The sequence below is a fragment of the Sciurus vulgaris genome, assembly GCF_902686455.1.
Source record: "Sciurus vulgaris genome assembly, chromosome: 9".
In the NCBI taxonomy this organism is placed as follows: domain Eukaryota; kingdom Metazoa; phylum Chordata; class Mammalia; order Rodentia; family Sciuridae; genus Sciurus; species Sciurus vulgaris.
Window position 1 is genome coordinate 92,341,600 of NC_136469.1, and position 144,179 is coordinate 92,485,778.

The 144,179-nt window shown below is 34.3% G+C and overlaps 1 protein-coding gene across 1 annotated transcript; it reads left to right on the plus strand.

Annotated features, from left to right (window-relative positions):
• Positions 1-72,303: 72,303 nt before the first annotated feature.
• LOC306668977 (large ribosomal subunit protein uL6) lies at positions 72,304-72,989 on the plus strand. Its single transcript, XM_079152679.1, has one exon. It carries the CDS (start codon positions 72,327-72,329, stop codon positions 72,903-72,905), a length of 579 nt encoding a protein of 192 aa, XP_079008805.1. The 5' UTR covers positions 72,304-72,326; the 3' UTR covers positions 72,906-72,989.
• The last annotated feature ends 71,190 nt before the right edge of the window (positions 72,990-144,179 follow it).

Consider the following 144,179-nt stretch of genomic DNA (forward strand, 5'->3'; position numbering starts at 1 on the left):
CCACTTGCTTTTAATCTTAAAAAGTGTATGGCTTGGAGAGTCTAGTGAACTCTAAAACATTATATCAAATGAGGTAAAGTGGATTCTTTTTAACAAAATACACATAGTCTGATTTTCATAATTACCCTTTTAAGAAGGATGAAGTAATTAAAAATAGATTAAGTATGGCTTAACTATTATTGACCTGACTCTTAAATTTTTTCTGCCTCTTTCTGATAAATTTTATATATAGACAATAATATATGTAGAAGGGAAAAAAATTATCACCACTGAAAAAGGTGTCTTTAGTTTTAAAAGTAAACAGTAGGAGTTGCAGATTTACTTCAGTGGTAGAGCATGTGTTTAGCATGTGTGAGGCCCTGGGTTCAATTTCTAGCATAAAGAAAGAAAAAGAAAGAAAAAAAGAAAGAAAGAAAGAAAGAAAGAAAGAAAGAAAGAAAGAAAGAAAGAAAGAGAAAGAAAGAAAGAAGGAAAGAAAGATTGAAATAATTAGTGAAAAACTTTGATCCACTAGAATCAGATTCAATGTACTATTGCTATCTTAAAAACAATGAACTTCTTCTGGGAAATGTTTATATCTTATTTAATGAAAACTTCTTCAGATTTACTTATTTTATATTAATAATTTTCTAGCTAAGAATCATTTCATTCAATTTTTAGGATATACTAGGTGAAATTATGAAGAATCATGATAGCATGTTTTATTTCAGTTTATGTTTGCTATTAGAATTTCTGTCTAACAATACTTGTAAGCAGAGGTTCTATCCAGTTTATATTTTATAAAGTAGAGGCAGACAACAGAAAGCACTCATAAATGTATATTAGGGAATTCATATCAAATGAGAATTTTATTCAGATTATTTAATGGCAATTCCCATGCCTATCACTAAGCTGCTTGTACTCTGTACATCCAAAAAGCAAAATAATTTGGTTCAATAAAGGATTCTTATGGTTTTCTTGATTTGACAAAACAGAAATGACCTAACTCCTGAGCTACACCTCAGCCTGTTTTTTAATTTTTTATTTTGAGTCAGGGCCTTGATAAGTTGCTTAGAGCCTCACTAAGTTGCTGAAACTGGTCTCAAACTTGGGATCCTGCCTCAACCTACCCAGACACTGGGATTACAGGTGTGTGCCACCATACCTGACTTCAGTCCTTTCTTCTTAAATCAAATGTCTGTGAAGGTTAAGTTTTAGGCTTTGAAAAACTGAATCCTTAGTTTCAAGAAGTATCTAAGGCAACTGGAAACATTGGTTTTAATGATAGTATATCTCTTCATCTAAATTTCATATTGTACTAGTTTGAGAATTTCTAAGTTGATACTAGCTGAACATTTCTGAAATGACACTTTATTTTGTAGACAGTGCCTAATATTCATATTTCACCTGATTGAAAAGGAGTTCCAATAGTTTCATATGAACTCTGTGTAAGAGAAAATAAAATGACAATTTAATAGCTCTGTATCAAAGAATTCTCAAAGTATCTTAGAGAGCACCTTAAATCACTAACAAAAATTCTAACGTATAGGTGATAGATATTGAAAAACTCTATAATACATAACAAAAAGTTTAGAAGACAGTTCTAGGTGAAAGCTGATCATTTGCCTATCAACTTAGAACACAGGTTATATCACCCCTTTATTTGATGACTGCTTGACTCTGAAACAACTACTAGGATCAGATGTCCAATTTATACTAAGTAAATCAGAATAGTTATTTGTTAGGGGAACTATATGTGATATCAAAAATATTGCAATCTGGGCTATCAGAACTCTCTAATAGAATAATAAACTTTCCATTTTTTAATTCACTTTCAGATACTTTTCCTTGGAATTCCTTCCAAAAATAAGGACACTTTTGGCCTTAATTTTCTAATTCATACTATCTATTTGTTTCTATATGAGATGATAAAAACTCATAGATGCTTTAATATTTGCTGACATTTTTTCTTTGTTTCCTAATTGGGATTTAGACAAATTATGAAACATGTAGACACTAGGATATGGTATTCATTTTGAAAGAACCAGTGGTAGGACATTGACTAACAAAGCTTACAAGAAACTTCTGAATCTCAAAATGAGGTCCCAGAATTAAAGTAATTTAAAAATATCCATCAAGAAAGATTCATCTGATATTCAATAAAAAAATTATCAGGCATGCAAAAAGCTGAAAATATGGTTCATAATGAGGATAAAATTAAGTAAAAAGAAACATATCCAAAACAACACATATGATAGAATTAGTATTTAAGAATATTAAAACATTTATAATAACTCTGTTCCATAAGTTCATGAGGTTAGAATGTATATATGTAAAGGAAATACAGCATATATAAACACAAATGGTTTAATCAAATTTCTAAAGATTAAAAAAAAGTCCATGTCTGAGATTAAAAAATTATACTGATGCAATTAACAATACACTAGAAACTACAAAAAAGGAAGATTGATGAACTTAAAGATATAGCAATAGAATCCATCCAAAATAAAGTCCACAGGAAAATAATAGCTTAAAAAATAAAACATCAAAAAACCGTAGAGCAATTTCAAGAGAATTAATATGAATATTTGAAAAAATAATGCCTGAATATTTTCTAAATTAAAAAACAATTTATAAATCCCTAGATCCAAGAAATTCAATAGATCTGAAGCAAAATAATTATTATAATCAAGTTGGTTAAAATCAATTATGTAAAAACATATCTGAACAGTCACAGAACAAATGATACATGTACAAAAGAATGGAAGTAAATATAATCACAGACTTTTCATTGGAAACAATGCAAAGCTAATGACAGCTGAGTAATGTTTTTAATGCAAGGAAAAACCCCTCAAAATATAAATAATAACCTGGCAACTTATAATTTTATACCAAGAAAATCTTTAAAAAATGAAGGTGAATATATGACAGTTTCATATTTCCCCATTAAAATTGGCTATCTCGTACACATTTCAATGCAGTGGGGCTCTAATATAATGCTTAACTGTAGAGTTTTAGGTGCCCGGATAGTGTGTTCTTTCACAAATGCATTTTTCTTTTTTTTTTTTTTATTTATTTATTTTTTATTTTTTATTTTTTTTTATTGTAAACAAATGGGATACATGTTGTTTCTCTGTTTGTACATGGCGTAAAGGCATACCATTTGTGTAATCATAAATTTACATAGAGTAATGTTGTTTGATTCATTCTGTTATTTTTTTCCCTTCCCCCCACCCCTCCCACCCCTCTTTACCCTCTATACAGTACTTCCTTCCTCCATACTTGCCCCCCTCCCTAACCCTAACTCTAACCCTAACACTAACACTTCCCTCCCCCCATTATGTGTCCTCATCCACTTATTAGTGATATCATTCGTCCTTTGGCTTTTTGAGATTGGCTTATCTCACTTAGCATGATATTCTCCAATTTCATCCATTTGCCTGCAAATGCCATAATTTTATCATTCTTTATGGCTGAGTAATATTCCATTGTATATATACCACAGTTTCTTTATCCACTCATCAATTGAAGGGCATCTAGGTTGGTTCCACAGTCTGGCTATTGTGAATTGAGCAGCTATGAACATTGATGTGGCTGTATCTCTGTAGTATGCTGATTTTAAGTCCTTTGGGTATAGGCCAAGGAGTGGGATAGCTGGGTCAAATGGAGGGTCTATTCCAAGTTTTCTAAGGAATCTCCACACTGCTTTCCAGAGTGGCTGCACTAATTTGCAGCCCCACCAGCAATGTATGAGTGTACCTTTCTCCCCACATCCTCGCCAACACCTGTTGTTGCTCGTATTCCTGATAATCGCCATTCTAATTGGGGTGAGATGGAATCTTAGGGTGGTTTTGATTTGCATTTCTCTTATTACTAGAGATGTTGAACATTTTTCCATATGTTTGTTGATTGCTTGTAGATCTTCTTCTGTGAAGTGTCTATTCATTTCCTTAGCCCATTTGTCGACTGGATTATTTGAATGCTTGGAGTAGAGTTTTTTGAGTTCTTTATAGATTCTGGAGATTAGTGCTGTATCTGAAGTATGAGTGGCAAAGATTTTCTCCCACTCTGTAGGCTCTCTCTTCACATTGCTGATAGTTTCCTTTGCTGAGAGAAAGCTTTTTAGTTTGAATCTATCCCAGTGGTTGATTCTAACTTTTATTTCTTGTGCTATGGGAGTCCTGTTAAGGAAGTCTGATCCTAGACCAACAAGGTGAAGATTTGGACCTACTTTTTCTTCTATAATCTGCAGGGTCTCTGGTCTGATTCCGAGGTCCTTAATCCATTTTGAGTTTAGTTTCGTGGATGGTGAGAGATATGGGTTTAGTTTCATTCTGTTGCATATAGATTTCCAATTCTCCCAACACCATTTGTTGAAGAGGCTATCTTTTCTCCATTGCATATTTTTGGCCCCTTTGTCTAGTATGAGAAAATTGTATTTATTTGGGTTTGTGTCTGTGTCCTCTATTCTGTACCATTGATCTACCTTTCTATTTTGGTACCAATACCATGCCGTTTTTGTTACTATTGCTTTGTAACAGAGTTGAAGATCTGGTATTGCAATACCCCCTGTTTCACTCTTTCTGCTAAGGATTGCTTTAGCTATTCTGTGTTTCTTATTCTTCCAGATGAATTTCATAATTGCTTGCTCTATTTCTGTAAGGTATGTCATTGGGATTTTAATTGGAATTGCATTGAATTTGTATAGCACTTTAGGTAGTATGGCCATTTTGACAATATTAATTCTTCCTATCCAAGAACATGGAAGATCTTTCCATCTTCTAAGGTGTTCTTTAATTTCTTTCTTTAGTGTTCTTTAGTTCTCATTGTAGAGGTCTTTCACCTGATTTGTGAGATTGATTCCCAAGCATTTTATTTTTTTCGAGGCTATTGTGAATGGGGTAGCTTTCCTAATTTTTCTTTCTGAAGATTCATCACTTATGTATAAAAATGCGTTGGATTTATGGGCATTGATCTTGTAACCTGCTACTTTACTGAATTCACTTATGAGTTCTAAGAGTTTTCTGGTGGAATTTCCTGGTTCCTCTAAATATATAATCATGTCATCGGCAAACAGGGATAGTTTGAGTTCTTCTTTTCCAATTCGTATCCCTTTAATTTCTTTGGTTTGTCTAATTGCTCTGGCCAGAGTCTCAAGAACGATGTTGAATAGAAGTGGTGAAAGAGGGCATCCCTGCCTTGTTCCAGTTTTTAGGGGGAATGCTTTCAGTTTTTCACCATTTAGAATGATATTAGCCATGGGCTTAGCATAAATGGCCTTTACAATGTTAAGGAATGTTCCCACTATGCCTATTTTTTCTAGTGTTTTCAGCATGAAGGGGTGCTGAATTTTATCAAATGCTTTTTCTGCATCTATTGAAGTAATCATGTGATTCTTGACTTTAAGTCTATTGATATGGTGAATTACATTTATTGATTTCCTGATGTTAAACCAACCTTGCATCCCTGGGATGAAACCCACTTGATCATGGTGCACTATCTTTTTAATATGTTTTTGTATGCGATTTGCTAAAATTTTGTTGAGAATTTTTGCGTCGATGTTCATTAAGGGTATTGGTCTGAAATTTTCTTTCCTTGATGAGTCTCTGTCTGGTTTAGGTATCAGGGTGATATTGGCTTCATAGAATGAGTTTGGGAGGGTTCCCTCCTCTTCTATTTTATGGAATACTTTGAGAAGTATTGGAATGGGCTCTTGTTTAAAGGTTTTGTAGAACTCGGCTGAGAACCCATCTGGTCCCGGACTTTTCTTTGTTGGTAGGCTTTTGATGACTTCTTCTATTTCAGTACTTGAAATTGGTCTATTTAAATTGTTTATGTCCTCCTCATTCAGTTTAGGCAATTCATATGTCTCTAGAAACCTGTTGATGTCTTCGAAATTTTCTATTTTGTTGGAGTATAGATTTTCAAAATAGCTTCTAATTATGTTTTGTATTTCCATCCTGTCTGTTGTGATATTTCCTTGTTCATTCCGAATTTTAGTGATTTGGGTTTTCTCTCGTCTTCTCTTTGTTAGTGTGGCTAAGGGTTTATCAATTTTGTTTATTTTTTCGAAGAACCAACTATTTATTTTGTCAATTTTTTGTATTGTTTCTTTTGTTTCAATTTCATTGATTTCAGCTCTGAGTTTAACTATATCCTGTCTTCTACTACTTTGGTGCTGTTCTGTTCTTCTTTTTCTAGGGCTTTGAGCTGTAGTGTTAGGTCGTTTATTTGTTGAGTTTTACTTCTTTTATTAAATGCGCTCCATGAAATAAATTTCCCTCTAAGTACTGCTCTCATAGTGTCTCAGAGATTTTGATATGATGTTTCTTTGTTCTCATTTACCTCTAAGAATTTTTTAATTTCCTTCCTAATATCTTCTGTTATCCATTCATCATATAGTAGCATATTGTTTAATCTCCAGATGTTGGAATAGTTTCTGTGTTTTACTCTTTCATTTATTTCTAACTTCAATCCATTATGATCTGATAGAATACATGGTAGTGTCTCTATCTTCTTGTATTTTCTAACATTAGCTTTGTGGCATAATATATGGTCTATTTTAGAGAAGGATCCATGTGCTGCTGAGAAGAAAGTGTATTCGCTCTTGGTTGGATGGTATATTCTATAAATGTCCGTTAAGTCTAAATTGTTGATTGTGTTATTGAGGTCTATGGTTTCTTTGTTCAATTTTTGTCTGGACGATTTGTCCAGTGGTGAGAGAGGCATGTTAAAATAACCTAGTATTATTGTGTTATGGTCTATTTGGTTTCTGAAATTGAGAAGGATTTGTTTGACATACATGGATGAGCCACTGTTTGGGGCATAGATGTTTATGATTGTTATATCTTGCTGATTTATGTTTCCCTTAAGCAGTATGAAATGACCTTCTTTATCCCTTCTGACTAACTTTGGCTTGAAGTCCACATTATCGGAAATGAGGATGGATACTCCAGCTTTTTTGCTCAGTCCATGTGCATGGTATGTTTTTCCCCATCCTTTCACCTTTAGTCTATGGGTATCTTTTTCTATGAGGTGAGTCTCTTGCAGGCAACATATTGTTGGAACTTTCTTTTTAATCCAATCTGACAGTCTATGTCTTTTGATTGATGAATTCAGGCCATTAACATTCAGGATTATTATAGAGATATGATTTGGTTTCCTGGTCATTTGGTTCATTTTTTAAATTTTATTTATTTATTTGTTTGACACAACTTGTTTCCTCCTTTACTTGACAATTCCTTTAGGATAATTCCTCCCTTTGCTGATTTGCTTCTTTGTTTTTCATCTCTTCCTCATGGAATATTTTGCTGAGAATGTTCTCTAATGCTGGATTTCTTTTTGTAAATTCTTTTAGCTTTTGTTTATCATGGAAGGATTTTATTTCATCATCAAATTTGAAGGTAAGTTTTGCTGGGTATAAGATTCTTGGTTGGCATCCATTTTCTTTCAGGGCTTGAAAAATGTTGTTCCAGGCCCTTCTAGCTTTTAGGGTCTGGATTGAAAAATCTGCTGATATCCGTATTGGTTTCCCCCTGAATGTAATTTGGTTCTTTTCTCTCACAGCCTTTAAAATTCTGTCTTTATTTTGCATGTTAGGTATTTTCATTATAATGTGCCTTGGTGTGGGTCTGTTGTAATTTTGTGTATTTGGAGTCCTATAAGCCTCTTGAACTTGATTTTCCATTTCATTCTTCAGATTTGGGAAATTTTCTGATATTATTTCATTGAATAAATTGTTCATTCCTTTGGCTTGTTTCTCTAGGCCTTCCTCAATCCCAATAATTCTTAAATTTGGCCTTTTCATGATATCCCATAGTTCTTGTAGATTCTGTTCATGATTTCTTACCATCTTCTCTGTTTGTTCAACTGTGTTTTCAAGGTTAAATATTTTGTCTTCAATGTCTGAGGTTCTGTCTTCCAGGTGTTCTATCCTATTGGATATGCTTTCTATGGAGTTCTTAATTTGGTTTATTGTTTCCTTCATGTCAAGGATTTCTGTTTGGTTTTTTTTCAATATCTCTAACTCTTTATTGAAATGATTTTTTGCTTCCTGTATTTGTTCTTTTAACTGTCAATTGGTGCGATCATTCAATGCTTGCATTTGCTCTTTCATCTCATCATTCAGTGCATGCATTTGCTCTTTCATCTCATCGTTTGCTTCTCTGATCGTTTTAATTATGTACATTCTGAACTCCTGTCATTTCTTCTGCCATGCTGTCATTGGGTTTTATTGATGTAACATCTAGATTTGTTTGCAGCATTTTCTTTCCTTGTTTTCTCATATTGTTCAGGTATCAGTGGACCGCTGAGATATTGCAGATTTCCTCTATTGACTTACAATGTCCCTGAAGATTTCTATATATATACCCCCTTAGCCTTCAGTAGGCTGAAGTCTTGGAGGAAGTTGATAATGCGGTGCTCCACAAGGAAGCTGCCTCTCTAGGAGTGGTGGCCTTCAGGTGGGGTATAATCCCTGCTAGTGGGCAGAGATGCCTCCACTTGTTGACCATCCACTTTGGATGACCTAGGTCATCCAAAGGGGACCTAGGCTGCGGGCTGAGGCAAGGCCTGTTTGGGCCTGAGTCTCTGGTTTTACTGTCCTTGTGGGGAAACCTCACCCAGCAGGGAAGACTCACCCGGTGGGGAGGTCTCGCTGGTCAGTTCCCTCCTAGAGGTTCCCCTCAATTTACAGCTACCGCCTGGGCTGGGCTGCCTTCCTCTGCAAAGTTTCCAGGGGCCCGGCCCTACCTCCTGGGCCTGGGAGCCTCACCCTTTGCAGATGAATCTCCTTAGGCTGCCCCTCCTCAGAGAATCTACCCGCAGCCTTGGAACCTTCGCTCCGCCCCAAGCCTGTCTCTGTGCGGCTCTTCCACCAAGAAGCCTCCTAGATCCTGGGACCCTGCTCTGCACCTAATCGCCTGGCTATGCAGCCCCTCCTCTGAGCAGCCACCTGGGGCCCCGTACAATCGCTCTGAGTCCCAGAGACCCGCCACACGCCTCTTCCTCCAGACAGCCGCCCAGTATTCCGGTGCGGTCACTAGGAGTCCAAGAAACTCACTGCATGCCTCCACTTCCCACCAACCACCCGTAGCCCTGGGCAATCAATCACTCCGAGTTGAAGTGACCTGTCCCGTTCCTCCTCCTTCTCCAGATAACCCCCCGGGTGTTCAGGAGCAGTCGCTCTGAGTGGCTCTGAATCCACGTGACCCGCTGCCCGGGTCCTCTGGGCAACCGCCCGGACCTCTGGTGCAGCCACTCAAGACCAAGCGACCCACCGCGCTTCTCCTCCAGGCAGCCCTCCTGTGTTCAGGCGCTGTCACTTTAAGTCCAAACAACTCACCACTCGCCTTCTCCTCTGAGCAGCCACCTGGAGCTCTAATGCAGTTACTGCGAGTCCACGCAACCCACCGCGCTCCTCCTCCTCCTCCTCCTCCTCCTCCTCCTCCGGGCAGCCCCGGCATTCAGAAGTGGTCTGAGTCCAAACAGCTTGCCAGGCAGCCCCTCCTCTGGCAACCGCCTGTAGCTCTGGTGCTGTCACTCCGAATCCAAGCGGCCACGCTCCTCTTCCTCCTCCTCCTCCTCAGGGCAGGCCCCGGTGTTCTGAGTCCACACAGCTCTCCTCGCCACTCCTCCCCTGGGCAGCCGCCGGAGCCCCGGTGGTTGCTCCAAGTCCCAGCGCTGTGCTGAGCGGCCTCCTTTACGGCGCTCCCAGTTGTCCGAGCTCACTGCTCCAGCACGGGGAGGGGCGTCTCGCCGGCAGCTCTACTTCACAAAGTTTCCTGCGATCCGGGACGTCTGCCCCATCCGGGATGCCTTCCCAACGGGTGAGAGTCACCCGGCTGCTTAGAGTTGGTCCCAAGTGTCTCCACAAATGCATTTTTCAAGGAACTGAAGTGCCCAAAGGGAAAGAACTCATGCTTAAGAAGTTATACATTCAAGTCTCTAAATGAGAAAAGACAATTTTGAGACTAGTACTGTGTCAGTCTCCCAAATTTGCCTTCAGTCCAGGTCAAAACATTCTGATTCAAACCTACATTAAGAGTTATTTTTATTCAAATAGCCATGAGATACCTGGTGATATCAAATGCATTGCTTTGAAGTCAACATAAAAAATAATAGAGACAACAGGAATTCTCTTCACTTATTTAGAGTACAACATGACTTGAGTGCTTTGGCATCTAACAATATTACTAGGACACTCTGCTTCTATAAGAGTATGTCTTGGTAGCTGTTTAGTGTCCAGCAGGAGATCATGATGATGGTGTTTCAATAATCATTTTAAAATGACTTTTGAGCCCTGTCAGTCACCAGAGGTCCCAGTAGAGGAAGGAGAGAGAGAGAAAAAAGAGGAAAATGGTGAATATCTTACAGTAGAGATGAAAAATTTGGGGGAAAAATTTTGTCAGATTAATTAATGATAGAACAAAGTAGTTGAAAACTGGTGTAATTTGAAAAGTCAGTGATGTTGTAATTAAATATGAGCATGTTCTTCAAACATCTTGGTCTCAACATCTTAAGAGTTTTGAGAGCTTGGAAAAATTTCTGTCTCTTTGTGGTTTAATTTTCCTCATTTGTAAAACTGGTATAATAATATTACTTCATAAGTTTATTGTAGGGGAAACACACAAAGCTCATGAAAATGTGCCTAGTAAATATTTTTAAAAATTCATTAAATTTTAGCCACACCTATGATCTCATGAAAGAGATTGTCCATGAAGTTTTTAAGGATATCTGAGTGGCATAACTAGAAAATAATGAATACCTAAAATTTTGGTATTAATAATCTTTTGGGATAATTTTGGCTAACTTATGATGTCTAGGGTAGGGGGTGGTCACCTAATGCATCTAAACATAAAAATATTTTCAGTGGCTTAATATCAAGTAGGTAAAATCAATATTTGACAAATAATATTCTGATTGTGTGTGTAGATAATTTATTCCCAAATTTAACCATAAGATCCCTAATCTAGATTGATTTGAAAAGTAAGCCTTTAAAAATACAGATAAGGATTATTTGTGGTCATTTTTAATAATGCTTTTTATTTTTTTCTCGTAAGTATCCTTAAGAAAAATTTTTCAAAGTTTAGTAGTATTAAATATTTAATTGATAATCTCCAGTGTGATACTTGTGGAAAAATTAAAATAAATTATAAACAGTATGCAGAGATGAAATGGACCTCAAACTCATTGGTCTACCCTTCTGATGGTAATTATGAATATAGTACTGAGATATTAAATTATTAAATATTAAGTATTTAGTTCTTCTTGAATAGTTATAATATCAATTATTACATGAGTCACTCTCTAAATAGTACTATTTTAAGGTGTCTATATTCATTTTTTTTCTTGTCCTTAACTTCATGGTTGATCCTATCGAAGCTACCAACTGATCCCCATTTTCTCAACAAAGTCATCACTAGTGACCCTCCTATGAATTTCTAGTACTTGTCTCAATCTATTATTTCCAAATAATTATATATATGATAATTTTACTAGTATTTAAATTTTGATAGGTATATTCTGAGTCTGCACATAAATTCTGTAATGACAAGCTCATTAACATGGTAGTGACTTTTCAAAGTGTATTAATCAATAGTATCTTTCCTAATGATGGTCTTTTGAACAGATTCCATTCTTATTTCATTTCACTAAAGGGACACTAAATTAATGCTTTCCATTCTTATAGGATCTATTAAAATTTGGAGGGAAGTTTTATTAAATATTTATTAAATATTGTAAAGTATATATATGTTAAATATATGTGCTATGTGTGTGAGGGTGGCTTTCTTCTTCTAAGTGACTAAAAACTATAACTCACTATACCACTCTATGACCAGTTTTGCATGGGTTTGTGACAACAAACCATTGTTTTCCCATTTTGAATGCCATTTGCAACATCTGGTTAATTGCATGCCTTTTGGAAAGTACTTGATCAAAAGTCTAGTTGAAATTCTCATAGAAGTTAAACATTTTCACAAAAATAAGGAGAATTTGCCTTAAACTCTTTAAGGATTATTATACAATGTGTCTTTTGTAAGCAAAGCGCCCAGGGAGAATACACATGGAATGGTTTGCTGCCTTTATCAGTGATTTCCAATACTTTTTTTTTGTTTGCTAAACATAAAATCATTGATTTTATTAATATTTAAAGCATAATATGAAGCATAATAAAGTTATTACATACAATGTTACACTAACATTTAAATCCAATGGAAAATATTACAAAGTAACATTAAAAATTTCCAACACTTTTAATCCGAAAAAATACAAAGTAAAGTTTTTCCGTATGAGAAAGACATTACAGTAGTGGTTCGGATTAAATGACTCTTGTTTAAAAAGTATCAGAACACAAATTCTCACTCTACTTTAAGTGAAGTATACTATTTTACTTAAGAAATAATAACCATTTATGGAGTTAGATGGATGCTTTGAAATGATGAACTTGAGTTTATTTATTAAAGTGTTTAATAATTTTAATATTAGTACAGTAATTTTATACAATGTAAAATTAAAATTACCATTTAAAATGGCATCTGAACTCTTATTGGTAATACATTAGTGCTACATTCTCACAATTAGCCATGATATATATAGCTAACAGAGTCCTTGAAAATCCCTGCCATAGGCTATAACCTAGGTAAAAAGTAGAGGAACTGTACACCAAAAGAGTCTACGAGATAGTGTCAAAGATAGGTGATCACTTTCTATTCATGAGTTAGGTCCATATCTGTAGTCTCTTGGCACTCAGCTGCCTTGTCAATGCAAGTTATACTCAGGTTATACTCTGAGGGCTTTTTATGGTTGCAGAGACTTGTAGTACAGCAGTGTAGAAGTGCCAGAAGTTAACTATCAAGATTTCCACCAACATCAGCTCATAGATAACAAATAGGAATTGGTGTACAAATACCCCATGATGCACTCTCTCCCCCTACTTCCACTGTAAAATTCTAGGGACTATTTCTCACCCTCTACCAAAAGTACCTTGCCAGATGGAATGCTAGTTGTGCACAGTAGTAACCTGCTGACTAAACATATTTTATTGTCTGCCTTGCCTTCTTTCCTTCCTGTGTCTGACTTCTTCACTCTCCTGGGATTATAATCCTGATAAATTACTTACATATGCAGTTCTAGGACCCCTATATCATGAGCATGCTGTGTCATGATCATAGACCAAATATATTTGTCTGTCCAAAATGTCAGAATTTTTTGAATAACAATAAATTCACAGGCTACATCACTTTCATCTGTGACAGTTCACTGAATATTTGTGGGTCACCTACTAGTAATAAACTGAGCAATCATAGTTTTTTTTTAAAATTTGAATCTTAATTTCTAGTATCTGTAACATTCAAGTCACATGTCACACTTCAGGTTTACATATATATTTATTTATGTCAGGACATTCAACTGAGAGCAAAGGCAGAGAGCAGATATGCATTCAGAGTCACGGTAGGTGATCAGATAACATTATGGACCAGTCAAAGAACTTGCAGAGTTGTCAAAGTTCAGGAACTTATTCTAGGTCAAGGTTGGAATGGATGCCAGTTTCACAGTGTCAGCTTGAGATGTCAGCTTGGAGTGTGACTGACAAGGTCTTTATGGACAGGAGAAACCACACTCTGTTAAAACCTGAGGACAGAGATTAGTAGGTTCTTTGCATCAGTGATTTTCCTGAGCAAGGCTCAGAAGAGTGACCAGGTGACAGGGTTAGGATGCCACCATATCCACTCTTGGGGTGCCCCTCCATTTATGGACCTCAAGTGAGGGGGTTGCATCATTCAGTGATCTAGTATATTCCATAAGCTCATGGACCTGGTTTTTCCAATGAGTTTGATACACACATGCATCTATGTGCTTTTGATTAATTTGATAAGTTCACGGGTAGTCATTCTCATTAGCACAAAATTTATCAGTTTATGCTTTTTGATTGTGCCAGATAGTGATTGCTTGCTCTTACAAACAAGATATAGAGTCATTCTACCTCAACACTTAAACTCAAAATGAAATAGCTTAGAGAAAACTACCACTTTACAAATTGGAGTAATACAAGTTTAGGCACATCCTGAAAACTATTGTTACATACACCACGGAGTAATTCTGAGCAGGACACAGAATGCTTTCCACACTTTGCAAATATCCAAATCGAATCCCTTTCATAAAATGGCATAGTATTCATACCTAGCCCATAAACATCTTCCAATATACTTTATTTTTTAAGATTTTTTTTTTTTTTGTAAATGAACACAATACCTTTATTTTATTTATTTATTCTTATCTGGTGCTGAGTATCAAACCCAGTGCCTCATGTGTGCTAGGCAAGTGCTCTACCACTGAGTTACAATCCTAGTCCCCTATATACTTTAAATCATCTCTAGATTACTTATCATACTCAATATAATGTAAGTTAGAGGTAAGCAGCTGCTATACTGTGTTGTTTAGGAAATGATGAGAAAGTTTGTACAGTTTTGATAGAAGCACAATTTTTTTTTCAGAATATTTTTGATCTCCTGTTACCTGAATCTGAGAATGTGTAACTCAGATAAAGAGAGCCAACTATAAATCCTAAACTTGTCTATTTTCTGAGAGAACCCAGTATGAACCAGAAGCAAGAATGAATACCTTTTGTTTCCATTTACCATTCTCAAAGCTGAACACACTTAAAATCATGCCTTGAAAAAAATGAAAAAATAGCAATAATTGTTAATTACATAGTGAATTGTGAAGTTCTAAATTGACACTAATCTCTACTAGGAGTGTCTTCCTTGTATTTCACTATTAAAAGCTATATTCCAAAAGAAGTAGTAAGATCCTGGCATGGTAGCATGTGCCTGTAATCCCAGCAACTCAGGAGGCTGAGGCAGGAAGATCACAAGTTCAAGGACAGCCACAGCAACTTAAGGAGACTCCATCTCAAAATAAAAAATAAAAAAGACTCAGGGTGTAGCTCAGTGGTAAACCACCCTTAGTTTCAATTTCCAGAAAAAAGAAGTAGTAGAAAAAATAAATATGGTAAATTATTGTTTTACATGGTCAGAATGTATCGTCTAGTTGTTATCAATATTTGTTTAGGACCATAATAATAGACAATGTCACCTATAAGCATTTGTGTCTGGCAACTTGATTTTTGTAGGTTTATTGCAAAGACAAACAGACTTTGATATTTTTCACAGAATCTGTCAGTATAAACAAACTTCTTTTAGATTTAATATTTCATTTGATTCCCCTGTCGACAGTTATATTGATATTTTAATCTAAGGTGCTTTCTTCATTTTGGAATACTAGATTTATATTATCTAGGGTTTGAGAAGGAAATTTAGTTTGATTTATTGTTCTTTCTGAAATATATATGATGCTATTTTGTTCTCTGAATAGACAAATAATATGAATAAAAATATTATTTGAATTCCATTTTGAGTTTTTTACTGATTTGTAAATCTAAGCACAACCTAATTAAGTTTATATATCTTAGTTTTTCTAAATGTGAAATGGAAAAATGCAATTTATCCTCCATATTTTAATAAGTAATGTGGAGCTTCATAAAAAGATTTGCTAGAAAACAATGTCTAATATACTTTGTCTACTTCATCAGTCAGCACTTTAAATCGTAAAAATTTTAAATTTGCTTCTAAATTTCTATCTCTAAAATTTTGATTATAGTAATAGGAAAGTTTTATATAAAAGACCTCATATTGCAAGGGTGTGGTAGGGTACAGAATCTTACAAAATTTGGCCTCATGCAGCTCTCTTGGTTACTGTATTAGTCACAAGACATCCTAAAGTGCTGAGCTTTGGTGGGTGCTGCTCCATCTGGCCACCTTTTTTCCAGTTTTTTTTTAATTGCTATTTTCATCTTTACTAACATTATCATACTTGACAATAAAGTAGTAGCTGCTTCCATATTTCTATACTAAGTATGGACACTGCTTAACTCTAAGGAATGCCTTTCACTCCTAAAACGATATTCTATACAGTTGTGAATCCTTGCAAAACTCTGGACAAGCAATCTCTGGTGCTGGGGCTAAGTGACTCATTGATAGAGCTGTGGCTGTCATTGATTAATAATTACAGAGGCTAGCAGGAATTAAATACTTTGGATATGCCAAATACAATGCTCACCAGTTTTCCAGCACTAATTTTAAGTTTTCAAAGCAATTCTTTGAAGTGTTACTTTATTTCCATTTGATACATGAAGAACCTGAGACATATCTAGAGACTAATATACTGCTCTCTAACTCTTAAGTTCCTTAAGTTTAGAATGAGATAGACTTAATTTAAATACCATTTTTTTTCACTTACCAGTAAATTCCATATTTGCTCTCTCAGTTCCTAATTCTGAAGCATGAATCTAACTGTAGCTGCCCAAACTGGCTTAGGAAAGCTTGGCGAGGGCAAAGGAGAAGAAATTTAAAACAATAAAGCAGCACATAAGCCAATTTGCAATTTCATATTTATTATTCTTTTGTTTAGTTATAGAGGAATATAGCCTCATTTCCCTCTTAGAATCCCCAAAGGTAGAAAAGAAAGTCTGAATACCCAACTTCAGTTTTGAAACATGAATGGAAATACCAGGAAATGTGCTCACCTCTTCTCTTTCCTCCACCTCTTTCACACACACTGTACAATTTATAATGACTGCTAGAGACCAGAACTTTTTATAATATGACATTGCAGGCTAGTCAGATCTTTGAAAACAAATTGCTTTTATTTAAGTCATTTCTCTATAACTGAAAGGAGTGTTGGGAAAGGTAATTTTGAATACAGAAGAGAAAAATCAGTAAATTTATTTCAATAATTCAGATTTAACATTTTTTAAATAAAAATATATTTATGCAATGTCCCTGGGAAACTGAATTTATGATTTGATTTTCCTGAGCATATATTATGAGGAACCAAAAATGTCATCAAGTAGATTCCTTGAGGAGCACCTCCATGGAGGTCATTCCACTGTTAAGTTCATTGTGGAACTTTATGAATTAACATGGCTAGACTGTGGTGCCCAGATTTTTGGTCACACAGTAGTCTTATGTTTTTATGAAGTTATTTTAAGTTGGGTAAGATCAGTCTCACAACTTAGTGAGACCCTAACCAACTTAAAGAGACCTTGTGTTAAAATAAAAAATATAAAGGACTGGAAATGTAGCTCAGTGGTAAAGTACCTCTGGGTTCAATTTCCAGTGCCAAAAATAAAAATAGAAAGTTATTTTAAAAGATTACCATTTAAATCAGTAGACTTTGAATAAAATAGATTATCCTCCAGAATTTAGTGGGTTTCATCCAGTCAATTGAAGATCTTTTTACAAAAGGGACAGAAGTCCCTGGAGGAAAAGGGACACAGTGGGTCTCAGTGAGTAGAAATGATGGAGAGTTAGTAGGTGCTACTTGTAAGAGGATACACAAAATAAAACCCTCCCACAGAAAAAGTTAATCTCTACAGCAACCATGGCCCAAGTGAAGAAGGAACCCTTTTCTTTGTGTAGATTTTGATGTTTGTCAAAATAACTCTATTTTTCAACAGTGGGCATGATTTTATTGTTTTCTCATAAAATTAAGTATAGTCTTTTCCAACATTTGCCCTTCCCTATTTCTGTGCTCCCTCCCTCCCTCTCTTTCTCTCCCCCCACCCCCATCTCTTTCTCTCTCTCTCTCTCTCTCTTCCCATTTTCCAGCCCCAAAGAGTATCTGATCCATTGCTGGCTGAGCCTTCTGGAACTTATTAACTGTGATGTTATGTAATGGATGGACAGTTGGATAAGTAGGAGAATGCCAGAAGGTCCATGTTACATTGTATTATCTTCTGTCTGAACACAGTAATGGCAGAAGATACAAATTAACTCTGAAATCTCTGGCATACAGGAAGTCCCTATACAATTGCTTGGAATAAGGAATAGTATACTAGAAGTCTTTGTGAGTATTCACCACCATCTGCTCCTACCAGAATTGTCAGTTCTGCATCAGTCCCTCTCTCTTTCCCACTCTACTCCTACCCACTGTGGGGGTATCTTGTGTAATCTTAGGAAGAACTGTTATCTGGCAGCTATTTTAATATGTGTATATGCAATATTACTGCTTTAAGCAATCTTAAAGCTTACTAGAGAACTTAGAAGCCCTCTGAAAAAGGAAAAAAAGAAAAAACCTTATTTTTATATGGGTAATGTTTGCAATAAAATGAGTCTTTAAATGTTTCCCTAAAACCGGGATTCCTATTCTATCCTGTCTCTAAATCTATACCTTAGTTTGTTGATGGGGGCATTGATGCCTGTATTCATTTCAGCTGGATTAACTTTTGATAGCCATTGTCACTTAAAACTAACACACACACACACACACACACACACACACAGTCTCCAAAGTGGGGCAAAGCATTAGTGATTAGCAGTCTCCTGAAGATTGAAAGATAGAGAAGACAAGACTGGGAAGTATGGGTCCTTGCCATATTTTCTAATTCTGTGGTTTTTCATAGAATGAAGACCTGAAAACCCACATTACTCTGTCTTTTGAAACAGTAATTAACTGTGTGAGGTCTATGCTAAAGATAGTGTTTCTACATGTAGCAAAACAAAAAGGGTCACCCATTCAGATGGTGATGAATGAGATGAAAAAAATGATGTGTGTGAGGTTGCTCTACATATCATTTGGAGAGCAGAAGGCTGATGGATACACTTTCTATCTACGTTTTGCTGATACCCAATAGAGATTTGCTTGTTTTATGAGATATGAGACTAACTATTACCACATAGTGTAAAAGTTAGTGGTCAGAACCAGTCTGAACAAAGAAAGACCATTCTACAGATTGTTTATAACCTTATTTTGAAATTTTCTTAATTTTTCCTTTTAATGATCAATGTAAACTATAAAAATATTTTAATATGATGAAGAAAATTTTATGTACTTATTTATCTAGAGGTGATAGAGATCAAACATGGGACCTCCAGCATGCTAGGCAAGTGCTCTGCCTCTGAGCTGCACTCCCAGGCCCAGGAAAACCATTTTTGAAATAACACCAAAACTACAACAACAAAAATCTCAAATTCATTTCAGTCGCCATTTGTTTAATATTCTGTTAAAAAGAAAATATACAAATAGAAAAAAAATATATAGACTATTTAATCCTATTAGTTCCATGTCTATGAGTAATGATAATGAGCTGATGTTTATTTAAATATTTTCATCATTGGAAGTCAATGTAAAGACAGAATTTTATGTAGTAATATCATTAATTATTAAAAGTACATTTAGTTTGAATTTTTCTGATCAAAAGTATAAGAAGTTTCATAAAAGTAACCTTTCCAATAATATACATATATATATTTTAAAGTCTTACTCATTAATCATCTTACAAATGAGGCACTAAGAAATTGACCTCTAGTCTCTGGATTTCTCTGTGTCCTCTGGGTCTGGACCCTGGTTTCAATTTCCTCTTAGAGAAGCTAGACTTTGCTATCAATGTAGATTATTTTAGAGATAAATCCAAGTCATAGGGGATTATATCACTTCTTGCATTGCTTCTGGATACAATCTAAATTCAAAGAATTGAGACGCTTAGCTAAGAGTCTTTAAAAAAGACTCTTTTGAGGGTATGGCATATACAAAATGTGACTACATATAGTCTTATGTCTTTGATTTTTCTCGACAGGTTTGAGATATAGATACAAATGATTTTGTGGCAGTAGGAGGATAACTATGTCATCCTTTTAGGGCAGGAGATTCAATCATATTTGGAAAAGAAGAGCAATGACAAATGCAAAGGGACAGCTGGCAGGTATGAAAATGAGATTAAGAGAAAAATGAGGGTCCCAGAGAATAGTGAGGTGCTAGGATTTAAACAAGAAGCAGGATGAACTTTGCTGATGAGAGTAACAGAAGCTTCCTGAAAACGTAGAGGAACATTTAGAGGAAAAATGTGGAAGTCAAAAGAGTTCACCTGAAATACACATGGTGAGAAAAAGAAGATGAATTGTGGAGGAAAAGGGAAAGAAGGTAGGAAATTCAGAGAATGAGCAAAATGAGGATAGTTTCTGTGAGATGCACAAGAAAAGTGAGTACTGTGTAAGAATTTCAAGAATCTTGCTGAGAGGATAAACAAACAAACAAGCTAGCACACTTTTCTGTCTCACTGTGTTCTTGGCACTGGTTGAGGGACTTCAGTGCTTTGGTAATTAATCAAGGATCTTCTGAGACTTATGGTTGAGGATTGGCAGTAGGACAACTCACTGGAAGAATTCAACTACAGATTATTGGTGGGGGCCTTCAGGTGGCACAGAGGATCCAGTGTGGCTTCTAACTGGGGGCATGCAGAAAAGCTAGGGAAAGGAGTCAAAGTGGGAAGTTCACGATAGAGAAACCTGTGAACAACAGGTGGTTGTGATCAAATGGGGAGATCACTGAGTATGAAATCTTGGGATTGAATCTTTTTCTTATGGGTGAGATCACCCTGGAAATGGTTCCTCTGAGAGTTAAAGTCAAGAGAAATGTTAGACTTGACTTTGGCTATTTAAAAAACTATTATGTTTTAAATATATACAAAAACTAATATTTATATATTACATACAATATGTAATATAAAATATAAACTAACATATTGATATATTATTTGTAATATATAATTACATATAGTCAAACCAGTTGAATAAATTTGGTTTTCATGTTTTGTTTCAGACTCACTGGTAAAGGAGAGTGTTTCTAAATTAATCTCATGTATGACACTTATAATGTTACAACCTTAAATATAGATCCCAGTGTGCTCCCAGGTGAAATTCATCATCAAATTGTGTAACTGGCAGCTACAGTCATTCATCTGCAATTTCTAAAGTCTTTGAACAATAGGAAAGCTCATCCTATGCATTTGCTCACATAAAATGTTGGTTTAGCTGGGTGTGGTGGCACATGTCTATAATCCCAACTCAGGAGGCTAGGCAGGGGAATCACAAGTTCCAGCCCAGTCTCAGAAACTCCAGGAGGCCCTAAGTAACTTAGTGAGACCCTATCTCAAAATAAAAAATAAAAAGTGTTGGGGATGCAGCCTAGTGGTAAAGCACCCCTGGGTTCAATCCCCGGTACAAAACAAAGCAAAACAAAACAAAACAAAACAAAACAGAACAGAACAAAACAAAACAAAATCAGTAAAAGGGGTTCTACAGAAAGAACTCCCATCTTTTTGATCCCATCCCTATTATTCTGACTCTTCTTCCATCTTGTTTCCACTGTCATTTGTCTCACATTGTTTAGGGCTGCAATTGTCTTCTTTTACCTAAATAGCCTACTAAAATAGGGATTAGTAGACTTTGGCATATAATTCATTTTTTCCAGGTTACTATTTTTTTCCTCTTACTTTTTTCTGCAATTCATGAGAAAATGACTTCCATAAAGTGCAGTGTAAGTATCCTTCAGTACCTTAGTGCTATGGTTTGAATGTGCTTGGAGTATGTTTCTCAACAGTTTGTGTGGTTGGGCCTCGATGTGGTGATGTTAAAGAGGTGATGGAACTTTAAGATGAAGACTTGTGGAAGGTGGTTTGGTCAAAGGGGCACCATTTTTGGAAGGAATTAATGTAGTTCCTGTGAAAGAGTGTTGTTAGAAAAGGTGTGGTCTCCAATTATCTTTGGTTTTTCATCTTGCTGCATGATCTCTCCCTCTGATATTCACTTATACTCTATATGATACCATTCAGTGTGCAGCCAGGGAGGCCCTCACATGAGGCCAAACAGATGGGACTATTCAATTATTGGACTTTTCACCTCCAAAATATGAGCTAAATAAAAACTTTCCTTAAAGGAACCCAACATCATGTATTTTGTTATAGTAATGAAAAATGGGTTAATGCACTTAGTTTAGGACTTTTGATACTTTTTAAGATTGTATATGTGATAGGTTGACAGATCTGGCTCCATGAGAATGTTATAGGCCAGACTCTAAAGGAAATGACTAAACAGACTCCATTTTGCTCTGAGACTCCATGTTATGTAGGAAATAAGTTTCTCCCATGGAAACACCCTGACTCTGTACCCATCCTCAGTTACTTAGCGTGACATGTTTAGCAATACAAAATAGCAATTCTTATGTAATGAAAAATTGTTCTCTTTTGATCTCTATTGCTCTTAACCAATGTACCATGTGAACAGTGATTGTGTGGATGTTAGTAACTATTCTTTAGTTTGTACCTAGGTAAAGGTCATTTTGACCCACTTCTGCCTCCGTTGATGATCTCATGGTGTTAGTTTGTAATTTCAAATCATAGCAACAGACACTTATGATTGATGTGATTTTTGGTATAAGAACCCCTACAACCCTATGATTGGGACTGTTCTCCCAGTAGCCATTTTTTGGGACATTGTGTGAGACAGTCAGCTGGCCAGCTTAATAAAGACTCTCAAATTTGGACTTTTCAGTGGTGATCCGTCTGTTCTTAAGTTGCACCCCGTAACAATATAGGCATATGAATTTTAATACCAATTATTTGAAAATAGCCTTTGAGATTTCCTACAATTTTAAATATTTTTCTCTGACCAGGGTGCAGCATGCCACCCATAGCCTTAAAAAAAAAAAAAAAAAAAGTTTGGTTGAACTATTAGGGAAATCTGGCTTCAGGAACTCACAATTATGGAAACTTGTTCGCGATTGTCTGAAATATGTTGTTGCCCTGCAGTTGGTTCACCGCTGGAGTTCAAATGCAGGCCCTGGATGTGGGAGTGACCTGCCAGAGTAAAATGGCTTGCTTAACTCCACCCCATCCTGTTTTTTGCAGAAGTTCCTCCCTGTCCTCCTTTGATCTGCTACAAATAAACCAAGCTCCTGCTTCTCCCTTTGTTAGAGCCAGACCCTTATGGACAGCTCAATCAGTCATGCCCCTGCTTCAAAAGATAATTCTGTCTTCGATCGTTTTTTATAATAAATACATTTCTTAGTTATTATTTCACAGCCAGCCCATCCCTTCTACAGGAACCCTTTCCTTGCATGGGACACTGGGGGAGAACAGGGTATAATGGATATAGGGATAATATATTTAGCATATTTTTGCTTTGTTAACATAATCACTTTTGGAGGAACATATTAAGAGCCATTTTGACTTGCTCCCTCTCTTTGATTGATCCTGCATTATTATCTTAATAACACAGTTGTAGGCTCATCCTCTGGGATCACTTTGTTCTACCAGCAGACCTAATAAAACAATGGGGAAGTATCAGTAAGAAAGGTGGTCTGAATAATACCAGGGGAAAGGGAGACTCTACTAAGTGAGCCTAGTTAATAAGTGGTTTGTGGGGAAGTTGGACTCCATCAGTGAAACTTATGACCACAAGGTACCTGTACTCCAGATGGCATTGCCTCCCTCCTCTGTGGCAAATTGTGACAATGATGTCAAAGCTTGGTCCAGATGCACAGAGCAGAAATGAAAGATAAAATGAAATTTGGGATAAAAAATATTTTTTTAAAAAAGGGAAATTTGAGAGCAAGTTTGCAAGCTGACTAAATGGATTTTCTAATGTGCTTCTATAATATTTCACACTCCAATTATTCTTCATTTTCTCTGAAAGATTTTCTTTCTTTCGTTTTTTTCTTTCTTTTCTTTTCTTTTTTTTCTTCTTCAACTCTGTTTCTCTGAAGTTCAAATGTTTTGGTAGAACTGACAAAACTGAAGTGCTTTTTGAATGCTTACCAATGAGCATGAGCCCTAGGTAATTTGCATGAGCCCTAGATAATTTGTATGCTTCGGATTCTGTTTTAATAGGTCTGGGGTTGGATTCAGGTTTGAGCTTTCCAATAGCTATCCAGGTGATGTTGAAACTACTAATGTTGCTAAGTAGGTGTTAATTCCACTCTATCCTTGCTGAATGCTTTCATTTATCTTCCTAGCACCCTCAGCTACCAGGTAAACTGAAAAACTTAAAATATTCCTGAATCACCTGAATTTACGTCTCAAGAAATAGAAAGTCCAATCTGTAAATTTGTAGAATTCTTCTGTCTGCCAGTTGTGTGACTTTTATTCTCTGGAATGCAGTATATTATAAGTTTATTGCAATAGGCAACATAATAATAGCTGAATAAATATTGACAGGATGTTGAGACACTCATATTATATTTTATACTCTGCACATAACTGGCTATGTTAGACTAATAAGCTCTCAGTATACTTTCAACTTGGTGATTCAAAAGCAGTGAGCACAAGACAGACTATTTAGTCTGAGATGTCATTCTCCAATATTTATTGGGTTTTGAATAATAAATGCAGATCTTCCTGTACATCTCTCTGCTGAGATTGCTTTTTTTTTTTTTTTTTTTTTTTGGTGGTGGCAAGATGCTTCTCCAGGATTACTTTAAAGCCTAAATATTTTTAATTCTTCCTAAAATTACTTTTTTTTCTCTTACAATTTAGATCTATTATACCAGAAGAAACCACACCCCAAAGCCCCTGATGATCAATTATTTCCTTTGCCTGGATTTTTGTTATGCAACACAACTAGGTTGCTCTGCTACTGGGAGGCTCACAAGATAAATTGCCTCCCTTTGGCTGTGTCGTTTTCTTCAATTACACAAACAGCAGCTGGAAAATCTGGAGATGAGAACTACAAGAATTCTGGGAGATGCTAACGATTAGCTCTTGCATTATTAGTCTCCGGAGGTTCTTCAAGCTCAAAGTCCCCCATGGCATTGTCAGAATAGCAAAGTGACACAGACGCAGTCAGCACTCAGGCATCATTCAGCTTCCGAGGATAATGCTTTCCCTGGGCACAGGGCTGTTTGCCCCCAGAGTCCCACGATCTTCGTAGGAATCAACAGACACTGCATGGCCATGATGGGTTTAAATAGATCTAATCACTCTGGAAGGCAGATAGCTGTGAAAAACCTTGTTACCCTGGGAAGGAAGCCTATCTTTCTCTAATAAAACAGAATGTAGTTACTGTACTCTTCGTTTCCTAAAGCACTCTCCTTTGTATTATTAATTTTTTGAAAGTGCAAGTTTGGGAAAGCCTTTAGGGACACTGAACCTATCAACTATTCATCTTCTGACCGAATAAATTTCTTTATCAAAATAATGCTCTTGAAACACTATTTTGTTTGTGGTCCTCCAAGGAGAGTGTGTTCTCTCTCTGCCTATTCTGCTCCATTAAGAGTAAAGCTTATAATAATATGATTGTCCACAAAAATGAAAATGTTCTCAGATATGATAAGCTGAAGCATCAAGGGTGGGTAATTTGCCAGTAAAACCTTTAATACTATTGTGCAGATGCTTTTGCAGCTCATGCTTTCATTGCCTTAAAGCACCTTTTGAAGGCACAGGATTCACCCTTAGACAAGAGTGGTTGTTTATTGACAATATGTAGGTAAGAAGCAGAGCAATTCATGTACTAGAGAGGCTTTTGCAAGAAACCCTGCAAAGAAAGACAAGCAAATAGAAGTTGATGTAGCATCTATGACATAAAGGCAGTGAGGTACAGCTTGTGGCAAGAGCAGGGGCTTTGGAAATGGACCACATCAACCTTAAATACTTCTCAGTTTTGTGACCTTGAGCATAGTCCTTTCTTTCTATTTTCTACTTTTACATTAGTAAAATTCATACACCATGGGATGAATCAAATCAATTTGGCCTAATTTCCTCAAACATAATATGTGACTGATAAATGATAGCTTTGCTAATATACTTTGATAGAGTCCACTGTTCCTATCTTCGTTATACCTCTCTGATGGCCCCTATCATGTCACGTGATTTTTATGATACTTCATTAAAATAGTTCATGTTTATGTCCAGTTCAATTTTAATTTTATCTTAGGGACTATGTTTTATGATGTAAAGAAAAATTAAATTTGGGTTGAAATATTTGTGTTCACTATGTTTTTTGCTAATAAAGATAGAAATGGTAATACTTCTAAAAGTAGCTATAATGTTTAAATGACGAACTGTCTAGTGTCCTCTCTTGTGGCACAGTGCCTGGTACAGTGTGGCTACTAAGTAGATGTTGGTTCCACTCTTTCCTTCCTTCCTTTATATGACCAGTTCCTTACAGTTTGTGACACATATGTCAATGTAATGCCATTTGTTTAACAGGGAGGGAATCTGAGGATAAAGAAGTGAGTGAATATGTGAGTAAAATAGAGCATTGGAAAAAGAGTTGAATATTTTGGTTCTAATCCTTGTTTAACTTCAGCTATGATCTGCATGACCTGGGCAATGCACTCTGACTCTCTGGGTCCTAGTGGAAAGGAGGATTTCAGTTGGGATACATATGATGTATCTAGAGGCTTAGTCCACATGGTGAGAGTTTATGTGAGGTTTTGTCAAGACCTACAGATTTAATTTATATAAAATTCCATTCTCATCAGTGCAAAGAAAAGCTCAAGGTAAATTACAGAGTGTTTCCATTTTCCTCTAATGTTGTAAGTAATGATAAGAGTCAATGCTAAAGAGGAAGAGGTCATTGAAAGACACCCACTACAGTAGGTGAAAGATACCCACTGCTTTCATTGTCTAGTTACAACCAGTTTCTTCTGATAGTGAAAATGGGACAGTAATATATCATTCTAACATTTCAGACTTACTAAAAGTCAGTACTCTTCTCTGAAATCTCTTCACAAGAAAGGGCTTCTGAGGCCTTAGGATGTAACAATATGCTTTGGTTTCTTCATTTAAATAACTACCTTATGGTCACTTTAAAGCACCATGGTTCTCAGAGTGTGATTCTTGGACCACCAAAACTGGAAATGTGTTAGAAATGAATATTCTCAGGTCTCACCCACCCCTTCTGAATCAGAAACTGAATGGGTAAGGTCCAACAATCCATAATCCAGGTAACTTTGATGTTCACTAAAGTTGGGGAATCACTGCTTTAAGGAAAACACAATACTGAATGTTGACTAGTTCTGTAACCTGGGTTTATTTATGCTTCAGAGTGACTCATAAATGGAATTCTATCGCAAAAAAAACTGAATATATATTACAAATAAGTGCTCACGTGCTCAAAGAATACCCCATATTCTTCCACTTTCCAAACAGCAATTATCCTAGACCTTCATTAAAGAACAGTAGAAAGATCTGGTTTAAGGAGTACTGAGGTCATTTATTTTGACCCATTGTCAACATGAATACGTGCTTTTTTTTCCTCTTCCCTCTCCTTCTAAAAATGTGCTGTCAAATATTCAGGATAAATAAGACTTCTGAAGAGTTTGAGATGAAATGACTTTACTGCACAAACCAAAGGCCCAGCAGCCATGTTGCCTTTGAGTCTCATGTCCACAAATTTCTTCCTCATCACATTTCCTTTTGCCGAGGGAGAGATCAGCAATAGAAGGCACAACTGTCTTATTTTGCAGGTTTTCTGTGTTTCCATTTCACTTCCTTTGCTCTCCTGTAGTTTCATAAATAATGAGAAAATTTTCTTTCCCTGGACTTTCATCATAGCTGAAGGAAAGAAAAAAAACCCTCATTAAAATAATGAATTGATTTCAGCATGATTAATTGTGTCCCAAAGCCATTGATGTCCACAGGTAAGGAAAGCACTCAACTGCCTAGTCTCTGGTTGTGAGATAGTCAGTTGCCCACTTTCAGCATCCATGATAAGTAGGAGGGAGCAAGCTTTTGGCACAGCCAAACTTAGATGAATGATCCATTTCATCTTGTGCTGCAGCTGGATCAATTTGGTCACTAGAAGTAGACAGATTTCATCTGAGCCTGGTGACAGAAATTCATTTGACACAGAGAAATCATCGAGAAGTTGGCAATACCTGTTGTCAAGGAAATGAATTTAAGCATGAAAAAAGGAAAAATCTTTCACTTAGGTAAGCATGATGGAGAGGAAGAAAAGAGGGTTCACTAAACACTTCAAGTTATTCTGTCAAAGAAATGTATTTTATAATTAATTGAGCACTAGAATTTGCTAATACATGTGGTCACTCCCTGAACTTGGACTGGTTCTTTTTTCTTAAGAGTTGAATTTAAAGACGTTAACACACACTATGAATATAATTGTTTTTAATTCTGAAAAAAAAATATATATCATTCTCTTTGACATGTTGTCCATTAATCCTGATTTATGGCATTGATCCTCATCAGAATTCGTCACAAGAGGAAACGATTGCTTGCATTATTATAGCTTGTTTGAACTGATAGTAAATATCTGAAATCACATGAATCATTGGGATAAGGTTTTATGAAGCTCTAACTAAAACCAAAGGCAAAAAAGCAGATGTTTGTGTTTTAGTTAATGGGGCTAAGATACTTTTGTTTAGCCACAAAAGGAAGCTGTGGTGTCACTGGCAACGGAAGAAGATATTCTGAAACACCTAACTTCTTCCAAAGTGAAACACACAAATAAATAAGTTATTAGAAAAGACCCAGAAATATGGATTGACTGTAAATGGAGTTTACAGCTTGATATATGTGAATTGAGTTGCAATACCAATAACACGAATGCTCAACCATAATAGGATTCCTAAGAGAGTGGGTGGTTATAGGCCTCAAAAGCCATAATAGCAATCCCCTCTCTTTAATGGCTAATCTTTCTCCAATCGTGTTCTGTAGGTAATGCTGTGAATGGGATTTAGCCATTTAATTATGAGGCTAGGGGAAAAAAGGGCCATAAACCCAAGCTCATGTTACTCAAGTAGAAATAAAAACTGACTGTCTTAAATCCATCTCATTGTGGTAAAGCAAAGGGTTGCTAGGAGACACTGAAGTATTTTCATTCCAAATTAAAAAAAAAAAAAAAGTACAGGTTCATTCTCCACATTTTGAAATTTATGTTGTAGTGTTTCACACAGTCCTCAAGGCTTACCATGTGAGCTACAAGCACAATTACACTTCGGGTAGTTATACATTTCAACTAGTTCTAGGAAAAATCTGTTTATTCAGGATTGCCTGGATGCAAGGTATCGAACCTCTACAACATCTGCTTTCCTGGCACTTATATCATACCATTGGTACACAGCCTGTGCAGTTCAGGGAGCTTTGAATCTGTTCTTTCAGGAAACTGCTTTACTTTCATAGGGCAAACATTTTGTTTTACACTATCTCTGACAAGTGTGGAATTTTCAACTTTTAGGACAATGGATCTGAATCCTGGCCATGCATTAGAATCACCTCAAAAGTTTTAAAAAGATTGATTCCTATTCCAAACCAATTAAATCAGACTTGCTTGTGAGAGCCCCAGGCATCTATAGTTTTTAAACTTCACAGATGATTTTAATGTACAATCGTGATTGGGAGTCACTAGTTTCTAATTTTGAACAGAAAAGTACATGCGTATCTCAGTATTTTGCTTCATCTATTCTTTCTCTTTTTGGCTTAAAATAGTTAAATGATGGCTAACATTTTATAATTTATGTTTTAGACTTAAACATTCCATTCATTATGAGCTTGCTAAATATAATTTCATTTTCTAATCCATAACTGCAATTATTAAAGTCTTGGAAACACTTAAGATGTAAGTTTTAGATTCTAGGTTGAATTCCTTATGCATCCTATATCAAATCAGTGATTTAGAAAGAAATTTCTGCCACACAAATAAAATGATACATGATGCCATTTTGTCCAAACTTTTCATAATTTTTAACTTTGTATGCCTTTCTATTTCTTTTCTTTTTTTTTTTTTTTTTTTTTTGTCATTCTGAATCTTTATTGTTAGCATTAACTCTTAGTTTTTTTTTAATCTTTCAACTAGAGATTTTCTTCTGGTGAATAGTTAATTTTTGCCTATTAATATTTTAACATACTATGAAAGATTTAAGACTTTGAAATTGCCATAAAGAAGAATGCAGTGAATACTTACTTACCCACCACCAAGTTTAAAACATAAAAGATCACCAATACAATTAAAGCCCCTTCTATATCCTTCTCTTTGCTGTGTTGACAGATCTATCAAATACTGACATATGTTACAAGTCAAATCTGACTTTTGGATAAACAACCATTAACCATTTTAGTTGTCTCAAATATTGCAGGTGATATATACAAATACCCTTCCCCCCCAAATTGGTTATTTATCTGAAATTCACCAATATTTATTTTGAAATTCACCAATTTTGAAACCTTATTCCCTCATATATTTATTTCTACATTTACCACAAATGTAATGATTGAAAAGTCTGATTGATAAAAGGATTCAAAATTATCATTTGTGCTATGTATACATGTGAAACACATATGTATTATGATATATGATATATTTGAAACATTCTTTAGTCCAGTAATTGGTTTTGGAATTATCCATGTTTTCCTAGTTAATTTATTTTCAGTGACATATAATATTCCATTGATTGACAATTTATAACATAATCTGGTAAACCAAACAACTACTTCTAAATTTTTACAATTACCAATAATGCTTCTCTGAGTATTCTCCTAAATCTCCTCAGATTTTCAACAGTTCTCCCGAATTTATATCTAGAAGTGAAATTGCTATATTGTGGGCTGTTTATATCTTATCTATTAATCATTAATTGAACAATAGTTTGAAAAGAGGGGGTACCATCTAGCTTTTAGATATGTTAGCAGTGATGAAATGTCATTTCAAATTACAATCTTAAATAATCTATGTATAATGTTTCATCATATTATCCCCAAATGTAATGAGATAGGCAATATAATGATAATGACTCCAGTATTGACAATTAACGTATTTTTATTTGTTTTTTCATTTGATCCATATTATACTCCTAAGCATAAGCATCATTAGTTACCTTTTACAGATAAGTAACCTAAAGTTTAGAGAAAGCACATGCTTATATCAAATCTCTCAGTTTATGATAGACCCAATACTAAAAATGAATTTTCCAAATTCAAACCTCAGGTCCACCTTATTAAAACTCCTAGATTGGTATACAAAAATTAAAGTGAATAATTTAATTTTGGTATTCCACATTCAAAAACGTCTTAAAATATTTTTTTCATATTCAACAAATTGTTTGAGAAGCATATATTGACATCTAAATGTTTTGGTAAAAGGGGCAAGAACATATGCTTTGTTTCTTAATTGGAATACATTCCATCTTAAAATAAGTGCCACTTTGCATTTACTTAACGAAACAAAATGCAGGCATGCTCTCTTTTCACTGCATGGTTCCAAACCTGATTAGGTGATTGTGTTACCTTCTTACTGATGCTAGTCCACAGCAAAAAGATTGATAGAAACAATCCTGCAGTTTTTTTTTTTTTTTTTAATTTCTAATGTTTGCAAACCCTTATCAGACAACCCAGGACGTTTATAATCCAAATTCCTGAGATTATTCCATACTCATGGACATCAGTTTTTTAAAATTATATGCACTCTTTACTATACACTTATTGTAGAGAGGAAAATGGAAATTTCAAGTGATCAGGCAATTTACACCAAATTTTATTAAATCAATAAAATGGAAACAAAATTCAGACTTGTTATAAGAAAGAAAAGCTGCAAATATTTTCTAATTATTTCGTGAAAAATTTGTTGTCTGTAGCACGTTGTAAAATGATCCCAAAGATATCTGCATCCTAATCCCTGAAATGTGTGAATATATTATTTTACACGACAAAAGGGTTTTTTTTTTTTTTTTTTTCCAGAGGAATTAAATGTTTTGAGAGCAGAAGAGAAGAGTGGTTTGATTTATTCAGGTGCTTCCCTTTCATCACATACCTTCCTTTTCTTTTCTGTTTTTCCCTTCTTTTGGTACTGGGGATTGAACCCAGGAATCCTTCTTTACAAATTGAGTTATATTCCAAGACCTTTTTAATTTCGATTTTTTATTTTGAGATGGGATCTTGCTAAATTGCTGAGACTGGCCTCAAAATTGTGATCATCCTGCCTCAGGCACCGAATGGCTAGAACTATAGGTTTACTCTACGATGCCTGGCACAAGCATTCTTAAAAAGGGTTAACTTCCCAACTGTGTCCAGAAGGAACTATAAAAGAATGGTCAGAAAGATAAAAGCTTGCTGGGTTTGAAGTTGGCCATGAACCAAGAAATGTGGGCAAGCTCTAGAAGGTGGAAAAGGTTTGAAATAAATTCTCAAAAGCATCCAGAAGGTGATGAAACCTTGCCAGCAATTTAATTTTAACCCAGTGAAACCTGCATTCTTCTACAAAACTCTTGAGATACAATTTTAAGCCCCATATTTTGTGGTAACTTAATACAGTGACCATTATGGTTTGGATGTAAGGTGTCTTCTGAAAGCTCTTGTTAAAGCAGGGATATTCAGAGGTGGCATGATTAGGTTATGAGATATGTAATCTAATCAGCCCACCTAGTGTGAATGGACTGACTGGCGGTAACAGTAGGCAGGTGAGGGGTGGAAGGAGGAGGCGGGCACTGGGGGCCAGTCCTGGAAGGGTATAACTTCCCTGCCTCCTCTTTCCCTGCTTTCTATGGGTTTCCTGATTCTGTCATGAACTGAGCAGCTGACCTTGGAGGGGCACTTCCCCTAAGCTGTGCTACATCACTTTGAGCCCAGAGCAATGGAGGTGACCATCTATGGACTGTGAAACCCAAGTAAATTTCCCTTCTTCTAGATTGTTCTTGTAGGGTAATTTGGTCATAACAATGCAAAACTGAAAAAACAGGTGACAATAGACAGATAATATGTGGTCTATTTTTGCCATGCCACTAGCATGTTTGGCTAGTAGGTAAACTCAATAATTCAATAAGCATTTCTTGATAATAATTATAATACTAGTTATAGTTAGGAGAAAAATATCAGACTTGATTAGGAGAACTGGTACCTCATGCTTTTATGTACAGAAGAACCAGCTTGGTTTTTATTTTAAAATAGATTCATGGTATCCATCTCAAAAATTTCTCCTTCAGAATTTCTTCAGTTCCCAATGGGAATATGAAATGGCATCATTGCTTTAAAAAATGGTTTAGCACTGGAGACAACCCAAATATCTATCATCTGTTAATGCAAATTGTGGTACCCATACAATTGAATTCTCAAAAATAAAAAAGTTGCAAACTATTGATTAAAGATAGTGATATGTATCAGCCTCAAAATAATTCATAGTGACTTAAAAAAATAGACACAAAAGACATCATATGGTATGTTTCCACTTATAGTTTAGTTTGAAAAAGACAAAAATGAAAAAGACACAAAATCAGATCAAGATTTTGAGATGCTGGGAGTTGAGAAAAGGCATTGCTTGCAAAGTGTAGTGAGGGAGCTCTGTAGGGTATTTCAAATGTTCTATATCTTGATTGTGGTAGTAGTGCAAGACATGGTAGACTTTTGCAAATTCATTGAAGTTTGCACTTAAAAAGGGAGAATTTTACTATATGTAAAACTGGTTTATAAAAATGAGAGAAAAACCTGTTTAAATGTTTTAGACTTTCACAGATTAAACTAGAATATACTTCAAAAATTTTAACATGTGCATAATAATTATGCAGAATAGTTGGCTCTGTCATGACTTATTTGTGCATGAATGTAACATAGATCAATTTCATTTTTTAGTATCTCCCTTGCTCTCCCTCTTGTGGTCCCCTTTCTTTACCTCACAGATCTCTGTTCTATTTTTGTGAGATTCCTTGTTTTTCCTTTTTTCTCTCTACCTTAACAGGAGTACACTTTTAAGTCAAATGACAACTATCACAGAGAGTTTAAGGAATATTGGGCTAATGAATTTCAGAGGAACAGAAATCTTTCACTTGACTATTAACTAAGTAATAAATAAGTTGTAAAACCCCCAATGAAAATATTTCTCTCATGAGATTGTTAGGTTCGACTCTGATCCAATTTTCGAACAACATCCTAAGAGAGCCATGCATTCCAGGTCATTTGTTCTTAGAGATAAAGATTATCCTGTCCCAATCAATTGTCCTAAAAATGAGTTTTAAAAAATTCCCAAACTACTGTAAATGAGCCTCAGAAGTCATCTTTTCCTGCAGTGAATCCATGGGATTTTGTAGTATAAGGCAGTTCATTTCCTTTCCCAAGAGTTCTTATAATTAGAAGTGTTCTTGTTAAAAAATGGAGAAGAATCTTACCACTAGTAAAATCATATAATGATTTTAAAATAAAATTATCACTTATTAAGCTATTAAAATTCATCTTATATAAAGAACAGGGGATTTTGTTTAGTAACTTTTGAGTTTTTAAAAAGCCTAAGGAGTTGCATAAAATATATTGATATATTTAACATACTCATTACCTCTTCTCTAGTGTGTTTATATCAAGTGTTTTGGCATGCAGTAGTTCAATGAAGTGTTGTCCTAAAATCCAAGAAATTCTCCTAAATGAAAAACTGAGAATCTGGGCAGGAATTTCAGGAGTCCTGTTGATATTTAAGGTCATCCTATGGTGGGAAACAACTCTGACATTTCCCAATTCTGTGAGCAGGATGGAAAGGAATGAAACATCAGTGACCTTCACTGAGATAAAGATTTAGTTTCTTCTGAGTTAAAAAAAAATTGAAGGCCAAATGTTTTCCCTGATAAGTGGAGAATGATATATAATGGGGGTGGGAGTGGGGAGTAAGAGAAGAATGGGGGGAACTTTAGATTATATAGAAGGAAATGAGAGGGTGGGGTTATGAAAGATGGTGGAATGAGACAGACATCATCACCCTATGTACATGTATGATTACACAAATGGTATGAATCTACATTGTGTACAACCATAGAAACGAAATGATGTACCCCATTTGTGCACAAAATTCGGTCTGTAAAAAAATTAAAAGATATATAAAAAAACTCTAAAAAAATTAGGCTTGCAGAAGAGGAGTTTGATTATAGTTTTCAAAGTAACTTCCATGGCTATATAAATGATATGTTGACACAGGACAAGAGACATTGGTACTGGAGGTAGCTAGGGTAGTTAGAAAGCATTCCAATAGGCCAGGGATGCAGTGATAATCACCATGAATGGAGTGAAGGAGAAGTAGACTGTAGGGACTTGTTGACCAATTGAATAAATAGGTAAGTAAGGAATTTAAGAATAATGCAAAGGTTTCTAGATATTCTCAGGTCAATTATCTTAAATTGCCAGATCCTAGAGCACTGATTTTTTTTTTTTTAAGTCAGTGGTTTCAAGGCATATTGATGTGTCATAAGCCTTGCACAGATGTGCCACGAAAATTAAATCAACACATAATTTTACTTTTGTTCTGCTATAATGTTCTGTAAACTCTATTTTAGAAGACATTTTTTTCCAGGTTCTTTATTTCCATGAAACATAGTGCTCCTTCCCACTATTTCACACAATTTCATTTTCTAGAATGATTTAGTATATCCTTACAAGTGACAAATCTTATAGGATAAAGGTCATTAATCTTAATATCACCTTTTATCTGACTGAAAACTCCTTTCATTAAGTGATAGTCAATTTTTGTGCTTCAAACCTCTGCATGCTAAAATGGTTCTCTAAAGACATTTTAATTAAAATATGTCAAGGAAAAGGCAAAGCAAACCCTCAAAAATAAAGACCCATTACTTGACTTCAGAACTTTACCCTTCCATCAGAGTCAAGGTCTGCAGGAAGTGTTGATGACTTGGTTTGTAATTAAACGAAAGGGTGCTTACAAGAACCTATTCATATGCTTTATGGTATCCCTCAGGATCATTTAACTGACTAATTCAGACAGCCTAGACAACAAATTGAAGGCCCGGACTCCTCTCCTTTTATAACTCTGTACACATAATCCCAAATTGATTCATCTCTAATACATGAGAACCAAATGAAAAATTAATTAGATTGACTACAACCCTGAAGTGAGCACTTTATTGCCATGTTGCTTTGGCTATTTGATCCTTTTTCTTTTGATTTATCAATAAAGTAGCCCATGTGGAAAAATCATAGAAGAAAGGTAAGAGCACGCATCAGAAAAATCCAGACAAACTGTAAAACTAAGAAGCCTCTGCAAAGCAGAAGATTTAGAGTCGGTCTCTAGGTATTGACTGCACTATAAACAATATATTCAGATGAAATCAATTTTTCTCATTTCTTAAACTTATATGAGTTTTTTTTCTTGTATATTCTTTTTCATCTTTGTAATAGAAACAATTCCTGTTAATATGTTTATCTTTCCAATTCATCTTTAGCTCTTCATTTAATAACTATCCATCTGTAGTTATTCATTTAAAAACTGACTTACAAGCAATTATATTCATAGAAAATTAAATGTGAAGGGTTCATGTAATATAACCCCAGAATTTTTATGGGTAAAGTTACTAAGAGCCTTGGAGGCTCATGGCATTATGGGGAACTAAAAATCATTTTCTTTGACTCCCCCCATTCCTGTACTAAATAGGTCTACTTATAATTTTAATAATCACTATTAGCCCAGTATGTTGACAGCAGAAGGGTAAGTTTTTATGGAACTAAAATACCATCTAGAGGGACTGATACAATTTATTTAAAAATATCTCAGTCAATATCAAAGTTGTTTATGAATAAAATTATATTATGCTTAATGTTAGTGCTGAAATGTAGGTCTATAGTATATAAAATGTATACACATCAAATATAAAATATATGCAAATAATATTTTATTTATAGTACATCAAATGCATGACAAACATTTACTTGACTAGTGAGCGTCATAATTTCAATTAAATCTTATATACTTTTTTAAAACTTAGTTGCTATCTAATGGGAACTCAAATTGATTATGTAATGTGAACATTAATATTTTGAATTAGATAAAGTTCAAAATTTGTAATAAAAAATTAAACTTTCTCACATTTATAGTGACTCCTTTAATTGAATTAGTTGTTATTAAAAAACAATATAACAAACATATTTTATTAATTGAACTAAATCCTCAGTTTAAAGTTCATAATCTATGGTGAAACATTAATTATTTAATATATAAGCTGTGTAGGCAGAATAAGGGCCTCGAAGATGTCCTTACCCTAATCTTGAAATCTGTGAATATATTACCCTACTTCATGAAAGAAACTTAGATGGAATTAAGGTTAAGGACTTTAAGATAGATTATTGAAGTAGAACTAATGTAATCACATGGGTTTTCAAAAGTAGAAGAAATAGGGAGAGAACTTATTCAGAGATGCAAGGGTGGAAGAAGAACAAGAGATTCAACACATTTTTTTCTAGTTTTGAAGAGGAAAAGAGGGCATGAGCTAAAGACTGCAAATAAGCTCTAGAATCTAAGGGCTCTAAGCTGACAGCCATTAAGGACAAAGTTACCTCCTCCCACCACTACCAAGAATTGAATTTTTCAATAGCCCAAGTATGCAAACAAATAAATCCTCCTTTTTAATTTCCAGAAAGGAACCAGCCCTTGGGAGAACTTGATTTTAGCCCAGTAAAACCCATGTCAGACTTTTGACCTACAGAACTGTAAAATAATAAAAGTGATGTTTCTCTTAGTTTGTGATCATTGTTATGGTTACAATAGAAAACAATACAAATGCCTTTAAAATAATGTAAAAAAACCTAAAGGTGTTACAAACTTATCAGTTAGTGGTGTTGATCCTTGAACCACATTGATTTCCAAGCTGTACTCTTGGGAGGGTACTTGTTACTTGCTTCCTTTCCTATGAGTAAGCTAAACCATTGATCTAGTCTTGTTTTTATGGAATTTTTAAGTAGCAAATGGTTCTTGTGGAGTCTGTCCTCCACTCAGTAGTGAAATTTTCTTTCATCATTTCAGGAGTTCTAATGATAATTAGATTAAATAAAGTCTTGCCTACTGTGAGGCAAACTTAAGAGAAAAAAATTCTTTGTTATCCTTTATCACATTAACAGCTACCAGTTTTTTCCCTCATCATTTTGGGACATTGCCAAGTTTGCAGGATCCTTCATGATTTCTTTTGACTTCAGAACCTTTGATAACTGTACAGTTTTAAGTACTTTTAAAATACAAGAAATGTGAGCTCAATATTTTAAATTTGTTATTTAGTGTAATCTTTATATCATCAATATGTGGCAGAACTGCTATAATCTTTCTACCATGAGGAGATTATATCCACAAGAGGTTGAGTTGCCTGAGGTCACACACACTGTGGGCACATTGGCCAAACTGTCACATAAAAACCAGACCCTGTAATTCCTGACAAGTTTTCATTCACTCTGATCAGATTTCCTCTTTTCTGTGAACCTCTGGTACTCTCTGTTTCATGCTTTCTCTTTCTTAGTGTGCATCTACTTGTTTATCATCTGTTTTCTCTATGAGAATGTAAGTTCCATGAGTACAAGGAACTTTTCTCATGGTCATTGATTTATTCCCAATTCCCAAAGCAATTTCTGACATGTCATAGAAAGTTAATAAAGATTTGTTGAGAGCTGAAGTATGCTATGTGGGGAACTTTAAAAACCTAGAAATGTATGATGAGGATATTGAAATATTTTATCCTGGGAAGTATAGTTTAAAATTCTTTTGGTGTCTCTTCTATGATTTATGAGCACTATCAGGAACCACTTGTATAACTGTATGCAATGGATTCCCTCCTTGGTGAATGCAAAGCCTGTAAACACAATCAGAAGATTAAAGAGTGACAGTGATGATAGGTTTATTACTCGAGGCACAGGGGATGTTCCCAAAGCAGTTTCTCTGAGCAAAGAAAGCAAGGGGCTTTTAATGGAGAGAATCATGCTTACTCGTGCAAGACAGTCTCATTATCACATGTAGAGATGGGCACACTCTTGAGCTTGTTCAGTTCCATGTCATACTTCTTCATACACTGCATGTTCAAGAAATGGCAACACTGGAAAGCCCCCAGGCAGAGGATTTAGTATTATAATGAGTAAAGTTCATTTGTAGGTCACCTAAAAGAGTGGGGAAGGATGGTTTTGACAAGTTTATCTAGTACAGAATTCTCTTCTAGGTCACCTTGAAATTTTCTTTGGTGGGCCTTGTCTGAAAAAAAAAAAACAAAGCAACTTTAAAGGCACAGTTACAATCACTTGAAGGGGCTGCAGACTTTTTCCTGAAAGCTTAGATGATTGTCCCTGAAAGTGAGGTCCAGTGGCTAACACATGTATGTGTGTGCATGCACGTGTATGTGCACCCACACACACACACAAATCAATACACGCTCAGGATTTCTTATGTACTATGATGGAGAAGGATCATGGTCTTTTTACTGACTGGTTTGAGACACAGTCAGATGAGGAAGTAACCACAGTGATAAGAAAAGTTCAAGGTGCTCTAAGAGACCATATGAAGATCACATCTGAAATTTAGGGGTGGCTTCTCTATGGAAATTGGCATGTGAGAAAAGAGAAGGATTATGTTTTTGAATGTATGGTAGTGTTCCAGTCAAAGATGCTATATGCAAAGATTCAGAGTTAGAACAGGGTGCAACAGAAGAATTATAGGGTATCAGAATGATCTAAGTTACATAGCAATTTAACAAAATTTCCAAATATGATTCCTTAATGTAAGCTTTATCTAGGACTTTTAATTACTGAATTATAATGGTATAATATTTGGGGGTAGGAAAATCTGATAGATGATCAATAAAAACAGCTTCTCAAAACAATGGATTACTTATTTGATGAAAACTAATCTATTCTTCCTTCTTTTCTGCCTTTCTTTTGTGATAAGACACTTGTTATATGCCAGCAACTTGGCTAGATATCAAGGATACAGAATGGAAACCATAACACATGCATGCAGTCTGCTATGTACTAAGATAGGTTTAATGGAACTTCCTTGAAGAGGTACCTATTCTACTTGAGCTATAATAGATGCTTATGGTAAATTAGGTGACACCTAATGTGAATCAAACATGATGATTAGGTGTCAGTCAGAAAGAGAAGGACAACAGCATTTTCTAATGCAGGTGTAGAGAACTGAGTATAAAAATACAGAGGTATGAATTAGCACGGTGCATTTAGAGAGGTGTCAGCAATTTGGATTGCTTTATTATAGAGTGGGAATGGAGTGTGATAAGAAGGTTTCAAATCATGAAGTACCTTATATACAAGGTTTGGATTTAGCTCATATGTCAAAGCAGTTGGAGTAGTTTAAATGTGATTGATGATGACCTAATATGTTCTATGAGAAGAACTTTACATATATTGCATCATGAATTAGATATTATTATTTTTATTTCATTTGTATATGTATCAATGGAGATTTTGTCTATATATATATACAAATATATATAGTTTTTTAGGACAATGTGTGTGTACATATATATAATGTATATATATGTGTGTGTATGTGTGTGTATATATATAGTGTATATATATGTGTGTGTGTGTGTATATATATATATATATATATATATATATATACATATGAGGAAGAGACATACTTAAAATGTTTGCATAGTCCTAGAGCTGTACCTTCTGATTCAAGAAGCAGCCTGCTTACCCATAATTCTGTCCTGATCCATCTGGACATTTTTCGAGGATTATCCTGTGGAAGTGTGATTAATGCATGAAAAATAAAAGACATGGACAAAAGTTGAAGTTTATTGCAATAATCATGAAAAATATTTATGTTACCTAAGGCAATTTTTGTTGAAATAGGAAAGAGTGGAAAGATTTTAAATGTTTTGGTGAAGCAAAATTAATAGTAGTTAACATCTGATTGGATGTGAGGTTAAAAGGAAGACAAAAGTTGAAGAGTGTTTCTATTTTTCTAAATTTGGTAACTGAATGAAGGATGATAGTCTGCCTATCATGGAATTTAGTAAACAGAGAAGAATGGGGTTTTGCCATTATTAAGAAGATAGGCAACATCTGACATGTCAATATAGAGATATATATGGACTTTCTAAGTGTGGGAGTTCTTTTAGGACAGTGGATAGAAATGGAGCCGGAGAGTTTAGAGACGTATAACTAGGTTGAAGTAACTGTTATTGGGGGCTGTACATGTGAACTTCATCCTGTTGTGATTCTTAAATTTAAAAGAGAAAATGGTGCTCATTGTTCTTTGGATTAAAGCCTACTCATGCCTTCTCGCTACACATCCTGTATTCACTCTAAGGAGAAATTCTACCCCTGTGTTAGCTTTGTGGCACTGGGTCAAAAATACCTGAAAAAAACAACTTAGAGGAGGAAAAGCTGATTTTAGGTCACAGTTTCAGATGTGGAGTCACAGTTTCAAGGAGTTTCAGTTCCATGATGGGTTGACTTCATTGTTCTAGGCCCAAGGTGAGGCAGAACATCATGGAGGAGAAAAGTTACTCAGCTCATGGTGGACGGGAAGCAGGAAAAAAGGAGGAAGACACCACAGGGAAAATGCTCCCTTCTAGTGACCCACCTGCCAGCTGTAACCATCCAGTTAGTCTATTCAAATACAATGAACTGTTAGATTACAGTTCTCATAATCTAATGATTTTACCTCTGAATATTCAGAGGATTTTGCGCTGGGGAAGCAACTCATATCCAAACCGTAACAAACCTCTACCTATTTTTGATCCATAACTATATGAGCCTCTTCAACATTTCTGAAGTATTTATTTTCACTGACTGTTGTCAATCCAATACACCATGTTTTCTCTCAGCTTGGGAATTCACATGTAATAATTCATCTCTTATGGTTATCATTCTCTTCAAAATTAACTAACATCTACTCACCTTTCAGAGTTCCGCACACACAAACACACATAAACAAGTTTAAAAACCCTCTATGTGTTCCCGTAGCCCACAGGACCATTTCAACCATATTAAAATTTAAGGCTGCATGATTAGTTTGTTTTTCAGAAGACCCCAAATTATAAAATTGTTCAGTTCTTGTTTTCCCTACTAGCCACCCTTCCTTCAGAGGATCTAGCACAATTTTTATTGCTGCTATTCAGAAAAATATAATTCTTGAAATGAATAAGTAAATGAGTATGTAAGGAGGAAAAAGAAAGATTGAAAAGACAAAATTTTAAGATGTAGAAAGAGGATTATATAAAATGGGGCGTAAAGGATATGCCAAGGGGAAAGAATAAAAGTAGAGAGGAATTTCTTAGGATCCAGAAGAGAAGAAGTATTTGCCAAGGAGGAAGAGGTCAACAGGCTAGCATTGTAGTAGTCAAATCATACAGGAATAGAAATTATCTACTACATGTTGCAACTTGGAAGTTAACTTTGAAAGCAATACTGAGATATATCCTTAATTCCATGACAGATTTTAATTGTTTTCTTTTTGAATCAATTAAAATAAAGACCTCATTAAAACACATATGAGGCATCTTTTCCCCAGTAGCAAGGAGAATTGGGTATTCATAGATAATTTGGTCAGTGCTAGATTAGTATTCTAAATTTTTAATACATACTCTATTTGCCTAATTGTTATATATTCCATAGTCAGACACCAAAAGCTCTTTTATGTTTAGGTAAATATAATATCAATATTATATGAAAATTAATATTAGGAGATATAATCAATAAATACTTTCTCCCAAAAACTACAAAGGGATTTCTAATGGTCCTAATATTGTGGTAAATTAATGTAATATTGTACTGATGTTTTAATTTTTTTTAATTTTAATACTTACATGTGGTCAATATATACCTAACCAAATAGATATTTTAATAGGCTATGCTTACTATTTTCTTTGGGGGGTACATTGGGAATTGAAACCAGGAGTGCTTTACACATTTTAAAATTTTACAATAGGGTCTTGCTAAGTTGCTTGAGGGTCTCACTAAGTTTATGAGACTGATCTCAAACCTAGGATCTCCTGCCTCAGCCTACCAAGTCACTGGGAATACAAGCATGAGCTACCATGCCCCAGTTCTGTTCTTACTTTTATGAAGTAAAATTTGTTTTCTTAAAATTTTACATAGAATATTCAATTTTGAAGGTAGGAGACCATTATTATTATTGTCAATAATATTTGGTAATATCTATTGTATTTTCCTGAATCATGTACTTTTATTGAATTTAATTGTTGTTTAGAGAAAATGCTTAGCTCATTGTTGTGCATTCAAAGTTTAAAATGAAAGTTCAGAAATAATCATCCCTGGTTAGACTTGTGATATAAAAGGAAGGGAAAGATCTAATTTTTGTACATATGTACATTTATAACTCTTCTCCATCAAGATATTTTTAAATTGGTACTGTTCATTCAGAATAGAGCTACTATAAAAATAAATCTCTCAAGCCTGTGCTCCTCTTCCACATAAATTAACATAAATGGGGTCAGAAGTAATATAATGAATAGGAATGTTATGAAACTTTGTAACAGGGAAATGCGTGAGTAAGATTAAAATGTGTTGATTAAAACATTGCAAATTCTATGAGATGTCACTGAAGTACAAAACATTTTCAAAATATTTGCTGTTAATATATTTATAATAACATTTCATAGAAATCTGCATTTTATATACTACGCTTCTTTGCAAAAATTAGAATTTTGACATTTGGAAAATTTATAATAGTTTGTATTGTTTCTTTCAGCATTGTAATGTTTATGAAACCTGGTTTGCATTCTTTTTCTTTTGCTGTGTTTTATTAACTATTGGATGGTAAGCTTGAAAATTATACTGCTTTGTTTCCTTCTATCTGTGCATATGTAGTAGGATTTCGATAAAGTTTTGAAAAATATGTGCATAATGAATAAATAAATTAAGTGGAAAAACAATTTCTGAGATCCTTTCCCACCTTATAATGAAAATCTGAGGAGGAAAAATAACACAATTTTGAAAAACTGGGAGTCTAGGAGTTGGTCTAAGATGTATATTTGCATAAAATTCTCCATGTTCTGTGTTAAAGTTTGTGGAAAGTGGAGAATTTTTAGATCATATTTGAAGGTCTTTTCCAGGTCTATCAATTTACAATTTGCCCTTGCTACTTTGCAAGGCAGTGTGCGGTTGAATCCTTATCTATGGGCACTTGGTTGAACATTTCTCTAAATATCCCAATATTTTCGGGGGTATGATATTTCTCTGCAGTTACATGAAGCAATTCTAATAAACTGCATGAAACAAATTTTGGGTAGTATAAAATATCAATAAAAATAAATTATAATACATGAAACCAATGCAATTGAATGCATCTGGATACATGTAGTCATGAAGTCAGTCAATCTGCATATATTATATATTGTTTTATGATTTCCATTTTACTTTTAAGGAAATTGAGATTGAAAGAATTCAGTAATTGCTTACAGTACACAGGCAGTAATTATTACAATAGAGTACTTCTTCAGATCTCTCTATCCTCCAAAACATGCTTATTGCACTATGTCCAGAGTAAAGCTGGGTGAGAATCTTAATTGAGTTGAATTTTTTTTTTTTTAATATCATGGGTTCGTCATTGATTATTTTTCTGTACAAAGTTTTATTTTCTGAGAAATTATAATAAATTATGGGTGTACCTTTTCTGCAAACAAATAACAAGTAAAAGAAAGCTGAATTTTCCTTTTCTTTAACACTGATTGGTTTATTGTTGGATTTGTACATCAATGATTTAAGGAGAATCTAATATTGAAATTAATGTAAGACAGAAGATAATAAATAAGATGTTCCATGTTAGAAAAGCCTCAGTTTTTTCTAGTAACCCTAGGAACATTTATACATTTTCTTTATTGGCACAAGCAAAAAGAGAGAAGGAAGGGGAAGGAAGAAAAGATAGCAGACACATAGTTAGTTCTATGCCAGGCATAGATCTGAACACCATCTATAAGAAATACCGTAGTCCTCACAATAACCCCATGAGTTAGTTATTTTTATAACACTGGGAGGAGATGCATGGGTGGTAAGGGTGCAGGAGGTATGGATGTGCACAACAGATACTGTCAAACTGTGGCTTGTCTTTGTTTTTGTTTGTTGTTTGTTTTCATTGTCTTTTCCCACATTATAATATTAGTTCCTCCGGTATAGAATTAAAAACTTAAATATGCATCATGCTTTTCAGTAAAGATGCAACTGTACTCATGTAAGTCTCAATCTAGATGAGGCTTCCTTATTTTGGGCTGTCTGTGAGTGATGGCTATAACCTTGATGTAGATGTGTCCCCAGTGCTGGAAGCTTTTGATGTAACAGAAAGGTTACTTGGTGATCACAAGTGCAGTAATGGTAGTTTCTTTACCATGATGATTCTGGGGTGTCATTATGTCTCTGGAAGCCCTGACACTATACTGTATTTTCAAACATCTATGAATCTGAGTCAACTATATTGTTTAATAAATTATTTTCTTTTGCTTGAGTTAGCCAGAGAAATTCTGTCATTTGAAATCAAAGCTGTTAACCAATACTCTGTATGTCCAGCAGTCCCCCTCATCTGAGGTTACTTTCTGTGGTTTTACCTACCCATGGTGAACTGCAGTCTGAAAATAGTAAATGGAAAATTGCGAGTCCTTCCTTTGTTTAGGGTATCCATGCTGGATACATGTGACACCCTGTCAGTCGTTTAGTAGCTATCTTAGTTATCAGGTTGACTGTGTGCTCTTGAAGTGCTTGTACTCAAGTAACTCTTATTTTACTTACTAATCATCCCAGAGTGCAAGAACAGTGATACTTGCAATTTGAATATGTTAAAGAAAATCTATGAAGTGCTTCCTTTAAGTGAAAAGGTGAAGTTTTCAACTAAGGAAACAGGAGTGCGGAAGTGCTAAGATCTATAGTAAATGACTGTTGTTTGTCTCCTATTCAGCTAATATATAGTTAGATTTTGTCATAGATAAGTTTTAAAAAACCTCTAGTATGTATAAGCCTCAGTACTATCTGTACTTTCAGGCATTGATAAGGAATTGGGGTTAAGGTTGTCTGGTGTTGGGACTGGGGTTGGAGTTGGGATTAGGGTTAGGGCTAGATTTCTCCTATGTGATACCAGATACTCTACTAGGCCTACTTGGCATTAAAACTATTCTCATAGTTTTGTAGGGTATATCAGCTTGTGGCTTTGATCCCTAACCCCTCAGGAATATAGGTTATTGAATATTAGAATTACTCTACTATCACCGTATTTTTAAAGATTCCTAATGAAGGAGCCATGCACCATATCCTTCAAAACAAAGAAACTAGAATTTTTGGATGTCCTAGCCTATGACAAAGAGAAACATCACATTTACTCAGAGATTAGATTTCCTCAAAACATACCACTCATTTTTCACTTTGTAATTTCATCTCCAAAATACATTTATTCATTCCCCTTTTGAAAATTTGACATTCTGAGAAATCCTTAATAGAGGATCCATGGTATTGTTTGCTTCACTGCTGCTTCTCTGCTTGTACATTTATTTCCTCCTCATTATTTTGAACCTTTGTAGTCTCTTTGGATTCCCCTGTTTGCATAGCTCATTCATATTGTCACTTCATATTTCTTTGATTATTCCATGAGGAAGATGTGAGAATCCAAAGGAAATGCATTTCTATACTATGTAGGCTTTATTTACGTGTGGTGGCACTGCCCAGAATGACATTTTCCTAGTTAAGAAGTGCAGCACAGTAGTAGTCTCTAAGAGCTGTTCTATAGTCAGACTGCCTGGGTTTCTATTTTAATGATAATGTTATTGGGATGTGAAACTACCAGTGAGTTTCTAAGCCTCAGGTGCTGCCATTCAATGTATGAAAAATGAGGACAATAGTTTATATCTCATGGAAACAACTAAATTATTACAGATGGAGCACTTTGACCAGCACATAAAAGGTCTGACAAAATATTAGCTGCTGTAATTACTACTATCATGGAGCAGAGTAAAGGGATTGTGGCCTGTCACCAGATCCACACATTGGATCTATTCCAGACATCTCAATTATACTATGTCCCCAAATTTTCTTTATTCTATTTTTATGTCACTGTTATTTTAGTTACTCAATCATAAATCTGCATCTTGTCCTTGACTTTTTTTCCCTCCACCCACAATATCCAATAGTTCACTAATTCTATCTCCTAAATATCTCTGAACCCATCAAAATCTTTTTATTTATGTTGTTAGGTTTTATTTATATTGTTAACCTCTTGTTTCTTCTCTTTATCAACATCAATGTATTTTTTGCAGAGTGCCAGAATGTTATGTTACACAAGTATGTTAATGTTGTGAATCTGAGCAGAAAACCTTTAATCGCTTCACATAACTCTTAAAATACAATTTCATACTATTTATGTGGCATGATTTATGTTTTCCTTCATTCCTAGCCACCTACATCTACCCTCATTTTTTTATATTCCTGCCACACTAATCTCTATTCATTTTTTCTTTTATATTTTTATGAATTTTGTTATCTAGGACCTACAGATAAATGTTTCCTCTTCCTGTGGTTCATCTTAACACTCATTTGTCTTATTCATCACAATGTTACTACATTTTATGGCCCTTAGGGAGTTATTGGGAGTTATAAGGGAGTTTATTCCCTTAAACCCAAGGCCATATAAAATCTCAGCACTCAGTATCAAACTTTTGTTTCCTTTGTTAAAACTTATTTGCCTAAATGATCAATAATAAAAACAATAATAAGTGCTGGCAAGGATGTTGGGAATAAGGTACACTTGTACATTGTTGGGGCTTCAGTACAAACACTCTGGATAGCAGTATGGAGATTCCTCAAAAAAACTTGGGTCGAAATCACCACATGACCCAGCTGTCCCACTCCTTGGTATTTTCCCAAAGGAACTAAAATCAGTCTACTGTAGATATATAGTCATCTCAATGTTTATAGCAGCATAATTCATAATAGTTGAATTATAGAATTAACCCATCTATTGCCTATCAATAGATGAATGGATTAAAAAAAATGTGGTACCAAAAATCAACTCAAAGTGGATCACTATTGTAGTGCCTACGTCCTTGATCTAATAGAAGAGAAAATAGGCCCAAATCTCCATCAAGTTGGCCTAGGATCTGACTTAAGACTCCTAAAGCAGAAGAAGTAAAATTAAGAATCAATAAATGGGATGGCATCAAACTTAAAGGCTTTTCTTAGCAAAGAAAATAATCAATAACATGAAGAGAGAGTCTACAGAATGGGATAAAATCTTTACAAACTGTACCTCAGACAGAGCATTAATCTCTAGAATACATAAAGAACTAAAAAAACTCAACACCAAAAAAATCAAATAACCCAATCAATACATGGGCTAAGGAACCAAACCGACACTTCACAGAAGAAGAAATACAATCAATTAACAAATATATGAAAAAATGTTCAACATCTCTAGAAATTAGAGAAATGCAAATCAAAATTAGATTCCATCACACTCTAGTCAAAATGGCAATTATCAAGAATAAAAGTAACAATAAATGTTAGTGAGGATGTGGGGAAAAAGATTCACTCTACATTGCTGATAGGACTGCAAATTGGTGCAACCACTGTGGAAAGCAGTGAGAGAATCCTCAGAAAACTTGGAATGGTACCATTATTTGACCCAGCTATCCCACGCCTCGGTTTATATCCACCAAAGTACTTAAAATCAGCATAGTACAGTGATGCGGTCACATCAATGTTTATAGCAGTTCAATTTGCAATAGCTAAACCATGGAACCAACCTAGGTGCCCTTCAACAGATAAATGGATAAAGAAATTGTATATATTCATACAATGGAATCTTAGCCTTAAAGAAGAAAAGTGTGGCATTTGCAGGTAAATGGATGGAACTAGAGAATATCATGCTAAGTGAAATAAGCCAATCCCAAAGAACCAAGGGCTGAATGTTTTTTCTGATGTACGGATGCTAATATACAATAAGGAGGGGTTGAGTGGTAGGGAAGAATATAAGTACTTTGGATTAGACACAGGGGAGTAAAGGGAGGGAAGGAGATATGGGAGTAGGAATGATAGTAGAATGAATTGGACATTATTATCCTATGTGCATATATGATTACATGACCAGTGTTAACTCTTCATCATGTACAACCAGAAGAATGAGAAGTTATACTCCATTTATATATGATGTATCAAAATGCATTCTACTCTCATATATAACTAATTTAGAACAAATAAAAATAAGTCAAAAAATGTAATATGTACACAATGTGGTTCTCCTCATCAAAAAGAATTAGATTATGGTATTCACTGGCAATTGTTGGAATTGAAGAACATCGTGCTAAGTGAAAAGCCAAACTCAGAAAGTCCCTTGAAATATTTTCTTTCAGGTGTGAAAACTAAAGCAAAATAAATGAAAAGAGGAGAGAAAGATAGTATATCATACAGGAAGAACAGTAATGTAGAATATGGAAAAGCAGAGTAGAGGGATGGGAAAGGAGAGACAATGCAGAATGAATTTTTTAAAAATTATGTTACGTGAATATATCATGGGGAGTTTCATAAGTTTCACCCTTATATATAAGTAAAAAGAACCAATCCAATATAAATAGATGAGCTAAAAGAACTCTATCAGGGTAGAGCAAGGAGAATGGGGTAGGGGAGGGAAGACAGAAGAGCAAAGGGGGGATGGTGAACTGAAATCAAATTCCTTGCATGTATGATATTGTCAGGATGATCTCAACTAATATGTATAACTATAAAACTCTAAAAAACAAACAACAACAACAGCAAAAGAACAAGAATACCAAAATCTATTTGCCTTCATTCTGACCTCCACTTGGGCCACTGATGTGTCTATCTTGATAATTACCCATCCTGGCACTTAACATAATCCATTGCATGCAACAAGTATTCAGAAAACAGTTTGAACAAGTTACAGATCGAAGTCAGACTTGCAGAATGATTTCAAATCAGACCACCCTCAGTTTGGAAGGTATACATTCTTCTTATTGTAGGCCAGACTTACTCTGTACCTCCTGGTGATCCGACGTTTTGAGGTGTTTATCAACTGACCATCCTTGAAGGAAATGGAAAGTTGTTGGGCTAGAGCTCTAAGGAAATGTAGAATGAAGAGAAATCTGGTTTTTTTGAAGTTGAAATTTGAACAAAAGTCAACATTAGTGGAAGGAAAACTATTATATAAGTTTTTGTGTGCGTCCAAAACAAGTGGGACCATTATAGTGCATCAGGGATCCTAAAATCAACATAAACCTGTCAGGATTTATTTTCAGGAGGGTCTAAGAACATTGCTGTGAACATTCTGGCATGTAACTCCCAAGTACTAGGGCTTGCTAAAATGATAATGCTGGGTTGCAGTATAAAATACTCTCTACTTGACTACTCAGTTGTAGATTATTTCCATAAGTGTTTATGATTTAGATTCCTACAACAGTGTTTATTGCTCTACATACTCACCAATGCTCAATATTATTTTTCATCTAAAATTTGCTGGGATGGTGCTAGAGGTATGATTTCTCATTTCATGTGCATTTATGTGAACTCTAAAGATTTTAAGCATTTTTTTGTGCATTTATTGACTATTTTAGCTTCCTTTCTGTGACGTGTGTGTTCATTGTTTTCTATTTTTATAGTATTTCATATTGATTTGTAGAGTTATTTGATTACATTTGTTTTAAATTCTTCAACTGATGACTTGTGATTTCTTTTTTTCATGATGAGTTTTTGCTGAGCAGAAATTTTTATTTTTAGTATAATCAAATTTGTGTAATCTTTTGTTGTGATTTTTGCTTGTCTAATATTTTGCTAAAGACACATTCTCCATTTAGAGGTTATAAGATATTCTGTATATGGTCTTGCACACTTATATTTATGCTGATATTCCATCTGGAATTAAATTTTGTGTATAACATAAGTTATGGATCAAATTTATTTTATTTGTCACTGGGATATTCAATTATCCTAGCATTATTAACTAATAGCTCCTGCAATGCCATAGCTATCACATAGAATTCCAAAATGTACATGTCTGCTTTCAATTTATTCTGTTTGTTGTTTGCTTGATTTTTGTTAAGAGTAGAACAATTTAAATTATAGAATATTGAGCAGGGGTTAGAAAACCGAATCTGCTACTTAGAACATTGGGCAAGTTGCTTAACTTCCTTATGTCTCAGATTTTTTATCAAAATAAATACAATAATATCTTTGTCAAAAAGCTATTTTGTATCCTTCCTAAAGATCATATATGTAAATTATATTATCATCATCATTATTATTATTACTGTTTCTATAATAGTACCACACCATCTTAACTAAAGTAAACTCATAATTTATAAGTGTTGACATTTTATCTAGTTACTCTATGTCATTTTATTCTCCATTATCATTTTAGTTATTCTTATCTCTTTGGTCTTCCATATGTATATTTGTGAATGATATTAATGGACTTTTGGGAAAATGGTTTCTATTTTGTCTGAGTTAAATATTATATGTTTATCATTTTAGGAAAATCTGCTCTTTTGTTACTGAGTTTTCTATTCACAGACTCTGTATCTCTCTCCATTAACTTAGTTGTGTACTGTAGTTTGCATTTTGAATGTCTCCCAAATGCTCACTTGTTAAAGGCTAGGTTCCCATCTTGGTGCTATTGGAAGGTAGTAGAATCTTTAAGGAGTTAGTGGCAGCGGGAAGTTTTAGGTGCCCTGGGATGTGTGATTATGCAAATGGTGTGACCATAGTCCCTTCCTTCCTTCTATGCTTCCTTCCTTCCTTTCCACCCACTTCCTGGCCCTCAGGTGAGTAACTTTGCTATGCCACAAGCTCCCTGCCATGGTGTGCTGCCTTGCCACAGGCTCAGAAGCAATGAGGTCAATCAATCATGGACTGAAACCTTCTAAACTGTGAGCCCAAATAAACCTTTTCTAAGCTGATTATCTTAGGTATTTGTTACAGTAATAGAAATCCAACTGGCACTTTAGGTCTTTCAAAAACTTTTATTTTTTTATGGAAAGCAAATATCTCATTAGTTTTATTCTTAGATGCAGCTCATATTTTTTTGCTATTAGAAATATAGGTTAAATCCCAGCAACTTGGGAGGTTGAGGCAGGAGGATCATGAGTTCAAAGTCAGCCTCTGCAGATAACCGAGGCACTTAGCAACTCAGCAAGACCCTGTCTCTAAAGAAAATATTTTTTAAAAAGGGCTTGGGATGTGGCTCGGTGGTTCAGGATCCCTGAGTTCAATCCCTGGCACTCGTACTCCCCAAAAACTATAGGTTATTGTTGCATTTTTCTTGACTATTTCTTTCTGGGTTTGATCCTATATTGCTTTGAGTTGTGTCTTCTTTTCTTCTGATGCAATTAATAAAGTCTTCATTTTTATCAGAACTTTGTTTTCTTCTCTATTTTTCCTGATTACCTACAACTCATATTATGTCTAATTTCATTTTCATGTAATACCTTCCCTTAGCTTTCCATTTCTCTTTTGACCCCTTATAAAATTGGTTGATTTGGAAATTTTTGAAGTCATCTCAATGTCTATGAACATAAGTTTTCCCATTAGTTGTCTTTCTTTTTCCTGATTTTTTAATTCACTCCTTTTTGTGTTGTTTCTGTATTTATTCCTTACCACTCCTTTTAAATCAATATTTCCTCCTGGGCTTGTTTGTAGGTATTGCTTTTGTGTGTGAAAAGATGAGGGTTGGTTGAAGGGGGAGAAACCAGAACCCTAACAGCCTGGAGGAAAATTCTTATGGCATAGGATTCTGTATGAGAGAATATTCTTTCAGCATTTTCTTGTTCCCAGATCCCCGAGTTCAACATTGCATAACTGCTGATAATGCAGTGTCTCTCTCACTACCTCCTCCTGAATCAACAGACTGCCTTCTGTAAATATAGCTTGTTTGTGGTGCTCCACACTTCATATAATCTAGTGGGGGAAATTCTTGCCCTCAGCCCATGCACATTTTTTCTGTTGTTCTAAAGAAGGAATTTCTGGGTTTTATCCCTCAGAGGTTTATTTTTTCCTACAGAGAGATGAAAGCTTTGTCTAAATCTAGAGGCTTATCTTTTATTTCTACCCTATGAGCATTTACTCATTCATACAGCAAATATTTCTACATAAAATATGTCAAATACTTTGTTAGTTTCTAGGGAACATTTTTCAATATGAAGATTTATGGAATATGCCCTCAAAACACTTTCCTTCTTTTCATTTTGTGCACAAAAATGACAATACAATAAATTAATTATGATGATAGAATTATGCACAAGAAAAGCTGAAAAATAAAAATGCCTAAAGTCTGCCTGCATGAGGTGGGGAGATTTCAGTCAGTTCATAAAACAGGATATAGATCTGCTACCTGTAAGGCATTGCACTATGTTGAGAGGCTGCAGTGATTAAGGTCAGCATGATCTCTGTCCTTGTGAAGTTTAGAAGCAAGGAAACTAAAAGAATGAAATGACTTTTAACCTGACAGATTAAGGATAAATAGTGTTCTTCAATAATGAAGAAGAAGGTTTAAGCAAAGGAAGGGAAGCTCAAGAAAGTCACACCAATTTATGAAATTCTGGGAAGTCTTCCAGTGGATCATAAAAGTCAAGAAGTGCTTGTGATGGAAGATGTAGCTAGACAAGCCATTTAAGAAAGTACACCACATACTACCACAGGTGAGGGATTTGATCAAGGGAATGAAGCCATCACTTTAGTATGTTGGCAAAAAAAAAAATCTCATAAATAAGTATAAAGGATTGATTGAAAGGGGAAAGGACAAGACTCCAGAGTTTGAACAATGTATTTATATTGAAAAACAAGGAATAAGAAAGTTCTGGGTTTAGGAGGTATGATAGGTTGGAGATAAAGAGTGAGAATGGAAGGATTTTTTAGCTCATCAGTTCTTCAGGAGAATAGAAGGTCTTCAGTTCCTCTCAGGTTTCTGATTCCAACAAAAGGATAAACAGTGGTTATTCACCAAAGCAGAGGTTATATCTTATAATGCTTTATTTCATGTCGAATATAACATTTTTTGTGGGGTTTCAGGGTAATCTTACAAAATCCAGTCCAAAAAGTGTATAATTCTTCTCAGGCTAAATGACTCCTAATTTATGTTTCTTCTACCAATTTATTTTTCTGTTCTCTTGCAGTCTGGCTTCCTCAGCAAAGTCCATAGTTTGTGTGCTTGGTTATTTGTTTTCCCACTTGGTTTGATATCAGATTGTGCTTAATATGGGTTTGGCATGAAATAATATCTGACCCTAATTTTATTTATAATCTAGAACCAAATTCTATTTGACTAATTTAATATGTCTGTCCTATGTTCTATTCCAAATTTCTAATGGCTAGAACCATGTGACCACCCTTGTTTGAGTTAGTGGTATTCCCTGTAGTACTTAGGCATGTACCTTTCAGACTCTGGGTAAGCAGTTTTTTAAAGATGAGTAGAGATGAGGAACATACCACTGAGATGTATAGCACATAACATTCCCAAACCAAACATGAATGGGCAAGTATATTTTTGTGGAAAAAAATAACCAGTTTAAATTTTAGTATCTCAACTTAGAAAAGCCTTTATGTTATCAAAGTGAAAGGAGGTCTACAACAGCTATATATTTCTTAGGACAGATTCCCAACAAGATGGTCTCTGCAGTAAAAGTTTGCATGAAGAATTATTTGGGAATGCCCTTGGTATCAACATGGATTGGTGGGGAGAGGCTACAGGAAGGAACATTGTACAACTGAAAGAGTTAAACTGAGATGTATTTCCAAAATAGCTATTAACTGATTTTAGGAAAGCTCAGAATCTGGAATAACCCTTCAGAGTTTTTTAGCATTGGCAGAATAATGAGAGTAGCCTTTTGGTCACAGATGTTTCATGGTTATTGATTGTAGGTTTCCCAAGGGGAAGGGTGTGATCCTGGACAAGACAGCTCTTTTTCAATGAATGTAACTCTTGAATAGTATTCAGCAAAGACTGTAATACTCTAAGCAGATGTGTACAGGAGTGCTTAGGTCCTCAGAAAGAAATCTGAGCAGCACATCCCAGCATCTACTATGGATACATTATTGGAGTTTAAAGATTTGGATTTGGTAAGCATGATCTTAGATATAATAGGGGAACTCAGATTGAAATCATAGGTGGAGATGGTATCAATTAAAATTATGGGATTTGCAGGCAAATGGATGAAATTGGAGAATATCATGCTAAGTGAGACAAGCCAATCTCAAAAAACCAAAGGACAAATGATCTCACTGATAAGTGGATAATGACACATAATGGGGGGTGGGAGGGGGGCAAGAATGGAGGAAGGAGAGACTATATAGAGGGAAAAGAGGGGTGGGAGGGGTGGGGGAAGGGAAAAAAACAGAATGAATCAAACAACATTACCCTATGTAAATTTATGATTACACAAATGGTATGCCTTTCCTTTACACCATGTACAAACAGAGAAACAACGTGTATCCCATTTGTTTACAATAAAAAAAAAAAGACATAGGAAACAGAATGCCCTAGGAGTTAGAACATTGAAGGCATAAAGGAAGAATAGCAAATAATACTGGGAAAGAACCAGGGAAGTGAGTCAACCAGGAGACTGCAAGTCCCAGATACTAGGTGCTATGGTTTGAATGTGTCCCTCAAAATCCATGTGTTACAAACTTAATCCCCAATGCAAGAGAGTAGGAAAATGGAGTTTTTCAGGTGTTTAAGTCATGAGAGTGAGGCCCTTGGGCCTGGATTAATGCTTTAATAAAAAGGATTCAAGACGGAGTTTGATTCTTTTGCCTGTCTCCCTTTTGCCACGTAGTGACACAGCATTCCTCCCCTCTAGAGGACACATTACTCAAAGCACCATCTTGGAAGCTGAGAGTAGCCTTTACAGACACCAAACCTGCTAGCACATTGATTTTGATCTTTGCTACTTTCAGAACTCTTGAGAAGTTAATTTCTGCTCATTATATATTACCCAGTCTAGGGTGTTCTGTTATAGAAACACAAATGAAATAAGATTTGTAGGGTGGGCAAAGGTAAAAAGAAAAGGAGAAAAAAAAAAAAAAAAAAAAAAAACTAAGAAAGGAAACAAACTAGAACATTCATTGATCCTGATCCTGTCCACACATTTCCAATTCTACAACTACACAGATTTGTTTACTGAGGACATCCCCAAAGCCCAGTCTTCAGTCTCCACTTGTTTATAATCAACACTTCCTTCTTATAACTCTATATGAGATTTTGTCCCAAGTTTGAATGTCAAACAAATCTATTTTAGGTTCTAATTTTCCTAGGTTAGCAATTTCATTGATGATATTTTTGAAATGTATCAATAATAAATATAAGGTACTACTGAAACAAGTATATTTTTAAAATAAGTTCTTCCCTGATATACTTTGGCTTTCTCATTTCCCCAGTGCTGACATAAGAGGTGGCCATAACTTTTGAATTTTTTTCCAAATATCATCTTTGATAGTTTGTTACAGTACAACATTTTTGATTCAGATTCTAACTCTCTATTATACTCACTGAGTTTCTGGGTCTCATCTCCCCATCTCTATTGTCCTGATCTTCTGCTATAAACATGAAGGTTAGTATTAATATCTAACAACATTGTTGTATCAGCTTAATGAAAAAATACAATGTGAAAAGAATTGTAAATGATAATATGCTAAATACCTTAAACATTAAGAAGTTGAAATATGCCTAGTAATGTTCAGCATTCATCAAAAGTAAAAGGAAAATAGCAATGGAGATATATACTATCAGTTAGGAAGCCTTCCTATTTCTTTAGAAATTGAATTAGCTGAAAGATGATTTTCTTAGTGTAGCAACTATATGGCTACATAAAATCAAGTTAAGATACTAGATAAACCCATAAGGGATCATGTCCTTGGCCGTGGTGGCACATGCCTGTAATTCCAGGGACTCTGGAGGCTGAGGTGGAAAGATCATAAGTTTGAGGCAGCCTGAGCACGTTAGCAAGACCCTGTCTTGAAATGAAATAAATAGGGTGGGGGATGTAGTTCAATGGTAGAGCTACCTTGGATTCAATCTCCAGTAGCATGAAAGGAAAGAGAGAAGAGAGAGAAAACCATGTTGCATAAGAAAAAATATAAAAAGAGATAAGAACCATAAGTTAGAAGTATTTTTAACATTTGATATATGGCTAGGAAAGAGAATCCAGCAAAGGAACACATGAAATGGTATAAGAGGGCAATAGAAGGGATGAGACCATTCCAGTTTGAAAGGATCAAGAGTCACTTGGGAACCAAATAAAAGTACAGATTCCTTGACACCATTCCCTGATTCAGATTTGGGGACAAAGGATCTGAATTTTAAGCATGCATCTCAGGTAACTTTGCTTGAGACAGTACATATATACCATCAATATGTTATTTTAGATCTTTTCGCAAAGTGGTCATTTCAGCTTGTCAATTCTTATGTTAAGGAAATACTAACGTAATGGAAGTGATTAACTTTTGATAGGCCCTGAATTTAGGTTAATGAGTTCTCTGGTTAAAAGCACTCCACAGAAATATAGTACTTAGTAAAAGCTAAAAGAGATACTTTCTTTTTTCCACATTTACATTTGAGAATATTTTATTTATCATAATGTTTTGTGGTTTGGTTTTCCTTCTTTGCATATTTTTTAAAAAAAATTTTATACCAAATGGAGGATAGAGTTTGTTTTGTATTTGTGTAATAAGAAATTAAGATGTAAAAGCTGAAGTTATCAAAGGACTTCGACAATAAAATAATGGGAATAGTGCATAGATTCTGCATATAAAAAGTCTATAAATGAATCTTATATGAATCTGAATAGCTGAGAAAGTCTGCATGGCTTTTCCTATGTTCATATGAATCACTAGAGGGCAACATATACTGTACCTTTCATAATAGCATATCGCAGTATTTGTACATACAGGGTAAAAGCAGAGGCAAAACTGGTGCAATTCAGAAAGATGAAAAGTGGAACTATAACTACTGGTAAGCTCATCATTAACTTAGTTAACTACATGAAACCATCAGTAATCAGTTACCTTAGAAAACCTGAGCAGAGTCTTCGGGTTGTTCTCTTAAATTCTGAAAAATCAAGTAGAGGTGGTCATTGTTTTCCAAAAATGATACACTCAATCATGTGGAATATAAAATGGAAGTCAAGAAAAATGAAGTCTTTTTATCTTTTCTTTGTTAACCTTTCAAGCATATACGTAAGTTGCAGGAGAGCAGCACAATCACTTTTTTTTTTTGCCATTGCTGTAGACTGGTTTGCTCTTCACATCGTATTTCATGGGCTCATCACATCACTGCTAAGGTTTAAAAACAAGAAGGAGGCTTCCAGTGGTGAAGGAGCCACTAGTTGAAAATCTGTTCAACTAGAATCAAGAGGGGGAAGAGTGCCTTTCTGTTTTTCATATTTGTTTTACTTAAGTAATAATTTTTTTTTTGTGATACTGAGGTTTGAACCCAGGGCCTTGCACATGTAAGGCAAACACTGTATCACTGAGTTACATCCCCAGACCTTTTATTTTTATGTAGAGATAATCTTGCTAAGTTTCCCATATTGACCTCAAACTTGTGAACATCCTGCTTCAGCCTCCAGAATAGTGGGGATCATAGCAGTGTACTACTGCCCTTGGCCAAAAATAATTTTGTATCTAGACATATTGAATTTTTGTTGTAGTTATGAAATGTTTTAAATAAATTTTGAGAGAAAATTGGTTACAGTAATGAACAAATAAATTTTAAAGGTGAATATAATGGGTCAATTTTTTGTCCTCAAAGGATTAAACATCATCATCAACAAGAAGAACGAAAGCTTGAGAAAGAGAACCAAGGTGCAGAACAGATACCAGATTTGGAGGCAGAGAAATTGAACATAATGAAAACAGAACTGTGCATTTTAAATAGCAGCCTTTTATTCTGAAAGAAGCAAAATATGTGTTTTAATTATTAATCTTATGTATGTCATAATTATGTCATTTTAAACACAGCAGATGGATAGTTATAATTGCAAATTTGTAAGAATTTATTTGTGCTAGGCAATATCCTTTATTATCTCACTTAATTTCCACAATCCATTCATAAAATGGGATTATCATCATATATATTTATATGTGTAGTTTAGCTGAGACAAAAATCTAAGCATTGAGTCCTGAGTCTACAGTCTTACTTTCTGTCTTTTACTGCCTTCCATGAATGGGAGATATGTTACCAGGATACTAATAAACATTTAGGTATCTCTGCTAGAAGATGAGCATACAAGTTTCACATTCATTCAGAGTTGTTAATTCCCTTCTTGCTTTTCTGGTCTAAAAGTCTGGGACTGGGGGTATCCTCCTGTGGTAGAGCACTAGGCTAGCATGTGCAAGGCCCTGGGTCCAATCTTCAACACCTCAGAAATAAAAATAAAGGACTTCATGGAATCATTATTCAGGTCCACATTATTTATAAAATGTATGGAAGAACTGAAATACTTCATATGTAAAAATAATTTGGCTTAATTTTAAAATAGTAAACTGAATTTCAATTTCAATCTAAGAAGAAAATTCGCACAATTTAGAGTTGGGAAGTATGCTCAAGTGAATCTATTCCATAATTTGAGGGAATCAATGGGGGCTTTTAAAGAAAGCTGTTATTTTTACACAGGGTAATGGTAGAATAATACATACATCCATACACATATCTGTTCATTTAATGTTTTTTAAACATGTCTTTTTGAAGGCATTCATGAAGGTTAGAGGAAAATAAGGGATTATTCCAGCCTTGAAGAACTTCTTTATCTGTGACTTTGTATCCTAGAATTTCACTTCTGCTATTGAAAGTTAACCCACTGAGCAGTCAAAGTATAGTGGAGGAAAAAACACAAACACCAAAAAAACTTTGAGGTATTAGTAGACCTTCTGAATCAGGTCTAATTTTAAGGCTTTACTCCTTAATTTTAATTTTGCAGAAATTCAGAACTTATTAAATTTCAGTCTACTCCCTGATAGTTCATTGGATCTTGGTGTTATCAATGCTTTCCCCCCTCATATATACTATCAGCATTCCATTTTTTATTTCCTCATTTTCAGAAGAATTTTCCCTCTTATTCCCAAATTTCATGTTATAGATAGTAATATCTCATTTAATAACTTTTATAGTGCATTTTAATTATTAAAAATAATTTCAGACTTGTATCATTTAATTCAGGTGTTCCTTTATGATCATGTAGGTGAGCCAGTAGAGTTCTTTTCCTTACTATAAGTATTAACGTTCAAAAAAGCATTTAATCTTTTAAATTGAGTTTGCAAATAAATAAAGTCTAACTTTGAGGAAATTGATACTAATAAAACAATCACAATATAAACACTAAATGTCCCTGAGTACCTATGACACAGGAAAATGAAAATTTATCACCATGCTCATTTAAATTTACATCTTCTGTTTTTCAAAGGGGTTGAAGTCATGCTCCTATATTTAAAAACATTTTTTCTTTTTTAATGATTAAACATGTATTTTTATTTCTCAGTAAAGGTAGATATTTGAGAAAATTGTAAATGGATGAGATAAATAAGTCATTAAAATAATAAGAAAGGGTAAAATATAAAACTTAAAAATTGACTTTTTATAAGATGATATTAAAAATAAAAATATATTTGAAAGATAAAGGGGACAAGGAGAAATTATATTTTCTCTAGAAGAAAATATTTGTCTTTAAAGAAGAAATGAAAACTTATAAACTAATAAGAGCATAAAATTAAGAAATACACAATATTCAGTGATTAGTTTTCACATTTACAATCACTTAAAACTTTTTAGACTACAAGTATTGTCAAGCTCTGCTATGCAGAATCCACCAATTTTTAACTTTCTTGAAATGGAATAGTACTTGAAATATTTCTTATACCACTAGGGTGCCATTCAGTAAATTGCTTCTTCATAAGCACTAAATTGCACACTAATGTCTTGAGAAAGAAAGTCATCTACTCCCTAGGATTATAAATGTTATCTCATTAGTCCTAAAAACACACCTATGAGGATGGAAAATGGAAATGGGAACTATTTCTATTATTTCTATTATTGAGACACTGAACATAGAACATAAGAATTTTCAATACACCAAATTCCAAAGCTCCCAATATGAAATCTAATGTTTGATCTACTAAACATGGAATGATAACTCAGTTATCTGTACACCCATATTTGCAAAAAATGTTATAGGGGATATGAGAAACCTCTGACTTCAATAACATTTATTCAATTAATTTTTAAGGAGAAGACTGTTTTTTAGTAATGCTGGATAAATATAAAAATAGTTGATAAAATGAAGGAACAGCATATTAAAATAAAGAGTGGATAGATGGGTAAATGTTCACATTTTTAGCAAGGTAATATTCACCCCAAAATAAAACATATGACAGATGGGAGAAGAACATATTATGACTTTGGATGAGGGCAGTTTGAAGTCCTGCTTTCCATGTTTGTAAAAACATTTTCTGTAATTTACTACTTTCAGGATGTATTTATTTTCTGCAACTTCACTAATAAATGATTTTAGGGCTTTTTCTTTCCTCAATTTTATGACCCAATCTTTTTTATTGCCTTTTTCCTTTTTCCTGGATCAATGGTATGAAGGCAAATAAGTCCTTGAGGCATGATTTTTCAGATATTCCCAGTGTTTCAGTGTTTCCAGGGGAACTTTCCCAATGCTTTTGTGGAAGCAGGATTAAGACCAAGAGCCATGCTGAAGCCTGGGCACTCTTGACTTCTTAGAGCCTTCTGTTGACACATAACCCTGAATTCTGTGGACACAGCTTCTCTTCTGTCAAGGTCAGTATTTTAAGGTAAAATTATCTAGCACTGTTTCTCCTAAGTCTTACAGTTCTTCACATTTACATAAATAGTCGTTTCTTCAGTTCTCTATTTTCCTCTAAGAGTCTTGTTCTCCCAGCTGTCAGGACCTTGGTTCTCACCAACCCACTGGACATGTCTTAAACTTTAAAGACCAGGATCCAGACACCCAATCTAACTTCAACTGGGTGATGGCTAAGCCATTACCAAAACGTGGGGGTACACACAGTATGTCCAGGGCCATTCAGTTCATCTCTACACATTAGCTAAGTACTCATGAAATCCAAACTACTACTACTTGTTTCCCTAGAACTGTGTGTGAGTGCTTGACAAGTGAACAGGACATATGGGGCTACTTCTAGTCAACCAGCTTTAAGCACATTTTAGTCTTTTGGCTCTATTTCATTTTTTAACATTATCCTTGAAATCTTCTGAAGGGTTTCTTCCTGCAATTACACCCATATCCCAGAAGTCAAGTAATATATTTCATGTTTATAGTATATTTATTTTTCATACTACTTGTCTTGTTAATTTAAAAATGATAATGCTGATTTTACTCTAGTGGAAAAAAAACCATTTGAAGAAATAACTATGTTCCATATTTTTGTGAAATATAGACTTCTCACTTACCAAACGCTTTATCTGAAAAAAATCATACTAGCAACTTCAAGGAGAAATTTCAACTGATAGAATTAGGAGAATAAAAACATGTTCAGGGAAAAATCCTTAATTTTATTGTGAATAAATTTGTACTCTGACTTCCTAGTACTTTTTCCCTTCAGACCTAAAAATAAGTGAAAATGACCATGTTAACTGTAATACTGGTTCTTTTACATAAATGATCTATTACAGTTTTATCATCTCCAGTTAAAGATGACCTTGTGCTGCCAATGTATTTTCAGTGATTGATTTCCAAATATGTTAATGTTTTCTGTAGTATTCTTTCTATGACGTGGCTAGACCTTTGCAATTCTTTGGCAGTCTGGACCTTCCCTTTCCTACAATCAATAGAAAGAAAGGTACTGTTATTCCCTACTTTAGTTTTACTTTGCTTAAGCTGCTGAATGGCTCTGGAATGCAGGGTACGTGAAAGGGGGTTAAGAAGATAGCTAACTATTCAGAACCCTACCATATATTAAGAGAGTAAATGTCTTAGTCCAGTCTAGCTGCTATAACAAAATACCTTTGACTGAGTAATTTATAAATGATGAAAACTTGTTGCTTACAGTTCTGAAGGTTGAATTTCAACATCAAGTTACCAGTAGATAAAGTGTCTGGTGAAGGCTTCCATAACTTCAGAGATGACACCTCTTACTAGGTCTTCCCAGAGAAGAAAGGGCAAGGCAGTCCTGTAGCCTATTTTATAAGGTTACTATATCCATTCACTTTCTAAGACCCCACCTCTTAATACCATCAAAATGGGGATTGGTTTCAATATGAATTTTGGAGAGGCACAAACATTCAGACCATGGCAGTAACCTTCATGGTTTGAATGACACTCTACTAACACCTGAGCATCCACATTGGAAAAAGAGCTCTGAGATGATCCTTACCTGATGAGCAACAAATGTCTACCTTAGAAATGATTCATGAAATCAGAATTTCATTAACTTTGACCACACTAAGTCAACATTAGTTTTTAATTTTTCTATTTTCAATAGAAGCTTCTTTTCTTCAGAAATATTTAATGAAATCTTATCATAACACAACCTCTCTTTGAGGAAAATGTAACTGTATCATGGTAGAAACAATACCTTTGAAGTCAGAAAAATTCAAGCTCAGTTTCCAACATTGATTTTTATGAAAATACTTGCAAAATGATTTTGAATTATCTTCCTATCTTTAATATGTTTTGTTTACCCAAACCCAGATCCGTTCCCTGTCTGTTCTGTTTTTGTAGGATGACCTGGTTCAGGTTGGAGTCAGCTAAAGAGAAGAACCAGTAAGAGGCTGATGGCAGAAGAGACAGAGAGTTCTGTTTACCTATTCTCCAACATTTTTTTTTTTTGCTGTGCTGGGGATTGAACCCAGGGCCTTGTGCTTGCAAGGCAAGCACTCTACCAGCTGAGCTACATCCCCAGCCCTCACCAACATTCTTGATGACCCTATATTGGCCTGCCTAAGGTTGAAGTTCCTGTCCCATAGTGGCCTCTTCCATCCTTCTATCCTTTAAAGTTCTCAAGGTGTTTGGATAATCTGCTCTGCCCATCAAAAAAACTGCCTGCCACTGGAAGTGGTGAGGCTTTCTGTAGTAGGTAGCTCCAGGGGACTTCAGCATCCCTGTTTGGTCTTTCTTTTTCTTGCCAACACATCTGCAAATTGCCACCTTTAAAAACTCTCTTCATTTGTCCTTTCAGGACAAGTCATTTGTTTTCTGCCAAGAATATAACTTTTCCTACATCGTTTTCACTTCTCTAAAAGAGAGATTATTAATATTATAATATTCTTATGAGAATTAAGATTATGCTTAAAGTTGATACCCATGCTATTGATATCATCATTTAAATAATTTTACTTAAAAATAGGTGAAATTTTATTATCTCTGTTGATGGTTTAAAACATTTTAACATTTAAGGCAGTTTTCATTATTTGTGAAAGTTTGGGTCCTCCAAAAAGCAGAATCAAGGCAGGATTAGATGTGTAGAAGATACTGGGTACATTGGCACATGCCTGAAATCCCAGTGACTCAGGAATATGAGGCAGGAGGATTTCAAGTTCAAGGCAAGCCTCAGGAACTTAGCAAGACTATGTCTTAAAATAAATAAATAAATAAGGACTGGAGATTTAGCTCAGTGATAAAAGAGCAGGTTCAATCCCCACTACTGAGAAAAAAAATAGATGTACAGAATATGAACTGCAAAAGACAGAAGGACAGGGAGAGACTTCAGACCCCATTTCAGGTCTGACACAGTAATAAAAGGGGTGGCAGGATGGAAGAAGAAATGGTTAGAAAGTCTTAGTCTGGGGTCTATCTAAAGAAAGTTTTGATAAGACTACTGGACAGTCCTTGGACCACAGTTGCCTGTTAGAAAACTCCTATCTACTGTAGTAATGGGCCTTTACAAATACCCTTCACTGTACTCAATTATTGACTACGAGGAAGCAGGAGGTAGTGAACTATCAGTGCAAACATGGTGGTGAGTCTGTTGGGACAGTAGTCAATGTTTCTATCCACAACAGGAGTTTTAAGTGGTGTATTTGCTTAGCTTCAAATTATCATAATTTTAGTGTAAAAACAAAATGTATTATCGAAAAATAAGATTATGTTTTAAATACCTTTGCCTCTCCTATGATTATAAATTTTCTGTGGAGAGGATATATAGCATATATATCTTTCCCAATTCCTTAAATATAGGTGCTTTAAAAATATTTGAGATTAATTCTACATACTAGGTCTAAGTCCAAATCAAGAGTGGAAAGTTCATCAAAGTATCTCAAGAGCTGAGTGGTAGGAGAAAAATGCCTGAAAGGAGATCTAACCTTAGGTAGAAAAATGTAGACTTTGAAAAATATAATTTTCAAAAGAATAAAATCACAATTCAGGTGCAAAGGTAAAAGGAAAACATATCAAAGATGTCTTTTAATCCATTAATAGATATAGAAACCAGTAAGGTGTTATAACTGATTCAAAAGGTTACAGAAAAGCTTGCATATCTATAAATGAAGAGAATTAACTGAGCTAGATTCAGAACTGGCTAATAACAAAAGAGTGATAATTCTTTGGGTTTACATATTTCAGACAGAAATTACCATGCTTACTAAACAAAAATGTATGAATTAAGAAGTAATTTTAATGTTTAGGACCTTTGATAATGAGTAAAATAGTAAGAAAACTTAATACATTCCCCTAGAAAACTTTTGGATGGTTGTTTCCCTCATATTTCTTCTAAAGGATTATTTTTATTCATTCATAGGAATTATTTATAAAATTATTTGCTGGGTTTCTGGGCTACAATCATATTTTTCCTATTTGTGGCCTCACTTCTGATTTCTTAGATGTACTTTTACATCATGAGTGATCAGTAAGGGCAATAGTGGTAAAAAAGGGGAAAATGGTTTCTTTGAGGTAAAAAACATCTTAAATAATACAGTGCTTTATGGACATCCAAAATTTAACCCTGCATTGTAAAATTTTGTTCCTTTTTATTTAATTTTTTTGAGAATGGAATTGTAAATTTAATTTTTCTTAGGACACTTATAATAAGAAAAAGAATTAATAACTACTACTTTTAATAAAAACATTTTCTTAAATTTAAAACATTCAAATTTTTCAGTTGGTACTTTGGGTTCAATATAAACCCGATTTCATAAAAATGTTATCATTTATTGCCCTTTATAAATTCTAAAGTTCTTATGTTTAAGTTATGAATGCACTTAAGATCATTATTGATTTTGTAAAGTATCATATGGGTATTCAAACATTTTACACATGAATAACCAATTTTCCCAGCATCTTTATCAAATAGTTCATTTGTTTCACAGGGTTTGTCGTTTATCATTTCTATATATGAAGGTATACTTCTGCTAACTTTATTTCCTTTTATAGACTGTGCCTTGGCACTGCCATATTATCTTAAATACTGTAGTTAACATTCTAAGAGTTGAAACATTTTAAGAAAAAGTATCCCATTTTTGTTCTGTTTTAATACACACACATCTAGGGATCACTGTTCTTTTATGTACATCTCATACTCGATTTACCAATTTACACAGAGGAAAAATAGCCTATAGGAATTTTGATTGGGAAGGTATTGAATATATGGATCACTTTGGGGAGAACTCCATCTTCATGACATTAAGACTTCCTATTCAAGATCTTAGTATCACTATATTTTCTTTATAGTCAGACAATAAAGTTTTATGACTTGTTCCATAAAAGAGTTGCACATCATTTTTTAGATGAACCTCTTGATACTTTATATTTTATTTCAATATTGAAAACGATTTACCTTTGCAGATAATCATGCCATCTGCAAATAATGGGAATCCTATTTCTTGCAATCTGAGTAAGTGGATGTCCATAAGCATGTGATTGAGTGCAGCAGCAGTTTTTGTCTCACTGTGAGACTGTATAGGTCCTGCAGTACAGTACTGAATAGAACAGTCGTTGGGAAATTTTACTGTTCACATAACAAAACATTTCTACTGTGCTTACTATAAGGAAGTATTCTAAGTCTTACAATCTTAACTAATTAATTGTCAAAAATTCTTTGAGTTGGGCATGATTATTATTACCTAATATTAACAGATGAGGAAAATGAAGCAAAGAAATTTTGTCAAATTGTCTCAAGGGCATTTGTTTAGTAAATGGAAGAATCAGATTTTAACTCCAGATTTTAATCCACTATATAATAATGATTCTACTTCTTCTTTATCTTTTATATATATAGTTAGTTGTAGATGGACACAATACCTTTATTTTATTTATTTATTTAATTTTATGGATGCTGAGGATTGAACCCAGTGCCTCAGACATGCTAGGCCAGTATTCTACCACTGAGCACAACCCCAGCACCTTGTACTGTATCTCAAAGGAAAAGTTTACTATGTTACCTGTTTAGTGTCTGTTTTTATGTATACAATTTATTAAGCCAAGCAAGTTTCCTCGTATTTCAAATTAATAATTTTCTCTTGCATGCTGAACCTTACCAAATGTCTTTCTTATGTCTATTTTTTTTTTGAGACAAATTTTATTTTTTTTTATTTATTTTTTTTTCTGTAGGCTGGTTGCTATTTTTTTTTTTTTTCGTAAACAAATGGGATACATGTTCTTTCTCTGTTTGTACATGGTGTAAAGGCATACCATTTGTGTATAAGAGTATTTTTGATAATAGCTTTCTTAAGAGTTGTGAGGCGACATCTCATTTTGACTTTAATTTGCATTTCTCTGATGATTAGTTATTTAAGCATTTTTCTCATTATGTATGTTGGTTGTTTGTATATCCTGTTTTAATAAATGTCTACTTTAATCTTTCACTCATTATTTAATCAGATTATTTTCTTATTATTGAGTTCCTTCAGATCCTTAAATATTTTTATAGGAACCTCTTATCAAAAACATGAAAAATTGTGCTTAAAAGATGTGGAGAAAAGGGAATTTTGCACACTACTGATGTGCATGTAAATTAATACAGCCATATGGAAAACAGTCTGATGTTTCCTCAAATTAAAACTGGAACTACTGCGTGATCCAGTAATCCCACAATGGGCTATGTATCCAAAGAAAATGAAATGAGTGTGTCAAAGAGACAGCTGCACTCCCATGATGATCACATTATTCAAAATAGCCGAAATACAGAATCTACCTAAATGTCCGTCAATGAATGAGTATATTTCAAAAATACATTATATATGGACTGCTATTCAGCCTTTAAAAAGAAGGAAATCCTGTCATTGGAGAAAATATGGATGAATATAGAGTAATTTTAAGTGAAATAAACCAGGTACAAAAAAGACAAAATTACATAATCTCACTTACATGTGAAATCTCAAAAAGTTGAACTTCCAGAACTAAGTAGAATGGTGGCTTACCACAGGTTGGTGGTAGAGGGGACTTGACAGATGTTGAACAGCCCCTGGTCATCACCATTCTACTCTCTGTTTCTAAATGTTTACCTTTTTGAGATTCCACAAGTGATCTTACATAGTATTTCCACTGGAAAGGAGGAATAAGTTCAAGAGATTTATTGCACATCATGATGACTGCATGTAATGATATGTTGTACACTTGAAAGTTGTTGAGACAGTAAAAAAATAATTGTGTCAGGAAAAAGGCAGAAATAAAACTGGTCTTGCAAATGGAAATTGGCTTGGGAAAAAGATTTTGAAGGGTAACTTAGGCAAACACTAAGTCCATGTTGTGAATTTTCGTGGAATAATAATTGAGGAGTTCAGATCACAGATTGCTTTAGTAAGAGTTCAGATCACAGATTGACATAATTTGACCCCCTATGTCAAGATTTCAGAGGGACTGGGGTTGTGGCTCATTGGTAGAGTACCCGCCTAAATACATGAGGCCCTGGGTTGGATCCTTCAGCACCGTATGAAAATAAAAGAAATGTATCGTGTCCACCTACGACTAAAACAAAATGTTAAAAAAAATTTTTCAGAGGTAAGCAAAATTCTTAAGGAGTTCAGAACATGCCACCCCAAATTATACCACTGTGGTATATTGACAAAAATGAAAAGCAGAAAATACAAGAAAGATATTTTGATTCCCCTTCTTTTTCTTAAAAACAGGAGATGAAATTCACATATGAGAACTAGCCTTCTTATGCCTGGAGAAAAGAAACATTCATATCATCAAGGACAGAAATTCTAGACCCAAAGATTTCTGGAAAGAGAACTTATTAAAGCAATTCTTATTTTCCAAGATTTCCTCTCTTTGTTCTATTTAGCATAAAAGCATTTAGGATTTATCAGTTCTTTGGGGCTTCTTTTCCTATGGGGTCTTCCAAATAAATGAAAAAATCTATGTGCATTCCTCTTATCAATCAGTGTATACCTAATTACCCTCAGGTCCAACTGGAGACCCTAATGGATAAAAGGCAAAGTATCTCCTTCCCTACCGTTACTCTCAATTAACTTTAGTTTTTTCATCAAAGAAAGGAAAGGAGAGAGAGAGAGAGAGAGAGGAAGGGAGATATACATGATGACCTATGGTGATGACTTTTTAGATATAGCACCAAAGTCATGATCCATGAAAAAAATATTTAAGATTCTGGACATCATTAAAAATTAAAACTTCTGCTCTGTGAAAGACAATGTCAAGAGAAGAAGACAAGATACAGACTGTAAGAAAATGTTTAAAAAAGAGAAATTATAGACCAGTAAAATAAATAAAAATATTAAAACTCAACAATAAGAAAAGGAACAACTCAATTTTTAAAAATGGGCCAAAGATCTTAATGGATACTTCACCGAGAAGATATACAGACTGAAAATAAGCATATGAAAAAATACTCTATGTAATGCCATTAGGAAATACAAATTAAAATGAAACACCACTGCATACGTGTTGGAATGGTCAAAATCCAGAACACTGGAAATGCTTATGAGGATTTGAAGTAATAAGAGCTCTCATTCATTGCTGATGAAATACAAAATGGTTCAGCTTCTTTGGAAGATAGTTTGGTGACTTCTTACAAATCTAACATATTCTTATCACAAGATCCAGCAATCACTCTTTGGTATTTATTTGAAGTTATTTGAATAGATAAACTGTGATACATCTAGATAAAAGAATATTATTTTGTGGTAAAAAGGAAATGAGCTCTCAGGCTATGAAAAGACATAGAGGAAACTTAAATGTGTATTTTTAAGTGAAATAAGCCAATCTGAAAATGCTACATGCTGTATGATTTTACAGTATGATATTTTTGGAAAAGGCAAAATTATGAGGACAGAAAAAGATCAGTAGTTGCCAGGAGGAGAGAGAGATGGATAAATAAGCATATCACACATGGTTTTTAAGGCAGTAGAAATAATCTGCATGATAATATAATGATGGATATGTGTCATTAAACATTTGTCCAGATCCATAGAATGTAAAACACAAAGACTTTGGGGCATTTTGATATGTGAATTTAGGTTATTTGTGACAAACATATCACTCCTTTGTGTGGGGTGGGGAGATGTTAATAATGTGGGAGGCTGTAAATTGTTGGAACGGGTGGTACATGGGCTTTCTTGTACCTGCTTCTCAATTCTGCTGTGAATCTAAAATTCCTTTAAGAAAACAAAGTCCTTAAATATGACAACAACAATAAAAAGAAAAGAAAAATCCTCACACGTGCATACATGCATTTCCGTATCATCTCACTTTTACACTTGTGACTTATAGAGAAAGGGAGAGCTGTAAAAGAGGACTAGGAACTGAATCATTTGTTAATTCACCATATTCCTATTCTAAGTCACTACAGTGTTTTATAAATTTTGCTTACTTATGTCGTTTACACATGGGATACATTTGTATATACTTTAATTTCAGAGCAGCATAGTTATCTATAATTATCTTATTTTGTTTTGCAATTTCATTATGTGGCCAACGGATTCATGATTTGGGACTTTGTTCTGATATTTATCAAGACTCTTCCATGGACTTTGTACGAACTACTCAATTTATTTCTCTAATGCAATCTGTGAAAAATACAATAAAGTGTAAGGGAGGGGTGTGAGAACGAAAGGCAGATGGCATGAATGATGTCTCATTTTTCTGACAAAGACTATAACAAGGATGGAAAATGATACACTGTGAATCCATTGCAGTGACAAAGATTGTAATGAGAATTGGTCTGAACATAACCGACTGCATTCTCATTACACTCTGCAGATTGTAATCTTCTCATCCTCCTCAGAGGCAGCACCCATCCCCCACTGACTGATGATTTTCCATATAGCTGTACTTCAATTTGCTTTAAAAATATTTTTTATATAAATGGGCTATTAGGAAAAGCAAGTCATAAAAAATTCAAAATTGAGGCTGGAGCTCTAATTCCGAAGACTGGTCAAAAAGAGATATTTTATTTGCTGGTGTAAAATGATATTACTTGGCACTTTAAAATGGCAGTATTTCAATCAAAATCTCTTTTTACTCTGACAAATAAAACCTGATGAGTGTAATGTTTTGCAGCAAAAAATGTGGATAGCACATTGACTAAAACAAGAGAGAAGTTTATAAAAAGTGAGGATCCCATAGGTTTTCTTTAAGTATGTTGTGATAATTTATTTCCAGAACAAAATACATGAAAAGTATCTAGTGATAACTGTAAAATTTTCAATGAAATTTTAACATAACTTTTTAACTTTTTATAACTGATTAAGTACTGACCTATATACTAATAAATGCCAGAAACTAATTTTAGAATAAATGGAAAATAGGGTAAAGTTGTTTTTTATAAAAAGACCTTGTGCAGAGAATGTTATTACAGAGTCCTAACAAATTGTGAAATATACTGTTGATGCTTTCAAAAAATAAAGCAATAATGAAAACAATAACTTCCTTAACTAAAAATATATTAAATTACTATAAGCATTACCAAGCTAGAAACAAAGCCTTTATATATTACCCAGCATTGTTCTAATGATCCAAACCCATCAGTCAAGGAAAATAAAGGAAATAGTATTGAAACTGTAGTCACAAAAATAACATTACTTCAAAGAAATATTTTTAATTCATCAAATCAAAGAGAATAAACTGCAATAAAACAAACAAGAACTTAGTTTTCACATATTCATAGTGATTAATATCTTTCCTCAAATTTGTAATAATGATTTAACGATAATAGAAATGAATTATTCACAATAGTAATAAAATTATAAAATCCCTAAAAGGAGACGACAACCTGTATAAAAATAATTATAAGCTGTCACTGAAGACACAACACAAGACTCAAAGGACAAGAGAGATACACTGTCTTCCAGCTAAAAGTTTGATTAATATTTCAATAGAATATCAGAAACCTAGGCAAATTATTTCTGCACTACACATGGTGGAAGTATTGTTAGAAAGTAACTAATAAAATTTTAGAGACCACCTACTATTATGGATATGAAATTGTATTCTCAATTACCATGACTAAAATGGGAAGTTAGAATATGAAGCCATCGGCTCTGGGAAAGCTAGCAGCGTGGGTCTTGTGCTCCGAGTTCTTACCCTGTTTGTTCCCCTGCGCGGCGAGTGCCACGTGGATCTGGCGGCGCGAGATGCCAGTTCTCTTCTGGGCTTTTAGGCCTACCCCCGCCGCTCAGCCTTACCGGGATGGCGCCCTGGCCTGGGACTTCCAGGGTTGGGCCTACAGTGAGTTAGCCTGCAGGGCTTCCTAACACCTCTTTGGGGGCTGCGCCTACCAGGCCTGGACCACCGGAGGCCACTCTTAGTCTGGGTCACTTTTTATTCTCCCACGCCTCCCGGCACTTTCCGGTGGCAGTGGAACTCTGGCAAAGTTTGGTGTAAAACAGCCCCTGCGCCAGCCTTCTTACTCCAAGTGTTTGTGTTTCAGAATGAAGACCATTCTCAGCAATCAGACTGTCGACATACCAGAAAATGTCGACATTACTCTGAAGGGACGCACAGTTATTGTGAAGGGCCCAAGAGGAACCCTCCGGAGGGATTTCAATCATATCAATGTAGAACTCAGCCTCCTTGGAAAGAAAAAGAAGAGGCTTCGGGTTGACAAATGGTGGGGAAATAGGAAGGAATTGGCCACTGTTCGCACGATCTGTAGTCATGTACAGAACATGATCAAGGGTGTTACACTGGGCTTTCGTTACAAGATGAGGTCTGTGTACGCTCACTTCCCCATCAATGTTGTTATTCAGGAGAATGGGTCTCTTGTTGAAATCCGAAATTTCTTGGGTGAAAAATATATCCGCAGGGTTCGTATGAGGACAGGTGTTGCTTGCTCAGTGTCTCAAGCTCAGAAAGATGAATTAATCCTTGAAGGAAATGATATTGAACTTGTTTCAAATTCAGCTGCTTTAATTCAGCAAGCCACAACAGTGAAAAACAAAGATATCAGAAAATTTTTGGATGGTATTTATGTTTCTGAAAAAGGAACAGTTCAGCAGGCTGATGAATAAGATCTAAGAGTTATCCAGCCACAGAAACAACAGTCCTGGAGAGTCAATTTGATATTCAGTGATGCAATAAAAGATATCTATTGACTTTGGACTTAATCTTCTCCAACAGGTTGAATAAACTTTAGTGTCCTTTCAAAAAAAAATAAATAAATAAATAAAAAATAAAATAAAATGGGAAGTTATTGAGTATGGGAATAAACAGACTGATAAATTAGATCTGGATATGGATATAGACTGTGCATATATGATTATCATAAAACTTATGTTACAAAACTGTGGAAATATATTTAGTTATTCAATAAATTGTTTTAATACAATTTGATGTGTATGTAGAAATACAATAAAATATTACATTAATTAAATATATTTCAGATGTATGTTCAATCTAACATAAGATTCAAAATGATGTGTGAGATAGAGTTAAGTATAGCAACAGATATTTTATAAAAAGATCAAATATTAAAGCTGAAAACTGTTTGGCAAATGATACTTTTAATAAAAGGACAAACATTGAAAAAAAAATACAAAATGATGACATCACATTAATCACCCAGTAATTTGACATTAGCTTAAAAAATTGCTAATCATGTTGGTTAGGAGGTTTGGAAGAAACGATATTAAAGAATTAGTAAAAATAAAATTCCATGTATTAATATTTTTAAGATACTTAAGAGAGAAAATCACAAGAATATATATCCTTCCTTGGGAAGAGCAGGTAGTTGATTGACCGGCTATCATTTAACTATTTTAAAGAAGAATCAAACTTTTAACCTGGACCAACCTCTTTGTGGTGATGTTTTACCCAGGCAAGCATAATTTTCAGCTTCCTGATCTTTCATAAAATGATGTAAAGTATATTCCTTCCTAAAATTATAATTGAAGTGTATGACCCTTTATTTGTCAAATAACATGAAATATCTACTCAGGAGGTAATTTTATCAGAGAATAGAACCTCAAATTTACTTACAGTTTGTACTAAACCATGATTGTTATGGTTTGAATGTGCCAATCTTTGACTGGCTTACCCTTCCTTTCTGTACCATGTGAGAACACATCATTCCCCCATTTGTCATACCCCAAGGAGAAACTCTTACCAGACAACTGATCCTGCCAGCAACCAGATCTTGGACTTCCCAACCTCCAGAACTATTAGAAAGTATGTTCCTGGTCTTTATAAATTGACCAGTTTCAGGCATGTGACAGAAATACAAAATGGACTAAAGTACTTTGATATTAAAGTTTTGTTTAAAAACTAATAAGCAGTATATTATATCAAACTGTCTAGGACAGATGCATTCATTTCCTTAATATTCTATGTGTGCACCTGTTCTTTGATTTATTTAGAATGTCATACAGCTGCAAAATTGAACCATAAACTTTTATCCTTGAGATCTGTTGCTTCTCTGCCTTCACCCAGAATACAATTGCTTTTTTTTTCTTTCACTCTCCTTCTTCCTTCTCCTCATCTTCTTTCTCTACTCTATTGGTCTTTCTTCTATTTATTTTTTTAAATTGGTGCATTATAGTTACATAAAAAATTGGAATGAATTGTGATATATTCATATATACATACATAGTATATTTTGGTCAACTTCATTTCTACTTCTTCCCCTTCCCTTCTCATTCCTCCTATATCTCCTACCTTTGCTTTACTGATTTACCTCTATTTTTGCAAGATCCATTGTTTGTTTTATTTTTCTTTCTAGCTTTTGCATGTGAGAGAAAAAAAATTCAACTGTGACCTTCTGAGTCTGGTTTCTTTTACTTAGTATGATTGTCTCTAGTTTCATACATTTATCTGCAAATTACATACTTCCATTCTTTTGTTTATGGCCAACTAGAACTCCATTCTTTATATATACTACATTTTCTTTATCCACTTGTTTAATGAGGAGGCACATAGGCTGGTTCCATAATTTGGTTATTATGGATTGTGTTACTGTAAATACTGGTGTATCTTCTATTACTATTCTATGCTGACTTAAATTCTTTGGGATAAATACCAAGGAGCGGGATTACTGGACTATATGGTGGTTTCATTCCTAGTCTTTTTAGGAATTTCCGTAAATGGCAATATTACCAAAAGCAATCTACAGATTCAATGCAATCCCCCATCAAAATGACAATGATAGTCTTCACATAACTAGAAAAAAAGTTCTAAAATTTATATGAAAGACCCTTAATTTATAAAAAGACCCCTAATAGACAAACAATAGTGAGCAGTAAGAGCAAGACTGGAGGCATCACAATAGCTGATCTCAAATTATACTGCCGAGTTATGGTAACAAAAAACAGTATGGTATTGGCCCTAAAACAGGCATGAAGACCAGTGGAATACAATAGAAGACACAGAGATAAATCCACATGAATAAAGTCATCTGATCCTTGACAAAGGTACCAAAAGCATATGTTGGAGAAAAGATATTATTTAAGGCAAAGTTCTGGGGAAACTGGATACCCATATGTAGAACAATGAAACTAGATCCCTACCTCTTACCCTGTACAAAAGTCAACTTAAATTGAATCAAATACCTAGAATTAGAACAGAAGAACAAAAATTTTATAATTGCTAAAAAAAAAAAAGTGCAATACTCCAACATATTGGCACAGGCACCAACTTCCTTTACAAGACTCCTAAAGTACAAAAATTAAACCAAGAGTCAGTAAGTGTGATGGTGTTACATAAAAAAAGCTTCTGCAGAGAAAAGGAAACATGAGCCACAAAAAGAGGGCCTACAAAATGAGAGTTCGCAAAATTATTGCCAACTACTATTTTGACAAGGAATTAATATTCAGACTATATAAATAACCCAAAAAACTAACAACCAGTCAATAATGAACAAATGATCTATAGAGATATTTCTCAAAAGAAGAAATAAAAGTGACCAACAAATACATGAAAAGTTGTTCAACCTCTTTAGCAGAAAAATGCAAACCAAAACTACACTGAGATTTCATGTCACTCCAGTTAGAATGGAAATCATTAAGAATACAAATAACAATGATGATTTCTGGTGAGGTTGTATGGAAAAGGAACACTTATACATTGTTAGTTGGGCTACACATGCTTTTAATAATTGTACTTTGACATAATGCATAAACCTGAAAAGATAAAATAAGCAAAACTATAGTCAGTAAAGGGGATCTTTTTGAAAATATTCATTACATTCATGTTCATATATCCATATGTGTGTATCCTTAGAATGCAAGAGAGAAATTTCTTAGGAAGAATAATGTTTCACTGTATAACTACTATAGTTATAATTTTATATACAGTGTAAGTCAAGACACTGTACCTTTTTTTTACAAAAAGATCAAAGAAGTTTTTGATTCCTGGGATGAATTTTAAAGACTATATTTTGTTTATGAACTTCACTTTATTTTTGATACATTTGGTGTAATTATTTTACTTGGAGATATTTTCTTATTATGGGTATTGAGTTGACTTAAAGTGAATTAAATTTCTCTTGTGGGTCATGTTCACTAACATCATTTCCAAGTAAGCATAGACATCAACATTCATTAAGTCTTGGTAGATATGGTATCTCTTGGTATATACTAGAAATTTTTGAGAAGTTCACCGTCTACGCCATATCCAAAAGTTACATAACCAAATATATTTGAGATATAATTTTATACCTCTAATAAAAGTCATTTCCTTATTTGCTTCTTTCCCATAAAAAGAGATCATTTTAATTTCATGGCTGAAAGTTCTTTTAAATGGAATACTGACAAAATCTTGGACAAATATCATTGTTTATCAGGATTTTTACATAAAATATATATCTTAACTCCACCCTGTGATTTTAAGATTCTTTTTGGATATATTCACATTTTATACTTCACATCTACTGCAACATATTGCACAGTACCATATGAAGTATTTAATATTTATTTGGTTTAAAGACTGTAATGAACACTTTATATCCCAAGTCTGCTTGATGGCCACAGCTAAATATCTGAGAGGTGACAATTGGCAGATACATATTTCTTTGTCATCTCCAGAGAATCAGGTATTTTGACTTAGACCATTGGATTCTTTTTCTAAAATTCATAATTAGGACATGTAAGTAGTTACACACAATAACTGAACTTTTACAGTGATAGAGACTTAGGTGCTGAGAACAAGTATTTTGAGGGAAATTAGGATCATTTGAATTTGGATTTGAAAAGGAAAAAATAAAACACAATTGAAATAATTTAATAAAAAAAATATATCAGGTGGCACAAAAATAAGTTATGTAAAGCAAAGTTTTGAGTATTTCCATTGAGGCAGTGGTGTTCAATTCCTTGTTCCCATCCTTCCTGAGGATAGGAATTCAGTGTATCTGTTTAAGAGTTCAGTGTACTGTGACTGATTTTTACCGTAAGGCTCCTAAGACATGAAGTGAAACAGTAAAAGAAATTCTGGTGACTGGTGGGAATCAGGTCTTTTTAGATAACGTGTAAAGAACTGAGTGAAACAGCTTGATTCAGTTTTGTTTTTTTTTTTAATTTAGAAACAAATCAATTAGATTGAAAAGAGGCATATTAACAGCTATAAATTTTTAAAGCATTATATCCCTAACTTACAAAAGAAAACATATATTTTTTTCTTTTTTCCCAGTTTAGTATGAGTTGATATATCAAAGTGATTATTGAAGAAACCCAATATGAGGTAAAAGGTATCCTGTGGATTTTGGAGAAGAAATTTCACAGTGAGGTTTTTTTCACCCTACGTGAAGAAGTCATTGAACTTTCACAACATCCAGAAAGAATTACATCATGAATTACTAAATCAACAAGAAATATTTCAAAGTCAAAACTCTTTCTTATCAGCTCTGCTTAGAACTGGATTCAGGATTTTAAAACTTCATATTTTTACAGTATTGACTGTGGTTTCGTTTCTTGTTTTCTTCTGAACAAAAGAATTTAGCCCAGTACTCCTGTGAGATCAGCTACTGATGGACTAAATGGATGCAGCAACTCTGTCCACACCACTGGGACATAAGGTAGAAAACTTATTCTACTTACTGGCAAAAACAAAGTTTCTCTCACATTTTAATCTGCTCATTGATGGCTGGCTGGCTAATTCCTCACTGACCAAGATAAAAAGAGAACTGGTTGAAATCTTATAAAGAAAATAATCTAATTCAATCTCATAAATATTTTTATTTAAGCAGCCAACATAGCTAATTGTAGAATTGTGATTAAATAAAAGGAAATTATTGTTGATTTTATTGCATTAAAAGCTGCAGAAACATTTCGAAAGACTGTCATCTGTTATCTTCTATTCTATATATTATCTGAGCTTTGCACAGATAATTAGTATCCTAATTTATTTTATTGCAGAGAATAAAATAGCCCAGAGGAGTCTTTCCTAGAAAAGCTGACAGTAAATGTCCCCAAAGGCCTCTCTTACAAGTGAAGTGAATATATATAACATGTGAAAACATCCTTATGTTGTCATTCAGAATGTGCAGTTTTCAAAGGTCCACAAGAAATTGTATGATATTAGTTGTGAACCCAAACAATAAAGCAATATTTGAAAAATATCTTCCAGAGAAAAGGTCCCATTAAGGTATATAATGAACATAAATATATATTACATGCAATTTTAAATTTTAAATTGGTGCTGCTATGTTTTTAAGGTTGGCAAAATTGATACTACGTATATTTTACACATTATGATATATAAAATTGCTACAGTAAAGAAAATTTCTTGATAAAATTAGTAATATCTTTTTGTTTTATATGACAGTTTTGGCATTGTTATTGTGAGGGATAAATAGGCACAGAGTACTGGGGAGAGTAAGAAAATAATTTAAAAACTTGAAAATATTTTATTAGAAAAATGGTTCTAGTTTTTCATTTATGTTGTTAATGATGAGGAGGATGAGAAAACTAAAGTGTAAAACTGAAAATTCCAATTTTTTTTGTGAAAAATAAATGTATCTACATATATTAATAGGCATTATTGAGTGAAATGATCAAGACCTTTATTAAAACAAAAGGTCCTGGAAAAAATAAAAGTGTAATACAAATTAGGCAGTCACTTTGTGAAAAATAAAACTCTTAATGAATTTTTTTTTTTTTTTTTTTTTTTTTTTTTGTATAATGGGCATATAAATCCTTAGGATAGCTCATTAGTTCAAAATTATTCATGAAAAAGGTGTTCTGAGTAGCAGAGGATTGTCTCTTGACTTCCTCTAACCTATCAACTAAGATCCAGACTCTGGACTATTGAAAATATCCTACCTGCTGCGGAGTGGGGGGGGGGGGGGGGGGGGGGGGGGGGCAGCTCAGGGTTTAAAAAGAGAGGTTTCAGCTGGGTGCAGTGGCTCATGTTTACAATCCCAGTGACTTGGGAGGCTGGAGCAGAAAGATCCTGAGTTCAAAGCAGGCCTCCTGCAAATTCCAGAGGCCCTAAGCAACTCAGTGATACATTGTCTCTAAATAAAATCTACAAAAGGACTGGGGATCTGGCTCTGTGTTTAAGTTCCCCTGGGTTCAATACCCAGTATTAAAAAGAGAGAGAGAGAGAGAGAGAGAGAAAAAAAAGTAGATTCCAACATTAGACAATGGAGTTTAAAGATCAATTTAGTTACTTATTGGTTCTGTGACTTTGGGTAAGTAATGGAATGTTTTGGGGCCTTCACTTCTTTTTTTTTTCTTTTTTTTAACCTGTAAAATGTGAATGATGGCAATAGGAATATCATTCTAAACATAAATTTTAATTTTGTTTTCATTTGAATTTTAAAATAAAATAATAGCATGAAATTACCTGAACTATGTCAGCTATTAGCACATATTTTCTCAGCATATTAAACAAAATAAATACACTTTCTCCAAAGTAGTATTTGGCCTTGTTGTCTCCTGTGGCAGCTTTTGACTTACTGTTTATTTTGTCTAATGTAAGTAGTCACTCCTGCTTTCTTCTGTTAACCATATGCATCGAGTACCTGTTCTTTCCTTTTCCTTTCAGCTTATGTATGCCCTTAAATCTAAGATTAATTACTCGTGCCCAGCATATGGTTAGATTTTGTTCTTTAATCCATTCAGCCCCTCTGTTCTTTGAATTGAATCCATTTCTATTTAAAATAATGATTCGTAGGTTGTTTTTCTCTCAAATATTCTTTATCATGTTGATTATTATAACTTTCCTCATTTATAGAAAACAAAAAATACATAGTTCTTGAGTATTATATTGGTTCACTTATTCATTAGCTCAACTATTATTGAGTGCCTGCTGTGTATGAACCACTATGCTAGACAGTTTTACAACAGAAAAAATCACACATATTGCCTTTGATTTCATGACAAAAGCATAAATAAATATAATTTCATATACTAAGAAGTGATCGTTTTAAATCACATTATTTTATCAAAATATAGGATTTTTTTTCAGAATCAAAATTTTTTAGATATGACCAATTAAGTTAATATATAAAAGAAAAGATTTGCTATATAAATAGATAAAGGAAGTTAGTTCTTGAGTAATAAGGGCAAATACCTAATTTAAGATAAGGCATTCATTCTAAGATACTTCAGAAAGTTATGACTTTCAAATATAGTGTTAGAAGAATATGATACAATAAAATTTTTGTAAGAAAGCCTAAAGGTCTTCCATATAGGGATTTGTATACTATACAGGGTTTGTATTTATACTAAGTTTAAGAAGAAAAAAATAAAAACTTTAAGCTGGTGTGCATAATATGATTTTCTTCATTTAATCGTTCCTTTATTACTATACATCAACTGGTGTAAGAATGAAAAAATGGCAATGTAGTTACCTGGGTATCTGGGCATGATGATGGCACCTTAGACTAGAAAGTGTCTAGTCTACAAAAAGACAGAAAAGACAGGACTTGATAAATTGATTTTAGGGTATGAGAGAAAAGAAGAAATCAGAATGCCTTCTAGTAACTGATTGTTCATTAGCTGTAATTTTGCTGAATAATGTTGACCTTTAATAGGATTAAATGTACACGTGGCACTTTATATATATTGAAAAAAATAATATGGAATATTCTCATGAATACCAAATTACTGCTGATAGAAAGGCATGTCTATTTTGGGCTTGTATGCTGTTGCCTGAGAGATCTAAAGAGAATAATATCCTTTCTTTTAACAGTTACTTAAAAGATGAATGAGAGATATTCTTCTTACACCACACCAACCAAATGTTTCCATGTCTGGTCAGAAAAAATTTGTCCAGATTGGTTTTGGATTCTTGATTTTTTTTTTTTTTTTTTTCCCCTGCAAAACAATGTCACATTTTGATCCTTGAAAGCTTACAGAATTTGAATTGGTACTGAGGAAACTGTGGTACCTGTTAAAGGTTTGGTGGGTACTTCAGATTAGGAGTGTTTTCAGAAGCAATTAAGGCATTTAACATATTTCACTAGTTTTATAAACATGTTGTGCTCCTCAACACTTGAAAACTGTAAAGGTTAAAAAAAAAATCAGACATCGTCTTAGAAAAGTGCATGCCTCCACTTACAATCCCCTTGTCACTTGAATAGCACTCAATGTACTCAAAATTATAGCTATTACAGAAGAAATTGTAAGTTAAATATAGGGAAGTGTATAAACTATGTTTATCACCAGCACAGCAGTAAGCACTACCCATGTCACTATGATAACATAAGCAAAAGTCATAGAAACCATGAAACCTGTGTGTCATTTGGTACTTTTTTTTCACTTTTTGTGTCATGATTGTAAATTTAATCTTTTAAATAAATGTATTTGTTTTTCCTTTAGCCTGTGAATACCTACTAAAGCACCTTTTAGTCCCTATGATCAGAATTTTATTGAATGAGCACAATAACTACTTCTCGTTCAGGTGATACAAGATTGGTTAGATAGTACTGGTTAATATTTTTCTGAGCTCTCTCTTTGTAAAATAGTAGTTTATACAGCTAGAAATTACATCATGATCTTCATTTTATCATCACCTGAGTATCACAGAATTGAATAGACTGTCCTTTAACTTAGGGAATTGTTTTCTCTTTATCTAATACTTTCTTAATGGTAGTAAGAGAAATAAGGACAACATGGGTAAGTAAGTACAGTATAGAAAAAATATTAAAAATTCTCAAACTCTTTCACACAGTATTTTTAATTCTCTTTCCCCTCAGTATTTCAGCAGAACGGTCAGAAAAGAAGACAACTTTGTTGATTGGCCTTCAATTTCATTTTTGTAGTAGGTAAATATTACCTGGAAAATGGCCTAAAGACAGGTAGTTGCAGAGTAAAGAATAAATTGGCCCTCATGTTATATCAATTGGAAAATTGGTCCTGCAATCCCAGGGAATTCACTGAAACTTGAGCAGTTAGTGATCAATAACAACCACTCATACAAATGCACATAACTCTAGGAAGCTAGCAAACTGGAGAATATTTAAACCTGTTTCTTCTGCTGATCATGACACCTGTTGCTGTTGTTGTTTTAATTCTTTTAAATCAGGGTTTAAGCCAGACCAAGGACTCCTCTATGTAGCAAATCCCATAAATGGAAAGATCCTCCATATTTTGCTTGGCAATGTATTCTCGGCAAGTAACCAGCTCTGGCACAAAATAAATACATTTTGCTAACTGATAAGTCCCAATCTATAAATACAACTTTTTAAACTTTCTAGTATCTTACTATAACTTGTTTAATATATGGTGTAGACAATTGAATTATCACTTTCATAATCTATTCTTATCTTCAGAGTACTCTGCTTCATTGAAATCATACTGGCACATCATAGAATATACAGGTTTAGCAGAAATCCTTAACTATTAGAAAATGTTAGTTGTGAGAAGTTGTATATGCAGCTTAACTTGTAAGTCTCAGGGTTATTTATATTTTATTATTAAGGTGAACATAATTTTACTTCTATCATTGTTTATGTTAGGGATTAGATAAATTTGCAGAAAAAAAAATCAAAGTGCTTGGTACATTTGCCATTAGAGCAAAATTGTGTCAAGACCTTCTGAATCAGATTTTGCTGATGAGACACTCAATGACTAATACTGTTAAAGTAAAAGTAAGCCTTATCTTCAATGCCCTCAAAAAACAATGTTAGAGCATGTTTCCATGGGAATACTTGTAAGGTTAAATTTTAATATCAACTTGAGAAATAATAATATTCATTTTTTGGAAGATCCAATCCTGCTAGTTCTTAGCATGTTAAAAATTCTATCTCTATCACGTAAGGGAGAAAGATATGCTGTATGTTATTGTCATCTTCACATTATGTTACATGAAGATTTATAATGATAAAACTAGAAATTTTAAATAGTGGAAATCATTCTGTCAACTAAACACAGCTGTAATAAAGTATATAGAAATGGGAAATAATAAAGAAAAAATCAGGTAACAATTTTTGCAATGAACACTAGTTTTCCCTGTTCTGTTAAGTAATATTTAGAGTATTTCCACTCACCAAAAACAAAACAAAAAAAATTTTCTATGATCATACTTATCTTTGCAATCATCTCAAATCATAGTTGGTTCAATAATTTAAAAATTAAAAAGTATGGTTCTTTATTAGAATGTATTAACATAATATTTTTGATGTGTTATGATAAAGACATAAAGCAGTTTGTATTGACAACATAAATATTAGTGATGTTTGATATTTAGTTTGTATTATGTAAGAATTTAAATTATATCTACCATAACTGGGTATTTTAATAAATTTTCCTTATAGAAATTGAGGGAGGAAATAAAAAGTATAGTGATAACTCAGAGAAGGTAGATTCAATTAAGATAATATAAGAGAGACCATTAAGCTCTAAATCAAACAGAAACACTTTTTGCTCTTTAATAATTTGCACTTATATCTGGGTCTCAGGAGTTGTGAAACTCATTCTGGTCTCTAATATTGACTTTTGGTGTTGGGCAATTTTATCAGTCTTTCTTTACATCAACTCTCAGATTCTTAGTCTAATATCAGCTCTCAATTATTTTTATTAAATTGATTTGAGAAAGAACATGGTATTTTAAGACAGCAAGTTTTTACAAAGAAGTTATAATTGGTTTCATACATGTTTTGTATTTTACAGAATTTGATTTATTTCAAAGTACTGAGATAACTCTTTTATAGAGAGTGGAGAAAGTCTGATTTCCTTCCCTTGAACAACAATTCTATGCTCCATATACTTGAGTTGATATCAATCAAAAACAGCCACCTGTGAAGATCTTTTCTTTTTCAAAACTTCCTTAAAAAAGTCAAATAGTAATGTCACTATAGGAGATGTCAGTGGGATTGTTGTGGCTATATAGGGAATGAGTTGAGCAAGAGATGGGATTCAATTATCAGCAATCCTGAAATGAGTTATTCGAATCATTTAACATTTTTCTTTAAACAGTAACTTTTAGGTTTTCTTAATTTCAAACTTTTTGAATAAAAATATTTTCCTAACAAAGAAAATTAAGTATTTTTTTTAAAAACAAGCTATCCAGAATAATTCTTCTATTATAATAAAACAAATGCTACAAAACTGTTAGTATATTACTAAAGCTAATAGACTACCAGCTATGCTACTAAAGTTCTTTTGATAGTTTCCTAAGTAGCTTTTCTTTCTTTTCTGATTTTAGATTTAGCTATCATTTCGCAAACTTGTCAGTGTCCTTCACTAGCAGATTATTTCTCAATTATAATTTGACATTTTGTTAATTTCATATTTTAGTGCATTCAACAAATATTTATTGAATCATTAGCATGTAGAAGATATTGTTCATTGCCCAGAATATGTCCAAAGTATCTGTGGGTTCTCAGAGTAAAGAGCTTACTTTGGTACCCAAATGTTTTGAAGATCAGAAAACAAGTCTGTTATTTTCTGGATAAAGGAAAAGTCACTCAGGTTGTTTTACATAAAAGGTATTTTTATGATTTTCACATTATATTCGTATGAACAGTTTGATAATTCAATTATTAACTAATTTATTAATTCAGCAGTTTTCAAAGTAACCCTAAGAAACCTCCAAGATCATCTCAATGTCCTCAAATTATACCCATAAGTATGCTTCTTTCTTCTATAGTGCATAATATAATGGGAAGGACACAATAATTGTTGAGTTTACAAGTTGAACTGGCCTGGTCTTGCAACTAGTCTTCATGAAGCACTTGACACATTTTAATTCAATAACAAAGATTTTACAGTTTTCTTAATTAATATTTTAAAATTATTTTCCAACTCAATATTTGGAGGAGAATATATTATCTTCATATATTTCAATTTAAAAATGACAAATGAATGAAGAAGCAAATATGAGAATTTAGCTATTTTAAGTCATACATTAAAGACATATGATAAAAGTAAAATGATGTTGAACTTCTCTGTTATTTTGATCTGGAAAATATAACATTTTAATCAAAATATGTCCTTAATTTTAACATATACAGGAAATATTATTTTCTTTTTATAAATGAATGACTACATAATTTTAAAGTTCTTAAATAATAATTTTAAAGTTTTGATTTCTAAAACCTGGATAGGAGTAGCTATAATTCACAAAAACAAAAGTTCTTTGGAGCTCTGAATGATTACAAAGGTCTTAAGATATCTTGACTATATCAAACTATTTAATTGGAAAGAACAGAATGATATCTCCTTCTTCTATTTGAATCAGCAAACTGTTGTCTACTTGCCAGGATTTTTCTTTTTCTAAACATCTTCCTTCAATTTATCAGTGAGGTAAAATGATCCTGCTTTTAGAAAAACTTTCAAGAACCTCTGTGACATATGACTTTTCCAAATATTCACTCAATAAGTATTTATTCCTTGTTTACAATGCATCAGGCTATGTGCCTAGGGCTAACACTTGCAGTAAAGCTAATCTGGGGCACTTTCAGTTTTACCTGTGATTCTTTTTTTAAAATTTATTTTTGTTTTTGTTTACATTGTTTTTTGTTCGCTTGTTTCCCTGTGATTCTTGTCATGTTGTATAGTATGTGTTTCCAAGTTTGTCTCTCCCTGGGACTCATTCACTAGGAACTGTACCTCAACAGCATTGATTCCAATGAGTGCCAAAGAATGATATGCAATAAGTGTTTCTTGGAATAATAGCTCTAGTTTTCTCTCACCTTTTCAGAGAAGTTCATGATAACTTCTAATTGTTTATAGTTGATTTTGTAGGAGATTTGTTGAGATTAAGAAGACTAGATCATACAAATTAGAAATGATCGTTCATTATCATTTGTTTAAAAAATAGCATTTGTATCTCTAGGTATCAAATAATATATCTGAGTTTGTAGCCAGGTAGATAATTATACGCAGTCACGGAAGGAGAGGTTAGAGTCTTGCTGCCACAAGCCAAGGAGTGGGAACTGTTACCAGATGCTCTCTAAAGCAATCTTCAAAGGGAATGCAGCCCCACTGATAACTTTATTTTTATATAGTGAAAGTAACTTTCACATTGGGTTCCAGAAATGGGAGGGAAAAAAAAAAAAAAAAAAGTGTGTTTCCTTAAATCACTAAGTTTGTGATAATTTGTTACAGCATCCATGGAAACCGATATAAACAGGGCTAAATAAAATTATTTATGCTATACAAAGAGCCAAAAAATACATATCCTAATGTTCAGAAAACAGATTTTTGGTTAGAAAATGATAATGTAAAACTGGGTCAGGTACAAACACTATTTTTTAATTCAAATTTTCTAAAGTTGGGAGATGTATTTGGAGTAATTTTTTTTTTTAATTTTAGATAATTCCGAGGTTATTTATTTAGTCAAAATGGTATGTATATATGTGTAAGCATGCATACCATGGACATAAACACACATATACACACATATAATGTATATATGTAATGAGCACATAAATCTACATAATCTCAAAAACTTATATAAACTTACAGTTTTTGATATGAACAATTTTTCTTTTTTTAATTATTTTTTATTTATTTTTTAAGTTTTTACAGACTGCATTTTGATTCATTGTACACAAATGGGGTACATCATTTCATTTCTATGATTGTACACGATGCAGTTCATACCATTTGTGCAATCATACATGTACGTAGGGTAATGATGTCTGTCTCAGTCCACCATTTTTCATACCCCCCTCCCTCTCATTTCCCTCTCCATAATCCAAAGTTCCCCCATTCTTCTCTCACTCCCCACCCCCTACCCCATTATATATCATTCTCCACTTATCAGGGAAAATATTTGGCCTTTGGTTTTTTGGGCTTGGCTTATTTCACTTAGCATGATATTCTCCAATTCCATCCATTTATTTGCAAATGCCATATTATTCTTCCTTATGGCTGAATAGTATTCCATTGGGTATATATACCACAGTTTCTTTATCCATTCATCTGTTGAAGGGCATCTAAGTTGGTTCCATAATCTAGCTGTTGTGAACTGAGCTGCTATAAACATTGATGTGGCTGTGTTACTGAAGTTTGCTTATTTTAAGTCCTTTGGGTATAAAGCGAGGAGTGGGATAACTGGGTCAAAATGTGGGTCCATTCCAAATTTTCTGAGGAATCTCCACACTGCTTTCCAGAGTGGCTGCACCAATTTGCAACTCAAATACAAAGAACCCAATTAATAAATGGACCAAGGAACTGGACAGACACTTTACAGAAGAAGACACACGGGCAATTAATAAATATGAAAAAGTGTTCAACATCTCTAGTAATTAGAGAGATGCAAATTAAAACAACTCTAAGATTTCATCTTACTCCAATTAGAATGACTTTTATCAAGAACACAAACAATAATAGATGTTGGCGTGGATGTGGGGAAAAAGGCACACTTTTACATTGCTGGTGGAGTTGCAAACTGGTGCGGCCACTCTGGAGTAATTTTTTATAAGAGTACCTTGTTTATAAAATTATAATTCTAATACATTTAAAATGTACTTAAAAACTTAGTGTTAATGCAAAAAACCTATGGTTTTTCTGTACTTTTCTAATGAATGGAAATGACACTATTTTAAGTCTTTTTCTCCTTCCCTGTAGTTTAATTATGTCTTCATGGAATTGAATATATTTTTGAACATGCATGAAAAGAGCAGTATGTTCTCTACTAGTGATTACAAGATTTCTAATTCTTTGTGTTTCTCAATCTACATAATAATTAAATTATTTGTTGGTATCACTACCCTCAAAAAATTCTATTTATGTTTTCAGTCTTAGAAGAATGGTCTGAAACTATAATGATGATACCCAATAGGTTGATCAAAATAAAGAAGATAAACAATCAAAAGTGTTGGAGAGAATGTTGAAAATTTGGGACCTTCATGGTTTGCCAGTGGGATTGTAAACTGTGTAGCCATATCAGAAAATAATTTGGCCATTCCTCAAAAATGTTAAACATAGAATTATCATATAACCCAGTAATTCCTCTCTTAATTATATACCCCAGAGAATTGAAAATATATATGCAAACAAAAATCTGTTATATATATATGTTATATATATATATATATATAACAAAAATCTGTTATATATATATATGTTCATCATAGTATTGTAACTGAAAAGAAGGGACAACCCAAATACACATCAACTGATAAGTGACTAAAATATCCATATAATAAAATATTACTTGACAATAAAGAGAAGTAAAGTATAGAAACACACTACAGAATGTTTGATCCTTGAAAACATGATTCTCAATGAAAGAAACTAGTCATATATGGACACATATTATATGATTCCATTTGTATGATATATCTAGAATAGGTAAATCAGTTAAGACAAAGTAGATTAGTGGTCGTCAGGGGATGGGTTAGGGTAGAATGACATGTGATTGCTAATGCGTATAGAATTTTTTTTTTTTTTTGAGTGATGAAACTATTCTTAAATTAGATTGTGTGTTAATGATTTCATTACCCTGTGAGTTTAACAAAACATCTGAATTTTACACTTTTGAAATTGTGAATTATGTGACAATTGTAGTTCAGTAAATTGGTTATTTAAAAATGATCTGGCAGTCAAAGATTTTATTACTGAAGTCTTACTGAGGAAATCAGTTCCTAAGCCAACATAATGGAGAAATGGACCTGCTTTTTTCTTCTGGTATGTGCAGGGTCTCTGGTCTAATGCCTAGATCTTTGACCCACTTTGAGTTTTGTACAGAGTGAGATACAGGGGTTTAATTTCATTTTGCTACATATGTTTTTCCAGTTTACCCAGCACCATTTGATGAAGAGGGAATTTTTTTTTCTCCAATGTGTGTTTATGGCTTCTTTGTCTAGTCCAAGATAACTGTATTTATGTGTGTATGACTATGTCTTCTATTTTGTTCCATTGGTCTTCATGTCTGTTTTTGTGCCAATACTATGCCATGTTTGTTACTTTAGCATAACCATTTAAATTCTTGTATTGTGATGCCTCCTGATTTTACTTTTCTTGCTAAGGATTGCTTTGGCTATTCTGGGTCCCTTATTTTTCCATATGAATTTCATGACTGCTTTTTCTATTTCTACAAAGAATGCTATTGTGATTTTAATACAAATTGCACTAAATCCATATAGCACTTTTGGTAGAATGGCCATTAATTCTTCCTATTCAAGAGCATGGGAGAGCTTTCCATCTTCTAAGGTCTTCTTTAATTTCTTTCTTTAGTGTTCTGCAGTTTTCACTGCAGAAGTCTTTCACCTCTTTTGTGAGATTAATTCCCAAGTATTTTATTTTATTTTACTTTTTGGAAGGTAGTTTACCTGATTTCTCTTTCAGCTGATTCATTATTAGGGTTTAGGAACACAATTGATTTATGTGTGTTAATTTTATACTCAGGTACTTTGCTGACTTCTAGAACTTTCTGGTGAAATTATTGAGTCTTTTGAATATAGAATCATGTCCTGCGCAAATAGAAATGATTTGAGCTCTTTTTCCCCCCCGATTTGTATCCCTTTAATTTCTTTCTTTTGTCTAATTGTTCTGACTAGGGTTTCAAGAACTATGTTGAATAGGAGTTGTGATAGAGGGCATCCTGTCTTTTTCCGGTTTTTAGAGGGAATGCTTTCAATTTTTCTCCATTTAGAAAGATGTGACCTTGGGCTTAGCATATATAGTTTTTACAGTGTTGAGGTATATTCCTACTATTCCTAGATTTTCTACTCTTTTGAGCATAAAGGGATGCTATATTTCATCAAGTGCTTTTTCTGCATCTATTGAGATGACCATATAGTTCTTGTTTTTAAGTCTATTGATATGATGAATTATGTTTATTGATTCCTGTATGTTGAACCAGCCTTACATCCCTGGAATAATCCCCATGTGCTAGTGTACACTATCCTTTTAATATGTTTTGTATGTAATTTGCTAGTATTTTATTGAGAATTTCCTGGTCTATGTTTATCAGGGATATTGATCTGAAGTTTTCTTTCTTTGATGTGTCTTTGTCTGGTTTTGGTATCATGCAAGAAGTAAAATCAAGAATAAATAAATGGGATGGTATGAAACTAAAAAGCTTCTTCAGAACAAAGAAAACAATCAAGATTGTGAATAGAGAGCCTACAGAATGAGAGAAAATCTTTACCACCTGCACCTCAGAGCATTTATCTCCAGGATCTACAAATAACTCAAAAACTTAACATCAACAAAACAAATAACTCAATAAATAAATGGGCAAAGAAACTGAACAACTACTTCACAGAAGAAGAAATACAAATGGTCAAAACATATATTTAAAAAAGTTCAACATCTCCAGCAATTAGAGAAATGCAAGTGAGATTCTATCTCACTCCAGTTAGAATAGAAATTTTCAAGAATACAACTAACAATAAATGTTGGTGAGGATGTGGGGAAGAATATTCACTCATACATTGCTGGTGGGACTGCAAATTGGTACAACCACTGTGGAAAGCAGTGAGAGATTCCTCAGAAAACTTGGCATAGAATCACCACTTCACACAGTTATCCCACTCCTCCATTTACACCCAAAGGAGTTAAAATCAGCCTACTACAGTGATGAAGCCATATCAATGTGTATAGCAACTCAATTTACAGTAGCCTAACTACAGAACCAAACATGGTGCCCTTCAACAGATGAATGGATAAAGAAGTGATATATACACACTGGAATGTTATTCAGTCATAAAGATGAATAAAATGATGGCATTTGCCAGTAAATGAATGGAACTGGAGATTATTATGCTAAGTGAAATAAGACAGTCTCAAAAAACCAAAGGCTAACTGTTCTCTCTGGTTATGGATGCTAACCTACAGTATGGAAAGGTGTGGAGGGAAAGAATAGAAGTCCATTGGATTAGACAAAGGGGAATGAAAGGAAGAGCATGGAGAAAGGAATGGGAAAGATGGTAGAATTAATTGGACATAACTTTTCTATCCTTTTATATGAATACATGACCAGGATAATTACACATCATGTACAACCACAAGAATTTGATTCGAATTAGAATAAGTCATACCCCATGTATGTACCATATGTCAAAATACACTCTTCTGACTCTAAAAAGAAATAATAAAAAAATTTATTGCTGGCTTTAATTTTTCCTATTTAAAATAATTCATGGAAAAAGGTTTCAAAATTATCATTGTAGTGTGGAGTTCACATAGTTTGTTTCTAACTGAAATCATCTTAAATATTTCTATAATTTGAAAAGCCTACATAAATTTCTTTGAGGGCTGAGTTTAAAAGAACCAAAGTTCTGATTCCTTGAAACATTTTCTTGTGTTTTAAAGGGAGGTATTGGGAAAAACAGGGGTAGAGTTATTAGAATAATGTAGTTATTAGCACTCTCCACGTCCAATAACAGATGAGGAAACCAAAGCACAGAAAATGTAAGTAGAAACCCAGCAAGCAAATAGTTAAACCACAATCACAACCCTGGATAGGAATGATTAATCAGTTTTTAGATTACAAATAGATAATGTTTTTAAATTATTTTATGCTTATTGTGGCAATTATTTTATTGGCTAATACATATATAATTCTGAATAGCTGGAACTATTTTAAAAATTTCATGTATGTTCAATCATTAGCCCTCATATAACAACCCTGTTGTGTAGAGGGTATTATCATATTCTCATATCCATTGCTGATTAAAAAAACTAAAGCATAGAGAGATTAGGTAAATTGATTATAAGTAACTGAACTAGAATATACACCCAAACAGCCTGATTCCAGATCTATGTGCCACCCTCCAGCATAGAGCATCCTGCCTTCTCTTAGGCACTCAATACCATTTTCTTAAATGACCTGAATAAATATATAAACCATCTTTCTAATGTCCATTAGTTTTCCTACTTTAGGTGAAAATCAATTTTGGGACCTAGTATTAAGTATAGGAATATGATGATCCAGTAAGATTTTTTTAAGTGTTTCATTTTCACTTGGTTGATGAGGTATTGAAGTCTAGGTACAAAGTGAGAAATTCATGCTTCACTGTAATATGCATAAGACTCTGAGTTTATCCCTGTAATAAAGAAGCTTGCTTATCTTTTTTTCAGCCTAAACTTATTTGACCACAGAATTCTTGATGGAAGGCAGTAAAACCTCTTAATATCCTACAGAAGTAAAGTTTTCCAGAACACAAAACAAATGTTAAAATTACCAAGATGGAAGTAAATCTCACATTTTTCATTATAGACACTATTTATTAGTAGGAATGTTTAACATTCATTAAATACCCATTTCCTGACTCTGTGAGTTATTTATATATCTGTTTCTAAATATACAAATATTGATTATACTCTCTCAAATAATTGTGTTTTCATACTCTAACCAGATGTCACAGGGAAGTTGTTAGAATTTTAATGTTCATCCATCTTAAATACATTAGAGAAATAAATTCAATAATAAAACAGTTAAATTGCTAATCTGCAGAGTACACTGGGAACTCTGGATGATGACGCATAAAGTGTTTTCTTGAAACCAGAGGGTCAGTGTATCTCTTAAAATACTTACACTAGGAAGTGATTGAAAGATTTGGGAAATACACCCATCTTGCCTATACTGCTCAAATTTTTTGTTAGAAAAATGTAGTTTAAATGATTTCATTTTCATATTTTCTGACTATCTACTACCATTTCTTCTGTTGCAAAAACTTAAAGTATACTGTAAAATATAAACATTGATGTGGTAGCATTACTAAAATATGCTGATTTTAAGTCCTTTGGGTATATACTAAGGAGTGGGATAACTGAGTCAAATGGTGGTTCCATTCCGAGTTTTCTGAGGAATCTCCACAGTGCTTTCCAAAGTGGTTGCACCAATTTGCAGTCCCACCAGCAATGTATGAGTGAATCTTTTTCCCCACATCCTTGCCAACATTTATTGTTACCTATATTCTTGATAATTGCCATTCTGAACAGCTCAATTAGCTAAACGATGGAACCAGGCCAGGAATCCTTCAACAGATGAATGGATAAAGAAATGTAGTATATATACACAATTGAATATTACCCATCCATGACTAGAAATGAAATTATGGCATTTACTGGTAAATGGATGGAACCGGAGACTTATCATGCTAAGTGAAATAATCCAATCCCCAAAAACCAAAGGCCAAATGTTCTCTCTGATATGTGGATGCTAACTTACAATAAAAGAGGGGTAGGAAAAAATAGAAGTACTTTCAATTAGATTAAGAGGAATGAAGGAAGGGAGGAGGATTAGGAGTAGGAAAGTTAGTGGAATGAATCGAACATTACTTTCTTAAGTTCATATGTGAATACATGACCCATGTAATTCCACATAATGTACAACCAGAAAAATGGGAAGTTGTACTCCATGTATGTATAATATGCCAGAATACATTTTACAGTCATGTATGTAAAAAAAAGAATAAAAATATGATTTAAAATATAATAAATTCAGCTTAAAATGTATTGTAAAATATCAAACATATGTAATTTGTACTCTATCTACATATTTCCAAATTGTATTCATTCTTCAAGACTCCATTCAAATGCACAAAACTTCTCAAAGCCTTTTGTTTACTGAATCCAAAATAAAATCTCCCTAAAACTCTATTGTAATGTACTTATGAGAGCTATCAGTTTTAATACTGCATTTAATTTATTTAGGTTCATATTTATTTTTCTCTGGTAGACTGTAAGCTCCTCCAGGGAAGGATCCATGTGTCATCTAATCTTGTAGTACCCAAAGTGTCTGTATACTGAGACACAACATATATATAAGAAATAAATCCACAAATGAATGAGTAACATTGATAGTTATGGTGAAAAAATGCTTCTATATCACCTTTAAAATGAATGTATTTCATTACTTCCTTTGAATAATAAAAGGAAAATTTCCAGAGTTCGAAGCATATTCTCTAGAACCAGCTTTAATCACAACAGATTTATGCACTGAGCTGAGTAGTAAATCCCTTTTAGTATTGATCCTGTTTAGAATAGTGAGTGACTTAGGACAATTTCAATCTTGTAAAGTAGAACATTTAGCAATGGTGTGTCAGAAAGGCCTATGCTCTATTAGAAATAGCAACAGATTTATTCCAGCATTTAGCTGGTTTATGCAGAATTGCTAGTCTCTTTTGTCCCATATATGACAATGTAATATGTCTCAACATGCTTAGGTTTTTATCTAGATGAAAACTTCTGAAGTCAATTTTCATATTGTTAAGAGAAGTTAGCGAGTGTCCTGATGAATGGTCAGGGTACCATAGTACTGTCTCAAAATATGTTCCTTTTTTTTAACATAAGCAAGTTTTAAAAATGAGAAATGAATCTCTTAGAAATGAGTAGGTTCAGAAGTAAACTCAGTGTAGCAGATTGTGCTTGGCCTACTTATGTGGCTCCAATTCCCTTACAATTAAATCAGTTCTTCAAAAATCAACAATCAGAATTGATATAAATTCAACCAGAATAAACATAATTTTTAATGTTTATTTGGTGATTCATGTTCCAGACACTATCCTGGGTAACTAATCTCAATTAATTTTTGCAACATCCTGCAGGAAAAGTAACAGAGCTATTTAGAAGTCAAAAATGAAGACTAACAATGCAAATACTTGCCCAAAAGGCAAAGTGAACAAGGTAGAATTTAGACCTAATCCCACGATAATATAAACTCACATTCAAATAGCTTTAAACAACAAATATTGATTGGTTTATTTTGATCATAAACATAATTTTGAAATACTACATTTTGGTGGGAGTGACCAGTGCATATTAATGATTCTGTAGTCTCTTTCTATAAGTTTTCTATTTTTGTACTCTATCAAATATATTCTCAAGATTCTGCATAAGTAGAGCTGAGATTTCCTTTCATTTGTTTTCTTGTTCCTAACAGTAAGTGTTTTCTTAGGGGTTTAATGATAACATTGTCTATGGAGATTTGGCGATTCAAGAAGAGTTAGGCCAATCTACAGACAATCCTAATTCATTCAGCAAATATATATTAGACACTCATCTTAGGAATTGAGAATACCCTTAGGAATTCTTTCACTAAAAACTTCACAAACCAATGGGAGGAGGAGTTAATATTGACCAAACAACAACTGAACACAGGATAAGTAGGAGTTGCAAGGTTGTGTTTTTAACTATCTTAATTGGTGAGTCCAAGACTATTCTGGATTAAAAAGGAAATGAAGAACTTGTAACAGAAACAAACAAACACAGTTTCTTTCATAGTAAATAGCTAGAATGTGGAGTCAGACTGATCTGTTTCAATATGGTTTTATAACCTAACACAATTTATTTCATATTTATAATTCTCAGCTTCCTCATCTTTTAAAGGATGATGATAAACTGAACTTATACTCATAAGCCTGTGTGAGTTAAATGAAGTCATGCTAGTGTATGAAATGTGATAAGTAGGCAGAAAAACTTGGTAATATGGCACAAAGAGTTTCAGAGGTCTCTATCCATAGATGACTGACTTCATTGCTCTAGACCCAAGATGAGGTAGAACATCAAGGTGGAAGGGTAAGAAGAAGAAAAGCAGGTCAGGATGTGGTAGTCAGGAAGCAGAGAGGGCTCTGCTCATCAGGGACAAAATATAAACCCCAAAGGCACACCCCCAGTGACCTATCTCCTCCAGTCACAACCCTCCTGACTACAGTTACCACCCAGTTAATCTGTTTCAGTGGATTAATGCACTGTTTAGGTTAAGACTGTCATAACCTAATCATTTCACCTTGAAAACTCTTGCATAATATGAGGAGAATACCTCATATCCAAACCATAAGAGTAACTATATGAAAGAGTGAATTTTGGAAAAATTCCATTCTAAATATTCAAATGTTTGAATGAAAAAAGTGCCCTTACTGTATAAATGTAGGTATATATTTATAATTTTCATAAACGTTAATATAATTCGAGTTTCAAATTTCTTCATATTTTGCCATATATATATATATATATATATACATATATATGTGTGTGTATGCATACATATATGTATGTATGTGTGTATATAAAACAAGGTTGTAGGGATGAAAAATTCTAGTTTGAGTTGCTGGTGATACTATTACTAGTTGTAGGATTTTGAGGAATGTACCAAATCTGTCAGCCTTGAGATCCTCAATTGTATGACTAGAGAAATAATATCTATTTCTGTGCAGTAGTTCTGAAGGGATAAACCAGTTAATGGAAGAAACATGATTACATAAATTTGACATCAGAGTTTTCCAAAATATTTAATGCAACTATTACTCTTTATTCATAGCTATTATATTTACTTTCTAAATAATATACATCCTATTGACAAAGTATTAATACTTTTGGTTTAGTATAACATCACTTTCTATTGTATGCATAGTGTATATAATTTTTTCTATGTGTATATTCAAGCTAAAAAAACCTATTTAGAGTTTTCAGCATTTAACTATGGAGCAGCAAGAAGAGTGCTATTTACCTCAACTATTTTCTGTGCACATCTGCAGACCCTTCCCTGTTTTGTGTTGTTTTAAGAGAAAAGGAATGAGTGACCTTTTCCCAGGATGGTTTGCCACAGCATGGAGCTAACATCTGCTGACTCTTATAATCTGGGCCAGTATTAAGGAGATTGTTTGCAGTGAAAGAGCCATCTCTGGAATTTTTTTTCCTTCTATAATTACATCAACCAAAAATCACTCTTAAGCTTAATTTAAGTCTCCTCTCCCCTCCCTTTTAAGCAATCCAAGGAGTTTCTTTGTTAACGTTAATTATTAATGTTAACTATGGAAGATCCTAAGTGGTAACACTACAATCCTTCCTATGTAAGAATATTACAGAATACAATTAGCGTGGTGTGTATACGTATCAGATTATGTTTTTCTCCAGTTGTGTGGGTGGTTTTGTGCTGATCTGGCATGAATCTTTCTCAGTTCATTTCCTTTGTCAGCAAGGGCTCCTACAATGTACACAGTTTATAGAAGTTAAGGGTAATGTGTGGTCAGAAAATAGGACAAAGCAGAGAGACATCAAAGTCTTAACCACTGCACCCCTGGCACATTTCTCTGACACCGGAGCTAACGAAGAGAAGATCATTTTAATAAAAAGAGCCAGCTGCTTCTAAATGAGAAGTCAGTGACACCTGCTCTCCTGCCCAATCATACAGCTCTTTCAACTGGCCATTGATTGAACATGTTTATGGAATCCTTTTAGGAAATTAAGATGTTGGAAATGATAAAATTATTTTTAATAAGAAAGCAGTGAGTGAGGACATATATTTTGTGACTTTAAAATTACTGAATTTGCACTGATCTGGGTAGCTTCCTAAATCTGAGGAAAAGTATTTAAGTATTTGGGGGAGCAATAGAATTTTTCATTAAATTATTAAGTAGTCTACATTCACACTAGAAAGAAAAGGAAACAAAACATGATGATAATAGCATCAGGATTCCTTGGTTCTGCTTTCAAACCAAGCAAATGAGACCCAATATGCTGTTAATAAAACAATTCTGTTATGAAATACTTTTCTTCCCCACAAAGTAACATTTAAGTAAACATTTCTATGGAAAATATTTTTCCAAGTGGTATTTTCTCTCCCACTAATCTTCAAGGACATTTGTTGTAATAACTGTTGATTTGAATTATTTTCCTCTGAAAAATATCTGAAATTCAACAGATATTTTAACATTTTGTTCTCAATTTATTGCTTTCTCAAGTGTCATTCGGAAGCAGGGCCTATGACTCATTTGACATTTAGTATACTCATTCAATCCGGGAGTGACAATGAGTGAGGCAGACTTTTATTTCTATTTCAAAGATCTTTTCAATAATGTTTGATAAAAGCTGGGTGTAATGTGGGAAAAAAATGGGAAAAAACTATGAAATTAGGACACCAGTGAAATGTTCAGTGTTTTTTATTCATTTATTTAACACTGATTTACTGTGCCACTTTCATTTTCCACACATTAAATGAGGCAATATGGGGATAAACATGAACACAATGCATACCTGGCTCTCATAAATTTATAATATAGTAGAAAGGATAAAAATAATAATAGTACCGATTGAGATATTAAGTGTTATAAATCAAATATAAATAAAATCTTTTGGAAGTAAAGAGGAGAGTGAAGTTCTTTTGCAGTCTTGAAAAAATAAGGCATGATTGGGAGGACATGGTATTACAACTTGGCCTGGAAGAACAGGTATGATTTTTTATTTTTCTTAGAGATATAAGATATGTCTCTCAAAAATCTCTGGAACAGAAAAAAAAAAAATCTACCAAAAGTTGCCTTACCTTTAAGAATCACTCTTTTTTATGCAGTCAAAATGGATAGAAAATACCACAGAATGATGGAAGTGTCATAGACTTAGGAATATCAAATGTATGTAATACATATAGTGGCAGTGGACTCTGGAACAGACTGGTGGTATGCAACCTGTCGAGCAACCAGCTCTCTGGTGAAAGAAAACCTGGTGTGTAGTACTTGCTGATTTTCTTGGTGCAAATATTCCTCCCATGGCAGATTTCAAATTTACCAACAGTCTGTAGAGGAAAGAAGGGAGGCCTGTAATTAGCTATCTTTTTTGATCCTTGTCTTCAGGACTCCTCTGAACAGAATCCTGTGATCAGATTGAAGGTGCTTAAATTTCACTACTTAGGAGACTGTACTTAATGGAAATAGATTAAAACTTATGAGCAGGTGAATAGTGTAAATATTATAAAAGTGGCCAGGTTCTAATTCGAATTGTGATTGTAGAAATGGGTTAAAGGGATATGTGGGTGTGGAAATTTTAGAAGGCTAAGAAACAGGAAAAAATGACTGACTAGATATGTGCGGTAAGGAGATGTCAAAGGTGAATATTCTCATGCTACTATTTAAACGTTTTTGTATTAATTTGTCTGTATATCTAACATTCTTTTTTTTTTTCTTGTCCAGTCTGTTCCTGAAACTGCATTATAGTTTTTCAAATTAACTGTTTTTAATTCTGCTTAAGTCTTCAAATTCTGGAGGAGGTGTATTAGTGGCATGCCACCTGGAACCCACATTCTTAGAGGCTGGAGAGGAAGCAGCAAATGCTACCAGATGAGAAAATCAAGATCCATCTAGAAAATGGAGGAAACATATATTCACTTTGTGAGGTCCCAAGGGCTGCGTTAAAGAACTACCCATAGAAGCATTTTTGTGCCTTGCCATGCAATCTTTAACAATGTAAACAACAATTATTACCAGGTAAATAAGGAAGGGAGAGACTCTTGCTAATGTTGGAAGAATAGAGTGGTAAAAAGAGAAATTTATTGCAGAATTTTATTTGATGTTATCAAAGATCCTTTGGTATTCTTCTCTATTGGAAAGCTGAGAAACTTGACTCAGAACATACGTGTTTCCACTGAAGTCATGCCAGTTAGTACCAAAGTCTGATTAGAATTAGATTGGGTAATTTATAATCAGATGTTCTATTTTACTTTCCACTGCAACTACATTAGATAGTAAAGTAAAAGTGAAGTAATAAAATGGTCTAAAGTTTAAAAACATAGAAAAACCCAAAACAAAACAACAGAACAGTCAAGCAGGAGTCATGGCACTAAGCCACTACTCTACACTGAGCCCTTTACTTCTGATGCTGCAATTATTGTGATAGTGTTGTGGCTTCTGGCTCTGCCAGGTTCACACTTGCAATTCACTCTTGCTATACTTCGGTTAAGAACCAACCTGTCAGGATAAATGCCAGTCCAACTAAATTTTCTGCACTTGGTACTTTATAATTTCCAAACTCATCTATTATTTGAAACTCCCCCCTTCATACTCACCATTTCGAAGTTGAAGTGGTTGCAATGCAGTATATTCATGTGCTAATGTAAGGCCCCCCAAAAAGGAAACCCCAACTCTGTCCCATGGATGGACGGCAACCCCAATCAACCGCAGGAGGCGTCACTTGATGCAAACCGCAAGAGGTGTTTATTCCAGCGCGCTGGGACCCAACTCGAGGAGTCGAGTCCCTAGCAGAAAATCTTGTAGGTTTATAAAGGCAGAAACCACACATCGGGAGGGGTCACACATGAAAGGGGGAAAAGGGGGAACAAAGCTGCCAGAAAATTTCAAAGGGGGTCTGGGTTTGCTGACAACATGTTTCACAATGTTTTACAACAGGCTGTAGATTCTGGTCAATAGTTTCTGGTAATCCTACTGTTTGAGCACTATCTGGCTATCAGGCTCAATTTACTCTTTTACTCTCTGTTTGGGAACAGAGAACAGCTTTAAGGGCTTTGTTCCCATTACTGGGAGGGAAACCTTAGGGAGTTGAGATAAAACAGACAGCCTAAAAAATGTCCATTCTTTCATTTCCCCATTTTCTTTTCTGGTAAGTTCTAATCATGGAACTTCTGTCTCTATATACTCTTCTCCAAAGCTATTTCCTTGGCGGAGGGACTGGTATTGTTGCCTGAGCATTAGCACCTGTACAGCACTTACTCTTTCCCTGATGAAGGTGACTAGGTGATTTCAGGCAGGCAAGAGCCCAGGGGGCGGGCCACCAATTAGCAGCCCCTTGTTTGCAGTCCTTGATAAACAGTCCTTGATAAAGGCAGGTAAATTTGGTAATCAATGGGCTCCGGAGATCCTTGACATTCCATTCTTCCAGGGGCAGTCTCCAACTTCCAGAGGCAGATGATTTTATGGCCATTTCCTCGATTTGACCCGATCCCCTATTTCTACACTAACTACCTGTTCCCAATTCTGGCTTCATTCCCCCCTCTAATCTCAGGAACTCCATGCTGCTGGGGAAGGAGGTCGATGACCGCTCTAGCTTCTTCGAGCTGGAAGTGGGTGGCGTGGGGCAAGCAGCTTGGAGTTCCTTTTATAAAAATCAGGTCAATCAAGGAGTCCCAGGAAGAAGCCTGGTTGGGGAAGAGCAGTTTGTAAAGTCATCTGGGGGCGGCTGCTTCTATGATAGAAGAACAAAAAGACATGAGTACTGAAATGAGATTAGCACAAAGTAAATGTTGCAGCATCTGAAACATGCCACTGAGTATCATGAAAATGACAGAAGTTAATCTCTCACCAGGAGGTGGAAGAACTGAGAAATTGTTCCCATAACTAGGCCTAGCAAAGGCTGGAGAGAACAAGGCCTTTATTTGGGGACTTTAACATTGTCATAGATGTCCCCAGAAAATATAGTTAAGCTACTTAATGTCATCTGATTTTGTAGAATATCCCTTTATTGGTATAACCTGTGTTTACTAGAGATCTCTATACTTCTGTTACTTAGGAATAGATAATCATACTAGCAAACATAGATTAAGTCTACCTGTGTAGCTTAGGAAGGTCTTAAACTGACTAAAAACTTCTGACTCTGGCAGTTTCTCTTGATAGTTATCAGGCACATTTGCTGAAGAATCTTTCTTTCATTTGTAGCTTCCAGCCTTTATTCTAGTGGGCTAATACAAGTGTACATCTTAAGTTACATTTAATCATTATTTCCTTTAAATGCCCAAGAATGGCTATATTTTGGTTTTAACTGTTTTGCTGGGTATCTAAGATCAAGCTGGTCAAATTGACCTGGTTCCTGTCTTGTTAAAGAGTCAGCTGAGTTCCCACAGTGGTCACTCGTACAGAACTTAAGAGCGGCTCCTTAGCTCCACCAGTGACTTTGATTAGGCAGGGTCTCTTGATGAGGTGACTTCCTTTAGAAACATCAAGGGATGTTTCCCCTTTTCCATGACCCTCCTCTGCAGCAGATGCACTGGATAATTTTTCATCCTCTAGTCTCAACAATCTCCTTGATCAGGAGGTTGTGTGACCCAGAGTTGCAACGCTCCTTAGAGAAGTTCTCTTATTCCCTGGGTTCAGGCTAACGTTGAGGGCAAGACCCAAATATGGACTTTTCTTGACCTCTGTATTTAACTCCAATTTCTAAGTTGGATCTTAATTATCCAGCAAGCCAGTCTCACCAGTCATAAATTAAGAGTAATGGGCTTTAACTTTAATGCCCATAACTTTACAGTTATTTACCCTTTTATCTAACTGGAGTCTGCATTAGTACTGGAAGTTACCACTATCTATTCTATAGGTGATGGCTTATTATCACAAGTTACCTAGGTTGTTTGTTCTTGGAGCAGCTACTTCTGCAAAACATTAACAGGTAACAGTTTTACAAAATGAAATTAGCAAGAGTAAAAATATATTCAGCTTGTATAATAGCTATCTTGAATTTTGATTGAGAACTACATTCTATCCCCTATTTGAGATCACAGTACTTTTACAACAAGAACCAATATTTTGACTATAACTTTAAATAAGCTGAAGTCTGGCTTATTTTGGAGTCACTCTAACATGCAGTAAGGTGGGAGGCAGAGCCTTATCTCAGGTAAGGCAGGGCTCTTTACAGATCTTAAGTGTTCTAATTCTGATGTTGATCTTTGCTTCTTTTCCTTAAATACCATTAAGTAGTTTACATATACTGTTTCCTGAGTCTATATAAACTTTATAATTAACACAATTTAACATAGTATCTAAAACATGAATCAAAGAAAGGCTGAGAGAGCTTTTGTTATTTCCACAATCTGAGAGTGCTGGGACTCAAACCCAGTCCTCCCGCTTGAGAGTCAGGAACTCTACGACATGAGCTAAATGGCCTGCACTGAGAGAGCTTTTAACTTTCCTTTTGTGATTAAATGGCAAAATGTTTTCATGTTTCTTTCATATTTCACAATATTAACCTTTAAACAAATCAGACTCTAATGTTTAGAAATACATTTACACTTGAAATTCTTTATCTCAGTGTAAAAAGTAACAAATTTTACACATACCCTATTGATAGCAGGTCCTATAATAGAACATTAAATGATAGAAATAAATCCCCAATAAAATTTACTCTTTATAAGTTTAAGATTACCATTCCAGACAAGTTTAATCTGGAGGATAGCAGAGCTTAATAAATTCCTTGCTTTAAAAACTTGTGGTCCTGAAAAATATGAACACATTTAATATACAAATAGTGACCATTTCACAAATACCTTGACACTTTTATCTTACCAAATTGAGTTTTTAAAGAGAAATGTAGACTCTGTAACAAAGTACAATACTCTATAATAGTTGTTTAACCATAATTGTATACACCCCAATTTTTAAGACTAATTGTTCTAAAGAATAAAACTTAATAGACACAAAGTTAAGAGTAAATTAGTGTTTCAAATCCTTGTCATTTTACCATGTCATTCTACCATATAGAGTAAACTTTGGTTTATATCAGAACGTTAGTATTTCACCTTAGGAAAAAAACTTAAATAGTGTTAGCTGTCTCACATACATATAACCAACTTAGTTACACACAAACTTGTTGAAACTTGCCCTTTACTTACACAGACTTTCTTAGCACTTACTTAGACCCTCATGTATTTCATCACACAAGCACTTTCTTACCCAGAAACATTTCCTTTTTCCTTTTACTAAATATATTTCCATACCCAGAACCTTTTATTTTCTCTTTCCTATTCGTTGTCCCCTTTTTGTTCACATTCTGAAACAACTCTTATGAAATTTCTGAATTTAGATAAATTACTCTATTTTAATAAGATTAAATATTCTGTTGTTTATAGTACTCTAATTGAAACACAGTTGAAACTTTTGGGACCCTTTGTATATAGAATTGCACTTGTTAGGACATAACTCTTAGTAACCTTGTTTTTAGTTTAGTGATGACACAAAGCAAGTTTAAACCCTTTTATTTACCAACCTATGAAAACACCAATAATGTTTAAGTATGATACCCCATGGAATTTAAGGAGTTAAAAGTACTCGATGTTATTTGACGATTAGCATTTTAACTTTGTAAATTAATCAGATGTCTCTACAAACACATTAGAGTAATCCCATACATGTTAACTCTAATTCACTTATTCTGTAAAAAACCAAGATATCAGACAAGTGTCCTGAACAGTATTTGCTGTCTCTTCCCTGTTGAAGAAAAGTCCTAGAAACAATTGATATTAGACATTTTATTAACATCAATGTTTTATTAGCTTGACCACCTAGAGACTTGCACGTTATTTTCAAAGACATTTTACTTTTATTAAGTTTACCCAATTTGAACCTTTTTAAATCACGTGAATTAAAAGTATCTGGATCCATTTTTAAATTTTAATTTTAGGAGCGCTCAGTTTTGATACAGACAAAACATGACATCAGACAGCACAACATACAAATAACACAAAATCAAGCCCTTGTAACTTTATAGGTGAATCTCCATTGCAGTTTAACAGATGTTCAAAAACTCTAGTTGAATAAAAAAAATAGAACTGATCAAAAAAAAAAAAATCATGAGCTCAAAAAAAACATATAATTAAAAATATAGCATTTACTTTGCTGGAGTTTTAAAGACTCTTTTTACCTTTTCTTTCCCTGGGTTTGAGACCGGTCTCCTACTAAGCCTTTAGGCTTCTTTTATTTATATTTCAATGTAAGCCTTGACTGAGATCTGGAAGGATCTAACAGGTTTTAACAGAAACTCTGTGTCTAAGGCATTTTAGCCACCTCATCCGGACAGGTTGGATGTTAAAATTATGAGACCTTATTTTTCATTACTTTTGAGACTGAAGCTACTTTGCTAAGTTATCCTTCAGGGCTGTCGGGAGGGGGAGTCCAGAGAAGGAACCTTTGGGGTCCACCCGAGAGTAGCCCCGGCCGAGAACCCCACAGTTGTTCCAACCCTTCCTCCACCTTTTCCGCCACAAACACACAACAGAACCAGATACAGACGGGCGCCAATCTCTGATCCACCAATTGAACCCCATCAGCGCCCTTACCGACGGAGACTACCAGGCGTCCCTGGCTCTCCTTCCACCCTTAGGGCGTCCCCCAGGGCTGCAACCTGTGGCCCCCCAGGCACGTCTGCCGGCCACTGTTCGGCCACTCTCACGAGTCACCGAACGGCTGCCACCGAAACCGAAAGCGCGCTCACAGAACCAGACCAACTAACAAAACACAAGACAAAGACAGACAACTTCGGGGTACCCCTTCTTACCTCCAAGGTCGACTCCGCGGATGAGGGGGGGGCCATCTTATCCCGGACGAGCCCCCAAATGTAAGGCCCCCAAAAAGGAAACCCCAACTCTGTCCCATGGATGGATGGCAACCCCAATCAACCGCAGGAGGCGTCACTTGATGCAAACCGCAAGAGGTGTTATTCCAGCGCGCTGGGACCCAACTCGAGGAGTCGAGTCCCTAGCAGAAAATCTTGTAGGTTTATAAAGGCAGAAACCACACATCGGGAGGGGTCACACATGAAAGGGGGAAAAGGGGGAACAAAGCTGCCAGAAAATTTCAAAGGGGGTCTGGGTTTGCTGACAACATGTTTCACAATGTTTTACAACAGGCTGTAGATTCTGGTCAATAGTTTCTGGTAATCCTACTGTTTGAGCACTATCTGGCTATCAGGCTCAATTTACTCTTTTACTCTCTGTTTGGGAACAGAGAACAGCTTTAAGGGCTTTGTTCCCATTACTGGGAGGGAAACCTTAGGGAGTTGAGATAAAACAGACAGCCTAAAAAATGTCCATTCTTTCACTAATATTTCCTTATTTTCCTCTGAAGCTGACCACACATTCAGTGCTCAATAAATAGTTTCAAATTGACTGATTCAGAAATAATTCCCTCATTTTACATTAACAAAATATCTCACATAAAGACCCAGGAATCCAAGGAGTCATACATATTATAAACACTGCCAAAGCCTCAGTTTCTGTTTTGTCTTTCTTGGCATTTCATTCTTGGCTTAACCAAATTCTGAAGGAAACAATAATATGCATTGTTAGTACACAGAGTTCTAAAACTGACCATTAGGTCTCAACTTATTAGTAAATTTTGTGTAAACAGTCCATTAATTAAAAGAACTGGTGTAATTGTTTTTGCAGTCACTCTTTTCCTGACTGTGCTAATTTGAATGTAAACCATACTTTTGTAGATTCTATGTCACTTTAGAATGTTGGGGAAGAGCACAAACCCTAGATGCAGACTGCTGGAACTGAAATCACTGCAGGACTTTGGGCAATGTTTCAAACTATTTCAAGTTTTGGTTTCTTCATATAAAAAATAGGGATAATATTATTTTTATTGAGGAATACCTATTCTAATCTTTCTCCATATTCTAAATAATTGTACATTAAAGGCAGTTTTCTACTTATTTATCATGATGTGTTATATATTTTTCAGCTGAATACATAAACAAAATATTTTATTATATGCAAATCAAAACAAATATTTTAAATTCTTTTCCCCAGAGTTAAAAATAAATGACAGAACAAAGTTACACATAGATGGTTATTTTATTTACATGTTTTACAAAGTATATGAATCCCTAAGAAACATGTTCACTTGATTTCATTAAAAAATGAAATAAAATGTCCATGATCTTTGTAAACTCAAAATCAAAATCAGTTTTTAACATGGAAGCCTATTCAGGAAACTTGGATTTTAAATATTCTTTTAGATAATATTTCTAAATAAATTTTTTTCCCCAAATTCTGATCATCTTCCCACATTCTCACTCCCAAGAAAGTTTCCAAGAAGAGAGAAAAGATAAGTCATTGTAGCAAGACACTGAGCCACTAAGTGAATTGTTAGATGAATCCAGGCAATTAGAAAGCATTATCATTAAATTGTAGACTACCAGTTATGCCAAGAGAATGCTTAACTGCAGTGTATATCTAGTATTTACCAAAATAAATGCGTACGTGCTATCAAGGATGAGAATACAAATTTTGAACTTCTGCGAGTACTTAATCTAGGAAAGTCTGCCTAATTTCCATTTTGGCATTCCTGTGAGAGCCATTTGTTTTGGTCTGCAACTTGATTGTGGTTTTTATCTGGCAGGATGAGCTCCTGCAGCAATGAACCTAACCCACAGTGGACAGATAAAAGCAACAGAACAATATTGAGGCTGATTTACAGGGCACTTATCATTTATGTTCTTCATTCCAGCTGTGATTACCAGTGCCACTAATGTCACTATTTGTGAAGATTTTCTTGGGACGGGGTGGTTACAATATAAAATATATACCGGAAGCCTTCTGGGAATATTTTTTAATGAGTTAAAACATTATTAAATTTCCATAATATTTCCTTTTTTATTGACAGAATTAAAAGTCATCTTTAAGATATTGGATTTTTGTAACTTTCTACTTATTTATAACTATGTTAAGAATATAATGTTTTGAATTTACCTATAAAGGTGATCATTGCAAGCAGGGGTTCAGGGAATACAATAATGGTAGAGATAAGAATACCTGGGCATACCTGCAGTTTCTTTCAAATGTTCAATTAAATATCATCTAAAGCATAACATTAGGTTTGAATTTTAGGGAAATATTTGCTTCATACCTGTGTCTGCATGTAAGACTCAAATGAAGAGGTATTTGATAAATATCCACTTCGAGGTGGCAAACTATCTTAGGAATAGTTTAAGGAGATTCTAGAACAGGAAGGAAAATAATTTGTCTATGTATTTGCTTCTTGAGAGTTCACTAGAAATGAGGACAAGGGTTGAGAAATGGAGTATTAGATCAATTTAAACATATGCTAAATTAGTAATTGTGCAAATTCTCCGTGAGTCCACTGTAACTCTCCAAAACACAAAGTGGGTAAACATATTTGATGAAAAAATTATAAAGCTAAAACATGCTTCTGTTTGTGGTCATCATTCTTTTTATTTTCATAGTGTCTAGTTTTCATTACCCCTTAGGGCTTCATTCCAAAAGACCAATTCTCTCTTGGTATTAAAGTCATTCCCTGGCAGAAGCATGGCTGAGGGGAGCACATTAGCATTTCCTTCCCTACTAGCGGTTAAGAGCAGAGGCTGTGGAGTCAGACAGCCTGGATTTGAATTTCAGCTCCACAACTTAATAGCTGAGTGATGTCAGGCAAGTTACTTAAACTCCCTTTAAACACTTCCTTTCTCTTTTGGGAAAATATATACGAAAATGCTTTCCTCATAGAAGAGGAATATATTGAAGATGCAATGTGATAATTTATGCAATGTATGTATTTATACTTCCACACTGTCATATAATAAAAGCTAGCTAAATGATTCATTACTATTTGTACTATTATCATTCCCAAAAATATAATGATCAACATATACCCTTTGGGAGAGAGCCAAGGTTGTTCTGAATGTCTTGGTTACATCTGAAAGAACTCATGATGCCTTAGGGTATGTCAATACCCCAGAGACCTATCTATGGCTGTAATTCATTTCCTTCTCTAGAGACTGAAATTATGTGGGTTCTTGAGGAATTCAGCAGCTTCATTTAAAGTCCGAAATTTTCCTAATATATCATGGTTTTTGTATTTTATTAAAGATTTTCATGATGCTGTGTAGGAATCATATTAAAAATACCTCTTATCTTATCTAAGCTCCTTCCTTCAACCTTTGCTCCAGGTAACACCCAGTATCATTGGCAATTTTTCTTCCCCTTGAAATTACCCTGAAAAACACGATCACCTCCCTGTCTCCATTATGTTGTATAATTAGGGCCAGATCCAGCTTCTACCTTTAAATTTCTTTACTCTTTACCAAACTTTTTATCTCTGCCCCCTACCCTTCCTCCCTACAAACAAAAGAAAACAAAACAAAAAAATCAACTTTTCAATGGCAGAATCTTTTAAAAATTCCTGGAATATTTCTAACTTTTCTTTTGGCTAGGCATGGTGACACATGCCTGTAGTCCCAGGAGAAAGGAAATGCGACACAGAGGAGCAACGCAGGAACCAGGCGAGGAGATACCCAAGCAGAAAGTTTTATTTGGCAGTCAAGGTCTGAAAAAGGCCATCCCTCGGAAAAAACTTGAGAGGCAGGAAAAACAGCTCTGGGGTATTTTATGGGGGTTGTTTGGACGGCTTGCGTAAGGTCACATGAGCTCTTATGAGCTGCTTGCTTAAGACCTTAGGATAGGCTGACAGGACAAGTAAGGGGATGTTCCAGTGGGGTGGTTTATGAGACATGGGAAGGGGAAGTTAGATTTTAACTCTTGTTAAAGTACCCCTCTAGGGCAGAAAGCAACTTACGGTAAGAATTTTAAATGGCTGCGTAGATGTTAAGCGTTTGACCTAATACCAGGAATTTGGAAGACTGAGGCAGAAAGATCACACATTTAAGACCCATGTCAGCAAAGTTAGTGAAACCTTGTCTCAAAAGAAAAAATTGAAAAGGCTAGGGATGAAGCTCAGTGGTAAGGCATATTGTATTCAGTACCAAAAAATAAAAATTAAAATTAAAAAAAAATTATTTTTCTTAACTTCCTGTTTATATTCAATTATTTTAGGTATTTCCAGAGAGTATCATGGAAAGGAACACCTAGCCTTTAATTAATAGACTCCATATTTATTAAAGGAATCAATTTGCCAACATAGAAATTCATTTCATAACAAATTGAGAATAGAAAAGTTTACCTAAGTAAGGCAATCTTTATAAGACTTTAAAAAATGCTATTTCTAAATACCTTAGAAAAACAAAATTATTACTCATGGGAATGAATATCATTCAATGTTATAATAAAATTAGATTTCACAAGATTGAGTAATAACTAGCTTCCATATCCTCAAAAGATCTACTTAACACATTTCTGAATGAAGACTATTATAATGAAAATACAATATTGGTTGTATTAGCATAAAAATAATTATTAGCTCAGTGAACTACAGATCAACCACATTATATTAAGTAAAATCATCTATCTTAAATTACAGAGAACATTTACATATTTGCACACAGATACATACCACTCACAAATTTTGGCGTTTAATACTTGATGCCTTTGGTAAATATGGCTTTGTTATGTGTTTGCTGAAACTATTGATTAGAAAATGGTTTTTACTGTTAGATATCAAAGTCATTATCATGATCACGTCAAACCAGAGGAATTCTATTTCTAGGAGTTATATAAACAATGCATATTTTGAATTTTGTAAACACATTTACAAAGTGATTGGAAGAATTAGAGACAGATTTTGCTAATGGCCCACTTACTATGGTTTGTGTAGGCTGTTTGAGATACCTATGCTGTTTGAGATACCTGTGCTGTTTGAGATACCTATGCTCGTGAACATTTAAAGACAAAACGCCACCATCCTTAAATAACAAAAGGACAATATGTCTGTAAAGCATAAGATGGATTATAGCAAATTTACACCAGGCAATGGCATATGAAATATTCATAGAATGTAAGATGAAACTTTAGCACCAGAGGAAAGAAAGCCAATGTGAATTGAGTCATACAAAGTGGATGAATCATCCAGAAAATGTAGGCACTTGATTCAAGATGAGGAAGGTATTTGAGTTCTGTTTTAAAAAATGTTGTGTGTGTAAGTATAAAACTGACCTATGAAGTAGCCATAATAATAAAATCTGTAAGGACTGCAATTCAACTTCTGGTACTTTCATCTGTGACTTATAGAACTGAACTTTTGTTCAGAGTGCCAGGATACCCTGCAGGGTCAGCCTGTCACATGGACTAAAGTACACAGCCTCTCATTGTAAGTCAAACTGAAACAGGTGATAGGTATGTTTTCTTTTTTCTTACTTTACTACAGTGATTAACTATTTTCACTGTGTGTTGATTAATTTGTTCTGAATTACTGTACTTGCTATCTTTTCACCAAGCTCATTTGCCTCTTTAAATGAATAGAGCCCATAGACAATAACACTATGGTCCCATTAGTTCATATGGCAGGTGGGTTTAGCACTGAATCCAAAAGTTAATAGGAAGCATAATTGAAAAGGATCAGTGAAGGAATGATAGGAGAGGAAGAGGAAGGAGAGATAAGCACATTTATCCTCTTTCAAGGAAGCTTTTTGATAAAAAGATATATGAGACAATTTTCTACATGTCATTTTTCATTTGTAGAAACAACACTGAAAAAATCATAGAACAGATTATTTTCTGAGACTTGGAAGAAGTTTGCCTAAAAAAGCCATATATGCTGGAGGAAAAAAAAACTTCACTCCTGATCCTGTGCAATAATCCTACTAGTGACTAGAGGAAATTATCATGGAAATACTGTTAGCATTAGGATTTGATTTTTGCAAGGATAAACAAGGACTTTTTATTTTATCTTTGTTTAATGAGTACACTGGCTCCAGAGAGGTGCAAAACTATGCCGGCATTATGCCTACAACTTATGTCACAGCTCCCAGGAACAAGGTGTCGGGCCTGATGGTGCTCACACTAGAGACTTCATAGCTCATTCATTTCTGCCATGCTTCCTCCTCACCCAGGGTTACATGGCTACTATGGACAATGCACCCTTGGACCATTTGTGGTTTACGAACTGTAAATCCAAAGAGACAGAGAGAGACAGCTTGACTAAACCCAAATTATGTTGCAATAGATGGGAATGAATGTCCTGCTTTAGTAGGATAATAGAGCCCCTGTTTATTGGCAGCCATTCAGGCTCTATCTCTCTCATCCATTTTCTCTCTTGGCCTTGACCCTAATCCAGCAATTGCACATCCCCAGCTGCTCTTTAAGCTGCCTCATTAGCAGTGCACCATTGGGCAACTCCCATGACAGTCATCCAATGAGATGAAAGTGACATGGGGCCAGAGACTGTAACTGATTGGCAAGCATGGCAATGAAATATGAGACAGGGTTCTCTGAGAAAGCCCTTTGAGAGTGTTGGAAGGAATTGAACAGTTAAGGAATTTTAGTCACATGTTAACTTTACTGTTTGGCATTTAATTTCCTAAGCTTTAGAAAAATAACCCCAAGAGACTACAAAGTTCTCTTCAATTATGAGACTACAAATATTCTTATAAAGAATATTGGACCATTTCGTGTTAAGGAAAAGTTTTATTAAAATGTTTAAAATAATTTCTTTCATTATATAAAATGGATACTTTAGCCATAAAAATCTCATTTATATTTTCATAAGATTCTTAGAAAAGTTTAATATTCTGGTTTAGAAATATTTGATGTTTAGCACTATTTTGAAATGGACAAAAGATATATATATCATGCCAAATAATCTACTGAATCTGTTATCTCTTTTTTACCTGTTATAAATCTAGTTTACATTTGCTTAACATCTAGCAGCGCGTAAGTTGGTAGTGATAACTTAGTTTACATTCTATCTTTAAAACTTGATTCAATACTTTCTTCACCATGTATTATCCTCACAATAACTGTACCACTAAATTTATTCTAGTTATTTCAACAATTCATATAATCCTCAATCTTATTACTTGTTTGAGAAACTCCATGAGATAAATTATTTTAATAAATTTACTTGTGTTAGTGTTAATTATTCTTTCCACTCTCAAAATTCTTGGATCAAAGTAAATAATCTCTTCAATGGAGTCATGTCTTATAACTTGCTTGTCATGTCTTATAACTTACTTGCCAGGTTTCAGATATTTGAATGCTTTAAAGGCATTACCATTGTTATTCTCTCAATAATTTTGACTGTGTACAGTTAGCAGGCATTATATAAGTCTTAGAGATATAAAAATGAATGAAATCATGTACTTGTTCCCAAAAAGTTTTCTGCCTGGTGAAAAAAAAATGTTTACTGGTTAATACAACAAAGTGTGATAAATAAGAGAATAGAAATAACATGGAATGTAACAGAAGTCTAATTTTTTAAATTAGAATTATTAATGCATATTAATTATACAAATCAATGGGTTTCACTGTGACACTTCTATTCATGCATCTATCGTACATTGATCATATCCACCCTCTCTTACACCGTCTTTCTGCCTTCCCACTTCTTCTTGCCCCTAATAGTCCCTCTACTACTTTCCAAGTTATTATTATTATTATTATTAGTAGTAGTAGTAGTAGTAGTAGTAGTAGTTAAAGAAAGCATATTAAGCATCTTTAGAGTGGTTAAAAAAACTTTGCCAAAAATGTTCATCTGAACTTAGTCCTAAAGGATAAATAAATGCATATTAGTGAGGTAATATGAAGGTAAGATTAGGAGAAAGGAGGTATTTCAGGCAGAGAGAACCATAGACAGAACCTCTAGGGTATCTAGTATATGCTTTAGCCAATCCCTGGACTATAAGGAACAGACCATTAAGCCAACTAAAGAAAAGTTGTCAGTGGAGAAATAAGCAAAATGCAAATTCATGGAAATCTAAGTATCAGGATCTTCATATACTCAGAACTCACTGAAAGAGGAATAAGAAGCAACATTTGTGACCCAAGTCACAAAAATATAAAGAATTCATCAGATAATCTGTGATAATTCAATGCAATTATCCTCCTTAGTATTCTCTGCTTAATTCTCTTCTTTATACACAATTTTTTTACAAGTTATTCAAGAGAAAAAGAATATTGTTTCAGTAATAACCAAAACCCCAGTTGCAACTCTTCACAGTAACCCAAGACATAAATTTGTATTAGCTGCCCTTGGATCTAGTGCCATTTTGTGCTCACGTAAATTATAATGAGGGAGAAGATAGGAGAGATGAAGAAGACACAGTAAGCATTGTCCAACATTTAGCTACTTAAGCCTCAAACCTGTAGCAGGACTTTGAGAGAAACAGGTTTCTTTATGGGGCAGGGTGGGGGGCTACTTGCAGGATAGGCAAGGTGATGGAGCTAGAATTCAGATAATAAAGGTCATGAATAAATTCCTTGTTATATAGACAATGTAAGATTCTTTTTTAAAAAATAAAGTTAGTTTAAATAAATTGTGCATTGCCAAAGTTAAAATTCTATTGATTACCTATATTATACTTAGAGCATCCTACCTCTCTAGTATCAAGAAAAAACTGATTTTTTTCTGAATACATCGTGTATATTAGATTGTTAAAATAATATGTCATGGTTATTTGCAATACATTCCATATCCTTCTCTCTTCTTCCATTTATTCTTATCCTTCTAGATCAAATTTTAATTCTTGAAGTCTTTCTTTACTACTCTATTTCATACTGAACCTCTCTTCATATCTATAATTTTCCCATTTATTAAGCATTTAATCACCTATTTCATTTTACTTTAATAATTTTGTATGTTTATATATTTTCCCATCATCAACAATTCTTAAGGGCAAAGATTTATTTCATACTTTATCTTATTGATTAATACCTTTCTGATATTTTTTGTAGTTAGAATATTAAAAAATATGAAAATTGGGAAATACAAGATTCAATAGTTATGTGAGGCAGCAAATTAAAACTAATTTTTTTGTGGTGGCTTTAGATGTACATGGTTTTATAAATCATAAACAAAAATGGGTTATTTTTTCTAGTTTTATCTTTTTCTTTGACTTCTTAAAAAGTCATCAGCAAACATTCATATCTGACTCAAATTCTTAAATATAATTTTTCTTTCAACCTCACTGTTTCCAATAAAACATATTCACTAATGTCACAGTTTTTCTTTATTAAACCAGGACAATATGCAATGAAAAGTCCCCTCCAGCTTCTCTTTTCTGCAATAGGAGTGAGTGCATTTGAGAATGTTTGTCTGCTAACTTCAGCTTTCCAGGGCCTAATGAACAGTTAATACTGATACAGGCTTCAGTTAATGTTATTCTTCTTTAAGGAAAAAACTTCTCTCTCTATTGTAGAAACAATGTTAAGCCATGGATAATTTTTAACTAGACTTTAATGGCTCAGAGTAAACATCATGAATGGTCAGCATTAAATCATCTGTTGAATTAAAAAAAAAAACTAGTTAAAAGTCAAAATTGTGTAATGCTCAAATTTAATAAAGAACATTTCAAGTTTTTCCAAGTGCTTATCTCACACTATATTTAGTTATCCTTACATCTTAAAATGAAACACAATAAAAAAATCACTTAATATTATGATATACATTTTTGAAAAATTAGATGGCTTAAGAATCCAAATTTCCTAATAAATATTTATGGCATGCTAGACAATGTGATGTACAATGGGAAACAACATGTATGAAGAGTCCGGTGATCCATAAAAGAAAATGATTATATTAAATAGCTATACGTTTTAATTTTTATTTTTACAGACTGTATTTTGATTCACTGTCCACAAATGAGGTACAACTTTTCGTTTCTTTGATTGTGCATGATGTAGATTCACACCATTCACGTAATCATACATGTACATAGGGTAATGATGTCTGTCTCATTCCACCATCTTTCATACTCCCACTCTAATGCAAAATAGTTGTGATTAAATTGATATTATGAATTGTTATTAGATCACATTTTAGAAGGAAAGTTTTTCCTATAAAGAAAAATAGATAAATATTATATATATATATATTGTTTTTCCTAAGTCTTAAAGAACAAATAGGGTTACCCCAGATCATCAAAACAGTAGGACAAAACATTCCCAGACAGCTGTGTAAACAGACTCAGACAAATGAAAGTGCTCACTGTTAGCAGGATGACTTAGTACAGTATAGTTGGAATAAATAGGCAGTGCCTGCTTCCAAGAGATTCATCTGTTTTGAATATTCCCTCCTACCTCTCTATTCCTAAAAATTGGGTGTATTAAAATAGGCGTAAGTTGCCTTTCATTTTAAAAGTCAATTGGAAGGCACAGCACTGTACGGTTCTAAAGTAAGAAACAGATTACTAAGCCAACATTCATGCTTGTCATTAAACTAAAGGAGCACTAGTTTTTTTAAAAGCTATTTTGTGTCTGAACTAGTTTACCTGGATGTTGGAATTTGTAGAAATTTGTGACAAAAGACTGGTTAAGTTAACAAGCTTTTAAAAAGGGAATATTTTATTCTTAATATCTTCAGAGTCATAAACAGTCTCATATTTCAAACCAATATGCTGAGCTACTTTTGCAAGAATGGGACTCATACTATATTAAAAATGTACTGTGGCAAATTTAAAGAGGTCAGATAGCAATTACAGAAATAGTGTCTTTTAAAAGTGTTCTTGCCAGTTGCAGTGGTACACACCTGTAATCCCAGGGGCTTGGGAAGTTGAGGCAGGAGGATCACGGGTTCAAAGCCAACCTCAGCAATTTAGAGAGGCACTAAGCAACTCAGTAAGACCCTGCCTCTAAAAAAAAATATACTAAAAAGGGCTGGGGATGTAGCTCAGTGAGTTGAATGCCCCTGAGTTTAATCCCTGGTACAAAAAAAAAAAAAAAATTCTTGGTGTGCCAAGAATTTCACTTATGGATTTCCCAGCATTACCACTGCAGCAATATAAACTCATGCCTGTGTGAACTAGACAGGACTGCGTTTGATTATTGATGTATTCCTATACATGATGAGTCAAAGAACTCATATCTCTAGATCATATGTGAAACACAGGCATTGAGAGTAGAAGTTGTTTTAAAATTATGTCATAAAGGATGTTATTGGAGTTTAGGAGCACTCAGCAAAAAAGAATCCAGTAGTAGTCCTAAGTGCCCAGGTACTCAATGAGGAACTAAGAGTACCTAGAAGTGATGCATTCTTCTGACTCAAGGGCACTGAGTAACTTATCTTTAAGTGAATCTCTGAGGAGCATATTAAAATCAACATACCAGCAAGCCAGCCTTGATAGCTCTCTAGTCCAGGGATCTCTGAAGCCAGCTTATGAAAGCGCCTTTCAGGAAACGTATGCTCCATCCTGATAACACTTCTGCTTTTCCCCTCTTTAAATTTTGAAGGTGTTAGTGGAACAACTGATGTGAAGTGAGAAGAGTGCTAGCAGAGTAAAGAATAAAGAAGCCAATAACCACCACACCCTTCACTGGCTGCTGACTTCCAAAGCTTAAGGGAGGGAGAAGTTTAACTTTGCATGAAATACAGAAAAGATTTTAAAAATTAGTATTCTTTGTGATTGAACATTTTGTTATTGGTTTATTTGGGGTTTAACATGACTTGAAGCCTTTTAATATGTGAAAATAACTCAAAATCATAGAGCCTACCCTAGATTATTTAGGACTGATGAAGAAACAGGATTAAGAATATATAGGAAGTTACTGTCATGAGAAAATAATTCAGATTTTGGTTCATCCTGCCTGCAAATCATATGGGTTCAAAATAACAGTTACATGTGTAATAAGAAGCATTTGCTATAGATGAACATTTAAAAAACCAGAACAATGTTCAGTGTTAAGTTAGGGATTTTTGGAATCCTGGTGGGCAGGATATTGAATTAATGATCGACATTCACAGTCATTACAGGATATAGGAATTATAAAAGAAATGGGACTAAATGTGCTATTCTTTTTGAAAAATTAAAGAAAAGAAAGGAGTAGAAGAATATCTGTGTGGAAAAGTGAATAGGAAATAAGAATTTGAAGTGAGTCAACAAGTCTTTTCTCACTCCTATAAATCAGAAGTCTAGTGTTTAAAGTAATGATGCAGTGTTTTACTAAGTAATTGATCAAGTTGGTTAGAGTACATCCTAAATGAAGCAATAGATAGTAATCGTAATAATAAAGATGATAATACCAGCTTATATTTATTGATTGCTTGCTATTTTATATGTTCTGGACAAATAATTTATAATATTAAGTTCTGTATTCTATAAAACATTGTCCCTATTTTAATGATTAAGTTACTTAGGCTTGGAGAGGTTAAGTAGTGCACCCAAACATATCCATCAATAAATAGGATCCAGGATTTTCTCACAGCCAATCTATTTTCACATTCTTTTTTATTGAAAAGAAGAAATAATATCTTTTTATTCTGAGACAGAATGAATGGTGCTTAGTGGAAGGTGTGATCATGTAGTTTGAGGACAGGGAGAAGGAAAATAGAAGAATATCAATCCTAGAGTAAAAATTTCATGTTTAATTATGTCAGAATGAATCCCACTATTATAAGGCACTAACAAAAATATTTAAACATTTCATAAAGGTCTAAAGCATACCTAATCTGCATGCCCACCTCAAAATGTCTTTACTACTAGGAGAGGACTACAAAGAATCATATTTCATAGAAGGATCTGAAGAATTTCATTACCTGGGCACTGAGTACTCTGATTAGAGAAAGAAATCCAGAATGAGTGTCCTGTACATATGACACCAAAGTGTTATCATTCAAATGTAATTGAGTTCACTACTTAGTATGCTGTGTATTTGGAAGAGATTGATCCAAAAACTGAAAGGACCAATTCACTTTCTAGGATGTATAATCCCTTAATTTTAATGCTTGGGGGAATCTGTCTTCATTTTGAGTACCATTGTATGTAGGATTGGTGGCTGAATTAAATATAAAGGTCAGTATTTACTCCTCCATCTGCAATAAGTCTCCATATTGAAAATCGTCACAGTGACAGAGGCAACTCTTGTTGATTACAGACATTAAGGGAGTGTATACTTTTCTAATAGATGCAACTAGAAAATATTTGATCTAAGCAAAACTCTTAAGGACAGGGAAGAATCATAATTCTTGGTACTACCTGCTCTAAGGGGTAAGGATAGTGAGTTCCTTCCAGTTGTAGGACAGCACTGTAAAGAAGGTTTAGTCATTTACACTATTGCAAAGGTGAATCCAACTTGTATATCAGGAATAATCCTGATAGTCAAAATCTGATAAAGTTGGAGGTCATGGTTAATATTTCTCTCATTTATTATTTGCTATTTAGCATATAATATCCTAATCACTAATTCTGCAACGTTCCCATTAGGTAGAAACAATTATTGAATTACTATTCCCTTCTTTTTCTTTCATTTTCTTTTCTTTGTTTGTTTGTTTACTTGGTACTAAGGATTGAAACCAGAGATATTTGCCACTAAGGTGCATCCCCAGTTCTCTTTCATTTTATTTTTCAATGTGATCCTTCTGTCTTAGCCTCCAGTTTTGCTGGGATTTCAAGCATGCACCTCTGCACCCAGTTTATTCCCTTCCTAATATATAAGAAAACATACTTAGAAAAAAGATATTTACCAGGAGTTAGCAAGGACAGTTTTGAAATATTTTTTAAGCAGAATCTTTTATTTCAAATTCAGAGCTAGTCATCAATGTACTGAAATATTCTTAAGATATCAATAGGAATTGTCACAGGGAAGATATAACTGTGTGGTTGTAGGATAAAGGAAAGTGATTCAACTACTCGTAGTTGATTTCTATCTCAACTGAAGAGATTAGAGAGGAGCGTGGCTCAACCTATCAAATCATAACTGAGGACTCAGTCCTAAGCACAGGGGTTCAATGCAGTATTCCAGTCACAGAAAAGAACTGGAGTATAAATGAGCAGGATTAGTCAGAATACTTATTCTTCATAATTTTGTGAGTTCTTGTTGACACTAGACACTGGGATTGATGCTACATGACTGTCTAGAAATTACCTATCAGTGAATGTGGCCTTCTAACATACTGCCCACATGATTAATGTTGCCTTGACATTGGACTGTATGTACATCCGATGAGTGACAGTTTTGGGCGATTGATAAATGCCTACTTTAACTTTCAAATTTACATCTCAAAATGTTGTTGTGACCTATGGAACTGTGGATTATGCTATCTATAAAATGATTTATAGCTTGCCATCAAATACACATACAAGTAAATACAACAGAACAGAACCTCAATAAACATTAGTTACTGAGAAGTATTCATGCTTTGACCTGTTTTGAACACCAGGCAAACAATATTATTTGTTGAAGCAAAAAAAATAAAAAGCTATAAATTTTTTTCAAAATTTAGCATAATATGTTTCCAGTTGGTAGTTGGAAAGAATTGCATAGGAATATCCAACTATGGATTCAAAGTGTTCGCACACATATTTCCCACCATTTCAGTGCCTCTGTAGTGTGTATGTATTTCCAGGTTCATTATCACACATTGGAAGGATCAATTTGTATTAGTTACTAATACATGGATAAAGAATTTTTTTTTCTCAGTAGTAAGAATAAAGACCATTGCATATTTTTTTGTGATATATAGTACCTGAGTTTCCTAACTCTTGTATATTTTCTCTTTTCTTTATATATAAAATCACTCTAGTTTTCATCTCAAGTAGATATCTAACCTAAGAAGGGTAGATAGATTAAAACACCAAACGTCCTGAAATTGCAATGTCTTTAGTAATTTTGTGCAAAGTTGAGGAACAGTTTCAGCATCCACCTTGTTTTTTTTAATCATCATTTTCTTTTTTGAATAGAATTTCCACTGAATTGGAAAGAGACCCCATGCACTGAACAATACAGGGCACAAAATGGAGGCTTGTGTCTAACGATCTATACAGACATATAATCAAGTAGTAATTGTAAACCTAGCTGATATGTGACTGGAGTACAGTGTTAATGAAATTTCACAGCAGTTCTGGTAAGATGGTGATGGTTATTAAAGCTGACCCCCTTCAGCAAAGTAAATTGCCTTAGGTTTTAATTTTATTTTGACAGGATCCTTTATTACTTTTTCTGAAATCAATATTGACACACACAGAACACTGTAGAAAAAGCTAAACAATGCAGTACTCTCAGCAGTGCAAATCAGAACAACAGGTGGCTTACATTTTTAGTCCCTACATATATCATCCACTACACAAAAATTATATGTGACACATTGAAAAAAAGACTGTGCATGCATTAATGCTATTAAGTACATTTAACCCAGGCTTCACATTTATACCCAATACATATAAAAGGCAGTATGATGTATTGTCACTTTTGAAGACTTCCTCAAAATGGATGATATAGAAAGTTTATTTTATAGTTTAAAAAATTCATATTTATTATTGTTTCTAAATACAAAAGCAGCTTTATATAGCATTTTTTGAGAAATTTAAAGCAAAAGTGCTGAGAATAGAATAAAATTTGACATATAATAAATTTCACTTCTTTTATTTTAATGTGGTACTGTGAATTGAAAAAGTTATTTTGAGACAGGGTCTTGCTAAGTTGTACCAGGCTGCCTCAAACTAGTGATCTTCTTGCCTTAGCCTTCTGAACAGCTGGGATTATAGGCATGTGCCTCTGTGCCCAGGATTGATTTGACATACAATATAGAACTTAAAAACTATCTTATTAATTTGGACATAAATGGAAAATCTGAAGTTCTTTTATTTAAGTGAATCAATCAAGTTTGCATGGTTAATGATAAAATAAACAGATTCAATGGCTCACATAAGTATAATGTCTCCAAATGCTCACCCATGTAATATAAAATTAAACATTTCAACCAGTAACATGACTGAGTACTTTCAGCAATGATTTAAATGTATGTGTATGTACATACAAATATATATGTGGAAAAGATATTAATGTAAACACAACAGTTGTATTATTTACAGTTCAAACATGACTTCTTACCTCATTTGAAGTTTGTGAGGTGATTCAAGATTTTATACTCCTCACAAAAAGGCATTGGTTAATTAATATACATATTTGCAACTACCATATATTTCTTTAAAAATATGTGGTTTCTACCATTTGGTGTTTATATTTGTCTGGGTTCTTCAGAGAAACAAAACCAATAGGATGTGTTCGGTGGGAGAGCGAAGAAAAGAACAGACACTCTTTGACTCACATTGTGATAAAGGCTGAGAAGCCCCAAGATCTGTAATTGGCCGGCTGGAGGCCCATGATGGTGTACTTCCAGTCCAAGTTCTAGAGCAGTAGAAAATAGAATTCCAGCTTGAAGAGTTAGGAAGAGAGAGTGAATTCTTCCTTACCTACTTCTTTGTTCTATTCAAGAAGTCAATGGATCGGATGAGACACAATCCACATTATCAATCTATACATTCAAATGTTAATCTAATCTACATACAATTTGAGTCATGTCCAGAATAGTGTTTAACAAAATATCTGGGCAACCAGTGGCATGTAAAGTTGACATAAAAAATTAAATAACTCAAGTCCACTTTTTATTAACTTTCACCTGTATACATATCTACTTAAATTATACTTAATACCTGAATACCAAGGTTATAACTCTGCCTGTCATTATACAACTATTCTGATACAATTGGACATACTCCAATTAATTTTCCTAGCAGAAGAGGTAAAATTCTTGACTGATAACACAATTGTATCATTTATATCTTACATAACTTAAATACTCTGATGTAAAATTAACAATACTTACATTAAATCTTCAGCATACTTTGTGGTACACGATAAAGGATGAAGTAAAGAAACACAAATATTTGCTATACATACGCACTAAAAACAAAATAAGGAAAGAATATTTGATACTTATAGTCTTCATTTTTCTAAGTGGTGACATAAAGATGGAATTAATAACTTTTTTCTATTAATCATTCTGTATTATTTTTGCTTTCAGCAAGCACCTCACCTGGCCATGATATTGTATTTGTTAGGATGTCTCAAACCTTCATTCTTGAATGGTGTGGGCCTTCAGTTGTCCTGCCTGGATAGGGCTATTGCAGTTTTTAATTAACTTTAATCACAGAATATATGAATACTAAGAAATATCCTAAGTGATTTAGTATTTTTCAGAGTTACTTTTCCTTCTTCCATTGTGTAGTAGCCATGAATTCCCATAGATAGTCAGGCCCACTCAGCCAGCACAGCAACTCCCTGATTGACCTGTTGATTAAGAGGCATAAAGAGCCAAAGTGGTGAGGTGACACTCTTAACTTTCACATCAACATAAACATGATTTTGTCTCCCAGGAGAGTCATTACTTCCTTTGAAACTAAGACTTCTAGGCCAGTAGAGCATAAGATCACAGAAATGGGAAGCAAAACCTTTGCCAATTAATCACTAGGAATAACAATGTTTGGTTTCACACCATTTTCTTTACTTGATTCCTAGACCTGTGATACCTGGCTGTGATAGAAATTCCACTGTGTTAGGCAATTTTGCATTATGGTGACCAAAATATCTGACAATAACAATTTAAGGGAGGAAAGGTTTGTTTCAGCTTATGGTTTCAGAGTTCTCAGTTCGTGGTCCAGAAACATTACTCTGGGTCAGAGGTGAGGAAGAAAATCATGATGGAAGGCCGTGGTGGAGAAAAGCTGCTCAGCTAATAGCAATTGGGAGCAGAAGGAGGAACTAGGTATAGGTATAATGTAAGGCCATGCCCCCAGTGATCTACTTCCTCCAGCCAGGTCCTACCCATTATTACTCTAGCAAATGGATTAATCCACTGATGTGGTCAGTCACCTGGTCATTGCCTAAAAGCCCCATCACTGAACCCTGCTGTACTGGGGAATATACTTCCATGAGCTTTTAGGTTATTCCAGATCCAAACCATTATAACAACTATATTTTGGATGCTGATTTATTATGTATATAACCTTATGGAGAACCTTGGCACAATTCTGCAATATATGCAGAGCTAATGTTAAAACTGGGTCTTCAAACTAACAGATTTAGGATGTGGGCAACATATTAAGACCAGTGGACTCCAGGAACATGAGACCATTTCTTACCTTCACTTTTTGTGAAACAAGTTCTTGGATCAGAACAATGCTCTGTGTAATACCATGACTATGGAAGAGGTATTACATGGTTGACACTTTCAGCAAAGCATATTCAGAGTAAATGTCTACTGTAGCAAGAATAAAATGCTAACCCTTCCATGATAGAATGAGTCCAATGTAATTAACCTTCCACAAGGTAATTGGGGAATGGTGTCATATCGTGTATAGTTTACTACAGCTGATAGTTTGGTTACTCAGCAATGGCTACAGCCAGTTCAGTCTTGGTGACTGGAAGTACATGTTGAGCTTATAGAAAACATTCATGATCACAGTACTCACTATGTCCCTGTGTCATCACAGTAACTGAAAAATGAGACTGAAGAAAGAGGTCGACGTACCTATACGATGGACCATCTTTCGCTTGATTATTAATGCCCTCCTCTAGTGGTGTCAAATTTTGGGTGAAAATGTATATTGTACACAAATGTATTCACATTCACTTGCCAATTTAGACAGGCATATATATATAATATATATATATATATTTCTTCCACAAATTTCCTTGTCACCAAATATCCTTCCAAGTCCCTGATAACCTACTCAACAATTGACTTCTGCTCTTGAATCTGTATATAATTGCACTTCTGAACTATTCTCTCAAGCAAAGTGAACAGCCAGGCTCACTGCACAACATTCTGTTCACTAGGAGGATTTCCTTTTACTACTGTTCTTCATGGGTGATACCAAAAAGGACTATAGTGCAGAAGCTGTCTATCTTCGAGTAAGGTCTGAATAATGTGCAGAACCACTTGGAAATGAAGCCCTATTCTCTTCCTCCATTGTCAACTATTTGTGGAGAAATTTCCATCAAATCATAGGTTAAGACTGAAAGAAAGAGAACAGTGTAGCAAGAGTGGGAATTATAGGCATTTGGGCTACTTCAGGTAACTTATTTGTACCTTTAGGATCTGCTTGTGCCCCATCACACATATCTCACTTTCATTTGATGATGGGATGCTTCTTTGAATTTATAATTTATGGTTTGGAAGAACAAGGTCACGGTTGTGTGGTAACTTGATGGTCCATGTTTAAGAACTCAGTCTATGTAGTGACTGGATAAAAGCTGTCTCTCAAAAGTAGAGCAGTTATCTGCAGAGAATGGCAGAGCTCTGCTCCAAAACTTTTAGGGCCTACTATGTGATTCACCTGTACACCCAAAGGAGCCTGCCAAAAGCTCAAAACAACATCCTTTTGTGTCACTGACACTTCAAGTACCATTGATTTTTCTGGGTCATATAGAGAAACAAAAGGGAAGCTTGAACAGCAGACTGGACTTGCAGATACTTTTTTTGTTTTGGGCATCACTCAAAATTAACAGATTTTCATGTCACTAGGTAAATAAGCCAGAATACTAAGACCAAATGAGGAAAGTATTGTCTCCAAGGCCCAAAGAATCTTACTAGGTTTGTTTGTTTTGTTCACTATTTGTGATTATAAGAAGGGCCAGACAAAACAATATATCCTTCACCTTAGAAGATGTGTCTGGATCTTCTCACACGATTGACCTCTTAGAACTTTACTGAGAAAGAGGAACACTGAATTTTTGTCATATTTATTTTCTACTCTTTGATGTCTAACTAATAAGTAGTTGCTCTTTATTGCTTGCTAGGCCCAGTCAGCATAATAACATCAATGTCATGGACTTATGAAATCTTTCAGAAGATAAAAGTAAGATTTCCAGGAACTTACATAATTAAATAGGATTGGAGGGTTGATATGCCCTGAGGGAGGGCAGGAAAGTGTACTTCTAACTTTATTAAATGAAAGTAAATTGCTTCTGCTGGCCTTTACTAACAAGTTTCAAGAATAAAAAGTTGCCATGTCAATAACTACATGCCATGTAAAAAAGTGTACATTAATTTGCTTGAAACATAAGAACAAACTTGATATAGCAGTTATAACTGGAAACCCCACTTGATTAACCTCACAATAATCTACCATGTTCTTTCAAAATCCATCTCTTTTACATAGGCCAAATAGGTGAATCAAATAGAGATTATGGTGGGAATCTATACCTCCATATCTTTAAAGTCCATGATAGTGGTGGGAATTTCTGTCATTTTATTTTATTGTAAACAAATGGGATACATGTTGTTTCTCTGCTTGTACATGGAGTAAAGGCATACCATTTGTGTAATCATAAATTTACATAGGGTAATGTTGTTTGATTCATTCTCTTATATCTTTCCTTCCCCCCCACCCCTCCCACCCCTCTTTTCCCTCTATACAGTCCTTCCTTCCTCCATTCTTACCACCCTCCTTAATCCTAACCCTAAACCTAACCCTAACCTTAATGCTAATCCCTCCCACCCCCCATTATATGTCCTCATCCGCTTATCAGCGAGATCATTTGTCCTTTGGTTTTTTGAGAATGGCTTATCTCATTTAGCATGATATTCTCCAATTTCATCCATTTGCCTGCAAATGCCATAATTTTATCATTCTTTATGGTGGAGTAATATTCCATTGTATATATATGCCACAGTTTCTTTATCCATTCATCAATTGAAGGACATCTAGGTTGGTTCCACAATCTGGCTATGGTGAATTGAGCAGCAATGAACATTGATGTGGCTGTATCTCTGTAGTATGCTGATTTTAAGTCCTTTGGGTATAGGCCAAGGAGTGGGATAGCTGGGTCAAATGGTGGTTCCATACCAAGGTTTCTGAGGAATCTCCATACTGCTTTCCAGAGTGGCTGCACTAATTTGCAACCCCACCAGCAATGCATGAGTGTACCTTTTTCCCCACATCCTCGCCAACACCTATTGTTGCTTGTGTTCTTGATAATCACCATTCTAATTGGGGTGAGAAGAAATCTTAGGGTACTTTTGATTTGCATTTCTCTTATTAATAGAGATGGTGAACATTTTTTCATATATCTGTTGATTGCTTGTACATCTTCTTCTGTGAAGTGTCTGTTCATTTCCTTAGCCCATTTGTTGATTGGGTTATTTGTATTCTTGGTGTAGAATTTTTTGATATCGTTATACATTCTGAAAATTAGTGCTCCATCTGAAGTATGAGTGGCAAAGATTTTCTCCCACTCTGTAGGCTCTCTCTTCACATTACTGATAGTTTTCTTTGCTGAGAGAAAGCATTTTAGTTTGAATCTATCCCAGTTGTTGATTCTTGCTTTTGTTTCTTGTGCTATGGGAGTCCTATTAAGGAAGTCTGATCCTAAGCCAAAGTTGAAGATTTGGACCTACTTTTTCTTCTACAAGATGCAGGGTCTCTGGTCTGATTCCGAGGTCCTTGATCCATTTTGAGTTGAGTTTTGTGCAGGGTGAGAGATAGGGGTTTAATTTCAATCTGTTGCATATGGTTTTCCAGTTTTCCCAGCACCATTTGTTGAAGAGGCTATCTTTTCTCCATTGCATATTTTTGGCACCTTTGTCTAGTATGAGAAAATTGTATTTATTTGGGTTTGTGTCCATTTCCTCTACTCTGTACCATTGATCTACCTGTCTATTTTGGTACCAATACCATGATATTTTTGTTACTATTGCTTTGTAGTATAGTTGAAGTTCTGGTATTGCTATCCCCCCTGCTTCACTCTTTCTGCTAAGGATTGCTTTAGCTATTGTGGGGGTCTTATTCTTCCAGATGAATTTCATGATTGCTTGCTCTATTTCTGTAAGGTAAGTCATTGGGATTTTAATTGGAATTGCATTGAATCTGTGTACCACTTTTGGTAGTATGGCCATTTTGACAATATTAATTCTGCCTATCCAAGAACATGGGAGATATTTACATCTTCTAAGGTTTTCTTTAATTTCTTTCTTTAGTGTTCTGCAGTTTTCATTGTAGAGGTCTTTCACCTGATTTGTGAGATTGATTCCCAAGTATTTTATTTTTTTCGAGGCTATTGTGAATGGGGTAGTATTCCTAACTTCTCTTTCTGAAGATTCATCACTTATGTACAAAAATGCATTGGATTTATGAGCATTGATCTTGCAACCTGCTACTTTACTGAATTCACTTATGAGTTCTAAGAGTTTTCTGGTGGAATTTCTGGGTTCTTCTAAACATATAATCATGTCATCAGTGAACAGGAATAGTTTGAGTTCTTCTTTTCCTATTCGTATCCCTTCAATTTCTTTGGTTTGTCTAATTGCTCTGGCTAAAGTTTCAGGGACGATGTTGAATAGAAGTGGTGAAAGAGGACATCCTTGCCTTTTTTCAGTTTTTAGGGGGAATACTTTCAGTTTTTTACCATTTAGAGTGATATTGGCCATGGGCTTAGCATAGATGGCCTTTAAATGTTAAGGAATGTTCCCATTATCCCAATTTTTTCTAGTGTTTTGAGCATGAAGTGATGCTGTATTTTATCGAATGCTTTTTCTGCATCTATTGAAAATAATCATGTGATTCTTAACTTTAAGTCTGTTGCTATGGTGAATGACATTTATTGATTTCCAAATGTTGAACCAACCTTGCATCCCTGGGATAAAACCCAATTGATCGTGGTGCACTATCTTTTTAATATATTTTTGTATGCGATTTGCTAAAATTTTGTTGAGAATTTTTGCGTCCATGTTCATTAAGCTATTGGTCTGAAATTTTCTTTCCTCGATGTGTCTCTGTATGATTTAGGTATCAGGGTGATATTGGCTTCATAGAATGAGTTTGGGAGGGTTCCCTCCGCTTCTATTTCATGGAATACTTTGAGGAGTATTGGAATGAGCTCTTCTTTAAAGGTTTTGTAGAACTCGGCTGAGAACCCATCTGGTCCCGGACTTTTCTTTGTTGGTAGGCTTTTGATGTCCTCTTCTATTTCATTGCTTGAAATTGATTTATTTAAGTTGTGTATGTCCTCCTCGTTCAGTTTAGGTAATTCATATGTCTCTAGAATTTGTTGATGTCTTCGAGGTTTTTTGTTTTGTTGCAATATAGATTTTCAAAACAGCTTCCAATTATGTTTTTTTTTTCACTCGTGTCTGTTGTGATATTTCCTTGTTCATTCCGAATTTTAGTAATTTGAGTTTTCTCCCTCTTTCTCTTTGTTAGTGTGGCTAAGGGTTTATCAATTTTGTTTGTTTTTTCAAAGAAGCAACTCTTTATTTTGTTAATTTTTTGATTGTTTCTTTTGTTTCAATTTCGTTGATTTCAGCTCTGATTTTAACTATTTCCTATTTCTACTACTTTTAGTGTTGGTCTTTTCTTCTTTTTCTAGGGCTTTGAGCTGTAGTGTTAAGTCGTTTATTTGTTGATTTCTACTTCTTTTGTTGAATGCACTCCATGAAATAAATCTTCCTCTAAGTACTGCTTTCATAGTGTCCCAGAGATTTTGATATGAATCAAAGTCTTTGTTCTCATTTATTTCTAAGAATTTTTTTATTTCCCTCCTGATGTCTTCTGTTATCCATTCACCATATAATAGTGTATTATTTAATCTCCACGTATTGGAGAAGTTTCAGTATTTTATTCTGTCATTTATTTCTAATTTCAATCCATTATGATCTGATAGAATACAAAGCAGTATCTCTATCTTCTTGTATTTGCTAACAGTAGCTTTGTGGCATAAAATATGGTCTATTTTAGAGAAGGATCCATGTGCTGCTGAGAAGAAAGTGTATTCATTCTTTGTTGGATGGTATATTCTATATATGTCCATTAAGTCTAAATTGTTGATTGTGTTATTGAGATCTATGGTTTCTTTATTCAATTTTTGTTTGGAGGATCTATCCAGTGGTGAGAGAGGTGTGTTAAAATCACCTAGTATTATTGTGTTATGGTCTATTTGATTTCTGGAATTGAGAAGAATTTGTTTGACGTACGTGGATGAGCCAATGTTCGGGGCATAGATATTTATGATTGTTATGTCTTGCTGATTTATGCTTCCCTTAAGCAGTATGTAATGTCCTTCTTTATCCCTTCTGACTAGTTTTGGCTTGAAGTCCACATTATATGAAATGAGGATGGATACTCCAGCTTTTTTACTGTGTCTGTGTGCATGGTATGTTTTTTCCCATCCTTTCACCCTTAGTCTGTGAGTATCTCTTTCTATGAGATGAGTTTCTTGCAGGCAACATATTGTTGGATTTTTCTTTTTAATCCAATCTGCCAGTCTACATCTTTTGATTGATGAGTTCAGGCCATTAACATTCAAGGTTATTATTGTGATATGATTTGTATTCCCAGTCATTTGACTCATTTTTGTTTTTTGACATGTTTGGTTTCTCCTTTATTTGGCTATTCCTTTAGGCTAGTTCCTCCTGTTGCTGATTTGCATCGTTGTTTTTCATCTCTTCCTCATGGAATATTTTGCTGAGAATGTTCTGTAATGCCAGCTTTCTTTTTGTAAATTCTTTTAGCTTTTGTTTATCATGGAAGGATTTTATTTCGTCATCAAATCTGAAAGTCAGTTTTGCTGGGTATAAGATTCTTGGTTGGCATCCGTTTTCTTTCAGGCCTTGGTAAATGTTGTTCCAGGCCCTTCCAGCTTTTACGGTCTGTATTGAAAAATCTTCTGATATTCTTATTGGTTTCCCCCTGAGTGTAATTGATTCTTTTCTCTCACGGCCTTTAAAATTCTGTCTTTATTTTGTATGTTAGGTATTTTCATAATAATGTGCCTTGGTGTGGGTCTGTTGTAATTTTGTATATTTGGAGTCCTATAAGCTTCTTGTACCTGGTTTTCCATTTCATTCTTCAGATTTGGGGAATTTTCTGATATTATTTCATTGAATAGATTGTTCATTCCTTTGGTTTATTTCTGTAAGCCTTCCTCAATCCCAATAATTCTTAAATTGGCCTTTTCATGAGATCCCATAATTCTTGTAGATTCTGTTCATGATTTCTAACCATCTTCTCTGTTTGGTCAACTTTGTTTTCAAGATGAAATATTTTGTCTTCAATGTCTGAGGTTCTGTCTTCCAGGTGTTCTATCCTATTGGTTATGCTTTCTATGGAGTTCTTTATTTGGTTTATTGTTTCGTTCATTTCAAGGATTTCTGTTTGGTTTTTTTTTCAGTATCTCTAACTCTTTATTGAAATGATCTCTTGCTTCCTGTATTTGGTCTTTTAACTGTTGATTGGTGCGATCATTTAATGCCTGCATTAGTTCTTTCATCTCCTCCTTCAATGCCTGCATTTGCTCTTTCATCTCCTTGTTTGCTTCCCTGATCATTTTAATTATGTACATTCTGAACTCCCTTTGTTACATTTCTTCTCCTGTGCTGTCATTGGGTTTTATTGATATAGTATCTAGGTTTGTTTGGGACATTTTCTTCCCTTTTTTTCTCAAATTGGTCAGATATCAGTGGGACTCTGAGATATTGCAGATTTCCTCTTTGGCTTATAGTGTCCCTGTAGATTTCCAGTATATCACCTCCCAGCCTTCAGTAGCCTGAAGACTTGGAGGAACTTAATAATGCAATGTTTCCAAAGAAAGCTGCACCTAGCCCGCTACCGGTTCCAGGGCTGGGGGCTGGCTCTGTGCAGAAAAGCTCTTACTGGGCGGGTCTGCTCTGAGGAGCTGGCTGTAGATCGCGCCTGCCGCCGGAGGGAGCAGGGCTGCTTGGGGAAGTCTGGCTGCCCTGGTCCCAGAAGCTGCCCCTGTCCAGGCCTGTTGTCCGGGCCGAGCTTCACTCAGTGGGAGAGACTCTCCCCGAGGCTCTATGTTAGTCTGAGTCTCTCAATGCCTCCCCTTCTTGAATCCTGGGTTCTGGAGCGATGTGAGATGCAGTCACCCTCTAGTCCTCCATATTGGATCCCCCAATTTCTGTCATTTTTTAAGGAACAAAATATTACCTTTTGTTCACTCTTTTTCTCAGTAGATTCAGCTCCAGTGACTTCTACTTGATGTAACAATAGTTCACATTCCATATATCAGGGAGCCAATGTGGCAATTTTGCCAGTTGTTGTTTATTTTAATTATGCATTCTGGAACTGGGAAACAATCAGGATGGGTATAGGGACCCACTGGAGATACTATGAGATGGGCCTGACCTAAAAGTCCACTAATCACTTCTCCTACTCCATAAGCTTCCACTGGTGTTCCACAGTGACATTTTGTTTCTTTTAGAATTGTCCTTTCACAGGAGGTATCCAATAGTCCCCAAAAGTTCTAATTATTTTCTTTTCTTCAGTGAACAGCTACTTTAGTAAATGGTTGTATGTTCATTTGGGGGATGTCAGGAGAAAGATTAAGAACATAGTTTTTGGCAGTATACCAATGTTATTTCTCAAGCAGGCTCCCTTTATTCAAATGATTTTTTTATCTATAAAATTGCTAATGTCTGAGAAAAAATAAACATCTGTGACTGCGGTTTTATAGTTCACGTTAGACTTTTGGTCACTTAGAATTTTTCCACCAATACTGATTAAGTAACGATTTAGTAGGTTTCCTATAGAGTTCACTTTAAGGAACATCATGATTAAATAATTTATACCATATGTCTTCAAGAGTCAGGCTATTCTGATTGCTATGTTGACTCTGCTGTTATAACTATTATATCCACTTTGTCATTGGTAGTTGAGTGTTGCTACTTGACTTACACCATTCTGGGATCTACTTCCTTTGTTTTTAGGTTTGACAGTTTAGTAGCTGAAGTCTCCACTTCAATACCTATCCGATAGAGAAAAATCATAGTTATTCAAGGATGCCAGGTCTCTTGCAACAATTTATATTCACAGTAGTTGTAACAGGTACATTTTCTGGACCTTTCCAGTGTGGGTAAATAGGTCTTAAATGAAAAAAATCTGCCCTAACAATGTCCTATTCCTGTGCTTTTGAATCATGCTAATTACAATAAAAAATCAGGTCCAGCATTCCTAGTTGGGCCATCTTTTTGTCCATGTTTTAGCTACTTACCCCAAATGCAACATTAAATACAGAATCTCTGTTTGGTGACCATATGTCAGTAAATTCAGCCTGGCACAACTTTTTGTTCCTTCCACAGTGTGCTACATCCTTAATGTCTATTCCTACACATGTTTTCTGCATTTCTTTATAAATTAGAAAATTCAAGTTATAGTCTTATATCATAGACACAAGATATGTATTATTAGGAGATTTTGTTGTGTTAACATCAAAGATTATGTTGACAAAAACTAAGATGGCTATGACATCACTTAGTCATATAATTCATAATTGATTGAAATATGTGTTTTTGTTTTTGTTTTTCACACATGAATAAAGTTGTTTTGGAATGTAGTACACCTGATTTTGTGTGAGCTTCATTGCCTCACCTTTAGGAGCCTTCCCAGACTTGAGTCTGGTTTTATGTCTAGAAGCAAAGAGAAATGGTAAAGATAAGTCCTGAGAAGAATCATCATCATTTTGAATGGCCATTCCTCAGGGGAGGGCATTGCAATTTTCCTAGGAAATGCAGGACTAATCTCAGATGAGAGTGGAGAATCCAATTTCTGGGGGTTTGGAAGTTGCTTCCACTAGAGGATGGGTTGACTTCTTCCACTGGCAAAGAAGACTCTTTGAAACAGGAGCTCAACATCCCAATTCATAAAATCATCTTACAAATCCAAGCCTTGACTTACATTATCTCACTTTTTCTCAGTGAAATCCTGTATTTTAATAGTTGATATGCTGTAAAACTGGGAGTTTAACTCATATTGTAATTCAGCCATTTATAGTACAGGATTCTATGATATTTTTCAGCTATCTCAGCCTTGCAGCGAAATAAGATAGAATCTCCTTCTGGGCACACAGAAATTTTCAGTCCATTTATGCAGTGCTTTAGCTTAGAATTAGGATTCCTGGGTTCATCACTTTTTTATCACTTTGTTCAGCAGCATTCACATAAACTAGATAACCTCTTTATATTTGTCAGTTTTCAAAAATTTTTTCAAAGGTTTATGTATATAGTCACCCTGCTTCTTATTTTTTTTTTTTTTAATGTGGTTCAATCAAGTAGTATTCAGTGTAGATATTTTGCTTATTTCTATTGCCAGAGCACAACATGGACTATCAGACTTCTCTCTTCTACTGGAAATGGAATCATTCACATATTTAAATCTAATCAGATTAAAGAGTAAATTCTGAAAAGCCCCGGATTAATTTAGAATACACATCCTTAAAATTTTGTTCCTGTAGAATCTCTCCCAATATGAAAATCTCTATTAACTTGGATTATCCAGAGAAACACACACACACACACAGACACACTCATAAGTGTATGATAAGGAATTAGCTCATGTGATTAAGAAGGCTGAGAAGTTCCAGGATGTACAGTTAGCAAGCTGGTGACCTAGAAAAGTGGATGATACTTCTGATTCTGATGGCAAATACAGATGTTCCAGCTTGAATATAATCAGTGGGAATCAATTTTATCTTACTGTGCTATTTTGTTGTATGTGAGCCTTCAATAGATTGAATGAGGACATTCATACGGAGACTACAATCTTCAATCTTCCTCACTCAGTCTATTGATTTAAATGCTAATTATCATCTAGAAACACCGTCACAGACAGGTCCAGAATAACCTATGAACAAATATTTGGGCATGCCATGGTCCAGGCAAATTGACACATAAATTTAGTCCCAAAGTGTTAAAGGAAAAAAGCTTTCTGACAAGCAGATAAACTTTTCTAGTTCTTTTTCAACTGGGTAAATTGTGATTTTCAACATCACAATCATCCTGTCATCACTTTTCCTTTCAAGCTTTCAATTTTCAATGACCATCACTTCTAGGATTTTATATCAGCTCTGATTTTTTTTTTTCATTGAAATTCACTGGCTTATTCTATATTCTCATTTAGCAAAAGCACTCTTATAAAGTTAAAAAAAAAAAAAAAAAAAAAAACAACTTCCTCATATTCAATTCTGCACATTCCACACCATTCTAAACCTCACTTATGGCTTTGGTGGTTTTTGGTCCCCAGGAGGATGGATGGTATTGAGAGATGGTGGAACATTGAGCAGTCAAGGGCTAGTGAGAGGTCCTTAGGTCAATAAGGGGCATGCCCTCAAAAGGAGCTGTGGTACCATAGTCTTTCTCTGGCTTCTTGTTTGGCAATGGGATTGCTAGCCCCCAAATGTGTTCCTGCCATTGCCATCCCACCATGATGCATTTAAGAGGGCCCTTGCCAGAGCCTGTACCATACTATTTGGACTTTTAGTCTCTGAAGTTGGAACCTAAAGAAATCTCATTTCCTTAAAATGTTAAGCTTTGTCAGGTATTTTATTGTATTCATGGAAAGTTGACTAACACACTCTGTACTCTACATAACAATGACCTTTGTATTCTCAGGATTTACCCTTAGCACTATATTAAATTTAATTTCTGGGTTTTTCTTTCTTCATATGTCTTAGTGCTACTTTCTTTTCCTCGTCACCCTTGGGCTTATATTTTTTCTAGATTTTTTTTTTTATTCCTTTCTGCCTCCACATTTCAACATCTTATCTTTTCATCATTTCAGCCCTTTCTCTTCTTTTTTCTTTCTTTACTTATTTTTTGAATAGTTATTACTCTCCAAGATCTCGAGGTTCTACTTATCTTTGGACACTAAAGTAAATTTTTTCCCAAAATTTCCATTAAAAAGTAGATGAAATAAAAATACCCATGATGTTTAGAAACAACCACCCAAGAATGAACTTCTTGTTTTGCTAGAGAATTTCATCAAAGCTAGCTAGTGTCCAGGGATCTTTTGTGATTAATCATGTGAATTTCAATTAATGTAAGTCATATATTAAAATGCATTCTTGAAAAGAAGGGTTATGCAAGAATATGGAAAATAAATTACATTGTCAAGAGCTAAATTGATTATCTTGATTTTATGGCAGTAGGCAAATGTATAAATTAAATAGTGAATTAAAATTCCTAAACTTTACATAAAATTCTCCTTAATTTTGTGTAAAAGCATGACAAAAAATCTTTAGAAGGTATGAAGCACTGCCATTATATTTATGCTCACTAAGCAGTGTGCCCTAATTATTTTTGTACAGTTTCAGTGTTTTCATGTATGCAGCATTGCTGAACCATTAGAAACCAGTACTTTTGTGTTCTTTTTCAATTACCTAGGCATCCCCTGGGTCCAAGAGGATGTATAAGTTTTCAAAGATTGCTGACATTCTTACCCTATTAGGAAAGAATGCATCTACTCCTTCCAACACATGAACTATTTTTATTTGGGTTTGTTAAGTGAGTTTATACTTATGAAGTCAATAAAGGCAATGATTAAAAGTCTTCTTAAATTTTTAAATATAATGGGAAGATAACTATTCCTACTGATGGGTTATTATGACACACACACATATAATTAAGGTATAAATATTTTCACCTTCTTCAAGTGATGATTTCGTGGTTGTTGCTATTGTTTTTCTTTCAACAGTGAGAGCACCTATTTAATTGCTACAGTGGGCATATGCATAGAACAAATAAATTGAAATTAGAGCATGCTGGATTTAAATTAAAGATATATATGAATTTTCCTCACAGCAGACACTCTTAAATAATAGATCTTATTTTGTGATTAATTTGGTATTGTATGGGCTATATAATTTCTATGGTTTACTCTAAGTTGCAGGTATTTAACTGACTTGTATATAAAGGAAGGAAAGAATGTGGACAACTTGACTCAATGCTAATCTCATTCTGGTGTAAATACATGCCCTTATGAAAAAATGATAGCAAGAATTAAAGGTGAATTTTTTACTCACTTAGATATATAGCTCCATGTTTCATTCTTAGCCAATTTTTTTTAGTCAAAAATTGAGTCTTGCTGAGCCCAGTTGCACATGCCTATAGTCCCAGTGACTCTGGAGACTGAAGCAGGAGGATCCTAAGTTCAAAGCCAGCCTCAGAAACTTGGTGAGGCTCTAGGTAATTTAGTGAGAACTTATTGCAAAATAAAAAATACAAAGGATTGGGGGTACGGTTCAGTGGTTAAGTGCTCCTGGGTTCAAATCCCTGGTTAAAAGAGAGAGAGAGAGAGAAAGAGAGAGAGAGAGAGAGAGAGAGAGAGAGAGAGTGAGAGAAAGAATTGAGTCTTCTGTTTCCTAATATGGGAACACTGCTTAAAATAAAAGCAACTATTTGTTTAGCATTACAATTTGACAGGACTTTTCTTAAGAACTTTTAAATGTCATTTTTAATTATTTCTAAAACACTTTTAGGTATGATTATTTCAAAAACCTTTTTAGGTAAGTCTTATCACCTTGGCTTGTAGGTGTGAAAAATAAACCTCAGAGAAGTTCTTCAGTTTGCTTATGGTGCTCAGCTAAGAATAGTGTAAAAATAATATAAAAATAATGTGTCAAATCCAAATGTAAAAGTGAGTCTTTCTCACAGTGTATGAATAGAAAGTAAAGTAACACCATGAGCTGAGAGATGTACTGGATATAGTTTGTCCCACAGCGGTTCATGTGCTGGAAACCGAGTCCTAATGTGATGTATAGAGGTGGGGCCTAGGGCTTGGAGGTTAGATCCTTGAAGGCACCTCATCTGGAAAGGATTAATATTGGCCTGCAAGGACTGGATTCTTTAATGAGAGAGTCAGTCCTGGTAAAGTGGGTTGGATCTTCTCAACTCATTCTTCCTGTTCTTGCTTCCTCTCTTGCTATGTGGTCCCTTCTGCATTTACCATTGCCACTCATACATACTACCATCATGGAATGCCATAAGTCATGTAAGGATGAAACCAGGGAACCCTGAGTCAAAACAAACCCCTTTAACTTACAACTTATCTGTTTCAACTTATCTGTTTTCAGCATGTTCCTTTCAGTTGCTGAGGATACACAGATGATTAATACAGTTCTCCTTCCTGAAAGACATTGTTCATGCATTTTGATGCATGTTAGTAAGTGCCATTTGGCACAGATTTTTAATTGGCCTGTCCAGAATTCATCCTCTACTTCATATTAAAAATATTTTTCATTGAATGAAATATGTGCATCTAAAATATGAAATTTCTCTGCCTCCTACGCAAATGAATAAGATATATTACAGAAGTTGAACCATTGAACTTAAAGTCATTGTGTAGGATTTGTTCAAAATCTCTCTAAAGAAGAACAGATGCCTTTGTCCTTTTCCCTTTCTGTATCCTCTTTTTTGTGCCTGAGACATAGACATGACAGCTAGAACACTTACTGCCATTTTGCAACTACATGAATAAAGACCTCTTTTCAGTAAGAAAGAGCAGAAATTTATATGGAATGTGGGTATCTGAAATTACTCTTGAAATTCTTTGGCATTGTGTGCTCATCTCTACACTGCTATGTCACTTAGGGCATGAATGCCCCATGTAACAGAAAATGAAAACATTGATAAGTTAAGAAAAATACAAGTTTATTTTTTTCTAACCAAATTAACCCAGAAATCTTAATGACTTAATGCAATATAGATTGAATTCTTGCACTAATGCTGCTCTACAATCTAATGTTATTCCATAACTGTCTTCCATCTTCTATAACATCACGAGCATGGCCACCAGGAATGCTACTACTTGAGGGGACAGAGGAAGGGTCTGTCATTTTACTTTAAGAAAAATATTTGACTATGAAGTCAAAGCATACAATTATTGAGACTATTCAGATACTCTATTTTCTTCTCTTTTTTGAATTATTTTTTATTTTTATGGACTGCATTTTTATTCATTGTACACAAATGGGGTCCATCTTTTCATTTCTATGGCTCTGCACGATGTAGATCAAACCATTCGTTTACCTATTTCCTTCTTCATAAATATCTTTAATTTTTTTCTGAGACATTTTCCCTATATTTCATATAAATTATTATTATGGTTTGGATCTTAACCTCATTTTTTCTTTTCTTCTTTTTACTTTCCATTGCTGGAGATTGAGTCCAGAGCATCATGCATGCTATGAAAATGTTCTATCATTGAGCTACATTCCCAGACCAATAATTTGGATCTTTACACATATGCTAAAGGTTTGTTTATCAACCTTTGGCACTATTTGTAGGTGGTGGAATCCTTAGGAGGTTGGGCTGAGTGAAAGAAACTTAGGTCATTGGAATGTGCCCTTGAAGTGGATATTAGGACCCCAAACCCTTCCCTTCTCTTTTTTGCTCTTTAGACACCATGACATAAGCAGTTTCCTCTGTCATGTGCTCCCTGACATGGTATTTCACTTTGCCCCAGTCCCAAAGGCAAAAAGGCCAAGTGATCATGGGATGAAATCTCTGAAACCATGAGTGAAAAATAAGTATTTCCTCCTTATAAATTGATTTTCTCAGATATTTTGCCATAGCTGCATAAAGGGTGCCTAACACAATTGTCAAATTTGGGTAGTGAATCTATATTTTCTTATTGTTTAACATCTGTAAAGCTTGTTCTTTATTATTTTTGATACTGGTTATTATGTCTTCTCTCTTTTCTATATTATCAATTTAATGAAGACTTGTCATTTAAGACAAATTTTTGCATTGTTGATCCTACCTAACACACTTTTTTGTTAATTTCTTTTATTTCCATTTTTTCTGACATCATGTCTTCTTTTAGGTTCATTTGCTGTACATTTTCTAGTTTTCCATAATAAATTATTTTTCATTGTTATGATCTGTGTTCTTTTATGGTAAAAATATTTGAAATTACAATTTTCCTGAGAGCAATGCTTTAGCCACGTTCTACACATGATGGCAAGTTACACTTATTTATATTAGTTCACTTCCAAACAGTTTCTATTTTATTATTTTTTTGTTTGTCCTGTGGATTATTTGAAAGTATTGTTCTTCATTTCTGAGCACAGATATTTTCCTAAATATATTTCTATAGTATTTCACTTAATTACATGACAGAATACTGAGTGTATGACATCAGTTCTTCAAAATTTGTAAAGACCACTTTATTGACCTCTATAAGAACAATTTTTATAAATGTTGTTTGTGTGCATTGGTTAGATGGAGTGTTCTGAATGAATCATCTCAATTATGTTTCTCAAAAATAATAGTCATGCTTCTAAAATCATCTCTTTACCTTTTCTAATATTGTATATTAAAATATCCCATTGGAACTGACAATTCTAGTAGATCTATTTATAGATTTGCAAAAATTTGCTTCACAAAATTTTAAAATTGTTTTGTAATTTTGGTGAATCAAGTCTTTATCATTATAGATGAGCTACAAGCAGATCTGTATTAGTACTGCTTTCCACTTTAAGATCTATTTGGTGTGATACTGATAGAGCTACATCAGTTCAATTTTAGTTATGTTTGATACATTTTATGTTTTTTACATTAATTTACTGCATACTTATGTTTTAGAATATTTTTTGACAACAGAAAAGAATTTAACTTCTGTTTATTCATTTTGAAAAGTCCTTACTTCATAATAGGAGCATTTAAGCAATGTATATGTACTAAAGTTGCTGGTATATTTGTATCTATATCTTCCCACTTATTTTATATTTTAATATCAGAGTTTCTAGATAAATTCTTGTTGTCAAGTAAGCGTTTGATCAATCTTACATTTTCCTTTTTCTTACCATTCTGACCATTTTATATTAATTTAATGCTTTTCCTCATATCATATATTTAAGCTCCTACTACTTTAAAAAATAGGTACTTGTTTCTTGCTTTTTTATGATTACAGTTATAAATAGAATTGGCATTCTTAGCCTATCAAATTCCTAATCTAATTTTTAATTCACTTGAATTTTCTATTTTTTCTAAAATGAACATTTCTTTTACAAATTAAAAAAATTAAAAATTGTTTTGAAACTAAAAACCTCTAAGAAACCTATGATTCGTATAATTATATATGTATATCTAGAGTAAATTGAGCATTAGTAATAAGAAAGTTGACCAATTATGTCAAGTATATAAGGTTTTAACTTTAACTACCAAAATCACTTTGCATTCTTCAAAAGAAAATGAGGAAAAATTAGTGTGTTTTGTGCATATAATTTTAATTGCCTTCTTAATCAAGATTTAGATTTTATAAATTTCTTAGTAATATTTAATAAAGTTGCTGATCGACAGTATAGATCTAAACTTGGACAGATAATGGCTCTTTAATCATCTTTAGGGGTTCTATTCATTAAGGAAATATGAACTGCCTTAATGGATAAATCCCTAAATCACACTAGCTTAAATGGATAGGAATTTCTTTCTTGTTCGGTTAAAATCCAAATTTTCCGTAGTGGCTGCCTTCTTTGTAGTAATTTTGGGATCCTTGTTTCCTTCATCCTATGAATCCCCAGTCACCTATATGTTCTGCATTTGATCATAGATGAGGAAAGAGAAACATAGAAAGCACACTGCTTGCTTAGTGTTGGGCCGTCATTGTTACATGTTATTTCTACTTACATTCCATGGTAGAAAGTAGCCTTGTGGGGCTGGGGTTGCGGCTCGGTGGTAGAGCTCTTGCCTAGAGCACATGAGTCCCTGGGTTTGATCCTCAGCACCACATAAAAAAATAAATAAATAAATAATATAAAGGCATTGTGTCCATCTGAAAGAATGGACATTTTTTTAAGCTGTCTGTTTTATCTCAACTCCCTAAGGTTTCCCTCCCAGTAATGGGAACAAAGCCCTTAAAGCTGTTCTCTGTTCCCAAACAGAGAGTAAAAGAGTAAATTGAGCCTGATAGCCAGATAGTGCTCAAACAGTAGGATTACCAGAAACTATTGACCAGAATCTACAGCCTGTTGTAAAACATTGTGAAACATGTTGTCAGCAAACCCAGACCCCCTTTGAAATTTCCTGGCAGCTTTGTTCCCCCTTTTCCCCCTTTCATGTGTGACCCCTCCCGATGTGTGGTTTCTGCCTTTATAAACCTACAAGATTTTCTGCTAGGGACTCGACTCCTTGAGTTGGGTCCCAGCGCGCTGGAATAAACACCTCTTGCGGTTTGCATCAAGTGACGCCTCCTGCGGTTGATTGGGGTTGCCGTCCATCCATGGGACAGAGTTGGGGTTTCCTTTTTGGGGGCCTTACACATCTACAATAAAAAAATAAATAAAAAAGTGGTCCTATGTTCTTTTCTAGACTCAAAGTGATAAGAGAAGGAAAGTGACTGGATACGTAGTCATTTCCCAAGAAAACCTCTGTAGTATAGAACTATACACGTATAGTTGGCAGAAATTTAGTCATTTTGACTTGGGAACCAGGTTAATTTGTGAATATTTGGAAACATTTACACTTTTGTATTCCACCAAAGCATACTTTGGAAACAGCATCAAAAAATCAAACAGTATTTAATAATCATTATTACTTTTTACAGAAAATTTTTTTAAAGTTATGCATTTTTAAATTAAAATCAATTCATTTGCTTCTTAAAATACTCATGTTTTATACTACATATGGTTTATTACATGTATATGAATCAACAATTAATGAGGTCAAAAACATAGTGGTTTTTAACACTGATCACTTATTAGAATCATCTCTGCAAGATGTTTAAAAACCTGGGCCTCTCCATCAGAAATTTTGCTTCAGTTGACCTGTATATGGCCCTGACATTATTACTCTTTTAAATATCCAAAGAAAATGTTAATGTATAGTGTGATAGAGAGCAACTAAATAAAAATGTTGAGTAAGTAGTAGAAATTCAAGTTATTTATCATCACTTTCATATTACCATATATAATTGACCAGAACATGTGAACTTGAATGAAAAGAAAGACTACCTGTCCCAGATAAATACTGACCTAAATGAACTCCAATATAAATAAGATTGCATTCATCTGTACTGAGATATGCCAAGTAATATTGTCTACCAGATAATATATTTTATAATGATCATTTGAAATTTAAAGCTAGCCTTGTTATTTTGATCTCTCTCTCTTTTCTCTCTCTCTCTCTCTCTCTCTCTCTCTCTCTTCTCTCTCTCTCTCTCATTCCTACAGTAACAGAAACAAAAGATATCATAAAAGCATTCCAGATTTCCCAAATTAATTAGGAATGAGGAGTTCTTTTTTCACTGTAGTGTATAGTGTTGTCCTTCTGCCAAATTTTTTTTTATTCTACATGAAAATAACAACTTTGAGGACATGAGACAGATAGGTACATGATCTAACATTGCTCTGCAGATGATGATCTGAAAGAAAAGCTAAGGGCAAGGCAGGCATGCAACCAGGTGGCTTTGTGCAATATCCAATCACCTAGATTGCAGGGAGACTTCTCCATGAAAATATAGGAAAGGTATCCAACCAGAAGGTAAAATATTTTTAATGAAAGAATAAAGAATGAAGGACCAAGCCAGGCATGGTGGTGCATGCCTGTAATCCAGTGGCTTGGGAGGCTGAGGCAGGAAGATCATGAGTTCAAAGCCAGCCTCAGCAAAAGTGAGGTGCTAACCACCTAAGTGGCATCCTGTCTCTAAATAAAATACAAAATAGGACTGGGGATGTGGCTCAGTAGTTAAGTGCCCCTGAGTTCAATCCCCAGTGCCCCACCCCCCAAAAAGGATAAAAGGCAATAACACTTACATTTTATAGAATAACAATACAAACTTTTAGATTTAAGTTTCACCTAAGTTCCATGGAAAAGAAAAACGTTATTTCATACAATAGCATGATTAAGCAAAACTTTGTTATCAATGATAAAGAAATGACATAAATTAACATCAATCAAGATAAGACATGTTTTCAGTCTGATGCTCTGTGAAATCTACCATTCATATTTGTCAGAACCTCCTTCTCCTGACTAGGTGACAAAAAGATAGTTTGCAAAATTATTCTAAGACTTTATTGGAAATGAATGTTTCATGAAGATAGCCATTGCTGTGTGAGAAGCAGCACAATGCTGATAGCAATTCTCAGTTACAGGTATTTGCCAACTGGCATAAATGTTAAAAGGTCTCAGAATTTATACATTTTTCTTCAAATTTATATAGGGGCATCATAGTTCAATATATGAGGGACTTTGTTGTTATGTATTTGTACATGGACACAATATAACAATATAACTTAGCCAATGTCATTCAGAATTTGTTTTCTCACAAAAGTTAATATCCTTATTTCAGGATATCAAGCTGGTCACACTAGATAATATATGCAAACTTCTGGGAAGATTTTTGAAAATATTTCCCCACCCTCGGAGCCACAGTATATTGTAATCATTCTATTTTTTAATAAATGGAGCAGATTTAATGATACTATTATTAGCTCTCCTTCAAACAATTAATTACTTCTTGGATTGGTGATAATGGTACAGGAAATTTATATGTAAGAGATTGTAAGCAAGGCTTTTTCAGAACAGGTCTAGAAAATATACATTTTTAAAAATAAAGTAAAAAGAGGTGATTCCATGCAAGTTTTTTTGTTTTTTGTTTTTTGTTTTTTTTTTAGAGTTCTATATTATCCCTTGTAGGGTCTTGGATTTTCTTCTTTTCCTTTTTTTCTGGGAAAGTTATTGGAATTTGGAATTGAGGAAATCATCCCATAAATCACTAAATATAGAAGCAGATTCAAAACTAGTTAGAAGCTAAAACATTTCAGCTTTTCTTTTTCTTAGTCAAGTCTAAGCACTTCATCTTAAAATTAAATGCCCCTTGCCCTATAGACTTATATATTCATTTCAAACAAGGGAGGGATGATTTTACGGCACTTATATTAGGCTGTAGTTTTTCTTTTCCTGCAAGCAGACATAGGCTTTTGTGTTTATCCTCTCATTTCCGTAGACTGAATGTTATCCTACCTCAGACTATTGTTGGCTGAAGCACATTTATATTTGCACTGTAAAGCCAAAGTTACAGCAGTTAATCTAAAAGGTCAATCCATGAAGG

Coding starts and splice junctions, on each gene's coding strand:
- LOC306668977 (XM_079152679.1), top strand. CDS start 72,327: ATGAAGACCATTCTCAGCAATCAGACTGTCGACATACCAGAAAATGTC.